This window comes from Malania oleifera, chromosome 12, assembly GCF_029873635.1.
Source record: "Malania oleifera isolate guangnan ecotype guangnan chromosome 12, ASM2987363v1, whole genome shotgun sequence".
In the NCBI taxonomy this organism is placed as follows: Eukaryota; Viridiplantae; Streptophyta; class Magnoliopsida; order Santalales; family Ximeniaceae; genus Malania; species Malania oleifera.
This window is the reverse complement of record NC_080428.1, coordinates 85,352,515-85,496,693: the sequence shown is the minus strand read 5'-3', so window position 1 is coordinate 85,496,693 and position 144,179 is coordinate 85,352,515. Positions and strand designations below refer to the sequence as shown.

The 144,179-nt window shown below is 34.6% G+C and overlaps 4 protein-coding genes across 11 annotated transcripts; 1 reads left to right on the top strand and 3 right to left on the bottom strand.

Moving 5' to 3' along the window:
* Window positions 1–25,240: 25,240 nt before the first annotated feature.
* On the bottom strand, window positions 25,241–26,987 carry LOC131144819 (transcription factor TCP20-like). The gene is made up of 2 exons (XM_058093705.1): window positions 25,485–26,987; window positions 25,241–25,391 (listed from the first exon to the last, which is right to left on the bottom strand). The coding sequence occupies exon 1, from the start codon at window positions 26,600–26,602 to the stop codon at window positions 25,751–25,753; it is 852 nt and encodes a 283-aa protein (XP_057949688.1). The 5' UTR covers window positions 26,603–26,987; the 3' UTR covers window positions 25,241–25,391; window positions 25,485–25,750.
* A 63,836-nt stretch (window positions 26,988–90,823) lies between these two features.
* LOC131144813 (protein BCCIP homolog) lies at window positions 90,824–110,857 on the top strand. 7 transcript variants are annotated; one of them, XR_009133916.1, is made up of 10 exons: window positions 90,824–91,229; window positions 93,573–93,750; window positions 93,927–94,000; window positions 94,088–94,312; window positions 94,724–94,933; window positions 95,091–95,156; window positions 95,262–95,351; window positions 95,425–95,481; window positions 95,854–101,005; window positions 101,111–103,168. XR_009133916.1 is itself a non-coding variant. In XM_058093698.1 (10 exons), the coding sequence occupies exons 2-9, from the start codon at window positions 93,591–93,593 to the stop codon at window positions 102,808–102,810; spliced, it is 981 nt and encodes a 326-aa protein (XP_057949681.1). In that variant the 5' UTR covers window positions 90,824–91,229; window positions 93,573–93,590; the 3' UTR covers window positions 102,811–102,833; window positions 105,979–106,271. The 7 variants fall into 7 exon arrangements, 6 of the variants coding, with proteins under 6 accessions (XP_057949681.1, XP_057949680.1, XP_057949679.1 ...); XM_058093698.1 differs by lacking the exon at window positions 95,854–101,005 and adding an exon at window positions 105,979–106,271 and having other exon boundaries at window positions 102,712–102,833; XM_058093696.1 differs by lacking the exon at window positions 95,854–101,005 and adding an exon at window positions 110,009–110,857 and having other exon boundaries at window positions 90,864–91,229; window positions 102,712–102,833.
* An 84-nt stretch (window positions 110,858–110,941) lies between these two features.
* On the bottom strand, window positions 110,942–115,013 carry LOC131144815 (11-beta-hydroxysteroid dehydrogenase 1A-like). Its single transcript, XM_058093699.1, has 6 exons — window positions 114,575–115,013; window positions 114,232–114,424; window positions 113,085–113,170; window positions 112,817–112,948; window positions 112,509–112,673; window positions 110,942–111,400 (listed from the first exon to the last, which is right to left on the bottom strand). The coding sequence occupies exons 1-6, from the start codon at window positions 114,758–114,760 to the stop codon at window positions 111,170–111,172; spliced, it is 993 nt and encodes a 330-aa protein (XP_057949682.1). The 5' UTR covers window positions 114,761–115,013; the 3' UTR covers window positions 110,942–111,169.
* Window positions 115,014–123,742: 8,729 nt separating this feature from the next.
* LOC131144802 (glucose-6-phosphate 1-dehydrogenase, chloroplastic-like) lies at window positions 123,743–139,395 on the bottom strand. Of its 2 annotated transcripts, none has more exons than XM_058093672.1 (11): window positions 139,299–139,395; window positions 138,820–139,191; window positions 135,898–136,130; window positions 135,655–135,749; window positions 133,201–133,315; window positions 126,467–126,672; window positions 126,242–126,391; window positions 126,038–126,158; window positions 125,717–125,946; window positions 125,416–125,616; window positions 123,743–124,390 (listed from the first exon to the last, which is right to left on the bottom strand). In XM_058093672.1, the coding sequence occupies exons 2-11, from the start codon at window positions 139,013–139,015 to the stop codon at window positions 124,141–124,143; spliced, it is 1,797 nt and encodes a 598-aa protein (XP_057949655.1). In that variant the 5' UTR covers window positions 139,016–139,191; window positions 139,299–139,395; the 3' UTR covers window positions 123,743–124,140. The 2 variants fall into 2 exon arrangements, with proteins under 2 accessions (XP_057949655.1, XP_057949656.1); XM_058093673.1 differs by having other exon boundaries at window positions 135,898–136,124.
* Window positions 139,396–144,179: the final 4,784 nt, after the last annotated feature.

Genomic DNA, 144,179 nt, shown 5'->3' with positions numbered 1-144,179 from the left:
AGGCTCGCGGATAGAGGATATTTAGATCCCCCTGGGTTTTGGGTGAGTTTTTGACGAGTTTGTATTTATGGGAAAGATGAGGATAGAGGGGTTTACTTTGTATGGATATGATCTGTTTATATTGGATTCTGTTATTGTACAATTATGTTGTAATAGTTATATGCTTTATGTTTCCGCTGCGTAGGAATGCTTATCATATGACTTTAGATACATGGTTACATATATATATATATATATATATATATAAAATGATAAGAATTTTGAGGTCGTTACAGATCCCGAGTGAGTGAATTTCAGATTTTAAATTTAGTCGACGAATGTATACTCTTGTCGACAAATTCCCTTCTGTGGTTCGTCGACAAATCCTGTCTTCCCGTCAACGAAGCCACGTGGCAACAACGTGTATAAAAAGATTATAGAAAGCTTCTCTACGAAGAAAATACTTTTTCTTCATTTTCTCTCTCTTAAAACGTCCTCTCTGCCTTTTGTTTAAGTTTTTGGCCCGGATTCAACCCAAATCAACAAACGAAAACCGCTACGGTGTATGGGTGAGCATAATTCAAGGAAACTCGAATTAACCAATTTAACCAACCGAAATTGGTTGGTTCGATTTGGGGTAAAAAATTCGGTTTGGTCGGTTCGGTTAAGATTCACCAAAATTCGGTGAATCGAGTTTCGGTTTGATGAATAGGAAATTTAAATTCGGTTAACCGATTTAATTATTAATTAAATTTAAAATATAAATTAATATATGTTAATTTGTTAAGGAATAGGGATGAGGGGAAAAAAGGCAGAGCAGACTCACTAGAGCAAGTTATCGAGTTGGAGCTCTGGGGCACCAATCCTAAATCGGGGTAAGTTTAATAATTTAGGCTTTTCAAGGCTATTTAGGGTATTTAGAGCCTAGGGAAATTTAGTGAAAGTTACTCTGGGGATTGTGATGAATAATGTGATAAAGTTTGAATTTCAAGGTTTCAGGGGTTTTGAACGCTATAGGGTGTAGTTTAGGGTTTTATCGAGTTTTTCAGGAATCAGGTCAGGGGATAAAGTTAACTCAGTAATTTTATGGAATTTGAATCAAATTAATTGTTATGCTTATATATATAACTTGATTTGAAAATTCGGAGGTTATTTTTGAAAACCCCATTCGGATTGATTCATTTTTACAAAATTAGGATATATGATATGTAATTTTGTATAAAATGAACAGTGGACATCCCTACGCGGAAGTGGGAGCACATCTCAATGGACTTTGTATCGAGATTGCCTTCAACGGTGCATGAGCAGAATGTTATATGGGTAGTTGTTGACAGATTAACGAAGACTACCCATTTCATTCTGGTTAGAACCAGTTACTCCATGGATAAGCTAGCAGAACTCTATGTTCAGGAGATAGTCAGAATGCATGACGTGCCCATGTCCATCGTTTCAGATCGGGATCCGCCGTTCACTTCCAGGTTTTGAAAGAGTTTGCATGGAGCGTTGGGCTATCAACTCATTTTCAATACTACATTTCACCCTCAGACGGATGGACAGTCCGAACGAACCATTCAGATCCTCGAGGATATGCTACGGGCATGTGTGTTAGATTTTGAAGGCAGTTGGATCCGATATCTACCATTGGTTGAGTTTGCATACAATAATAGTCGCCAGGCCAGCATTGGAATAACACCATATGAGGCTTTGTATGGTCGGCCGTGTCGATCTCCGTTGTATTGGGATAAAGTAGGCGAGCGGCAGATTTTGGGGCCAGAACTTGTTCAGCAAGCCTCTGCAAAGGTCAAGCTTATTAGTGAAAGGATTAAAGCAGCCTAAATTCGGCAGAAGAGTTATACGGATACTTGCCGACGGAAGCTAGAATTCGAGATAGGTGATATGATATTTTTGAGAATTGCTCCGATAAAATGGGTGATGAGGTATGGAAATAAGGGTAAGCTGAGCCCTAAATACATTGGTTTGTTCGAGATTCTAGAGAGGATTGGTTCAGCAGCGTACAAGATAGCATTACCCCCAACGTTGTCTAGGATACACGATGTGTTCCACGTGTCCATGTTGAGGAGGTACGTTCCAGACCCCTTACATGTGATCAGTTATGAGTCGTTGGAGATCGGGAATGCTTTGGCATACAAGGAGGTACCAGTTTAGATTCTGAATTGGAAAATACAAGAACTGCGTACTAAGGATATACCGTTGGTGAAGGTGTTGTGGTGAAATCATGCAGTTGAGGAGGTATAGGAACATGAGATCCAAAATGTTCTAGGTTTTGTGAAATATGCCATGTCTCGGCTAAATACCATGGGCGAGAGTGTCCGACTCTATATTCGAGGGTGTGAAATATCACCTGTTTGTTTTGGTTGGTCACCGATGGGTGTGAGATGACACTGTATTAGCAACGATATCATTGTGGGGCTTCGGCTACTGCCAGGTTATCATGTGCTCGTATTAGCAACATTATCACTGTGGGGCTTCGGCTAATGCCAGGTTATCGAGTGCTCCGTGTAATGCGGCTGGTTTCGGCTGAAGAGTGTGACGACACTGACCATATATTTTGTATCGTATGTACTGGAACTGGATTGTGAAAATACTGGAACTGTATCGTGTTATGTTTTATGTCGAAATAACACTTGTATGTCATACAATGATATAACATGTTTCTTATTGAGAGGTGTCTCACCCCGATTATACAAATGTTTTTTAGGTCCTTCGAATAGCCGTCACTAGCGTCCTAGCATAACAGGAGCGTGGTTGTCGATTAGCTGCGTATAGTACTTGTATAAGTACGAATTTTGTAACCAGGTTGTCATTGTTGGGTTTTGTAGACACCTGAGGTACTTACTGTATTTTGGAGCGTAGACTCTAGTTATGTATAGACTCTGGTATGGTATGTTGTATGTATTAGAAAGAACATTTCCACTGCGTATGTGATGTGTATGTATGTGTATGTGAATGTGTATAGGGTATACGTGTACCCCACGAGGTCGAACCCTCATTCAGTATAGTATCATGTATGTTTTAATTGATATAGAGACATGTTAGGTTACTAAATTCACACCTGGGGCCCATCCGCAGGTTCGAGGCGTGGCAAGTGCATTTAAAATGTGGAAATCATGTGGCAGATGATTTAATCGGTATGAATTATTGTATATCTAGATTTGGGATTTTGAAATACTGAATTATTTGTGAAATACTAAAATTGTTTGCGAGATACTGGAAATTCTTGTGAATAATGCAGGGATTTGATATGGCGGTTGTGGGCCGGGGTTTTGTTTAAATGGTTGTAAGTAGGATTGTATTTGTGGCCTGGGGCCGGGTTTTAAGAATAACAGGAAATATATGTGAATTGATGTTTTAAATGGTAATTTTTATTATCTAAATTGCATGATATGTTTTAGGAACCCTGAGGACCAGTGTATTGTGAGCACGGTACCGTTGTTAGGGATTGGTTATGTGGTCGTGTGCGCCCACACCTGTGCTGAGAGGTGTAGGGTTGCCTTGTATGATTTGCCTACGTGAGGTGAATGTACCCTTCTGGGTAAGGGCAATCGAACCAGTAGCTGGAGCTGTAACGACCCAGAAAAATAATAATATTTAAATATTAAGAGAGAGAGAAATGAAAGCAAAAAATAGAAGGGAAGCTACCAAGTTTCGTCGACGAACACAGAGTTTCGTCGACGAAGGCTTTAAGCATTTCGTCGACGAACATAGGACTTCGTCGATGAGAAAATACCGAGAGGGGTTCTGAGGCAGCCTGAATTTCGTCGACGAATACAGGGCCTTGTTGACGAAATTTGTGAAGGACTCGTCGACGAACACAGGGTCTCGTCTACGAAACCGAGAAATATCTCATTTTAAAAGTCTCTCTCTCTCTCTCCTCTCTCTCCCTACGACTTTCTCTCCCTTCTTTCTTCGTTTCCGGCCCCACCAGTCGCCGGATCGATGATCCGAAGCTACCACGACCCTCCTGGTGGAATTCCCTACAAGTTTGCCGAAGCGGATCGCGAGAAAACGAAGTTGGATTTCATTCCAAATTCTGGGTAAGGTCTTTTATTGAGTTTTTGGCTTTATGGTAGTTATAAAAAATGACGTAGGCGGAAATATAATATTTTTTGTTCTGGGATATTGTGTTTTCAGGAGGTTGATCTAGGAATCATGCGGGTATAGAGCCAGATTTTTATAGGGGCTTTTCAAAGTTGAGGTAAGGGAAATATGCTATGCTAGGAGTTTTAATAGAGTTAATAGAGATTTCATAAGCATATTTTTATGTCAATTTATTATACTATTTTTAAAGAAAATGAGCATAAATGTTTGTGTGGCCTAAGTAGACTTTTCATGTGAAGAATGAATTTATACAGTTGTTATGAAACATCATACTATACTAAATATAAAATATAGATAGTATATACATTTGATATGGTTTTCCAGCATATGAGATTATACAGAGATGGATTTATATCCGCAGAGAAATGTACATGCATATACAGTTTTATATGAATAGTTCATGAAACGGTTATATACATATATCCAAATACATGTATACAGATGCTCATATCAGTATTTTATATTACAAAACGGTATATACATATATACAGTGTTATAACATGTCATGTTTTTCCTATTACCATAACATACAGAACACAGACAGAGTATATATACAGAATACACAAATAGATATACAGAGGTAGCATGAAGATGCTACAGATACAGTGTTTACAGTACAGAAAAACAGAGTTATGGTAATTTTGAAAACACGATGAAAACAGTAAAAGAGTATATATATGTATATATGTATATAGTATCAAATCCCTGAGGAAAGTTACACAGACAGATACAGATTACAGAGCACGATACCGTTGCTAGATACAGATAGAGTGTAACCACATAGCTCAGATAGTATATGGGTACCGTCAGCCGTGCTCGGAGAGTATGTAGCTCCCCAGTATACTAGGTTGAGGGGGCCAGTTTGACGAGGTAGTAGCCAGTCCCGAGCTTAGGAGAGGATGCAGTTTGGCCGGCCTGAGGTAGTGTAGAGTATGATGACCTATCTAGAGGGCCGACCAAATAGAGTCCCGCCTACGGGCTGCACAACCCTATCATGAGGGGTCAAATCATGACGTACAGAGTCCCAGGGATAAAGTACAGATATTTATATATTTACAGTTTTACAGTATAGTATGATATTATCAGTATGAAAAGTAGAAAAATACAGATGATACAGTGTACTTTAAATTGAGAAGGAAAGATATGTTTGAAAGATATGATTTACAGATTGTTTATTGTATTATAAAATAGTTATTATTTTAAAAGCATACTTAACTTAGTTGCCACACACTAGTGATAGCATATTTCCACTTACTGAGCATCGACTTACCCCTTTATTCTAACATTTTTCAGGTGAGCCAGATAGGCGAGTAAATCAGGCTCGCGAATAGAGAGAGTGTTTGGTCACCCTGGTTTTGGGTGAGTTTTTGACGAGTTGTATTTTTGGGAAAGATGAGGATAAAGGGGTCTACTTTGTATGGATATGACCTGTATATATTGGATTCTGGTATTGTACAGTTATGTTGTAATAGTGATATGCTTTTTGTTTCCGCTGCGTAGGAATGTTTATTGTATATATATATAAAAAATGAAATGATAGAATTTTGAGGACGTTACAGGAGCTGCATATACCTGCGGAGTATGTTAGCAGAGAGTACAGATGACTATTGTCTGGGTGGATCCCCCAGGACATTAGTCCAACCTTCGAGCCACACAACCTGTACCATAGGGGAAGTAAATAGCATGTTTGTCACAGGGAGTGTCTTATATGCATATCTATTAATTTATGTGAATATAGATAATTAATAAAATAACTTCGAGGAATTGCTGAGAAAAGTAAGTGCCCTAGTAGCAGTAATGGTATTAGAGCAGAGGGAAGATACTTGTATGGGCGGGTAATCTTCCCTATCTTCGAGGCTAATTGTGTGTGTGAGTGTAAATAAGAATGATTTCATAAATGTGTTTATCTACTTAATGAACTGGTTATTTTCTGTACATTAAATGCATGCTGACCACACACTGACATTAACTTAGTCTTTCCCTTACTGAGTTGTGCCTTATCGGCTTACCCCTACTTTACAAACTATCTTTTCAAGAAATCTTAGGGTTCGGATCTAGCAGGCTAGAGGAGCCGAACTGGTGGTTTAAGTTTTGTAGGTGGTGTGTATGGACAGAGATTTTATTTTTATTTAGTTTTATGAGATGTAATTATGTGAAAATGGATATATTTGTGTATAAAGATAGTTAGAACTTTAGTAATGTAATTTGAGGATTTTGTATTTTATTTTCGCTGCGTATATGTGTTTTATATATGATGAATAAGGTATCAAGTACACAGATGTCACTAAAGTAGCACCCCGGGCCCATGTGGCGGGTCGGGGTCGTTATAGTAAGTGCCTAATGAGCATCAGTTGTAGTCATACCCGATTACATAAGGTATAAGAGCATAGGGATGCTACTTGTGTGAGCGGGTAATCACCTTAATCATCGGGAAACTCTCGTTAATAAAATACGCTGCATGTGTGTGAGTAGGGACAGAGAATGATTTCATAATTGTGGATTAATTTGTAAATGATGATTATATTTTAAATACAAACCTCATGATAGTCACACACTGTCTTACTGAGATGTGTCTCACCCGATATGAATTTCATCTTTTTTAGGACGTCTGTGTGATCTAGCTTAGCGAGCTTGGGGTTGGGTTTGTTGGCATAGCATTTTTGTGAGAGGGTACGAATTTTGGTTGTATTTTTGGTTTATGTTTTTAGTTTTCTGAGATATATATATGGATACTTGATGTTGAGAGATACTGTTTTGGAATGTTTATATAGTACTCTGGTATATTATTAAGGATGTTTATTTATTCACACACACACACACACACACACACATATATTTATATGAAACAATGAAGTTTGATCATTCAACTAATTCACCGTGATAATGAGTTTGCTCCTCTATCTTTTTTTTTTTTTTTTACTTAAATATTAATGCACTATGTCAAATGAAAAGTTAAATATCTTGAACTTTGACATTTCTATCAAGAGTGTTTTGATAAAGGCGTATCATATAAATTGAGAGATCCCGACTTTACAACTCATAGTTTATTAGTTATTGATTAGTCTACCTTTTCTTACCAAAATTGAATTGTAATGTAAACAGTCATTTCATTTAAATCACGATAATAATTAGTAAGAATGCATCAAAATTTTATTTACGATAATAATTAGTAAGAATGCATCAAAATTTTATTTTATGTACCTCAATAAATATTCTTCTTAAAATGAGCACTGCACACTAACTCATGTTTCCTTAAAGGATGCATGATAAATATTATTCTCAAAATAATGAATTATTCCACTAATTATTACAGTCTAATTCATTAATTCTATGACTAATTCCTAAATGAAAGAGTAACTTGCTCCAAACTACCCATCCCTATTTATTAACAAAGTCCAATTTACATTTCTCAAATGGGTGGTGACAGTTTGGTAATAATTAATGATATATAAAAATTAACTGTAATTAGTCAAACACCCTTTTATTGAATAATTAATATAATGGTATCGAATTAAATTTTACCCTTTTCAAGAAATAATTTTACTTGTAAAAGCCTATCCTAAGAAACAGAGAACGGTTTACAGATCAGAGTGTATTGTGTTCTTTCATTAAAATATTAGTGCATAAGTAATGCAAATCACATAAACTTACATTACATAATTTTAGTGGAGACCGCACAATACCTATGGGTCTGTTTAATTTTAGAAAATAGTTTTATTTTTCCATATTAGTTTTCTAAAATACAAAAAAAAAAAACTAATTTTTTATTTTTACACATTTGTATGAAATAAATATACAATAGTTTTGAAACTATTTGCTTTGTAAAAATATTTTTAAAATAATTATAAAAATGTCACCTAATTTTTTAAAATATTCAATTTTATATTGAATTTTTTAAAAAAAAATTGATTATTTTTCTAAATTTGCAACTCTTACTTTTTCATATGAGGGCATGGAATTTGAATTTTTGACTTTATTTTGTGTGATTTATGTGTAGAATTTCTTCTAATTTCACTTAAATTGAAATTCAAGTTTATAAATCCATAATTTCAAATATAACTTTATATAAAAGTTTAAAAATTAGAAAATAAATTGTCTTTTTTTATAATTATTTTAAATTTTAAAATAAAAATTTATTTTGCATAATTAAACAAACTTTTTGTTTTCTACATTTTAAACACAAGTCTTAAAAAATTTAAAAATAAGTTAAAACTTTTGTTATTCTTTGGAAAGCTAAAAATTAAAAAATAGAAAATATTTTACACAAATAAATGGGTCGTAATTTTTTTTTTCAAGGAACATTCCAATCATTAATTTGAAAATTCAAAATTTTGTCACAAGTCTCATGCTCAAGCTTGATGTGGCCTCCAATTAACCAAAACTAAAATGAAATAAGACACTCTAATCTTACGAAATTTTAATTAATCTAAGAAGTTAAAATTTTTAAAACATTACATTTTACGAGATTTGATATTTAAAATCTAGCTTAATGTTTTAAATTAGTCTTTCATAATTTGTATTCTTGTATTCTTAACAACTTTCACAAGGTTATTTATGGAGATTATTTTTTTGTAAGTCTTTGTCTTAAAATACGTAATTATTTTGGGAGAAAAATAAACTATTTTTAAGAAAAAGTCAAATTCATGAAAAGTTTACGGCCTTAATAACAATGTTTTCCACTTAATAATAAAGGATTTGTTATTAATTCTTTCAAAATGAATTTTGGAGTATTAAAAAAATGATAGGCAATATTGACACTCCAAAAATTATTTCTACACTCCATATCTATTTTATCATGTATAAATGCCATTTTGTCCTTTGACTTTTTAATTTGCAAGTGAAAAACAAAAAGGAAATTCATCATTTCTTTCAAAAAATCAAGGGTTAAAATTGTCATTTGACACAAAAAAAAAAAGGAGTGTTGTTGATTTTTTTTGGAGTGCCAATAGCAACTCCGTTAAAAATACATAATCAGTTTAAGGGAAAAAACAATAATTATGTTAAAGAAAGACAAATATTAGAAAAATTAATGTCCTATTAATAATCGCATTTTCCACTTAATAATAAAGGATTCTTTGCATTGTTTATTCTACCAAAGCATATGTGGAATATTAGTTATAGCATTTTTGTCTAAATTAATGCAATATTTACGCAGTTAGTTGGTGTAATTATATTACTATGGGACATTTTGCGCAGTTGTAGAGGGGATTTGAAGGGCTCTCAAGCCCTCCATGCAAAATGCCTCTTTGTCTACTCAAGCTAAACCCCACGAGGATATAGGAGCAAAACTTTCACCTCGCAATATGATATAATATATTTGAGTTAGAGTAGTCCTAAATTTTCTGTCACTTTCTCGTGAGCCAAACATGATCTTGTTTCAACTTGAATTAAATTAAACTAGGGTTATGGCTGAATCTAGATTAGGCTTGGGTGTTGTCATACGAGGACATTTTAGTTTTCACATACCTATTTGTAGTCAAGTGGTAATTATATTATTATATGAGGATATTTTGAAATTTTTCATATAAGGGGCTATATATACATATTTGTAGTCAATTATTGAAACCCTAAGATAGCTTTCATTTAATAACATGATAATGAAAATAACGCAGGAGTTTCGTGAACATAAACATATTATCGAACCACATAAATTTGACGTGTTCTTCTTTTCATTTTGCTCTCTTAATATACACTTTCACAACAATCCAAAACTAATAAATGGTATAATCAGATGGTCTTTTATAAAATATATATTTATTAAAAGCGGTATTGCAGGCACTCCAAAAAATATCATCAAGTCCAAGGGTAGGGGTGGCAAAACGGGTTAATGGGCCGGATTCGGGTGAATCATAAATGGGTCGAGGTTAAACGGATTTAGATTTGGGTTGACCCGTTTATTAATGGGTGTCTATTTACTCAAACCCGCTCATATAATAAACAGGTCGCCCATTTGAAAATATAAATTATTTAGATTTAAATTTTTTAAATCTTTCATATAAAATAACTTTTTTTTTTAAAAAAAAAATTACTATATTTTATTTTTAAACGAGTCATAGGTGACCCGACCCGAACTCGCCTAACCAGTTTAATAAATGGGTCAGGTCTAAGTCTATTTATTTATAAACGATTCATCTTGTATTAAACTTAACTTTGGTTTAAACAGGTGGGTCACAGATCACTCATCGAGTTTTAACCCATTCCCCCCCCCCCCCATCCTAGAGTCTCCACAGCATATCCTATCCTGCCCTAGAATATGGTTAGGCCAGCATCCAAACACCTCCAATATATATTTATTTATTCGTTCAAGTGTAGTAGTAGGATTGTGCAAGAAGATAGAGGAATCACCTTGTCCTATAATTGAATAAGATTCCTAGCTTTTAAATTACACATGTCACCAATCATACGAGGAATGATGACATCAAGTTGAAGCCACCGAATCAAATTGGGATCAATACCCCTTGATTAAGCTTATGCACTCTGTGTAGATTCTTTATTTTAATTTATTGTCAGTCATTTTATTTATTTAATTATTTAATAATTGTTTGGATAAGTATGGATATCCCCTCATGCCCACTTGGAATCTATACTATTATATATATATATATATGGACAGTGGGGGCGGTAGATTGCACATTTGTAATATAATAATCATACCCAAAATAGAACATGGATCATAGTAGATTACATTAGATTTGATTTTCTTTTTTTGGCTAAAAGGTTTCGTAGATGTGTTTGTTGTTCTAGGGTTGCAAATTGATCCTTGGATTTAATTTGGACCAAGTAAAATATAAAATCAAATATATTTAATTTCTAAATATGCAAATTGATTTTAAATTGGTACAATTTTGACAAATTGATTACTGATTATTGACCTAATTTTTTTTTTATTATATAGAAACTCTAACCACCAACAAGTCTTTCGGATCCTCTAGTGCAACTCCAAACCTACGAATTAGCGTCCTCCCCCTAGGTCTCACTGACCTAATATTTTTTTGCACTAAAATTGTAAGGTTTTCATTTCAATTAATTAACCGTTGAGTCATTAATTTAATTTAATTTAATTTTTGCCATTTAAAAATTTAAATTTAATTATAAATTTTTTAAATATTATTTAAAATTTACATAAGACCGAATGGCAACGTTATTAATGCCAATAAATGACTTTTTTTTTATCTTCATTAATGGTTTATTTTTAATTTTTTTTTACAAAATCCTAATTTTATTTTATTTATAATACTTGCTTATCACAGAGGAATACCATAGTTACAAGTAGCACACATGAAATTCACGAATAAAGTATAAAATCATCTTAAGCATTAAAACCAATAAAAAAAAATTAAAATTTGATTATAGGTTTGTAATTCTATTATGTTTTGAATTATTTTTAAAAAATTGAAATCAAAAAGGAAAATTGGTTTTGAAAAAAGAGAAAAATAAAAACAAAATGAGCTCATTATGAATGGGTGGTAAGTAGTAAAATGAGGAAGTATGCACGCAAAGGTTGGGTGGAACTGTCAACTGCAACAACTGCCAACTGTGCCCTAATAAGTAAACGAAGAAAAAAAAATTAAATAAATAAGTTAATTAGAAATGACAGAGAACAAAGCACGTGTTGGCAAGCAGAGCGCATTAAAATGCACACAAAATTGCAGCCCCACCTAACCAATTTCTGGCTTATCATCCCTCCTCACATGGTGGCCACGTGCATGGATATAACTTGTCCACTTTCATTTCCTTTTTTTTTTTTTTTTTTTATAAAAAATAATTCATCATTTTTGTAGTTTTTTTCAAAAATTACAAAACCTTTCTTTCAAGTCTTTTAAGAGAAAGTTTTTTTTTTTTTATAGCAAAACTCAGGAAATGTCTCTTAATTAATTTACATTTTTGGACACATCACATTAATAAATATTTTATTATGTTCAAATTTTATGAGAAAGTTAAAGAAATAAAATCTTTTTATTGTCCTATAAGTTTTTATGCAAATATTGGAAAATTAGAAAAAAAAAAGCCGTATTTTTAAATTAATTTAAAATTTTAAAATAAAAATAAAATATTTTTCATAATTAAACAAAGGGCAAAAGACGTTGATTTTTTTCTTAAGTTTGGCTAAAAAACGCTAACCTCCCCAATAGTTTCAATAATTTAAGAAACATTTCCTAAAGTTTGCTAAAAAGACACATACTTTTCCTTAAAAGACTTGAAAGGAAGGTCTATGTTTTTTTGACAAATTTTAGGAAAGGTATATGATACTTTTAAAACCCGAAAGCATGTTAATGAAAATTTTGAAATTTCAAAGATAGGTGAGTGTGTTTTATCTTTAAACAAACTCTTAGATATTAGCATAATATCTAATCTATGTAAAGTTTAAAATTCAGTAATGTTGTTTTTGGGTTTATAAATTTTAAGTATTAAGTTGATGGTTGGCTCCATTCCATTTCAAAATTGTTAAGAAATCTTATCAATACTTAAATATACACATTGATAACTCAATTAATAGAAAATTATGAAATTTTAAAACAATTTTGACTGTGAGTTTGGTATTACATCACATAGAATAATGCTAATAAAAAATTATATAAAATTCTATTAAAACTGATACATATTAAAATTTTTATATTTAAATTTAAGACATCTCTCTTCAATTTATGACTTCTTGGTGATCCTTAGCTAGCCTTTGACACTAATTAATTTATACATTGACATTTGACAAATATATATATATACATTAGTGGGAAAAGAATTTTGAGAGAAGGATATCCATGCCTACAAAGTCTTTGTGAATAAAAAAAAAATTTATATTTTCTATCAGGATAACATCACTTTGGTACACATGCATTTACATATAAAATTAAAAGTATATATGTTAGTTTGAAAAAAAGTTTGCTTGGATGGAAAAATAAATAAAATAGTTTGAGACTTTGAATAAAACATAGGAAGTAATTAGAACTGCCCGTTAAATAAGTTTTGACGCAAATTTTAAAAATTCCAATTTCAATTTACAAGTCGGGGTTTGAGTTCAAGGGGTTATATCATTCAAAATTAACCTAAGTAGCAAGTTGCTATAAGTAATTTGAAAAATAAAAAACAAAAAATATGTTGCTTGTAGATTTGATGTAAATATTGAAGTTAATGACAAGGTAACTACTAACCGAAATGAAATTATATTTTTTATTTTTTATATAAAAGATGTTATTCCTAATAATTTTTATCCAATATGTTTTGTTTGAAAAAGCCTAAAGAGCATTCGAGAGCCCTAACTAAAGAAAAAAATATTGCCCCCAGGGCATTGGCGCAGTGGAAAGCAAACAGACAATCCAATAGGAGCATCGGGGGTTCAAATCATGGTTGATGCATTCAGTTGTAGACTCCCAGTTGGTGGAGTGCAGCTGTGTCTTGAGATGGGTCCTGGGAGGCAAGTTGGCCGAACGTCTAACCCAACTGTGAATAAGTTGTGTTTGTATATGATTAACCTGGGTGGCGAACTAAGGGGGAAGGCTATAGCCCCGTGGGTTTGGTGCCCCACCGAGGGGTCCGAAAGGCTTGTCAGTGGCAGAGTTTCTATATAAAATCAAAAAATTAAAAAATAAAAGAGATAAAAAAAACTGATTTGCTCCTATTAGCACATCAGAAGTGAACATAATAGTATATACACTATGTTTCTCAATAAATTCGTTTTTATGGAGTTACCAATCACATTTTTTTATTTGTAAATGAACTTAAAATTTTAAGTTATATGTAATAGTATTGTTTAAGAATTAAATAATGTGGTGTACGTTGAAACATTGTCCAAGAATTGAAAATTTTATATAAATTTAATCATAAAATTTTCTTAAAAGAAATGCTCTCTTTTAAAAATTAAAAAAAAAAAAATTCTAAAAACGGGTTACTAAGAGGCTCCAAATATCAAATATAAGGTAGAACTAGCAATCAACCAAAATTTATAAGTTTTGAAGTAAAATCTGGTATCGACTGAGCTAACAAGTTCCATTCAATTCTATAGTTCTATATATCGTAAAGTTAGTTTTATGTTCTAAAAAAAATCATGTTTTTGTTGTAATTAACAAGAGATGTTGGTTCTTGTGATAAAATTTGAAAAGAAATTTAGAGGATAATGTTTCTCATTTTATATTTGCGGTAAGTTAAATTGACATAATAATAGTAGAATAAATCAAGCACACAAATAATTGCAATAGCTTAAACGTTTCTTTTAATTACTAAATATTGCTTAATAATAATAATAATAATAATAATAATAATAATAATAATAATAATAATAAAAGTCGGAGCAATTAATTTCTTCACAATGACTTTTTGACAATAAATCGTAAAACATTTACAACATTACCAAACAAATTCTATTAATATTTATGAGAATTAGTCAGAAAATCCATCATCCATTAAATTTTAAAGTCACTGTTAAGCTTTTACACACAATCAAAGTTAAAGTTTAATTTGATTTTATGTTCCGCCTATCACAAAGCCACTTTTATGTTCCAGTAGTTTGAAAACTAGTACTATAGCCTATAGGGCGCATATATTTCATATTTTAGCTTCAAAATTTGTCCACACGGCCCTTTTTTTTATCCCTAAATCAAGTTATAGGTCATGTCACAATCAAAATGTTATAACTTAAAAGATTTGAGCAGTGTGCTCATTAAAATTATAAGTTTTGATTATAAATAACTAGTAAATGTCGAATCATAGAATAAAATTTGAGAAACTGTTTGTAGGACAGTGTTTCTCATTTTATAATTGTGGTAAGTGGAATTGACATTATAATAATATAATAAATCAAGCACATAGAAAACTACTATAACTTTAACATTTCCTTTAGTTACCAAATATTGCTTAATAACAATTATATATATATATATATATAAAAAAAGTCAGAACAATAAATTTCTTCACAAGAATCTATAGACGACGAGTCCTATAACATTTACACCACTACTAAACAAATTTTATTGCCATTCACAAGAATTACTCACACAAGCCATTATCCATTAAACTCTAAAGTCTCTCTTAATAAACAGTATTTTATCTGTAATCAATGTTAAACCGAGAAAAAATCAAAGCAATCAAAATGGGTCAAATTTAAAATTACCCAAATGGGTAAAATCAAAAATTTTCCCAACACTTTTTTTTTCCCTTTAAATTCTTCTCCCCCCTTTCATATATTATGCAACTCTACTCTTAGGTAAGCATGGTGGGGCAAACTATTTGAGAGAGTAAAAATTGACAAGATGGAAACATTGGAAACACATGGGGGACATACATGCTGCCTGCAACATCTCTGTATTGTATGTATGTTATTTTAATACCTAGCTAGGAAGCCTAGGTACTATGTATGTACATAGTATGGGTGCACATTTATGGGCCACCTAAATTTAAGGCCATTTAACCTAACCAATTGGGCATGTGACCCTGCCCCTACTTGGGAGGGCACATAATCCTCTTGCATGACCCCTTCATTGCATATATCCAACATGCACCCACATTTTGTCCCAACTTTTTTTTTCTAAAAACATAAAAAATAAAAATAACATGTGCATCTTGGTCCGGAAATTTTCATGTAACTTTTTTGGGTGCCAAGATATGAAAAGTTATCGAGGATTATGTTCAATGTATATGCATAATTTTTACTCAAATTTGGGATTCCTTGTATATACCAAGCTAAATGATAACTATATTAGATTAGGGTTTAGACAAATGAAGTGCTTAATTGGCGTGTCACTTGGTTTTTTTATTTGTAAAAATATTTTTATCTTTAATTTTTTTAAAAAATTATAAAGATGACATCATGGTTCCCCCCCCCCCTTTTTTTTTTATTACATAGGAACATCAGCCACCAACAGGTCCTTCGGAACCCCTGATGCGGCACCAAACCTACGGATCAGCGTCCTCCCCCTAGGTCTCGCTGATCAGGTAAAGTCCGGAATGCGGACACGACTTTCATGCATCAGTTGGACGTTCGGCCAATCCGACCCCCGAGACACATTTGTATTACCATCCATGGTCTCCGCTGGTTTACTGAGAACTCTCACCATCCACGGTTCCTGCTGATTCACAGAGCGAACTCTCACCATCCACGGTCCCCGCTGACTCACAGAGTAAATTCTCACCATCCACAGGTACCGCTGGCTCCGTGAGTGTATCTACCTGAAATTGAATCCCTAATGCTCCTTCTTATGTGCTGATGCCTTTCCACCGTGCCATGCCCGTGGGAGCTCCTTTTTCTTTTTCTTACATTTAATTGTATAAGAAAAATATTCTATTACTTTTCAAAAAAATTTCATACAAGTTTTGAAAATTTGAAAAATATAGTTACCTTTTGTAATTCTTTAAGACAAATTGACATTTTTTGCAAATTTATTAGAAGCGAATATAAAATATAAAATTTTTTCTACAACTAACTTGTTTTATCTGCAAAGTGTAAAAAATTTCTGGACTTAGACATAGCCCTCTATAACATACACACGTATATGTCAATCAATACAACTACAAATGTGCTAAATCAAGCTTATACTCAAGCTCGTTTATAAAATTTTTAGACAAATTCAAACTGAAGCCGAACTCAAAAGAAGTGTTAATATAGTCACTCAAACTCGTTTATTATGCAAATGAACAAACTCATGAACCTTTACCAAATCGAGCTATAGAAATACTCATGATAGTTTGGTTCTTTTGAAACTCTCACTGTGAGAGATTAGAGAATTTTAGGATTTTGTAAGCTAAAAAGGTGAAAAAAAAACTCTTATAAATACTACACTTTTTTTTTGCCCCCGCCAACCGTGTCTACACTTTTTTTGGTCCTTTCATTAACTTTAAGTTATGAAATTTGAATTAAATAAGTGCATATGAAAACAATTCATACTTTTAAGGCACTACTTACTAATTCGACCTTATTAAACTAGCCATAAATGAATTTAATTCAAATTTATTAAACGAGTTCAAACCGAGTCAAAACAAATTGAGTTCACTAATATTCAAGTTTCGCTAAATGGAGGTGCCGCCCTTTTTAGTTAAAAAAAAAAAAGTTTTGCTCATTTTTTAAACGACAACTAAATTGAGTCTAAAAATTAATCATTTATAAAATGAACAAACTCTTCTCTTATGATTAATTTGGTTCGTTTGCAACGTCGCACGGCTTAGTGTATGGACAAATGAGTATTACAAGAGGTCCAAGGGCACAATCAATTTACTTTGGATTTGATAAGAAGATAAGAGTCTGTTTGGATAAAAAAAATTTAGTTGAGGAAAAAATAAGAAAAGAAAATGAAGAGGGAATTTATTTTCATTTTACTTTTCTCTATGTCAAACACTATCAAAAACAAAAATTTGTTCTAATATGATTAAAATTAAGAAAATTAAATATTATATAAATTTTCATTTTTTTCAACATTTTTTATAATCACAAATTTGAAAAAAAAAAAACTTTTTCGTATTTTATTTTCTTTTTTCTCAATATTTTTTGAGTTTCATAAGGACCTAAAACTCACTATATATGTGCTATAATAAATGTATATATAAACATATATACTCTAATGCTGCTCTTAGGAGTATGAATTTCGGACCTTTGATTTAAATTTGAGTGGATTTAAATAAATTTTTACATAATTTTATGTTACATTTTATTCAATTCCAGTACAACTTCAAATTCAAGAACTACTCAAACATAAAATAATTGCCATAATGAATACTCAAAATGCAGTGAAGCCCTTCTTAAATTTCAATACTAATTGCTACTAATTTTAAATTAAAAATAATTAATAATTTTAATCACTAAATAATAATAAATAAATAAAAGGAATCTCGGGCTATAAGGCTCCCTGCTTCGCGAGAATAAGGGGAGGGTTGTCACAGTGTACGCACCCTTACCCCTACTTTTATGTAAAGAGACTATTTCCTTGAGCCCGAACCCATGACTAACCGATCACAGAAGAGCAACCTTACCGTTGATCCAAATAAGTAATTAAATTTAATCTAATGGTACACCTTTTTTTTTTTTTTTTTTTTCCAAACCGGCTTCAAGTTACATTAAAAAATATCTTATATCTCATGTTCCAGCTTTCCCACCTCTCAAAATTTCAAACTAATACCTCCGACATAAATGTCGAATACATATCTACTTACAAATCTACAATAGATTTATTAAATTCATTTTCTCCAAATGCTTAGATTTATATTCTAAAATACAAAATCAAAATTGAAATCATTTATTACTGCCTTAATTGTTGGTTTGCCGCCTAGGAGACATAACGGTCAACAATATAATTAATTGAATCATTAATTTGTGTGTCTAATATTTTTTTTTGGCTTCCAGAGGCATTGCTCTAAATAAAAGATAACTCCTTACATTAATAAAAAAAAGTAGCAGCTCGATGCACAAAGCTCCTACATATGCGGGATCCAGGGAAGAGGTGGACCACGATGAATCTATAGTACGCAGTCTTACCTTACTAATTTTATTAAATTAGATTTATTAAATTCACAATTGATTTATTAAATTCATCCCTACTAATTGCTACTAATTTTAAATTAAAAATAATTAAAAATTCTAATCACAATGTACGCAACCTTACCTTACTTCAATATAGAAAGATTGTTTCCTTAAACTCGAACCCATAACCAATCAATTGCAAAGGAATAACCTGTTGACCTCTCAAAATTCAAAATAATACCTCCAATATAAATGTCGAATATATATATCTACTTACAAATCTACAATAAATTTATTAAATTTATTTTCTTCAAATGCTTAGATTTATATTCTAAAATACAAAACCAAAATTGAAATCATTTATTACTACCTTAATTGTTGGTTTGCCGTCTAGGAGACATAACGGTCAACAATATAATTACAATATAATTAATTGTATCATTAAATTGTGTGTCTAATATTTTTTTAGGCTTCCAGAGGCATTGCTCTAAATAAAAAATAACTCCTTACAAATATTAATAAAAAAAAATAGCAACTTGGTGAATCTATAGTACACAGTCTTACCTTACTAATTTTATTAAACTAGATTTATTAAATTCACAATTGATTTATGTAATTCTTCCCTACTAATTTTAAATTAAAAATAATTAAGAATTCTAATCACAGTGTACGCAGCCTTACCTTACTTAAATATAAAAAGAATGTTTCCTTGGACTCGAACCCATAACCACTCAATCGCAAAGGAATAACCTATTGACCTCTCAAAATTCAAAATAATACCTCCAACATAAATGTTGAATGTATCTACTTACAAGTCTACAATAGATTTTTTAAATTCATTTTCAATAAATGCTTAGATTTATATTCTAAAATACAAAACCAAAATTGAAATCATTTATTAATGTCTTAATTGTGGTTTGCCGAGGACATAATGGTCCACAACATAACTAATTGTAAGGATTAGGGAGACTATAACCATCATACTTGGTAACTTAATTTAATTCTTTATAATCAATGACTATTCTGACCATACCTCTCGCCCTTTCAGCATGTTTCATTACCATGAAAACTGGATTCCCTGCTGACTTTGACTATGTTTCATAAGTCCCAATTTTAATAATTCTGCAATTTGTTTCTCAAATTCCTCTATCATTAAATTGTGTGTTTAATATTATTTGAGGCTTAAGAGACGTTGCTCTAAATAAATAATAACTTCTTACAAATGCACAATAAATTTATTAAATTCATCCCTACTAAATGCTTGGAAGATATTTTAAAGACACATGTTCATATTTCTGAACATTTATTAGTACTAAATTTATTAACTATCTTTTTTATATACATTTAATATATCGATGAAGATTACAACTCATAAAAATAATTGTCGTGGATTGTTTTAAATTAATAAAAGATGAAATTGCTTTTAATACTCAATTTAAATGGTAAAATAGTCAAATTGACTATTTCTAATACTTTTTTTTTTTTGTTTCTCGAAAAAGATAGGGAATGATGAAAATATGTTAGAAATTATAAGTTGTTTGAAATAGCTTGAACCTCCTTGAGGTTCTTAATATCTCACGAATAATTTTCCTGATCTTTAATTTTTGAAACACTTATATCCTTAAAAAACTTGTCTTTTTGCCTCATAAAAAAAGTTAAGTGTTGTTTGGATAAATCTCAAAGAAGGTTTGTGAAAACTTTAAAATATTAGGGAAGACCCTTGAATTTTTTTAATTTTTAAACGCTCGTATATTTTTTCTTAAATTTTAAGGCCCAGCTTAGAACATAAAGGAAAAGAAAAGAAAAATTATAAAGAAATCTAATTTTTTTCATGTTTATTTATCAAGGAAAATGAGAAATAAAATGAAAAATATATCGAATCAACGAATAAACATTTGGTTTATATTCTGTTAACATTTAATTTTTCTTAATTATTAATTATATTAGAACAATTCATTTTTAGTTGTATTTGATACAATGACAACAACAATAAAAAATAATAACTAATAAATAATATTGTGAGAATAATTAAGAAATAAAAAAACAAAATAATAAGATTAATTTTTTTATTATTATAAAAACAATAACTAATTATAATTACAATAACAATAATAAAATAATAAAATAATAACAAGAACAATAATAATAAAAATTTAAAATAATAATAATTTTATTTTTACACTTATAATAATCACCATTATGAAAGTAATAAAAATAATAATCAAACAAAAACAACAAAAAATAATAATATTAATTGTTATTACTATTATAAAAACAATAACAGATAATAATAATTACAATAACAATAACAACTAAAAATAATAACATTTATTACTATTAAATAATAATAATAATAACAACAAAAACAATATAAAAAAATACAAAAAACATAATTATTATTATTTTAAGGACAATTATTATTCTAAAAATGGTAAAAAAAATAGTAACAACTTATAATTACAATGACAATCATATTTATTACTATAAAAATAACTATAACAAAAAGAACAATAATCATAACAATAAGGAAAAAAATAATTATTATTTTAAGGATAATTATTATTATTAAGATAATAAAAAAAATAATAACCAATAATAATTACAATGGCAATAATATTTATTACTATAAAAGTAATAATAACAAAAAGAACAATAATAATAAAGCAAAAATTAATTATTATTATTTTAGGATAATAGTTAGTATAAAAAACAAAAAAATTCTAATAACAACAATAAAAATAATATTAACACTAATAAAGTTCACTATTATAAAATAAAAATAATAATATAAAATTAAATAATTATGCATTAGGGATTTTTTATAATAAAAAATAGTTAATTTTCCATTTCAAGGATTCATATCATAGTTATCTGACAAATTTTACGATGGCTGTCAGCTACCTAACGCAACTCTCCTCCTTAACCCGGGCATGAGATCGGTTGTATGTGAAAAAATTAGGACATTAAGTGCATCACATGCGGAGTTAAACTTGCAAAGGAGATATATAAAAATAATTGTCCTTAAAATAATAAATGTTTATGAGTCATACGATAAAATTATGGGAAAAAGTAATTGAACAAAGATTAAGATTAGAAACAAAGATCTTAAAAAATCAATTTGATTTTATGCCTGGGAGATCTACCATAGAAGTTATTTATCTTTTAAGAAGATTAATTGAAAAGTTTAGGGAAAAGAAGAGAGACTTGTATACGATATTTATTAACCTTGAGAAAGCATATGATAGGATACTTAGGGAAGTTTTATAGTGGGTTGTAGAAAAAAATGGTGTATGTTGTAGGTATAACGATGTCATTAAGGATATGTACGATGAAGTAATGACTAGTGTAAGGATTACAAATGGAGAAAATAAAGAATTTGTAATTATCATAAGTTTACATCAAGGATCTGCTTTGAGTCTTTATATTTTTGCTTTAGCGATGGACCAATTGACTAAGAGTATTCAAATGGAGGTTCCATGATGTATGTTGTTTGCAGATGATATTATATTAATTGACAAAATTAGGAACGTAATAGAGGCTGAGTTAGAATTATGGAGAGAAGTTTTGGAATTTAGAGGCTTTAGGATAAGTAGAAATCAAACAGAATATATGAAATGTAATTTTAGTAATGATAGGAGGGATATTGGAGACAAAGTTAAAATTAATTATGAAGAAATAAATAACACTTGTTGATTTCGATACCTTGAATCTATTATGCAAGTTGAAGGAGAAATTAAAGATAATGTAATGCATAAAGTTAAAGCAGGTTGGGTAAAATGGAAAAGTACTTCAAGTGTGCTATGTGATTGTAGTATACCCTTAAAATTGAAAGAAAAGTTTTATAAGACAGCTATAAGACCAGTTATGCTATATGAATCGGAATGTTGGACAACGAAACATAATATCCAAAAAGTAAAAGTTGCCAAAATAAGAATGGTTAGATGGATGAGTGGTATAACCCTGAAAGATAAATTAATTAATGAACATATTCGTGGTAAGTTAGGTGTAACTCCTATAAAAGATAAGATAAGAGAGGGACAACTCAGATGGTATTGACACTTGCAACGTAGGCCTTATAGTGCAGCTATAAGGAAGAGTAACTTAATTACTATGGGAGACAGTAGAAGGGGTACGGGTAGACCTAAAATAACTTGGGAAGAGATAGTAAGTAAGAATTTAATATCCTTAAATCTATTTATAATTGCATAAATTGGTAGAAAATAATTCATATAACCGACCCTACTTAGTCGCACTAAGACTTGATTTTATTGTTGTTTTTCATTCCAATATAAAAGTCATTGAAGAATTCCAAATGCTGATAAGAAATTGAACTGATTTCCTACAATCATTTCATGTTACTGACCAAATATAATAATTACATTTTAAAAGTTAAGAGTGACAAAAAAAAATTTTTTTTTTCCATTTCTGATTCGGTGGCAAAATTTGCGCGGGAATTAGTAGGCATTGTTTGGTGCCAAACAGAGTCTTTGCTCTGTCATAAAAAATCATGACATTTTGTTTTAATTATTCCAATTTCAACTTTTGCTGTCCGTTGAACCAAATTCCCACCTCTGCTTTCATATTTCTTTTTTGTCCCACCCCAATTTTTTGTTCAATTTATTTTTTATTTATTGACATACCACGTGTCCAGAGGTGTCGGTTTTTTAATCAACAAAATTATATTTTTTTTAATGCGATAAGGATAGAATGACGTGTAACTAAATAAAAAAATAAGTCAAAATAACTGTATGGTTTTCACTTTGCGTTGAGCAGCGGTTTGAAATTTGAAAAACATTAAATAAAAGGTAAAAACAATGAGAAAATATTTTTGTTCTTGTTCGAGCAATTTGATTATCAGCCATATTGAGAAAAAAATATAATAAATTAACAAAAAATTCTTATTTTATGCAATTAATCGATTTTAAAATTTTCAATAGCATTGGACATCAAAAAAACAAAAAAAAAAATTGATTCCTTTATTTCTTTTTTTTTTTCCTCACAAAATTATCGATCGAAACAAAACCCGGCATTTATTCGAAAAGTGTTCTATCAGAAGAAGTTGCACCCCAAATCTTCTCGAGTCCAATGGAAATTGACCCAACAGGCCAACACCCTTTGCATGGGCCTAGTAACCCATTTCCTCAGGCCCAAAACAAGTTCTCCTCTGTATAAGAAATTTTGAGGCCCAACCGTCCAAGGATTAACTCCACTGGACCACGCGTTACAATATCTTAAAATTGCTCCAACTCAGGCCCACCAATCCTCGGCCCATTTAGCCCATGATTTGGGTACCAGGTTAAATGGGCTTGCCTAACTCCTGATTAATTTGGTAGTGGCGGCCCAATTTGCCCTGGGCCATGCTGTTTATCACAATCAGATGTCAACATGACAACAAGAGAGAACAATACACATGACTTGCCAAGCCTTTTCTTCCTCTCTTCTCCTGTCACGTGAGTGTCTGATGTCACGGTCTCGTGATCTTTAAGTAGTGTTTGGAAGTATGAATTTGAATTTGAGTAAATTTAGACAAATTCCATTATAATATTATATTACATTTTAATAAAATCTAATACAACTTTAAATCAAAGCCATTTGACAAACATGGTGTTAGCATTTTTCAAATGGCAATGGCTCCCCCTAAAAGAGAATACATATAAATGCTTTTCTCCCAACTGAGTTGACACTAGCTAGCTACCTCTTTCACCATTGTATCCACAAACTGGAGACAGTGAAAAAGTGAAAAACATATCCTTCATTCTTAGCTACCTAATTTTAACTTATATTTCTTTTCTCATAAGCTAGTTGAAGTTAGTCACTGACTAAGAGGGTCTTTGATATTATATAAAAATAAAAGCTAGAAATTAAAGATAAAAAAATTAAAAATTAAAAAATGACATGTTTAATTAAAATGAAAAAACTAAAAAACTTGAATTGAGCGAATGCCCCGTTTTTCATTTGCCAAATAATAATTTTAAAAATATGATTAGAATTGTTAGAATTATTTTACTTAATTATGATATTTCAAAACTTATTTTTTAGTGCTTGTAAGAACAGTCTTACTATCCATAATAATTAAAAATTTTAAAATAAATTTTAAATGGATTTTTTTTTTCTATATTTTCAAAAAATTTTTAAAAAAATTATGAGTAATTTTATTTCAATTATTAGGTTTTAAATTTATCGAGAGATTTAATTTTAATTCAAAAAATATGCAAAAAAATAAATAACTAAATCCCAGAAAATTAATCCTTAATATTAAAGTATTAAGGTCGTTGACAAAACAATTGAAAACTATTAACATCTAATTTTTAAAATTTTTTCAAACATAATAAAAAGTTAAAAAAAATTAATGACATGAATAAACACATTGTTCATAACTAGGAGTACCAAGTACCAAAAGAGTAGGGAACATGTTCTCATTTTGCACTGGCTCTAATTAGCAAGATCAATTTGTTTAATTTGGGACCACTGGAAAGAATGACAAGTAAAAATTCATAGAGAAAAGCAGAGACATTCAAGGACGAGCAATTCATCTGAACCTAAATGAGCCTCTGTTCACAACCGAAAAAAAAAACACCATAACAATAAGATCTCTCTGCTTGTTTATTCGGCTTTTTGATTTTCTTATTTAGGGTTCTCTCTCTCTCTCCCTCTCCCTCCCCCTCTCCATTTGGGTCGAGAGCAGCAACTGGAAAATCAATATCACTAGCAAGCACATTTAGTCACCACTCCATTCAAATACTTGAAAAAAAAAACAGAGATTCAAACAAACACACCTCTAAATTGAAAACTAAAAAAGGTAAGCAAGCAATCCAAGCATTTTTCCTCTTCCCTGCCCTCTTCCCACTCCACCCTGCACATGGAGAAGTCAGAAACCATGGCATTATTATTATATTCACAGTACATTTTTCACAGAGAGAGAGAGAGAGAGAGAGAGAGAGAGTACATGTGATCGGAGGTTTAATTAATAAACCTGCAGAGGAGCTAAACTAGTGGCAGTCCCAGCAGCAAAAATTTCTTTCTACTGTGCTACTGTGCTGTCTACTCTACACTGCTTAAAAATGAATTCAATACCTCCCTTAAACCCTAATTCTCACATGCACACCCAACAATTCACCATATATAAGAGATCCATCATTCATCACCTCCTTTTCCCATTATACCCAAAACCCTCCAAAACCCCTTTCTTAATTTCTCAATTTTCAACTCCACTCACTTCCTTGACCCCTGAGAATCATCCTTATCAGATTGCTGCTGCTGCTGCTGTTGCTGCTGCTGCTGATGATTCAGAGAACTACCAGCTCCCCTGCTCTGCCCCATCTGCTGGTAAAATTGACTTAGAGCTTGCGGATTCAAAACCCCAACATGCCCATCTTGAGAAAGCCCGAGCTCCAAACCCGGCAGCTGCTGATTACCGTTCCCACTCAGCATCGTTGGAAAATTTACAGAACCCAGATTCATATTCTGGAATTCAAACCCGTGGAGCCCCAATTTCTGCAGAAAGCTAGAGGTCTCGACTCCCAAATTTGACGCAGGCGGAGCACTAGATCCATGAACGAACCCAGACCCGTACCCGGTCACGGAGGGCCACAAATGGGATCTGCCCAAATTCGCGCTCATCATGGTCCAATTGGCCCTACTCAGGGACCCAATTCCGGATCCGAGCTCCTCCAGCTTTGCGTGCAGTCCCACCGAAACAGAGGCCCCCTGTTCCGAAACAGATGACCCCGACGCCGCGAGAAACGACGCCGGGATCGTCCCGGTGCCAGTGGCCGCCACGATCGACGGCTCCGCCTGCTGTAACAGCCACTGGATTGTCTCTCCGTCGGACTTGTGACCCAATTCTCTCGTCAACTGGAAAATTCTGGCCGCACAGAGCGCCGGCATCCTTATCCTCCTCCCTCGGCCGTCCACCTTTTTGTGCCTGTCCTTGTTTGAACTCCTCTTGGGCCCCAAGAGCTGCTTCTTATTTGTGTTACTGTTTCCATTTCCGTCGTCGTCTTTGGTCGAAACCACAATCTGGAAATCTTTGATCTCCGCCGGCTTAGGAGCGTCCTCCGCCATGTTTGATTTTGGGGGATTAGTGTGATAACAGGGGCGAGATGGGGCCTCTGCTATTGATGGAGTTTACCAAGAGAAGAAAAGAAAAGGAGAACAGAGAAATTGAGGAAGGATACATGGAAAAGACCTAGGTTTTGATGACTTTCTTCACTGTAGTCGCCAAGCTTCTTTAGGTTCCTGTTGAAAATTTTGGAAAACAGAGTTTGATTTTATTTATTTATTTATTTATTTATTTATTTTTTTGTGTTCCTCTGTTTTCTCTGTTTTGCTTTATTTGTTTATTTTTTGGTCCTTAGAAAAGCAAAAACGTGTCCGTGCGGTGGGTGGGTTCACTTTTGACTCCCTACCGACTTTTCAAGATGGGCCGCATAAAATGGGAAAATCCCCTTTCTCCTCTTCTCCCCTTTTAAATAATATAAATTCTCACCCCTCTCTCTCTCTCTCTCTCCTGTAAATCTAAATAAAATAGACATTAAAAAAATACATTTATTTTTTATTTGCAATAGTTAAATTCATATTCAGAATTTAAAAACCACATTTTTAAAAATAAATTTTCTTGTTTTAATTCATATATTTTAAGTATAATTTAATATAGTTTTATACAATAATTTATTAAAAATTTCAGCGTAAAATTGAAAATTTTAAATCTCAAACATGAGATCAATTAATTGTTAACATGTATTCCTTTTATGAAAATAGAAATTCATTCCTTTTATGGAAATAGAAATTCATTGTGAATTTTAAAATATAACCTTTTTTTTTTTTAGAATTATGCAAGTGCTTTACTTTAAATTTAAAGTATACTAATAAATTTATGAAGATGAAAAAACAAAGTGCCTTTTATTTGTTTATATTGGGAAGGCCATTTTTGTCTATTTTAAAGTACAAAATAATCACATGTTGTTTACACGATTCTATAAAAATTTATTAAATCTTTGTAGGGGTTATCTCGGTAATTAGATTTAAAATATCGAGAATAATATTTTAAAATAATGTTTAGAGTATTATTATTAATATAATATGTAATATAATATGGAGATTTTTACGACGGGGGAGCAATTGCTCCGAGGAAAACGCCCTAGGTTCGCTCGCTATAGAACTATTAAAAATAAAGTTTAAAATTTATTTGATATTTTTATTTGCTCGCAGTTTTTAATTATAAATAAGAAATTTTGCTGTCGTAACCATGACTTATTAGAATGACTTAAAAATATCTTTTCAATGCATTTGATAAATAAATTTTAATTGCCAAACATATATTTGAGTAAAAAAAATACAATGAGACACAAAATAATTTAAAATTTGTACGGGCGAGAAAAATAAGAAAACCCAAACAAAACCGCAAAATCAAACTAAGTAGAACCGAAAAATTGCTTAATCATTTTTTCGATGCGATTTCGATTCGGATTTTTAATTTTTTCAGTTATTGGTTCGACCCATTCAATAATCACAATTAATCAAATCGAACCAAACCGATACGCCATAAAACACACATATAAAATGCATATTTAGTTCATTCATAATCTATTCTATTTTGTTAAATTGGGGATGGCCAATAATGATGAGGAGACATGGGTGGTTGTAGTCGTAGTAGATAGGATATAATTTTATAAATTATAGACAGCCACGTCTCCCTGACTTCTTCTCACAATCAATAAAACGTTTCGACTCCATGCATGCCTCAGTCTAATATTAATGGCTACGTACGAGAGAGAGAGAGAGCGAGAGAGAGAGAGAGAGCGAGAGAGAGCGAGAGATGAAGCAAGCAAAGCAAATTTGCCGTCCACCTTTAGGGCTTGCGATGACGCTTTCGGCTGCGCCTGTGCGCAAGAGTCGGTTTGGTAGATGTAATCCTTTGTCTCTATTCCCCTTTATGTTCATCTTTTTGTGCCCTTGTGTTCTTCGCGCATCTATTTGATCAACCAAACGAGTCTTTATCTCTTTATTATTCAATTTTTACCCCATAAATTATTAATTTTATATTTATCTACACTCATTGCATCCATGCACGTTTATGGTTTTCATTATGCTATCATTCATGCCTTTGACATTATAATTAATTAATTTGTTACTTTCATATGTATAATTAAATTATGTGTTAAAAAAAATAAGTCCTCCGAGGTGGTCCTCTCGTCAAATCCTCCCATCAAACAAAAATACACCAAGCAATGGAAATACATGAACCCTACCATGTGATACTTCTTGTTTGATATGTTTTTATTATATGAGAGTATCTAATAGAAGGACCACCTTGGTGCACCCGAATGCTTATACATTTTTTAGTATCTTGGGAAATTTAGGGTGGTTAGAGCCTCTCCGACCCTTACCTCTTTACCAAAATCTAGGAGAAAATTAAATCTCACCTGCAAAGACCAGCTCCCAAGTCCCAAGCAAGTCAAGAAGGTCTAGAGGGAAATTAAACTCGGAATCTCTTTCAACCTTTGTTTGCTCTTCTTGCTGAAGCTACTCTGACAGGTTAAGCATTTAAATTCTTGAAATAATGGAAATTAAAGGCTAATTTAGTTATAAAAATATTCATATTATAATAGAGATTATTGGTGTTATTATGATTATTATTTTGCTAATCATGTAGTAAAGATTATTGGTTTCAACTTCACCTCCTCCCAAGGAAAAAGAAAAAAGAATCCTTAGTCGCGTGCCCCTCTTCTTCCCCTTTCTATACATAGGAAAAAAATGGAAAAAGCTAGGAGAATATTATTGTCATCGTAGAGGAAATGATGACTTGAATTGAGCGTTACAGTTTTGTTATTGTTGTATGAGCATTTTTCTTGTTCTTTTTTCAATAAATGTTATTATTGGAGTTCTAAAACGCACAATATTATTAATATCACTGGTGCATTTTTCTTTTTTAAAGTATTATTATTATATCAATGAGTTCTTAAATAGACAGTAGAGAAATACACAAAAATTACTATTGCAATTCAATAGTTATAAAACGTTATATGAGTTAGATTTTTGGGGAGGGGGGCCTAACTTTGAACTTCAAATGAGACAGTAAGTGACAGTAACGCTAAATAGGGGTAGGACATGACTAACTCTATAGCCATTTCTATGAGTTTTGATAAATCAAGATCATTTCGCGTAATATCAAACTCAAAATATTGAAGAATTTATAAAAATTTAAATATTTTATTTCATTTTGATATTTGAAAGTGCTTAACATCATTAATATAAAATTTTGTTCAAGTTGATGGACTATCTTTTAAAAGTTTAAGAAAATATAAGTTAAATATAATTACAAAATACAAGTGGGCTTTACACACAAATATAATAGACATAAAGGGCATCATAAATGCTAATTATAGTCATGAATACAAGAATATAAATGAAAGTTTTAAGTGAAAAGTGTTAGTCTATTTTAATATTATTATTATATTGTTAGTGTATTATAATATGATTATTATATTTATTATCTTGAAAATGAACATGTGCTTTGGATTGGGTTACGTATCTATGTTTAATTAGGTCATTCATTCATGTATTTCATAGATACATAAGATTAATTATATGAATGTACCTTGAATTTAGGTTTGTATCAAGTTAATATATACATATCTTATTTATAAGTACATAGAGAATGAATGATCATTTTGTACCTATAAATAAATGAATGATCATTTTGTACCTATAAATAGACCCTTGAGACATTAGCACAACACACCAATCTCTTCTCTTCATTCTCATCATCATATCATCATTCTTTTGAATCTAGAGAGTTTGACAATCAAATAAAGGTGTCTTTTGTGGAGTTTTGGACCCCTTTCGTTTGTGTAGAATTAGAGATCAAGAGTCATAAAATTCAAATTGGGCCATTGTATCTTAGGGGAGACAAGTCTTGAAAAGTTATGTTGCACCGGTTCGTTGGTTAAGTTAAAAAATCATAGAGGGTTTGAATCTCCTTAAAGAGAGCGAGATATCTATGCCTCAGCCTATTTGTATTTTAAATGTATTTAAGTTTTATCATTTTATATTATTAGTTTTTCTAACAAAAAGTGTGCATAGCCATTTTGGCCTATCTTCAATTGATGGAATGAGTCTCAACTCATTTGCTATGGGCATATGCAAAGCACCTCTATATTGGGAAACTTCAAGTCCCCTCCTACATGGCATATCATAAGGTTGAAAAGCAAACAACCAAAATGTAGACTTCAATTAATTGAAATGTCAATACTTTAGCATATAATCAAAACCTATTTGGATATTGAGAGAGCATAACTAGAATTAATACAAAAAAAAAAAAGCTTTAAATCATCATAAAATAAAGAATAAACTCTAAGCAATCAAATGGGACGAACTAATAGAATTAGTTTTGTAGCACCCCGAACCCAGTGGGGTCCGAAGTGCTATTTTCCATACATATATATCTCCGATACGATCGTTATAATAACCCAAACCTAAAGTGGGGTGCCGAGTACACCTGTCCATAATCTTAATATAAATAAAGCAGTGAAAATACATCAAACCTCAAAAACTATACCAGAGTTCTAAACCTTCTCATTTACATAAGTATCTCCCCAAAAATAATAACACGGCCCAAGGTATACAAAAGCATATCTATATACATATCAGTGTCTCACAAGTACTTACTCTAAACTATAGTATCTAAGCTCCCTCTTCCAAAACTCGCTAAACTCGACTCCCTGCAGTATTTCCTAAACTGTTAAAATTATTGGGGTGAGACACTTCTCAGTAAGACGGAATAGATTATTATCAGTGTGTAACTAATATGAGTTTTCTTGTAGAAAAATATATTCATATATTTAACTTAAACTGAAAAGACATTTGTAGACTGTACTCACACCAACATAATTCAAAATACGTAATTTTCCTTCATAACATTCAGCTCAACGTAGCCCCTTTTTTCGTAAATTCACATATATGCATAGAAGAACCTTCCTGATTGGACAATCATATAACATCATGTATAAATCCCCATGATCGGATTGTACAGTCCGAAGACTGGACTTAGCCATGGCTGGCTTACCACTAGGCTAAGTTAACATACTCGTCTGTAAGTCCGATTTGCCTACCCAACCTCGTACGGACTCTAGGGGGTACTTTACACTTCTCAGGCCAAATCGACTATCTACTGCCAAGACTTTTAGAACAGTGTGGCTGCACTAACAATTTCACTAGCTACGGTACCGAACTCTCAACATATCTGGTCCATCATGGTTCTTATACCATATAATGCAATTTATATAATAAAACCAGTAAAACAATCTCATTTGCTCAACATATAAAACATATTAGTATTTCCACAATTTCCAATCATTCACGTATTCAATATCAAATCATCAGTTTCACAAATCGGTATCAAGTTGTCTAATTCACAACTTGGTATCAAACCGTCATATTCACATTTCATAATATTTTCAACGTCTCCATAGATCAGTATAAAACCATAACTTCTATCATACCATAAAAATATTCCACATGTTTATTTATGCAGTAAAAATAATCATTCTCATGCCACACGATTTGAGTGATAATTCATAATATAATCAACTAACCAGAAAAATATATATTTTTTGAAAATAAGGGTATAATCATCTCTAAGGTTTAATCTAATTCAAACTATATATTTTACAGGAAAAAGGAAATAATCACCCCCACTCTGTAATGACCTGCTTAATAAATTAATTTTTTTTTCTACTGTAGTAATTAACATACTCTGATACCATAGTATTAACCTAATCAGCAGGAAACAGAAATCATACAAACATATCCATAAACCATTATATACAATACAAAACCAATACCACACAATACCAGAGTACTACATATTTCCCAAAATATACATATATCACTGATTTCCCAGACTACCCTCATCTAGCTAGGGTATACAAAAATTCTCCCAAAACATACTCACTTCGCTGACAGGGCACTACAGACGCCCCTCTATTTGCGAGTCTGATCTGCTCGCTTACCTGGATCACCTAAAAAATATTTTAACACTGGGATGAGTCAACGCTCAGTAAGAAGGAATATGCTATTACTAGTGTGTGGCAAATATGCTAACAATATTATGCAAAACCTGATTTCATATAAACATGTATAACTGGAGATGTTAAGTACAGTATAAGTAAGAAAATGCATCCCCCCCCTTTTTTTTTTTTTATGTTACTTAACATAACAGTATTGTAGGTTATAACTCAAAATACTTCTAGTGTACATAAGTAGGGTCCTTAAATCTGTAAATCCATACGTATGTAATAGTAACTGAAACTGTTCCCTGTGGCTATCTGTGTCATGACATGCCCCTCATGACAAGGTTGTGCGGTCCGTAGGCTGGATTTACCCTGGCTGGCCAACCAGGAATAAATCACTGAACTCCGTCAGTCGACTTGCCCACCTCAACCCATATCTGGATGGGGAGCCTAACCTCCTCAAGGGCCTAGGTGGTCGACTTTACCACGTATATCTGAATAGGTGGTTGCACTCGTAAAGTAACATAGTATCTGTAGCAACGGTACCGTGCTCTGTAGCTGCAAGTCCAATAGGGTCTGATATCATATAATACTTTTCTATACATATCTATCTGATTTACCATGATTCTAAAGTAATCATAATAACCATGATGCTGCATAACGTACTGAAATCTGAATAATCATAACATGGAACTACATATTCGTAATATTGGAATTCGTATAATCATGGTACTGAGATTCGTAAAATCATGGTATTGAAGTTTACATAATCATAGTACTTAAATCCATAAAAATCATGGTACTGAAATTCATAAAAATCATGAAACTACAATTCGTAAAACATATCCCCGTACTACATATATATTCACAAGCCACACCATACTTTAATACATAATTTTCATAAATAAATACACTGTATAATTGTAATGACCTGCTTAATTAACTGATTTTTTTTTTTTATACTATGATTATCTACATGCTCTGATACCCTACTAAGATAAGCCCATCCATAAACCTAAGCAGCAAGAAGCAGAAACTGAATAAACACATCCATATACGTTATGTACAATACCAGAGTGCTAGTATGTAATCTATGAATACACATGTATTACTGTTCCCAAAATAACCCCAACTGGTGAGGGCTACATAAAAATGCTCTCAAAAATGATACTCACTCTGCTGACAGGGCACTACAAATGCCCCTCTATTTGCGAGCCTGATCTACTCGCCTACCTGGATCACCTGAAAAATATTTCAACACTGGGATGAGCCAACGCTCAATAAGAAGAAATATGCTAATACTAATGTGTGGCAAATGAGCTACTATATATATATATATGAAATCTGTTTCATATAAACATGAATAACTGAGTACAAAAGTACATCACAAATAATAAAGTACACCACCCCTTTTTCCCTATTACTTGACATATCAGTATTATGGTTATAATTCAAAATACTTCTAGTGTATATAGTAGGATCCCTGTTTCTGTAAATCAATACGTAAGTAATAGTAACTGAAACTATTCCCTGTGGCTATCTGTGTCATGACATGCCCCTCATGACGAGATTGTGTGGCCCGTAGGCTGGATTTACCCTGGCTGGCCAACCAGAAATAAATCACTGAACTCCGTCAATCGACCTGCCCACCTCAACCTATATCTGGATGGGGAGCCTAACCTCTTCAAGGGCCTAGGTGGTCGATTTTACCACGTATATCTGAATAGGTGGTTGCACTAGTAAAGTAACGTAGTATCTATAGCAACGGTACCGTGTTCTGTAGCTGCAAGTTCTACAGGGTCTGATGTCATATAATATATTTCTATACATATCTATCTGTTTTACCATGATTCTGAAGTAATCATAATTACCATGATGCTGCATAACGTACTGAGATCTGAATATTCATAACATGGAACTGCATATTCGTAATACTAGAATTCGTATAATCATGGTACTGAGATTCATAAAATCATGGTATTGAAATCCATAATATCATTATTCTCAAGTTCGTATAACCATAATACTGAAATTCATAAAATCAGGAAACTAAATTCGTAAAATATATCCCCGTACCATATACATAATCACAAGCCACACCATAGCAACATACATAATTTTCGTAAATAAATAAACTGTATAATATTTAGAAATTTCCTAACATAGCATATTTCCTTTACCTCAACTTTAAAAAGCCCCTACTGTACACTAGCCCGATACCCGTAGGGCCTCCTACAAAACACCCTGAAACTAATATTTTCCAGAACTAAACATCAATATTTTTCCGTCTATATCATTTCCTATAACTGTCAGGAAGTCAAAAACTGGATAAAAGACCTTACCCTGAGTTTGGAATGATTTCCAAGTCCGATTTCCCGATGATCTGCTCCGGTAGATGCGTAGAGAACTCCGCCAGGAGCGTCGTGGTAGCTTCAGATTGTCAATCTGGCGGCTGGTGGGGCCGAAAATGAAGAGAGAAAGGAGAGAGAGTCGTAGGAGAGAGAGAGCGGCGAGAGAAATGAGAAAAATCCCGGGTTTCCACTATTTATAGAGCCAGCTTCGTCGACGAGCCCTTCACAAAATTCTTTGACGAGGCCCTGTGTTCGTCGACGAAATTCAAAGCAGTCAGAACCGTCTCTCGGTATTTTCTCGTCGATGAAGCCCTGTGTTCATCGACAAAATTCTGAAGACCTTCGCCGACGAGACCTTGTGTTCGTCGACGAAACTGAGCAATTTCCTTGAAATTATTTTTATTAAATATTATCTCCAAAATGCAATGTTGTCGACGAAAGTCTACGGCCTCCTTCTGTTTCTGTTTTTATTTTCTCTCCCTCTAATATTTAAAATGCTATTATTCTTCGGGTCACTACAATAATATTTAGAAACTTCCTAGCATAGCATATTTCCCTTACCTTAACTTTGAAAAGCCCCTAGGGAAAACAAGCCTAACACCCGCAGGGCCTCCTACAAAATACCCTGAAACCAACATATGCTAGAACATAATATCAGTATTTTTCCATCTATATCATTTCCTATAACTGCCAAAAAGCCAAAAACTAGCTAAAAGGTCTTACCTTGAATTTGAGATAAAATCCAACTTTGTTTTCTTGACGATCCGCTCCGGCAATCTTGCAGAGAACTTCCCCAGGAGCGTCGTGGTAGCTTCGGATCGTCGATCCGACGACTGGTGGGGTCGAAAACGAAAAGAGAAGGGAGAGAGAGTCGTACGAGAGAGAGAGAGAGAGGAGAGAGAGAGCGGCGAGAGAAATGTGAAATATCTCGGTTTTCCTCCTTATATACTGCTAGATTCGTCGATGAGACATGTCACCTTGTCGACAAGTCTTTCATAAAATTCGTCGACGAAGCCCTGTATTCGTCGACGAAATTCAGAGTAGCCGAAAACCTCTCTCGATATTTTCTCGTCGACAAAGTCCTGTGTTCGTCAATGAAATTCTGAAGACCTTCGTCGACGAGACCCTGTGTTCATCAACAAAGCTGGGCAATTTCTTGAAATTTTGATTATTTAATATTATCTCTAAAATGCAATGTCATCGACGAAGTCTACGGCCTCCTTCTGTTTCTGGTTCTATTTCTCTCCCTCTTATTATTACTAAAATGCTATTATTCTTCGGGTCACTACATCACTTTAGTTTTTCCCAAATACGTGTATAATAAACCATAATCAACCATAACTCAAATTTAATAGGATAAATTTTTAAAATACCCGACATAATCTATTCCCTTTACCTATTCCTGAAAATTTGCCTACAACATTCCGTGGAACAAACCCTAGCCTTTCCTTAAACTTGCCAAGGAGAGGGAGCCGGCAAGTCGAGAGGAAGGAGAGAGGCGATCGGAGAGCGAGAGAGAGCTCGGTAGGGCTTTAAAGAGGAAGAAACACAAGAAAATGTAGAGAGAGAGAGAGAGAGAGAGAGAGCTCCATTTATAAGCATACTGGCCCGGAGAAAATTGTTCGACGGTTTCAAGCCAAATTTTTTCATGTTCTAACATATAGGCTCTTGGTAGTTTGAAATCATCAACGATTTTCCTAAGATTGCCAAAACCGTCGAAGGTTTGGTCTCATGCCAAACCGTGCTCACACAAAACCGTCGATAGTTTTTCTAGGATTCCTCAAACCATCGACGATTTGGTCTTTCTACCAAACTGTTTCCTTTCTTATCTTTTCCTCTCTCTTTTCTTTTTCCTTTCTTTTTTTTTTTTCGATTCGGGTTTGAGTTCCTACAAGTTTATTATTTTGTGTGTTGCCTTTTTTATGCTTTGAAAATCATAGCTCCTCCACCTTCTTTGTTGACCTGGATGTTTCATTTGGATATACTCATAATGTGAACTCATTATTCTAGTTCTAAATAGGTCTTTTGCTTCTTATGCTATCAATGAAACTGTGACGACCTGCTTAATTTCCATATATATATATATATATATATATTTTTAAATTATTACAAAACCAATATAATAAATCTAGCAGATTATAATCAACCTGAACCCATGGGTATCAGGGATACGTCAGAAACACAATACGGAAGTTTAAGCAACAGGAAACATAAAATCATAAACATCTCATAATATCATACACATAATACCATCCATCTCAATACCAGAGTTACTACATCCATCGTATTTATAGATACACATTCCAAAAGAGTCCTAGGGTCACTTCTCACAAAACTCATTTAACCCTAACAAAATACTTACCCTTCAGAAAGAGCAGGTCAATTGTATCTATCTCAGCGGAGCTTTATCCGCTCTCCTATCAGGGGCTCTTGAAATGTTCATATAATTAGGGGTGAGACACCTCTCAGTAAGGAAAATAAACTAATACAACATGAGTTTTTCTACGTTGTACATAAACCATACATAAACATAATTAGTAAAATGTTTGTATCATATCTGGGAAAACATATACTATCATAGTATGGTAGAACGTACTAAATTTTCATAAACATAATTCATCTCATATAATAATAATACGAAAACAATTCTGGTAGGTTAGCTAACTGTTGTCATGTATTACCCCCACATGTCTGGGTTGTGTGGCTTGAAGGCGGGACCTGATAATGGTTGGCCGACCATTGCCAAGTCAAAAGTACAGTCTCTAAGTCCGATGAGTCTGCCAGACCTGGTCCGTACACCCGGGACGTCCACACTTCTTAAAACCACATCGACTATCCGTCTTCACACTACTCCGTACAGCAGCGTTAACACAATATTATGATGATCATGAACACATAGCAGTGGTACCGTGCAAGTGCTAACCTAAACCAAGCCAACCAGGTTCTGATAACATAAAGCATATAATCAAACAATGAAACATGGATATTTCATACTAATATTTACCAAGTTAATATCATCACATCATTTTGCATATATATACATCATGAAAATCATCGGCCCGTTTGCTGGCATTTCAAATTTTTACCATAGCTCGGCCCGTATGCCGACAAAACATATCCATAACTCGGCTCGTATGCCTGCAAAACATAGAAAATTCTTGGCCCGTATGCCAGTTTTTCATTTTTAAAAAATAATTCCATATCATTATCATATTCCTAGAAAAAACATAATTCATCATATATTCTACTCATGCCACACAAAATGGGTTTATCATATATTCAGAATATCTCATCAGTTTTAGCAGTATTTTCCAACAAAATACATATTTATATACATACATTTTCTAAAATCAAATGCTATAAAATTATACTTATATTTTTCATAATCAATTAGCTTAGTTTATCCCCTTACCTGATTCTTGAGAAGCCTCTAAGACAAACAGTCTTGCACCCGCAAGGTTCCCTGTTCAACACCCTGAAAATAACATCTCCCAGAACAAAATATTAGTATTTATTTGCATACAACAATTCTTGTAACTGTAGGGAAAGCAAATACTAAATAAATTGTCTTACCCTGAAATTGGGATGAATTTCAAATCAGCTCCACCAAAGATCAACCTTAGCAGACTTGCGGAGAACTTCACCAGGAGCATCGTGGTGGCCTTAGATCTTTGATCCGGTGAGAAACGGAGTTGGTATCGAAGAGAGAAGGGTAAGGGAATGTTTTTAGAGAGAGATAGGGTGACTCTACGGTAAAATTCTATCAAAATCCTATTTTAGAAGTACTTATTGACCCAAATTCGTCGATGAGACACGTCATCTCGTTGACGAGTCCTTGAAGAAAGTTCGTCGATGAAACTGCACTCCTCGTCTATGAGTTTCAGACTTCCAAAAACCCCCTCTCGGTTTCTTCTCGTTGACGAGACGTGTCTTCGTCGACGAGGTCCTCATGAACCTTCGTCTATGAAACCCCTGTGTTCGTCGACGAAGCCTTGATAAATTTCTTGGGTTATTACAAAAACATCTATTTTAATTCAATCTAACTCCTTTTATGCTTCTCACTAGTTGATAGGTGACGAAAGTCATACTTACCCCTTAAACCCTGAGTGGAGGACACTACGAGTTTGTCTTTGGTATTGAACTTAATTTTTCTTAGATTTAACACAGAGGTATTGTAAGAACTCGAACTGTGATAACTAGGTTTAAATATATAAGAGAGGGGCAAATTGGGAAATTGGCATATTTCGTCGATGAAGTCTTTGTTCTTCTCATTGACGAAATTTAGAGACTTGTCGACGAGGAGAAGCCGAGGAGTTTTGGAAAAATTGGAGATCCCAGATTTGTCGACGAGGCCATCAATTCGTTGACAAGAACACCATTTCATCAACGAAATTGCCCGGGGTCAAAGGCCTATAAATAGAAATTTTCATTACTTCCTCACTAAGAAACTTCAAATAACTCCCTCTCTCTCTCTAACCTCTCCCTACTCTCTCTCTCTCTCTCTCTAGTTTTCTTCGCTGATCGTTGATGGAATCGAGAATCTAAAGTTACCATGAGGATCGTGGAAGGATCCTCTACAACTTCTATGGATCGAAATCTCGTTTCAGAGATTTTCGGGTTTTGGCAAAAAATTGAGGTAAGACTCGGTTTTCAATTCTGATCCAGTAGTTTTGTAGGTAACTGTCTTGTGAGCATATTCTCTACTGTTGATTGTAGGTTTTGGAACTCGGTTTGCTGTTTAGGGGCCTTGGAGTTCGGGATTTGTGATTCGAGAAAAAGGTTAGGGGAACTATGTTTATATTGGTTATTTTTGAAATCGGACTCGGTGAAATTGTGGTTCACGGTCCTATGTGTGTTTTGACTACTCATTTGGGGGGGATCTAACGAGGAAAACTATGGGTTTTTATTTATTACAGTTTTGGGAAAAGGGGGCGACGGGCTGCATCTCGTTTTTTGTTGAAAATCGAGGGTATATGTTGATTTATACTATGATATTGGGATGGTGGTACCTTGACTTGTTTAAACTGTATTTTTTTGAAAACCATGTTTTAGATTACCAAATAGGTGTGGTTTATTTGGTTATATGAGCATGCATGTGTGTGTGATATGTTGAAATGCTAGTAGGAACTGGGTTCCGAAGTGTTCTAGGTACTGAGAGTGTCCGACTCTATATTCAAGGGTGTGTGTTTATCGCCTGCCATGTAGGCAAGAGTGTCCGGCTTTATATCCGAGGGCATGAGTTTATTCCGGCAGATCAGGTCGAAGGGTGTGGATCCACTAGTTAGTATCGGTATAATGTCATGGGAGTCGGGGATTAGCCATGTGTCGATGGCGCCGTGCTTTGCGGGTTGGCTATGGGCCAACGTCGGATTGTCGCGGATCGGCTTCGGGCCAAAGGGTGTGACGACACCGATATTGCTGATCATGTGTTGTGTGTGCGTGTATGCACTATGTAAACTAGTACTAGATTGCATTCAACTGCGTGTATGTTGTATCATGATAACACTCAAATGCCACACACCGATATAACCTGTGTTCTTCCTTACTGAGAGATGTCTCACCCCTACTGTACGTACATTTTTACAAGTCTTTCGAGTAACCGGAACTAGCGTCCTGGTGTAGGGAGCGTAGTGGTCGATGTACTGCATTTAGCGCTGGGTAAGTGCTAGGAATGTGGGTTGCCATTTTGAGATGTGTGTGGGCACCCGTTTGTACGTTTTTTATAGAGCCCTTGTTCTGCTCTTGTATAGACTCTGGTATGGTACTGTATATATATAGAATGACCTTTTTCGCTGCGTATATTCTGTTGTGTTGGATGTGTTTAGGGTGCCTGGGAACCCCACGAGGTCGGACCCTCATCCTATGTATTGTATCTGTGGATTATTTGTATGATACAGGGATAGGTTAGATTACATTCTCACCCCCAAGTCCCATTTCCGGGTTCGGGGCGTGACAACTTGGTATCAGAGCTAACCAGATTACTAGATCTTGTAGACTTGGTTAGGCTTAGATATGAGTACATACCAGAGTATAGGATGTGGATATGGGTAAAGTTGGTTAAGGGTTGTTCGGTTGCTAGACCGGGATTTGTCGATGGTATTCCGTGTTTTCCTGGGATGACGATTCTAGTAAAAGCAGGGCAGATCATTGATGACTTTCGTGTTGGTGTGATAGGACAGACCTAGACCTGGCAAGGAGTAGTTAACACGATTAGTGTAGATCATTGTGTTAACTGTATGTGTTGTAGGGATACTGATAGATTCCTATTGTGTTGCAGAATGGAGCCCAAGGATAATAACCTGGGAAGTGGCTCCGAGGAGACTGTGAGTGATAAGTCTCCTTCTGTGCCTCGAGGTTTGATGAGGCAGGTGTTACGGGAGATCGGGCAAAATGTGAGGAAATGCGAGCGCTCTCCAACTGCTGCGGGGTGCACCATTGAGAGGTTCACACGCATGCATTCTCTGACGTTCTCTGGAGGACCTGACCTGACGATAGGGCCATTTTAAGGAGGTGTTTTTTTGATAAATACTTCTCAGCTACCGTATGTGACGCGAAGGTAGATGAGTTTTCTGCACTTACATAGGGGAGTATGACGGTACAGGGGTATGCAGCTCGATACATAGAGTTGTCCCACTTTGTACCATGTATGATCTCGAGCGAGTATGAGAAGACTCGGAGGTTCGAGAAGGGTTTGAGGAAGGATATCTGTAGACTGGTAGGTATGCTTTAGATTCGTGAGTTATCAATGCTGGTGGATAAAGCCACAGTAATTTAGACTGGTATTCAAGAGGACGAGGTGGATCAGGAATCGAGGAAGAGGACAGTACCTTCTGGTTCTCAGACAGGATCTCATCAGGGATCGTGGAAGAAAAGGAGCAAGGGCTCGGGCTACCGCTAGGATTCTCAGGGGAGCCAGACTAGTGGTCGTTGTACCAGGTGCCACAAATGGCACGAGGGTGAATGTCGATCATTTGAGAGTAACTGCTACAACTGTGGTTAGTCAGGTCACATGGCTCGTGATTGTCATGCATCGAGGCGAGATATGCCTGCATTCAGTGGGAATCGAGGGAGTAATCAGATGCCTCGGGGAACCGTTCAGGCGAATACAACTGAACAGGTAGGGAATGTGGTGACAGGTACATTATTATTGTTTTCGAATAAGGCTTCTATTTTGTTTGATTCATATGCAACCCATTCTTTTGTATCTGTGAGTTTTGTGGGACAGTGTGGGGTTAAGACTCGAGACATGAATGAAATGTTATCTGTTACTACACCATCAGGGAGTGTATCATTCTGTAAAAAGATGTTGGTAGACTTCCCAGTGGAAATTCAAGGAAAGCTGCTACTGGTAAATCTTGTTGTATATGACATGTCGGGGTTCGATGTCATTCTGGGATGGATTGGTTGTTCTCCAATTATACTGTGATCGACTGTTGTAGGAAGGTGGTAGTTTTCAGACCTTTTGGAGAACGGGAGTACGAATTTGTGGGATCGTGTGTGCGTCCAGCGCCACAGATTCTGTCAGCACTACAAGCGAGGAGGCTACTCTTGGACGGACGTCAGGGGTACCTAGCTTGTATGAAGGAACCACCGTGGGATGAGTTGAGACTCGAGGACATTCGGGTAGTCAGCAAGTTCCCAGATGTGTTTCCAGATGATTTACCCTATTTACCTCCAAATCGTGAGGTGGAATTTGTGATAGAGTTGCTGCTTGGTAAGGCACCAATCTCTAAAGCTCCGTACCAGATGGCTCCAGTAGAACTTCGGGAGTTGAAGGAGTAGTTGCAAAAATTACTGAACAGGCAATTCATTCGACCTAGTGTTTCGCCCTAGGGAGCTCTAGTATTGTTTGTAAAGAAGAAGGACGGGTCGATGCGGATGTGCATTGATTACCGTGAGATTAACAAGGTGACTGTGAAAAATCGCTATACTTTACCGCGTATAGATGATCTCTTTGACCAGTTGCAGGGCATGCGGGTCTTTTTGAAGATCGAATTGTGGTTCGGATATCATCAGGTGAGGGTCAAATCGGAGGATGTAGTACTGAAGATTGCTTTCCGAACCAGATATGGCCACTACGAGTTCTTAGTCATGCCATTTGGGTTAACGAATGCACCGACGGTGTTCATGGATCCGATGAATAGGGTTTTCCATGAGTACCTAGATCGATTCGTAGTGGTATTCATTGACGACATTCTGGTATACTCGAGGAGTATGGAAGAGCACGTGGAACATTTGAGGTTAGGGTTACACATTCTATGGGAGAAGAAGTTGTATGCTAAGCTGAAGAAGTGTGAATTCTGGTTGAGTCAGATTGCGTTCCTAGACCATGTGGTTACTGGGGATGGTATATCAGTTGATCCTAGCAAGATTAAAGTTGTGGTCGACTGGGTAAGGCCGAAGAATGTGCAGGAGGTTCGGAGTTTTCTAGGACTGGCGGGTTACTATCGTCGGTTCGTGAAGGGTTTCTATAAACTATCTGGGCCTTTGACTCGATTGACCAGGAAAGGAGTACAGTTTGTCTGGACTAGTGATTACAAGCAGTGTTTTCAGGAGTTAAAGCACAAGCTGGTTACTGCTCCAGTATTGACCATTCCTTCGGGGGATGGTGGATTTGTGATTTATAGCGACGCGTCTCTGAAAAGCCTGGGATGTGTGCTTTTACAGCAAGGTAAGGTAGTGGCATATGCCTCTAGGCAATTGAAAGAGTATGAGAAGAACTACCCTACGCATGATTTGAAATTGGTTGTTGTTGTGTATGCATTGAAGATCTGACAACACTATTTGTATGGTGTGCAATGTGAGATCTTCACTGATCATAAGAGCCCCAGGTGTTTCTTCACGCAAAAGGAGTTAAACATGAGGCAGAGACAGTGGCTTGAGTTGATTAAAGACTACGATTGCATGATCAGTTATCACCCGGGGAAGACAAATGTGGTGGCTGATGCGTTAAGTCGGAAGTCAGGGCCTACGGCAATATCTGCGATTGTAACTCAGTGTCACATTGGATGGGATTTGGAAAGCTCAGGTATAGAATTGGTGGTTGGTGATCATCAGGCTTATCTTGCTGGTTTGGTGGTCCAACCGACCTTATTTGAGCGTATAAAAGCCGCGTAGGCTAGTGATGCAGAGTTGGCAAAGGTTAGGGAAAAGGTACAGCAGGGACTGGCTACAGATTTTAACATCTCTAAGGGAGGTGTGTTGAGGTTTGGGACTAGACTGTGTGTTCCGAACGATGATAAGATTAGAAGGACAATTCTAGAGGAGGCGCATTATTCTATGTAAACGATACATCCTGGTAGTACAAAGATGTATCGATATATGTGCGAGACCTTCGGGTGGTCTGGTATGAAGAGGCAGATTGCTCAATTCGTGGAGCAGTGTCTGACGTGTCAGCATGTGAAAGCTGAACATCAGAGGCCGGCAGGGTCATTGCAGCCTTTGCCTATTCCGGTGTGGAAATGAGAGCATATTTCCATGGATTTTGTGACTGGTTTGCCACCAACGATTCACGGGCAGAATGCTATTTGGGTGATCGTGGATAGATTGATGAAATCTGCTCATTTCATACAGATGAAAGTTGGCTATCCTTTAAGTAGGCTAGCAGAGTTGTATATGCATGAGATTGTGAGAATGCACGGAGTACCGATGTCCATTGTGTCAGATCGATATCCGAGGTTTACTTCTCCATTCTGGACGAGCTTGTAGGAGGCATTGGGGACGAAGCTTACTTTCACAACAACGTTCCACCTCGAGAATGATGGACAGCCGGAGAGGACGATTTAGATATTGGAAGATATGTTGTGAGCATGTGTGTTAGACTCCGATGGTAGCTGGATACAGTTTATGCCACTTGTAGAGTTCGCTTATAACAACAGCTTCCAGTCTAGTATCGGGATGGCACCGTTTGAGGCTTTGTATGGTCAGAGGTGTCGGTCTCCTTTGTGTTGGGATAAGGTTGGTGAACGTCAGGTGTTAAGACTTGAACTTGTGCAGCAGGCGCCTAAGAAGGTGGGTTTGATCCGGGAGAGGATTAGATTAGCTTAAAGTTGACAGAAGAGTTATGCAGATGTTTGCCACCGTGAGTTAGAGTTCGAAGTGGGAGGTAAGGTATTTCTGCATATCGCTCTGATGAAAGGGGTGATGAGATTTGGGAAGAAGGGCAAACTAAGCCCGAGGTATATCGGACCATTCGAGGTACTTGAGTGAGTGGGTCCAGTAGCCTACAGAGTTGCATTACCTCCAACACTTTCGAGGGTCCATGATGTGTTTCACGTATCCATGTTGAGGAGGTACGTGTTGGATCCTTCATATGTTATTGTTTACGATGAGTTGGAAATTAGGGATACTTTAGCGTATAAGGAGATACCTATTCAGGTTCTGAACCGTAAAGTTCAGAAGCTTCGTACCAAAGAAATATCGTTAGTGAAGGTATTGTGGCGGAACCACGAGGTTGAGGAGGCTTCTTGGGAACTGGAAACGGAGATACACCGGAAGTATCCGCAGTTGTTTTGAGCACTGGTACATGATCTTACTATGAGTTAGGATAGGTGGTTAGTCGTCGGGAGTGCGTGTGTAGTGTGAACTCCTGAGACAGTTGTGTATGTAACCACGGTATTCCTCTGCCATAAGTGAGGGTATGTATGTATATGTGTATGATGGGGCTACGCTGTAGTGGTCGCCAGTTGTCTCTAAAGTTGTGTCTACGTATTCGATTGTATGAATGAGTTTATGAATGAGAGATGGCAAATTTCGAGGACGAAATTTTTGTAAGGAGGGGAGATTGTAAGAACCCAAACCGTGATAACTGGGTTTAAACATATAAGAGAGGGGAAAATAGGGAAATTGGCATATTTCGTTGACGAAGCCAGAATTTGTCGACGAAGCCTTTGTTCTTCTCGTTGACAAAATTCAGAGACTCGTCGACGAGGAAAAACCGAGGAGTTTTGGAAAAACCAGAGAACCCAAATTTGTCGACGAGGCCATCGATTCGTCGACGAAGTCAGTGAAAGATTCGTCGATGAGAACACCATTTCGTTGACGAAATTACCCGAGGTCAAAGGCTTATAAATAGAAATTTTCATTACTTCCTCACTAAGATACTTCAAATATCTCTCTCTCTCTCTAACCTCTCCCTACTCTCTCTCTCTCTCTCTCTCTCTAGCTTTCTTCGCCGATCATTGATGGAATCAGGAATCTGAAGTTACCACGAGGATCATGGAAGGATTCTCTACAACTTCTATGGATCGGAATCTCGTTTCGGAGATTTTCGGGTTTTGGCGAAAAATTGAGGTAAGGTTCGGTTTTTAATTCTGATCCGATAGTTTTGTAGGTAACTGTTTTGTGAGCATATTTTGTTTTATTGATTGTAGGTTTCGGAACTCGGTTTGCTATTTAAGGGCTTTGGAGTTCCTGAAATCGTCACCCCAGGAAAATCAAACAAACCACCACGGAAGTCCTGCATCTAGACTACAAAACCAGACCTCAAATCCTCTTATCCTATACTCTGGTATTATTACTGCTGCACTCTAGAGTCTACAGAACCTAGTATCCTAGGCTCTGATACCAAATGTAACGTCCCTCAATTTCTTAACATAAAATATCACATAATAAATAAAATGGTCAACCCGAACCCGTGGGTAGCGAGGACACCTGTCAAACACAGCGGAAAACCTAGCAGCAGTAAACATAAAATCTCAAACATCCAATCATAAAACATAATACTAGAGCATTCTATACATCCTCACATACATCCAAATATCTCTAGGGTCAAACACAAAATAACTCTGACGCTATTACAAAATTTTACCCTTCTCACAGGGTAATCTCACTAGCTCAATGGCGGCCCTGACCCGCCAGTCTCTCAGGAGCTCCTGAAAAATTAATTAAGTTTGGGGGTGAGACACTTCTCAGTAAGGGAAAATAAACTAAATACAGCTGTGTGGCAACATGAATATTTAATGCATTTGTACGTATACAGTACATTTCATAATTCTATAAACATAATCATATCGTACTGGGTAAACATATATTTTCACATCTGTTAACAAATCATATCATACATAAAATCATCTATTATAACTGTAGTACTGAAAACAAACCCAGGATGACTAGCTAGCTGGTGTCATGTATTGCCCCCCATGACGGGTTGTGCAGCCCAAAGGCGGGACCCGACAATGGCTGGCCGACCACTGCCGAATCAAATATGTCTGTAAGTACGATGAGCCCGCCACACCCTGGTCCGGACTGCCAGGTGGACGTCCACACTCTACTGAAAGCTACATCGACTATCCATCTCCCATCCCCTCGTGGAACGGTAGCACTAATAAGGCCTCGTGCCAAAATGAACCCATAGCTACGGTACCGAATTCCTGGTCTGAACTAAACTAACATCCTGGTTGTGAAAACATATAATACATGATCATACGTAACATCATTACGGCCTCGTGCCGAAAACATAGATACGGCCTCGCGCCGAAATCATACATATGGCCTCGCGCCAAAATCATAGTAAATATGGCCTCGCGCCAATAATATAAATACGGCCTCGTGCCGATAGCATAGATTCGGCCTCGTGCCGATAACATAAATACATGGCCTCGCGCCAATAACATAAATACGGCCTCGTGCCGATAACATAAATATATGGCCTCGCGCCAAAATTGTTTCAGGTATATATATACTGAAAATACATCATTTATCACAACATAACTCATATTTTCATAAATGCTTGGTTCGTAAAATCTTTCACATCATAATACATTTCACATAAAATAATATTCATGCCACACATATGCTGTTAAAAGTCATATTTCATTTTCTAAAATCGTGAATTCTTTACATCTCATACATACATATACATTTTAATCATCATAGCAGTATTTTCCCAATCGTACATTTCATTCGAAATACACAATATAACATATGTTTTTCTGAAAATAAATTTACTCATAATCAATAATAATTTGTATGAAAAATTATTGCTTTAGTTTATTCCCTTACCTGACTATTGCGAAATTCCTTAGGACCCAAAATTTCACGCCCTTGGCGCCCGAAATTTAATTCCTGCAATTTACATTTTTCCCCAGATTTATTAATCTATTTCTCCAAAATAATACTCATCTAGCCTTCCTTAGGCTCCATATACCTCAAATTAATATTTAAACTATTATTTAATATCCCTACTTAATTTTTCAAATTTTGCTTGCGGGTCCCAAAATTATACCCGCGGCGCTCACCCGAACCCTAAATTTCAGAAATCTTACTTCAGTCTCAGATGCTTAATATTTTAGCATTTTTAAATTAATGCTAATTAATTAAAAATAAGCCCCTTAATAATCACCGCACCCCAAATTTGGAGTTTTGGCCCGACACCTCCACGAGAATTCCGTCCCACTAGACTTGTAGAGAATCATCCCTAGATTCTCGTGGTGGTGTCCGTTCTTCAATTGGGCTTATATTTTGCAAGAAATTAAAGAAAAAGGGGGAAATGGCTTACCCTAGGGAATATGCCTACGCCGCTCCTATCACCGATCCGCTTCGGTAGAAATGACGGCAGCAGCGAATGGAGTCCAGTGGTATCTTCGGATTTTCGATCGGGCGAAAATCCGTCGCGAAATCGCGGAGAGAGGGAGAGAGAACGTGAGGAGAGAGAGAGAGCTCAGAGAGTTACAGAGAAAGAAAAGAAAAGAAAAGAAAAGAAAAGAATGGAGAAGAAGAAAGGTGGGGTGGGGGGCGTGAATCAAATTGAGAAATCACCTAAAGCTTCTTTGAAGCTTCAGGTGATTATATATATATATAATAATAATAATAATAATAATAATAATAATATATTTAATTAATATTAATAATAATATATTTTATTAATAAAATAAAAATAAATTTTAATTAATTATTTTTTTTCTTTTTCTTTTAAAATCTGATTAATTAATTAACTAATTAATATTTTTTTTTAATTAATTAATTTTTTTTTTATATCTCTGTTTTAGGGGTTTTTACAGACTACTTCCCGGGTTTTGTTGAAAACCAAGGGTATATGTTGATTTATACTATGATATTGGGATGGTCGTGCCTTGACTTGTTTAAACTGTATTTGTTTGAAAACCATGTATTAGATTACCAAATGGGTGCGGTTTGTTTGGTTATATGAGCATGCATGTGTGTGTGATATGTTGAAATGCTAGTAGGAACTGGGTTCTGAAGTGTTCCAAGTACTGAGAGAGTTTGGCTCTATATCCGAGGGCGTGTGTTTATCGCCTACCACGTAGGCAAGAGTGTCCGGCTTTATATCCGAGGACGTGAGCCTATTCCGGCAGATCAGGCCGAAGGCTGTGGATCCACCAGTTAGCGCCGGTACGATGCCATGGGAGTCGGGGACTAGCCATGTGCCGGTGGCGCCGTGCTTCGCGGGTTGGCTACGGGCCAACGCCGGGTTGTCGCGGACCGACTTCGGGCTGAAGGGTGTGAGGACACTGGGATTGCTGATCATGTGTTGTGTGTGTGTATGTATGCACTATGTAAACTAGTACTGGATTGCATTCAATTGCGTGTATATTGTATCATGATAACACTCAAATGCCACACACCGATATAACCTATGTTCTTCCTTACTGAGAGGTGTCTCACCCCTACTGTACGTACATTTTTACATGTCCTTCGAGTAACCGGAACTAACGTCCTGGTGTGGGGAGCGTAGCGGCCGGTGTACTGCGTTTAGCGTTGGGTAGGTGCTAGGACTGTGGGTTGCCATTTTGAAATGTGTGTGGGCACCCGTTTGTACGCTTTTTATAGAGCCCGTATTCTGCTCTTGTATAGACTCTAGTATGGTACTGTATATATATAGAATGACCTTTTCTGCTGCATACATTCTGTTGTGTTGGATGTGTTTAGGGTGCCTGGGAACCCCACAGGGTCGGACTCTCATCCTATGTACTGTATCTGTGGATTATTTGTATGATACAGGGACAAGTTAAATTACATTCTCACCCCCGGGTCCCATTTTCGGGTTCGGGGCGTGACAGGTATGACCCTCCAATAAAATTATAGTATTTTTTGTAGTTGAATATGTATGAAACAAAAGTACCTTATGTCCAATGGTAATCATAGCACAATAAAATTGATCAACAATGACTAGTTAGGAATAAAAAAGAGTTTAAAGGAATGGACCTTAAAATGTTTAATGCCCTTAATATATAAGTCCTTAAGATCACGAATGCATAAAGCATTGTCCTAAAAGTATATTTATACAAATATTGTGATGACACAAAAAAATTCGTTCAAATTTCTCTGATACCAATTGTAATAACCTGAATATTCCATATTATAATAATCACTGATAAAGACAGCGGAAGTCCTCAAATACTAAATTACCAAAGTACTAAACTATCTTAATATCACACTAAAGATATAAACTTATCAAATAATGGATATCACAACAAGGCTCTGAACTCATCAAAATACAAATAAATTATTAACAATTCTAAACAAGACCTTCTATCCCACACGCTTCCACTATGCTATTCTGATTACTATTATATTCCACATGGCATCTAAAAAATATTAGATAATGATAAAATGAGACACCTCTCAGTAAGACGGAATAGATAGTGTGTGGCTCACATGAGTTTTAGTGTAAATAAAATATAATCGTTAATCTAACTTTAAATAAATCTGCATTTATAACTGTAACTCACACCCATTATTAAAAATACAAATTTTCCTTTATATCTGCAAATATGAGTAAAAGAACCTCCCTGTATGGATAAACGACATGTATAACCCCCATGACGGGTTGTGCGGTTCGAAGGCTGGACTTAGTATCTAGTCAGCCGACCAATGCTAAGTTAAAGTAACTCATCTATTAGTCTGATTTGCCTACCGAACTTGTCCGTGTACCAGGAACGTACTCTGAAAACATAGGTGTAGTCCCAAGAGGGGGGTGAATTGGGTTTTAAAATTTCTTTTAATTCCTTGAATAAAATCTTAACCTTTTGTTGATAATGCACAACAACTTAATTCTTTTTATTCAATCCACAACCACACAAACATTCAATCAAACCAATTAACCAAGTCAATCAATCCTAAAACATTCAATCGAGATATACTTTACAACTTAATGGAAATTCTCAATTTTTCAACTTGTGTATAGCCCTGTTTATATAAATTTGAATCAAGTCATGCATATATGAAATTTGTCTCTTAATTTGATATCCAATACAACATCTAATCACTCTTTCCAAATACTTAGACCTTAAATAAACTTTAAGTCAAAGAGTCTTGGGGTGTTGAATCAATCACTCTTTCCAAATACTTGGTTTCCGCAATCCCAAAAACAAATTAAGTTTAAGTTTATTTAATATCTAATTTACGTATTGTATATGATTTAGATATTCAAAACATCCACGCTATTTTATATGTGTTGAAAATAAAGAGAGTAAGGGAAAGAGAGAGTGAGACCGAGATTTTTATGAGGTTCAACTTATACCTATCCTACATCCTCGCCTTTGGAAAACCACTAAAGGATTCACTAAAATCAGCTCCTTTGCCGGGCGAAACAACACCATTTACACAACAATCCTTCAATTAGGCTAGAGGCCACCTCTCCAAACGATATACCCTCGTTCGATCACTCTTTCAATTAAGCTAGAGCCCGCCTCTCTAAAAGATATCCCCACGCTTAGCCAATGATCCAAATAACCTTGAACTGTCAATATCTACAAGATACATATCAAATAGATGTACAAAGAATACTCTCAAATAGAGCTGATAAGTACAACAATTCAGCACTATAATATACTTCAAAGTAAATAACAATATAAAATTTAACTTGAAACTCAAGGGAGTATATCACCGATTAATTCTTCAATAATTGAAAGATTTAAAATTTGTAGCACAAGATTGGTGATTGAATGTTAGTAATACTCAGTTGAATTCGTGCACAAGATATGAGCAAGAAAGCCTTGCAATGATGAGAGCAGTTGAGAGAGTTTGATAGCTGAATTTGATTTTTGGTATTTAATTCAATGATCTTGAGACTTATTTATAGACTTTAAAAAGTATGTAACTTGATCTCCAAATGACTTGGAGTATTTCCCAAGTTTTCACAAAGTTTGAGCCCTAAGCAATCTCATTTAAAAAATTTGTCCGTTATAAAAATTTAAAATCTGCTGCGTGATAGTTGACTGTCACTTTTGTTCAGTCACCTGTCTAGTTATTTTAAAGGGGCAGTAGGGTGTCAGTCGCTGATGGAACACGGACAGGCACCTCAGAGTGCAAAGACAGACTTCTAAAAGAACATGGACAGGCTGCTGTCAAGTTGTCAACTTCGAGCACCCTTCAGTTTTTTTGTCATAACTTTTTCTACATAACTACAAATTTGATGTTCTTAGTGTAAAACGAAAGCTAAGAGAAAATACCATAACTTTCATGTTTAACACATTTTAAAATAAAGAGTTTTTAATAGATAAAAATATACCTCAATATGTATATAGAAAAATTAACAGCATTTAGAAAATCCTCTTTTTGGTGCTTTTCTTTCCAAAATTGATTCTATCATTTTTGAAATAATTTTTGACCTTATAAAAATATTTTCCAAGTATGTTAAAAGGTATCTAGGTCCAAGAAATTAACATAAGAGTTTCATGCATTCATATTGAAATTATTTGAAATACTTACATGAAATTTCCTATAAACTCTTTCGAATTTTCAATTCTTGAATTCCTTGAGGTCTTTATACTTGCTTCATCTTTCTTTGAGCCTTCACCAAGTTTTCTTTAATCCTCATGCTCTCATGATCTTCAAGATTTATCTTTGAATCCATTTTGAATTCATGCTTTAAGCTTCATTTTGATCATCCTTCTTTGAAATATAAGCTTTCATGAATCCTTCTAAACACTTGACCTTACATTCATCATTGAATCCTGAAATAACATCACTTAACCAGATATGTTAAGTTTCACTTATTTGTTAGCATCAAAACAAGATAACAATGTAAAGATTCGAAAAATTAAAATGATTAAGATAATAAAGGAAAATAATAAATAAAATTAATTAATTAATTAATTAAAATTATTAATCAATTAATTAATTAAACATTATTAAATTAATATATTAAATAAATAAAAAGAAATAGTTTGAAAGAAATAATAAAAAAAAATAATTGAAATAAGAGATATATATATATATATGTTTAAAGATGAACAAGGAAGGTTCTGTTTTTTTTGTTTACACAGAGACTCACGCCAACCCCCCCTGAAATCCTCCTGTGCGGCTAGCACCTCCGTCTCCGTCTCTCTCTCTTTCTCTCAATTTCTCAAAAATTTGCGGCGGATCGGGAAACGGAAGGTTTCGTTGGATTCCTGGTTCCGCTGCTGACATTTCTACTGGAGCGAATTTATCGTGTGAGCGGCTTAAACACCATTCCTAGGGTAAGGCAATTTTTTCCTAATTTCTCAATTTCTCTTTAAATCTACCATTAAATAGACGATCAGGTACAACCACGTGGTCTTAGTCGCGATTGTCGTCATTTTGACGTGGGTAAATTTTCAATTGAGGTTTTCTAGGTCCCACTCCAAAGCGAGAGTGAAATTTGAAAATTTTGGCAAATTGGTTATATTTGCAGGTATAACTATTTATTTAGAAATTATGACCCTAGGAAATATTTAAATAGTATTTTATTTAGGGATAATTTAATGGAACTAGGGTTTTTGATTCAGGGTCCGGGTGAGTGTCATAGGTATTTTTTCGGGATCCTTGTTGGCGTAGTTCAAGAAACTAGATAAGAGAAAAAATATATATTAAACCAGAATTTCTATGAATTTAATGGAAAATGAATTGTGTTATAAATACGTGTATATAATTCGGTATGAGTTTAAAATGTCAACCATTTAAATTATGTTTTTCCGAGTTTAGGATTTTTTATTAGATACATATATGTGAAATTGAACTGATGAAAGTGAAATATTTTTTAGAATAATTATGTAAAAAATTAAAGGTATTTTTCTAGTATATGAATGTTAAATGTGGGTTGACTTATTTTCAGGCAATTTATGAATTTTACTACTAAATTGTGTGGCATAAGTAAATAGGAATGTTGTGTGGAAATATGATATATGTATGAGATGTATGATATTCAGGAAATGAACTAAGTATGAAAATGTTATATGAAATATGTTGCTTGTGTGTGTTAATGCAATCGTGTAAACAACTGAAAGATGTTGGGTAAATGTATGACAGCTGAAAGATGTTGGGTAAAATAGCTGAAAGATGTTGGGTAAATGTATGCAGTTGAAAATGTTGGGTAAAACAGCTGAAATATGCTGGATAAAACGGCTGAAAGATGATGGGTATGAAATGAAATAAAATGAAAATGGAAATGAATGAAATGAAAATGAAATGTGAAATGTGAACAATGTAAAATGGGAAAGAGCCACGTAAAGAGAAATGAAATGAAAAGTAAAAGATGAAAACATGAACAGTTGAGAAATGCAGAGTAATGGCAAACAAATAATGTATTATGGTATTATCAATATTTATGCTAGTAGCACATGTTACGTTTGAGCAAGGCAAACTCTTCGCTTGAGGGCTTGTTGAGAAAGGCGAGTGCCCTAGTTGTATCATGTGTAACAATAGGCTACATAACGTGCTAGGGGTAGAGGGAAACTACTTGTATGGGCGGGTAGATTTCCCTACTCTTGGGAGCCTTCGCCGGTAAACTTTTGTATGAACTGTGTGAGTACGAGATTAATTTATCACTTAAGGACTTACTGAGTAAGGTAAGTGTCTTGGTATGTTTTAACTGTGACCTTTGGGTTGCCTAATGTATCATGGCAGAGGGGTGCTACTTGTATGGGCGGGTTATCACCCCTATCCTTAGGTAATCTTGTGGGTAAAATATCTTACATGTGTTTGAATAAGATCAAAAAAATGATTTCAGAAATTATGTCAACGATTTTCAAATATTAAATATTATGTGTCGTATAATCTCATGTTAACCACACACTATTTTAATATATTGTTTCTTCCCTTACTAAGATATGTCTCACCCAAATACGAATTTATCTTTTTCAGGACCTCCACGGGATCGAGCTTAGAGAGCTCGATCTGTTATAACACTTTTGAGAAAAAATGTATAATTTTGATAATATTTTGGGATGTAAATATTTTATATTTTATGTTTTATGTTTTAAGTCCGTGGAGAAAGGGATGATTGTGAAAATATTGGTATGTTTTGGAGATGTGTGTATTTATGGAAATACAAGTGATGGTGGAAATGATGGTTTATGGTTAAAACTAGGAAACTTTGATATTATAGTATTATGTTTTATGGAAATTATGTTTACGTTTTTCGCTGCGAATATTATGGATTATGGATTATCAGGATTTTATCAGATATAAAACACCGGACCCGGGTTTAAGGGTTCGGGACGTTGCATGTTAAGCCTTATAAGGCCAATAATCTCTCCCTTTTTTATGATGATAAACAAGAAGCAAAAATTGGAGTGAACAGCCTTAAAAAGACTCCCCCTTTCAATAAGCATTATCTTAACAATATTCACAATATCAATATTAATTTCAAAAACTCTTTTACAATCATTCTCATCATTTCATTCAAGCTCAAGTTTATCAATCAATATCAAGTACTTCTCCTCCTTTTGATATATGTTATGTTCATGCTCAATTTTTGCAATACCACACTCAATTTTTGTTTAAAACTTCTCCCCCTTTTTGACATCAATCAAAAAGAGAAAAAAAATAATTAAGTTCAAATAAAGTCACATTTTGAGCATAACATCAAACATGCATATCAACATTGTATACACTCACTTTATTATTTGTCAATGTAGTGTGTTTTAATAGTCATGCATATGTGTTGTAACATCTTTACTAACAGTTTTTTCCCCCTTTGACATTATTCAATATACCAATTGTTGATTTTATGATACAAATTTAAAATTTAATTCATGATATCAATTTAAAATTTTATTAATTCATGATACCAATTGATTAATAGGGAAACGATCATAGTATAAGCAATAAGTCATAACACTCCCCCTGAATTCAATACATTCAGTTTTGTTACCAATTATGCTTTTATCATCCCATGTTTCAAAACATTGATTCACATCATGTATCAAATATCAATATCATGTCAATATCATCAATGGCATACCATGCTCATAGATATAATCATACTTGTCATGCTCAAAAATCAATTTAACTTTTAGATTATGATACTAAGTGAGCTTTTAAATTTTGATATTAATTAAAATATTCATGGATACCAATATAACTATTATATATTTCATAGCTCATAGATATTAGTATAAAGAACAGTAAGTTTATCCATGTGATTCATCAATAGCATGCATGGTCAAGAATTAATCTCATATCAAAATTCATACTTACACTCAATAATCTCATACTCAAATTTTCAACATAGTGAGTTGTAAATTATCAATATAAGTCAAGTCAAGTCAAGTCATACACATGTAGCATATAGTATATCAACACATCACATAAGCAGGGAGCATATCATTATCATTTACTTTGTACTACAATTTTGCTCAAGTTGTTTCTTATTCTCAAATATCTTTTCTTAAAATAAAAAAAACTTATGCAGTAAGTTCAGATTTTCTTTTGATTTTAAAACTTTCTTATTTAAGCTTGTATGACTCATCCTTTGTGTAACGTCCCTCAATTTTTTAACATAAAACGTCACAAAATAGATCAAATGGTCAACCCGAACCTGTGGGTAGCAGGGACACCTATCAAACACAATGGAAAACCTAGCAGCAGTAAACATAAAATCTCAAACATCCAATCATAAAACATAATACCAGAGCATTCTATACATTAATATACTGTTTGTATGTACAATCTCCAAAAAGTCAAAATAACACTAGGACTATACAACAAAAATCTCCTGGTCCTAGTTCAATGCTTACCCTTCTAGTAGGGAAGCTCCAATCACTCAATGGCGGCTCTGGCCCACTAGTCTCACTGGATTTCTTGAAAATCATTTAATGTTCGGGGGTGAGACACTTCTCAGTAAGGGAAAATAAACTAAATACAGCTGTGTGGCAACATGAATATTTAAGGTACATATACGTATACATATGCAGTACATTTCATAATTCTATAAACATCCATCATATCGTACTGGATAAACATATATTTTCACTTCTGTTAATAAATCATAACATACATAAAATCATCTGTTATAATTGTAGTACTGAAAACAAACTCAGTAGCTGGTGTCATGTATTACCCCCTATGACGGGTTGTGCAGCCCGAAGGCGGGACCCGACAATAGCTGGCCGACCACTGCCAAATCAAATATGTTTGTAAGTACGATGAGTCCGCCACACCCTGGTCCGGACTGCCAAGTGGACGTCCACACTCTACTGAAAGTCACATCGACTATCCATCTCTCATCCCCTCGTGGGATGGTTAGTACTAATTTGACGTAGATATCTGATCTACACATATAGCTACGGTACCGAGCCCCTGAACTGAACTAAACTAACATCCTAGTGGTGATAACATATAATACATTATCATATATATAACATCATTACGGCCTCGTGCCGAAAACATAAATACATAGCCTCGCGCCAATAACATAAATACGGTCTCGTACCGATAACATAAATACGGTCTCGTGCTGATAACATAAATACATGGCATCACTTCAATAACATAAATACGGCCTCATGCCGATAACATAAATATATGGTCTCGCGCCAATAACATAAATATGGTCTCGTGCCGATAACATAAATATATGGCCTCGCGCCAAAATTGTTTCAGGTATATATATTCTGAAAATACATCATTTATCATATAATCGTCAAAACCATCACAACATAATTCATCTTTTCATAATACCTGAAAACATGTTTCATTCGTAAAATTTTTTAAATCATAATACATTCCACGTAAAACAATATTCATGCCACACATGTGCTGTAAAAAAAAACCATACTTCATATTCTAAAATCGTGAATTCCTTACATCTCATACATACATATACATATACATTTTAATCATCATAGCAGTATTTTCCCAATTGTACATTTCATTCGTAATACATAATATAACATATGCTTTTTTGAAAATTAATTTACTCATAATCAATAATAATTTGTATGGAAAATTACTGCTTTAATTTATTCCCTTACCTGACTACTGAGAAATTTGTTAGGACCCAAAATTTCACGCCCTTGGCGCCTGAAATTTAACTCCCTGCAATTTACATTTTCCTTAGATTAATGAATCTATTTCTCCAAAATAATACTCATCTAGCCTTCCCTAGGTTCCATATACCTCAAATTAATATTTAAACTATTATTTAACATCCCCACTTAATTTTTCAAATTTTGCCCGCGGATCCCAAAATTACACCCGCGATGCTCACCCAGGCTCTAAATTCCAGAAATCCTATTTCAATCCCAAATGCTTAATATTTTACATTTCTAAATTAATGCTAATTAATTAAAAATAAGCCCTTTAATAACCCCTGCACCCCAAATTTGGGGTTTTGGCCCGACACCCCCACGAGAATTCCGTCCCACTAGACTTGTAGAGAATCATCCCTAGATTCTCGTGGTGGTGTCCATTCATCAATTGAGCTTATATTTTGTAAGAAATTAAAGAAAAAGAAAAAAATGACTTACCTTAGGGAATACGCGTACGCTGCTCCTACCACCGATTCGTTCCGGTAGAAATGACTGCAGCGGCGAATGGAGTCCAGTGGTATCTTCAAATTTTTGATCGGGTGAAAATCCGTCATGAAATGGAGGAGAGAGGGAGAGAGAACGTGAGGAGAGAGAGAAAGAGAGTTTAGAGAGTTGCAGAAAATAAAATAAAGAAAAGAAAAAGCAAAGAAGAAGAAGAAGAAGAATGAATGAATTTTTTTTTATAAAAAGGTCTCCTGAAGCTTCTTTAAGCTTCAGGAGATAAGTATAATAATAATAATAATAATAATATATTTAATTAATATTAATAATAATATATTTTATTAGTAAAATAAAAATAAATTTTAATTAATTTTTTTTCTTTTTCTTTTAAATCCGATTAATTAATTAATTAATTATAATTATTATTATATTTTTTGAAATCAATCCACTAATCTTTTATATCTCTTTTTAGGGTTTTTACAATTTGATTTTGGCCAACAATGTTATTTGTGCTTTTATGTGTTTTAATAAACACTTTGAGATTTTCAAGGCTTTTTATCTAGGTACCCATACCTTTTTGGGTCCGATAGGTTCTACAAGGGATGTTTCTTTTGCTCTTCATATTTGTCTAGTCTTCACACCCTTTCTTTTAAATGGACATTCAAACTTTATATGTCCATTTTTCTTACATTGATAGCATATGATGTTAGTGTAGACATTAGAAAATGTGCTAGCATAATCTTTGGATGTTTTTGAAAAATAACCCATGTAGAGATTATTTTTCTTTTTATTTTTAACCCCATTAAATCCAAAGCCTTCTTTGTTTAAGGTCATCCTTTGTGAGCCTATCATTTTGTCAAAGTTTTCCTTTCCTTTTGTGAAGTTGTAAATGATATTTTCTTTATCTTTAATTTTATTTATGAGATCATTTATTTCAATATCTTTCTTATCATCAACCTTCTTTTGTGATTTCTCTAATTCTTGAGATAATTTTCTGATTTTATCCTCTAATTCGAAAATATATATGTCTTTCTCATATTCTATAGAGCATAAGGATCAAAGGTCTTCTATCATCTTTTCATTTTTGCTTTCTAATTTCTTAATTTTTCAATTCTCTTTCATTTGCAGCAAGATTTTTAGCTTCTAATTCTTTTATTGCAACTTCATACTTATTTTCTATTTTCTTGAGTTTTGAATCTTTATTATTTTCAGCAATCTTAATTGATTTTAACTCTTTAAACATTCCATCATTCTTGTTTTTCAATGATGTGTTTTTAAAATTAAGGTATAGTCCCAAGAGGGGGATGAATTAGATGTAACATTTTTATTTTAATTCATTTCAAGAATCCTTAACTTCTTTTTCTTCTTTTAATGGATTCTTTACTTCTTGTTGATTTATTCAAATAATAAATACTTAAAAACAAAATTCAATCCACAACCAACAAAGTACTTTAACCAATCAATTTTCCAATCATCCACAATATTCAAACTAAGATAGAAGATTCAACTTATATTTGTTTGCAACCCTATAATTAATGAATTTGCTTTCTTAAAATGAGGTGCAATCCAATACTCTTTCCAAAAGTTTAGACGTTAAATAAACTTTCAGTTTAAAGAGTCTTTGAGTGTTTCACCAATCAAAGTACTCCCTTACAGTTTTCGTAAAGAATGGATCAACCAACGTACTCCCTTTCAGCTTCTGCAATCCCAAAAACAAATTAAGCTTAAGTTTACTTAATATCAAATCCACGTAGTGTTTATGATTAATGAATTTAAAACATCCACGTAGTTCATATATGTTGTAAGTAAAGAGAGTAAGGGATAAGGAGAGTGAGACCACGATTTTTACGAGGTTCGGCTTATACCCAGTCTATGTCCTTGCCTTTGGCAAACCACCAAATGATTTACTAAAATCAGTTCCTTTTCCAGATGGAACAACACCGTTTACACACTTCTTTGATTAGGTTAAAGCCCGCCTATCCAAGTGATATCCCCTCACTCAGTCACTCCTTCAAATAGGCTAGAGTAGCACCTCTCTAAGCGATATCCCCTTACTTAGCCAACGGTCCAACAATTCTGGAATCGTAACAATCTACAAGAGATACAACAAATAGACGTGTACAAAGAGTGCTCTCACAAAGAACTAATTAGTATAAGTTAAATCTATATACTTCAATCAAATTCACAATATGAAATACAATTGAAACTCAAAAGAGATTTCACCAAGTTTTCCTTCTAGATGAGAATCAACAATTTAGAAACACAGAGAAGGATGGATCAGTTGCTTCCAAAAAATCTCAGCAATTCAGATGTGCAAAGATGAGAGCATGAGAGCTTTAAAGAGTACGAGAGTTTCAGCTTTGAGAATTGATTTTGAATTGTTTGGTATAATTTAATTTGCAAAACAATGTATTTATAGGGTGAGTTTCCTTGTCTCCCAAGTTGCTTGGAGTGTCCCCCAAGTTTTTATAACATTTAGATTTTAAAAACTAATTTTTAGAATTTTTCTATTAAAGTTCAAAATTTATATTTTTGTAGGGTCAGTTGGCTAACCAGGCGATTGGGTGGGTATAACGACCCAGAAAAATATTGATATTCAAATATTAAAGAGAGAGGAAAATAGATACAGAAACAGAAGGAGGTCGTAGACTTCGCGTTCGTCGACGACATTGCATTTTGGAGAATAAAATAAATTCAAGAAAATTTCAAAGACTCGTCGACGAATTCAGGGATTCGTTGATGAGTGGTTAAGAAATTTCGTCGACGAACATAGGGCTTCATCGATGAGAAAATACCGAGAGAGGTTCTGAGGCAGCCTGAATTTCGTCGACGAATACAGAACCTCGTCGACAAAATTTGTGAAGGACTCGTCGACGAACACAGGGTCTCGTCGACGAAATCCCCTTTTTATATATATACGGAATCTAGGGAAAATTTTCATTTTTACGAAATCTCTTTCTCTCCTCTCTCTCTCTCCCTACGACTTTCTCTCCTTTCTCTCTTCGTTTCCGGCCCCACCAATTGCCGAATCGACGATCAGAAGTTACAACGACGCTCCTGGCTGAGTTCTCTGCAAGATTACCGGAGCGGATCGTCAGGAAAACGAAATTAGATTTCATCCCAAATTCTGGGTAAGGTCTTTTATTGAGTTTTTGGCTTTATGGTAGTTATAAGAAATGACGTGGGCGGAAAAATAATAATATTTTGTTCTGAGATATTATGTTTTCAGGAGATTGATTTAGGAATCCTGCAGGTATGGAACCAGATTTTTATAGGGGCTTTTCAAAGTTGAAGTAAGGGAAATATGCTATGCTAGGGGTTTTAATAGAGTTAATAGAGATTTCATAAGCATATTTTTATGTCAGTCTATTATACTGTTTTTATAGAAAATGAACATAAATGTTTGTGTGACCTAAGTAGACTTTTCATGTGAAGAATGAATTTATATAGTTGTTATGAAACATCATATTATACTACATACAAAGATATAGATAGTATATACATTTGATATGGTTTTTCCAACATATGAGATTATACAGAGATAGATTTATATTCGCAGAGAAATGTAATGCATATACAATTTTATATGAATAGTTCATGAAACGGGTATATACATATATCCAAATACATGTATACAGATACTCAGATCAGTATTTTATATTACAGTTTATTACAGAACGGTATATACAGATATACAGTGTTATAATATGTCATGTTTCCTATTACCATAACATACAGAGTATACAGACAGAAAATATAGACAGAGATACAAACAGATATATATATATATATATATAGAGAGAGAGAGAGAGAGAGGTAGCATCAAGATGCTACGGATACAGTATACAGAAATTACAGAACAGAAAGATAGAGTTATGGTAATTTTAGAAACATAACGGAAAACAGTAAAAGAGTATATATATGTATATATGTATATAGTATCAGATCCCTGAGGAAAGTTACACAGACAGATACAGATTACAGAGCACGGTACCGTTGCTAGATACAGATAGAGTGCAACCACATATCTCAGATAGTATGTGGGTACCGTCAGCCGTGCTCGGAGAGTATGCAGCTCCCCAGTACACTGGGTTGAGGGGGCCGATTTGACGAGGTAGTAGCCAGTCCTGAGCTTAGGAGAGGATGCAATTTGGCAGGGCTGAGGTAGTGTAGAGTATGATGACTTATCTGGAGGGCTGACCAAATAGAGTCTCGCCTACGGGCTGTACAACCCTGTCATGAGGGGTCAAATCATGACGTATAGAGTCCTAGGGATAAAAGCACAGTTATATATATATATATATATATATATATATATATATATATATATATATATATGTTTAAATTTTTACAGTATAGTATGATATTACCAGTATGAAAAGTAGAAAGATAGATGATACAATATGTTTTTAAATTATGAAAGAAAGGTATGTTTTACAGATGATTTATTACATTGCAGTTCAGTTATTATTTTTTTAGAGTATCCTTAACTTAGTTGCCACACACTAGTGATAGCATATTTCCACTTATTGAGCGTCAACTCACCCCATTACTCTAACATTTTTCAGGTGAGCCAGTGCGGCGAGCAGACCAGGCTCACGAATAGAGTGTAACTCAGATCACCCCGGGTTGTAGGGTGAGTTTTTGGCAGAGTTGTGTATGTTTTTGGGATAGATGATACTGGAGTGGCATTTTTGTATGGTCTGTATATTTTAGAATCTGGTATTGTACAATTTATGTATAAATGGTTTTATGATTTGTGTTTCCGCTGCGTAGGAATGTTTACTGTATATATAAAAAAAAAATGATGAAAAATGATAAGAAATTTGAGGTCGTTACAGTGGGTGTTTATACAAGGTCAGCTGGTTAGACAGGTGACTGAGACCTTCCTGTCTCCTAAAAATTAATTACGTTAACTAGTCATTCGACTGACTGAACACAGGTCATTCTGGTCAGTTGGCCGACCAGACAATTTGCTGAGGTGTTGACAACATCAACCTTGCTTTAGTATTCTGGTCATAACGTTTTCTATACAACTTAAAATTAGTTTATATTGGTATCAACAGAAAGCTAAGAGAAAATCTTACAACTTTCAAGTTGAACATTTTTTAAAATAAATAGGTTTTGATAGAGAAAAATGCTCATCAATGAGGATGTGGAAAAATTAATAGAATTTAAAAAAATCCCATTTTAGTGCTTTTCATTCCAAAAACAATTTTAACATTTTTGAAATAATTTTTGACCTTATAAAAATATTGTCCAAGTATTTTAAAAGGTCTCTAGATTCAAGTAATTATCCTAAGAGCTTCTTGTATCCATATTGAAATCGAATGAAGTATTTACATAAAGACTTCTTAGATTTTTTGACATTCTTAAACACTTAAGTTTTCATGCTTTGTATTGGCCCTTTCTTCAAGCTTTAATATCAAGTTCAACCTCTCATAGTCGTCAAGATTTAATATATCATACACGCCTTTAAGTATTTTTTAAGCTTCATATGATCATGTTCCTTTGGAATATAAGCTTCAATTGATTCTTGTGAGTACTTGACCTTGCTTTCACATATGTGAGATCTGAAATATCATCACTCAACCAAATATGTTAAGTTCCACTTGTTTGTTAGTATCAAAATAGGATGTTAAGCTTTTTAAGGCCAACATGTTTTGTTTACTTACTTTGATTAGCATCTTATGTATTTGAATAAATCATTTTGAAGTTTTTCATAAGATGACATACTTTCATCATTTGATTCATCACTACTATAACCATTAACTGATTTGGATGAGGAACTTCCCTCATCGTCCCATGCCATAAAGCAAGTGTAAGCAACCTCTTGGTCACTTGATTCACATTCTGAACTACTTGTACTATCACAAGTAGTGGCTTTCGTAGCCTTTTTGTTTTTCTTCTTAAACTTTTTCTTAAATAGTGGACATTTCAATTTTATATGTCAAACTTTGTGGCAATTATAACATGTATGAGATTTATTTTTAGATTTATTTTTGCTAATTTCTTTTTCTTCTGATTCAGAGTTTTGGTTTCTTCTTTTGAATTTATTCTTTCTTCTAAGGGATTTTGCAAGTTTTTTAGATATGAAGGCTACTTCATCTTCATCCATCTCTTCTTCACTACTAGAGTTCTCTTTTGAGGCTTTAAAGGCTATAGATTCTTGGGTTTTGGTTTTTCCACTCCTTTTATTCATTGACATTTCATATGTGTGTAAAGAACCTATTAGCTCATCTAAGGAGGTGTTTTTCAAATTTCTTCCTTCTGTTATGGCAGTGGCTTTTGGTTCCCATATAAGTGGTAGCCCTCTAAGAATTTTCCTTATCATCTCATAAGTAGTGTAGGTTTTTCCTAAGACATTTAGAGAATTTATTATGTGAGTGAACCTAATGAACATATTAGTTATGGATTCATCCGAGTTCATCCTAAAAGCTTCATATTTGCTTGTAAGCATATCAATCCTACTATCCCTAACATCTATAGTTTATTCGTAAGTTACTTCTAGCTTGTCCCATATTTCCTTGGCCGTTTGGCAAGCCATTACTCTATTAAATTCATTCATATCTAAAGCACAATGCAATGCACTCATAGCACTAGAGTTTATTTGCAACATTTTATGATCTTTTTCAATCATATCCTTCTTTTCCTTAGGGATTTGTTTTCCATCTACTAATTTTGTAGGAATTAGATCACCATCCGTGACAACCTCCCAAGCTTTCCAGACCATGGTTTGAAGGTAAATTTTCATATGCTATTTCCAAAAAGTGTAGTTCAAACCACAAAAGATGGGTGGCCAGATTGAGGATTGACCCTCTCCGGAGGAAGTTACTCCTATATGTGCCATATAGATCTTTTTTATAACTACTCATTAGGATTTGTTATAACTTGGCCTGTAATACCAATTGAAAACAAAAGTATAGTCCCAAGAGGGGGGTGAATTGGGTTTTAAAATTTCTTTTAATTCCTTTAATAAAATCTTAACCTTTTGTTGATAATGCACAACAACTTAATTTTTTTTATTCAATCCACATCCACAGAAATATTCAATCAAACCAATTAACCAAGCCTGTAACGATCCGAAGAATAATGGTATTTAAATAATAAAAGAAAGGGAAATGGAAACCGGAAACAAAAGGAGGCAGTCGACTTCGTCGATGAACGCGACATTGCATTTTGGAAAGGATAAATCTCAAGAATTTTTCAGCTCCCTGTTGACGAATAGAGGGGACTCGTCGATGAGGGTATAACAGGAGCTCGTCGACGAGGATGGGATTCGTCAATGAAAATATAATTGGGCTCGTCGACGAGGAATTACCAAGGGGATGATTTTGGGGTTTCTGAATTTCGTCGACGAAGGGGAGATTTCGTCGATGAATTTTGTATTGACCTCGTCGACGAGGTGACGTGGCTCGTCGACGAAGGCCACAGTTTAAATAGGCCTAAAGTTCATTTTCGGCTGAAATTTTCTGCACAAATCTTTTCTCTCTCCCACCCTTCGATCCCTCCTCCTTCTCTCTTCGATTTTAGGCCGGATTTTCGCCAATTCGATGATCTGAAGCCACCACGACGCTTCTAGAAAAGTTCTCTACAAGTCTGCCAGAGCGGATCGTCGGTGGGGCTGAGTTGGAAACCATCCCAAATCCAGTGTAAGACTTTCTATTCAGTATTTGGTTAATTGAAAGTTGTAGGAAGTGATATATACATAGAAATACTGAACTTTAATTCTGGGGAATGTTGTTTCCAAGGTGTTGAACGGGGAACCCTGTGGGTGCGGGACAGTTTTTCTTAGGGGCTTTTCAAGAATCAGGTAAGGGGATAAACTAAGCTAGTTCTTTTTAAGAAAATGTATGTATATATAGCATTTGATTTTAGGAAAGTAAATATGTTCATATATATATGATTTATATTTGAGAAAACACTGTTGAAAATGATGGTATGTTAAATATATGAAAAATTTGTTGGTGTGGCATGAGTATAAAATGTTATGAAATACTGTTTTCTGGAAATGTGATTATGATATGGATTTTTATAATGAAAAACCGGTGTACAGGCCGTGCAATGTGTATGATTTGCCCGCGTACGGGCTGAGCTATGGATATATTTTGTTGGCATACGGGCCGTGCTATGGATGTGAATTGCCAGTGTACGGGCTATGCTATGATATGATTTGTCAGCGTACGGGTTGTGCTATGGATGTGATTTTTCAGCGTACAGGCTGTGCTATGATATGATTTGCCGGCGTACGGGACGAGTTATGGTAAAATGTGAAATACTGGCATACGGGCCGATGATTTTTCATAATATACGTAAATATGCAAAATGATATGATTGATATGATAATTAATGATATGAGATATCCATGTATCACAGTTTCAATATATGTTATATTATATCAGAACCTGGTTGACTTGGTCTAGGCTAGCACTTGCACGGTACCGTTGCTATATGCCCATGGTCTTCGTGATCATGATATTTGTGTTAATGCTGTTGTACAGAGTGGTGTGAGATTGGATGGTTGATGTGGTTTTTAAGAAGTGTGTGAGCACCCTTGGTGTACGGACCAGGTCTAGCAGACCCATCAGACTTACAAACTGTACTTTTGACTTGGCAATGGTCGGCCAACCATTGTCAAGTCCCACCTTCGAGCCACACAACCCAATTTTTGTGGGGGTAATACATGATAACAGCCAGCTAACCTACCAGGAATGTTTTGTATTATTATTATATGAGATGAAATATGTTTATGAAAATGCAGTATGTTCTACCATGTTTTGATGATATATATGTTTCCTAGATTTGACAAAACAGTTACTGAATATGTTCTGTATGGTATATGTATAACACGGAATACTCATGTTGCCACACACTAGTATTAGTTTATTTCCCTTACTGAGATCAAACCCCAGATAGGAGAGCGGGGAAAGCCCCGCTGATTTAGTGTTGTTTGTCTGCCCTCTTTGGAAGGGTAAGTTTTAGTAGGGACAGTTGGATTTTGTGGGAAATGTCCCTAAATCTTGTTTTTGGGATGTATATACTGAAATACAGTGGATATAATGACTCTAGTATTTGTGTGATGGATGTTTTCGTATTTATAATATTGTGACTGTATGTTTCCTACTACGTAGGCTTCCGTTATGTGTTCTGATGTATTCCTGGTACCCACGGGTCCAAGTGGATTATGATCTGCTGAGTTGAGATTTATGATATTGATATTATATAAAAGAAAAAAATATGAATTAAGCAGGTCGTCACAAAGCCAATCAATCATAAAACATTCAATCAAGATATACTTTCCAACTTAATGAAAATTCTCAGCTTTTTCAACTTGTGTACAACCATGTTTATATAAATTTGAATCAAGCCGTGTATATATGAAATTTGTCTCTCAATTTGATATCCAATACAACAACCAATTACTCTTTCCAAATACTTAGATCTTAAATAAATTTTATGAAACGACCTGCTAATAAAATAAAATCTTTTTCCCTAGTTTTAAATTCAATCATTAACCTAAACAACGGAAGGCCAATCATATAAAATAAAACCACACATAATACAATGCCAGAGTGTCAAATTATCCCACAATATACAAACATTGTTGTTCTCTCGACAACTACCTTTATAGACACCAAGGGTTTACAAAACATGCCACTCAAAATAATACTCACTCTCAAAAGGACAGTACAACAGCCCCTCTACCTACGAGCCTGCTCCGCTCGCCTAACTGGTTCACCTGAAAAATAATTCAACACTGGAATGAGATAACACTCAGTAAGACGAAACATGCTATTACTAGTGTGTGGCCGTTGAGCTATAGTTTGGTAAAAATAATCTGATTTAAGAATAATATGAATAATTGAATCTGAAAATGTTGATATTACATAACGTATAATGAAACCATTAACTATAATATTTAACATGCCAATCTGTATGAAACTACTTTTCATATTAATACTACTATTTTTGAAAGTCTAATAGTACTCATAATATCTGAGAAATTTCCCTAGATGGCTGTATGTCATGATTTAACCCCTCATGACAGGGTTGTGAGGCTCGAACGTGGGACCTATCCTGCTGGCTGACTAGGGTAAGTCAACTGAACTCCGACAGTCTGATCGGCTTCCTCAATCCATATCTGATGGAGAGCCTATCTCAACATGGACACGATCGACCTCATACCACTTACTATCTGAGTAAAGTGGTTGCACTCAGAACTAAATATCTGTAGTTATGGTACCGTGCTCTGTTGTCTAACCCATCAGGGTCTGATACTATATAGGTAACTGATATCTGTAATATATTGTTTTTACTGTGGTTTCTAAAATAACCATAACCTCATAGAATTTATCTAAAACTCTAAATAAACTGACTGAAAATCTGGTTTCTGTATAACTGAACTGTTATCTGTATAACTAAATATTGGGGCATTATGGTATTGAAAAACTGATTATTCTGAAATTACTGAAAATATATTTTTCAGAGTATACTGCATACTGAAAGTCCTTTATTCTATAAGCATGTAAATATCATGGTATTTTTGTTCATAAACTGTAAATACGGTATTCATAGTCTATATAAATACAATCTTGTACTCTAATCAACTCAAGCCACACTAATAACTATTATCATAATCAGGCTCTGAAAACCATATATATATAATTTAAATAATAATTTGATAACAACTTATATTTTGTACTAAAATCATAATGAAGTTTCCTAACATGACATGTTTCCCTTACCTGACTATTGAAAAGCCCCTATGGTATACTGGTCCAACACCCGCAAGGCTTCCTACTCAACACCTTGAAAACAACATTCGCCAGAACAGAATATCATTATTTCTTTGCCTCCATCATTTTCTACAACTGCCAGAAGGCCAAAAATTGAATAAAAGACCTTACCCTGATTCTAGGAAGAAATTCAACTCAATCCCACCGACGATCTGCCCCAGTAAACTTTGAGAGAACTTTGCCAGGAGCGTCGTGGTGGCCTTAGATCGTCAATTCGGTGACTGACAGGACCGAAATCGAAGAGAGATGGAGGAGAGGTCGTAGGAGAGAGAGAGAGAGAGAGAGAGAGAGAGGAAAGTTGCGTTGATTTTTCTGTGATTAAACTGAGTTTAGGGCTATTTATACTGCAGGATTCGTCGACGAGCCACGTCACCTCGTCGACGAGTCCTGTAGAAAGTTCATTGACGAATCTGCACCCTTGTCGACGAATTTCAGACTTCCCAAAAATCCTCTCTCAATATCTTCTCGTCAACGATACCCCTGTGTTCGTTGACAAGTGCTTGGAAAATTTCTTGGGTTATTATACCCAAAATGCAATGTCGTCGACGAACGCGCCTCCTTTTGTTTCTGTTTCCATTTCCCTCCCTCTTTATTATTTAAATATCATTATTATTTGGGTCGTTACACTTTAAGTTAAAGAGTCTTAGGGCGTTGAATCAATCAACGTATTACTTTATAATTTTCGCAAAAAATTGATCAACTAACATATTCCCTTTTAGTTTATGCAATTTCAAAAACAAATTAAGCTTAAGTTTATTTAATATCTAATCTACGTATTGTATATGATTTAGATATTTAAAACATCCACGCAGTTTTATATGTGCTGAAAATAAAGAGAGTAAGGGAAAGAGAGAGTGAGACTGGAATTTTTACGAGGTTCAGCTTATACCTAGCCTACGTCCTCGCCTTTGGAAAACCACTAAAGGATTCACTAAAACCAGTTCCTTTACAGGGTGGAACAACACCATTTACACAACACTCCTTCGATTAGGCTAGAGCCCACCTCTCCAAACGATATACCCTCGTTCGGTCACTCCTTCAATTAGGCTAAAGCTCGCATATCTAAGTGATATCCCCATGCTTAGCCAACGATCCAAATAACCTTGAACCGTCAATATCTATAAGATACAAATCAAAAAGATGTACAAAGAATGCTCTCAAATAGAGCTGATTAGTACAACAATTCAGCACTATAATGTACTTCAAAGTAAATAACAATATGGAACTTAACTTAAAGCTCAAGGGTGTATATCACCTATTAATTCTTTCAATGATTATATGTATCTGTTTTCAATTGAAATAAATGCATGTGGTCACACACTGATGTAATATCTTCCACTTTATTGAGAAATGTCTCACCCCAACATACAACCTTTGTTTCAGGTCCTATAGGACGTCGGTCCTAGTTGCTAGAGGAACCTGCAAGGGTCCTTTTGTTTTTAACTTACGTAAGTTGTTTTGTATATGCTACAAACTAGTTTGGAATGTTTTTGGGGTTGTAAGAACTGATTATGTTTTAAGTATGGATGTATGTATTTGCGAATACAGTTAGAAAACTCTCGTATGTCTTTTAGATTTCCATATGGATGTTTAAGTTTTCCGCTGTGCATGAAATTGCATATCAGTATGAAATACTTGTATGTCTCTATTCAGGGTGGATTGTATATGTTTGTTATCAGGGACATGTGTATTAAACAAGTGCAGTAGCACTCTGGGCAAGTATAACGGGTCGGGGCGTTACATTACATGTCACAATGTCCAAAGGACCAACACATATTACGAACAAGTGCTTCAATAGTGTTTAACAAGCCTATTGAGTAGGAAATGTAACACCCCGAACCCCTCGTGGGCCCAGAGTGCTACTTTAGTGACGTCTGTGTACCTGATACCATATTCATCATAATAAATGCAGCGGAAGTAATGAAACATTCTCCATACATACACTACTAGAGTTCTAAGTTCTTTCCATACATAAAGGTTTCCACACATCTATATTACAATCCAACCAAAACTGAATAACTAGTTTGGTCCCTACGACATACAGGCCCGGAGGCACACAACATAACTGCTCACATCTAAGTTCTTACAGATACTCTAAAAAAGAAACTATTCTAACTTTCACCCCTTAATCCTGCTAAGCACGATACCTGTTGTTTCCTAAAAAGACGATTTGTATATTGGGGTGAGACACTTCTCAGTAAGGGTGATCAAGTTAATATCAGTGTGTGGGCAACATGCATTTAGTGCTCACAAAAAACATTCATTCTTTATATAACCGAAAATAGTTATCTTTTTATTATACGTACTTATACCATTGGAAATACTTCGTTCATTTTTCTAATATAAATAGTTCATTTCTTACATAACATCATTTACATAAATCTACAAATATACATAAAAGACACTCCTTGGGACTAACGACATGTTTAACCCCCATGATGGGTTATGCTGCCTGAAGGCTGGACTATGCCTGGGGTGATCAACCCATACAAAGTCAACATACATCCGTGTCTAACACTGTCTATGCAGGCATCCGTAACTTGTTTGCGTGCTCCGATTGCCCTACCACATCCTAAAAGTCCGGGCTTCAAGGGAAGGTACACCCTCTACCGAGGCTAACCAGCTGAAACCACCCACACCACTCTCGTAGTTCAATGTGGGCGCACATGGCCACATACATAATCTCTAGCAATGGTACAGTGCTCATAACATAATGGTCATCAAGGTTCCTAAAGCATATATTACAATTTAAATAACATAAAACCATATTTCAACTAATTTCATATAAAACCTGTCATTGTACAAAATTCGGCCCTTGCGACCATCATATGCATAACTCGGCCCTCGCAGCCATCATATAAAGCTCGGCCCTCACAACCATTATACATAATCCTATACTTTCATAAACAGTTCCAGTATTTCACAAACATTCATTATTTCAGTTATAAACCAATACATACGTATCATTCACCTACCACACAATTTCCCGTGTTTCAAAACCTAGCTTGTAGACAACCAAGAAAATATCGTATATTCAGTTTTAAAAGATAAAACCAAACTTCCTACCGTTTTGTTTTACTGAAAAATACCATAACATATATCCTAGGTTTGAAAAAAGGTCTCTTGAATGGTCGGTTTTTGAAACATCAATAGAGAACATAAATATACTTACTCCGTAAACATTTCATATGGTTCAAAATCATTAAAAAGCTTACTTAACTTAATCCCATTACCTATTTTTAAAAAAGAACCCGAAACGGATGAAAAATCGAAAACCTAGCTTTTCAAACCGGTGAAACTACGAGATCCTATGGCCCGGAAGGTGAGAGAGTGATCCGGGAGCACGTGGGAGCCCATAGGAACCTTTTGATGAAGAAATCCCGAAACCCTATCAGAGCTCCAAAAGAGAGTTTTGAGAATTCCTTGAAAAATGAGCTCACTTCTATTTATAGATGAGCAGCCCAGGAGAAAACTGGTGTTGGTTTCCCTTGCTTCCACAAAAATGTCACTGGTTTTGTGGTTGACTCGCCCTATTGACCCAAAACCGTGGCTGGTTTTCCTCCAGCTTGGAAAATCGTTGCTGATTTTGGCCCTGACTTGTCCAATTCCCTTTTTTTTTTATTTTCTTTTATTTCTCCTTTTTTATTTTTATTTTCTTTTATTTTCCGGGTTTGGATTTCTACAGGAAAACTATCTCAATATTACAAATATATTTTCAAATTTGCAATACATGTTACTGAATTGTTAAGACTAAATAAAAAAATAAAAAAAAGGAAGAACCTATAGAAAATGTTGGACACTTTCATTTGATGTAAGATGTCCTATATATATGACTTGTACCAGGTTTGTTTGTTACACTTTTAAAAGTATTTAAATATTAAATCAAAGAGATCCTAGACTATCAAATACAAACAACTATTCAAGTAATGCAACTGAAGAATCTCATATCACAGCATATTATCAAATATTAGCAAATTTTCAACTGAAAGAATTCTCGGCAATTTAGCAACAAGCGTAACCGATGACGGTTTGGTGAAACTATCGATGGTTTAATCATAGCAACTATTCTATATTAATTCGTCGAAGCAACTGTCGAATGGTATATTGAAACCATCTACGGTTTGCTGAAAAACTAAGCAATTTCCTTAATATGCCCCCACAAGCTAGGCGTGTCATCAGTTAAGCCAATCTTGGAACACAGAGGGTGAAATTTGTGATGAGATATAGCCTTAGTTAAGAGGTCTGCAAGTTGATCATGGGTGCTAACATGAGAGATATGTAGCAAACCTTTAGTAACTAGACCACGAACAAAATGAAGATCAATAGCAATATGCTTCATCTTGAATGCATAACAAGATTAAGACTCAACTGGATACCACCAATATTATCACAAAACAAATATGAGGGCTTTATAATCAGAATACCGAGACTTTGAAACAATTAGTGAATCCAAACAAGTTTGAAGGTGGCTGAAGCAAGAGCCTGATATTCTACCTTAGTAGAGGAACAAGTCACAACACGCTACTAGTGCGTGCTCCATGAAATGGGACAACCACCTAGAAATGATCTGGTATCCCTATCACTGTCCCAATCAGCATCAAAAAACCCTTGAAGAGTGAGATTCCCAATACGCTTAAGGAGGATGTCATGACGAAGAGTGTTATTCAAGTATCGTAAAACACGTTTGGCAGTGGTCCAATGGAGCTAAGATGGTTGATGCACGAACTGAGCCAGCTTATTGACCGAGAAGGCAATGTTGAGCCAAGTTAGAGAGAGATATTAGAGAACTCTTATAACTTGACGGTATTTAGTTGAATCAGTAGGAGAAAAGCCATCGTGAAGCTAAAGAAGATCCTTTGTCGCAAGTGGAGTCATCATTGCCTTAGCACCATCCATTTTAGTGCAAGAAAGAAGATCCCGAATATACTTTGTTGGGAGAGGAACAATCCATGGGTAATTGAAATCACCTCAACACAAAAAATAAAAATAAAAAAATGCAGGGGACCAAGATCCTTTAGAGAAAATTGATGACCGAGCTGTTGAGCAATCTTAGAAAATAGCAGCAAAGTTACTCCCAATGATTAAAAGATCATCCACATAAACCAAAAAATAGAGAGTAACATCAGCACAAGTGTAGATAAATAAAGAGGAATCAGATTTAGATTGCTGAAAATCGAGTTGAAGAAAACAAGCACTCAATTCTTGATACCAAGTACGAGGTGCTTGTTTCAAGCCATATAAATATTGCTTTAACCTGTAAACATGAGAAGACAAATTAGGATCAACAAAACCCGGAGGTTGAACCATGAATACATCCTCCTAAAAGCGGTCATGTAGAAATGCATTATTAACATCCAACTGTTGAAGGGGCCAATTTTTCTAAACAGCAATGGAAAGGACAACTTGAATAGTCACCAGCTTTAGGGTTGAACATCTTATTATAATCAAAACAGACCATTGATGGAAACCTTTGGCCACTAACCGTGTTTTATAATGATAAATACTACCATCAAGATTCCGTTCGATACGAAAAAACCATTTGTAGCCTATAGGTTTAATTGTAGGGTGTAGTGGAACCAGCTCCCATGTGCCATGTTTAACCAATGCAGTGAACTCCTCGGACATAGCATGCCACCATTTTGGATCTTTAAAGGCCTGAGACACACATGTGGGCTTAATAGGTCAAGAAAGAAGGTGTCCAGTGGCAAGGTAAATATTTTTGGGTTGATGAATATTATTTATAGACCAAGTAATCATACCATAAGTACGGGTGGACCGAGCCATAGACGTAGGTGTGCTAGATGAAGGGATTACCTCTAGCGGAGAAGGTGCAAGGGAGGATGATGAAGATCGGGAAGGTGAAGTCGGAGCTGCAGAAGCGCTATCCATCACGGTGGTAGGAAAGGAAGATATTCGTCAAATGGAAGGCACCACTGGAATAGCAAGATCATTTGTGATAGCATTTGAAGCTGACAGAGAATGCACAACAACATGGGTAGAGTAAGAAAAGGGAAAAATACATTTATCAAAAACCACATGCCTAGACACGTAAATACGAGAGGTAACAAGGTTCATACACTTATAGGCACTCTGAGAACTCGAGTAATTGAGAAAGAGACAAGGTATATGTAACGACCCCAAAAATAATATGTATGGAAGGGGAAAAAATTAAAATTAAAATTTAAAAAATTAAATTAAATTAAAAATAAAAATAAAAATATAATTATAATTTATTTATTTAGTTGATTAATAATTATTATTAATTATATAATATAATAATATATTAATATAATAATATTATATATATATATATATATATATATGAATGTTAAAAGATCTTGAAGCTTTCTCTAGGATCAAAATTCTTTCCCGAGAGTTCAATTGAACCCCTCTAGCCGAAACATACTCTCTCTCTCTCTCTCTCCATTTTATTTCTCCTTAAACCCTCACTCTTTCTCTCTAAGATCTCTCCCCACCCGTGAGCCGAATCGAAAAACGAATACCACCACGAGGTCCTGACTTTGATCCTTGTCATTTTAATCAGAGCATATTTTTGATTTGGGGATCCCAAGCACTATTCCAAGGTTAAGGTGAGGAGTATAAATTATGTTTTTTGTTTTAAAAATTTAACCGATTAAATTGTAGTATTTGATTATAGTAGGTTTTTGGAAATATTCATGTGAATTAAATTAAACTGCTTGAACTGATTATATTAGATTTTTGGAGATATTAATGAGATTAAATTAAACTGTAAGATTAGATTATATTAGATATTTGAAAATATTCCTGGAATTAGGTTAAACTACAGGGATTTGATTAAATAGAATTTTTGGGGAATATTTTGGAGTTAAGTTAAATTGTAGGGATTTAATTAAATTAGATTTTTGGGAATATTTTAGAATTAGATTAAACTGCAAGGATTTGATCATATTGGTGTTTTTGAATATACTAGAAATTAAATTTAAATATGAAAAGTGGATCATACCTGTGTTTTCTTTAGAATATAATCGGTTAATGGGAACATGTGAGCCTAGGGATGTTAGGATAGTAATTTATTCCGAGGTTGAGCTGATTAAACTAGGGTTTGTGAATACAGGGATTTGTGCGGACGCCGCAGGCACTGCTTTAGGATCCCTGCAGACATTTCTTTAGGAATTAGGTAAGGGGAATAAATTATGTCAGGACTTTTGAGAAGTTTAATTGATTAAATCGAAATGTGATGTCAAAATATTATATGTGAATTTTCTGACTTATCAGACATATATGAAATAATAGTTTTGAAACTATTTAATGTTTTATTGGATAATCGTTATATGGTTAAATATTACTAAACATTTGAGTGGCATAAGAAATGATTTTGATTATAGAAAAATAAATCGGTGAATATATTATATGATGTAATGTGGCTTATGTCGAGATATAAACAGTTACGTTGATATGAGAAATGTACAGACATGTTTTAAACAGTTTTGTTGATATAAGATATGTACAGATATGTCTTACACAGATATGATGAAATGAGATTTATACAGACATGTTTTTATCAGATATGATATAATGATATATGATATATACAAACACGATGGTTTTATACTAATAGATATGGTGAACAACCATGAGTTACAGACGAGATGTAGTACATACACATGAATACTCATGAGCTTAAGCATGTTTATGAGAAATGAAAGTTTTAGAAATGGATTTATATGTATAATGAGTGATGGAAATGAGAACCCAGTTGATTATTGATATGAGAGCAAGGTACCGTTGCTAGTGAATGAGTTAGTGTAACCACACATCTTGGGGAGCGTGATGGTAATGGAAGTCTGTTGAGCCTTCGGAAAGATGTTGACTGCTCCTAGGTCCGGACTAAGCTGCGGTGGGCTAACCGTACTATAGACGAGGTATTTTGATTTAACTTGGTAGGCCAGCCACAGTTAGGTCTCGCCTTTGGGCTGCACAATCCGGTCATGTGGGGTAATTACGTGACGATGATATGAATGAGTTCCTCATTACAATCGCGATACACTCATTCGATTGTACTTTGACAGATATGATATTTCGTACACAGAGATATTTATAGAGTATGATTACATTTTTAAGAAAAGAATATGGTTACATACATATATGTATATATATATATATATATATATATATATATATATATATATATATATATGGATATGAGTGCAGTTTTCCATGATTCCTCAGTCAAATTGATATTTTTATGAACATGATGTGCTACACTGAAACTCATTTGCCACACACTGATAATAATTTATTCCCACTTACTGAGAGGTGTCTCATCCCATAAATTTTAAACATTTCAGGAAATTCGAGATGTCAGGCGGATCGAGCTCCGAGATAGAGGAGGAGTAGATTATTATTAGTCAAGGTATGAATCAACTTGCTTGTGAATCAGCCTTGACCATTGTCCCTATCAACAAATGCATTATTAGTGACGGTTTATGAGAATCGTTAGTACTAGCTAATATAATACTATTAATGATGATCTTTCTCTTCAAGCATTCTACTTAAAAAAGAATCCGAACCTTAAACGTGTTATTTCTTTTTCGGGCATCAAATTCCATTTTACTATGATTAACAATTTCAAAAGATCTCACTATTGGCTTTTTGAGTCCGATCCCTGGTTTTGATAATGACAAACTGCAAGTTTTTTATATGCGTGTTTTAGTGCGTGAACAGGTTTTATTCAGGTCACACATAAGATCAAGAGAACATGGAAGCCCAGTGTACAGGGTGGGGTGGCATAAGAAGATGGATGGGATTAAGGAGAACCATGTCAACGATTAAGGCTGCGGTTAAGTGGCTGCATAAAAAGGCTAAAGGAAATGGAATCCACTCTGTAGGTAAAAGAATTGCATTCGCTACTACGGTCTACTTCTTATGGCATTTCAGGAACAATAGTAGATTTGAAAACCAAGTAATATCCCCTATAGAATTAATTAAGGTTATTCAAAAGTATACCTATAGGGCGGTTTTTGATAAATTTGATATGTTTGGATCTGAGTAGTACTAACTTGATGGTGTGTGAGAATGATAGAGATTTTGATGTAAGGAATGTTTGAATTAGTTTGATTGGCCATAATAGGCCCCTAGGGATGCCCGAGTTATGATGTATATGTTGGATGGAGATTAGATGTCTATGTTGAATCTTGTTTTGGCCTGGGAATGCCCAGTGTACTTGTACATATGTTCTTTGATCAATACATTTACCCATTTGATAAAAAAAAAAAAAAAAGAACATGGAAGCCAAGGCAGGTCTTAAAGCACAAATTTGGTGTATTGCATAGAGTCAAAGAGCAAAAAAGGAAGAAAAAGAAGACATAATGTTTTAATTGTATATGCATTTATTTTTCTATATGGTCTGTAATATATTGCATCTATATGCATGATATGAATGTATACTCAAATAGAACTGTGATGATTCAAAAATATATATATGATTAAAGTACAATAATAATAAAATAATAAAAATGGTCATTAAGTTAATATCAATACAGAAGTGTTTTTCTGTAGGATCCTTGATTCCATGTTTGATGCCTAAGAAATACCTTGTCTTAGCGAGTGCTAAGAGACCATTGTGACTCAGTCGCTCCCTGGAGGTCGGCCTTGTCAAAATGGAATTTCATAGGATAAATAAGATAGACACTATTTGTACACGTAAATAAGAACATATATTAATGTTTTGACTGACATAATTTGTAGAAATATATGATAAAATAATAATAATATAGGTATCCTATGTGAGGCCCACATGAGTCCCAAAGCCGTGTGGAGGTTTACACAAGTCTCGAAGCTGTGTAGGGCTCATAAAATCGTATGAGGATTATTGGAGTTACGTAGATCCATTTTGGTCTCAAAATTGTGTGGGGCCCACAAGACCATGTGGGACCCACATGAGTTTTCAAAATTTAAATTTAATTCTTGTTAAAAAATAAATAATAAAATAAATAAATACTAAAAATAGTTTAAAAGTAATAACAATGCTAATAATAATAATGATAATAATGATTAAGAAAAATAATAAAATAATAAAATAATAAATTAACTAATTGATTAATTAATTAGGTAAGTAGTTAATTAAAAATTTATTTAATGGGAATGGTGGCAAGCACTCCCACATAACCTCCATCCCTATCCCATACTCAACCCATACTTTGCCCATCCCTTGCCCATTCTTTAATTTTAAAAAAAATTATAATTTCACCAATCTCCCCACACTTTTATAAATTCCATTTCTTCCCCAAAATTTTCCTATAAATAGGAAGCTCTCAACCTTCATTTTTCACAACAATTTTCCAAGGAAGAAAATGATTAGTGAGTGAAAGAATTTGTGGTGGAGAGAGAATTTTTGAATAAGTTCTTAATCACCCACTCTTTCCGATCTCATTTCTTAAAGATAGTTACAGTGTTCGTAAGGAATAAGGTAAGTAAATTTTGATTATGTTAGTTTTTTTTATTTAAAATTTATACCCGAGTTTATTTTATAAGTAAATTTCAATTATGTTAATTAGTTCCACAAAATTTCCATGAGTTTATTTTTTACGCATATTTAATTATACCAGTTCTATCTTTAATATACATGTATCTATTTTTGGGTTAAGAAATGTTTTAATCCCCTCGGGTAAACTTTCAGCATTTCTTTCTATTCAAAATAAAATTATATATATTTTTAACACAAAAATTGTGTGGCATGAGTTTATTTTTATGTTGCATTTTTTTTATGAAAATATGAGTAAAGATCAAATTTTTACGATATTATATTAAATTGCATAAATTATAATAAGATGATTTTAAAACCCCTTATGGCAATGAAAGTTCAAAGTTACAGATGCTCGGTACCGCAGCTTAAAGTTTATACGGATCAGAGTGTACCCACACTATTTATAAAGTGGTTATTTATGTTAGTGAATTTCTCCTGAGTGCACACCTGGTTCCGGACCGGGACTTAATAAGGAAAATCTCACTTAAAGTTTACATACGTTGATTTAGTTTGGTCGGCCAGCCAGCTAAGTCCAGTCTTCGGACCGCACAACCCAGTCATGGGGGTAAACATGACTTACGGCAAATAGACCTAAGGGTGGTTTTTATAATATATGTTTATACATAGTTAATTACGTGTATAAAGTTACTGATGATTTGAAGGAAAAGTGTAAGTTTACATGAAAAGGATCATTCTAGTGCTTAAATGACGATCTAAAGAAAATGTATAAGAAAAAGTATATGTATATTTATCATTAAATATTTATACAGTTTTAAAGTTAAAAGTTTAATTTAACAGTTATAGTATATGATTATAAAATTTTACTGTTATAGTTGATAGTAAAAGTTTTATGCAGAAATTTTTAAATTTATATTTATTCTAGAGACAGTTTTGAAGTTATCATATTAAATATTATTTTACGAAATTTTTAAAAAGCTCATTTTGGTCACACACTAATAATAATCTTATTTACTTACTTAGCGTCGTCTCACTCCAATCATATTTTTATTTCAGATAACTCTGAAGAGCATGTTGGAAATCAGGCTTAGCAAGCATGCGGGTGGGGATAGAAAAATAAAGATTTGTTTAAAAATATTAGTATGATGTTAGATATTTATGCTTGTGTAATTTTTCTTCTTTTGAAATAAATGATTGTAATATGGATAATTAGTGCTCTGGTTTAATAATAATTGAGTTTATTTACTTCTGCTGTAAATCAATAGTGAAAAGTTAATATCCCAGACCCCTCGAGGTTGGGGTGTTACAAGAACCGTAGACAGACCTTTGGTAGACCGACGCCAAATTTTTAGGGTATATGCTCAAAGGACTTAGACTGACCTTAAGACTCTCATTTATGCATAAAAATGTGCCCTGCTGTCTTAAAATTAATCAATATATAAATAGGGACAATCTTATAAAAAGAAAAGGACTGAAATGCCCAAATTGGCATGTTCGGTTAACCAAACCCTTATACTCAGGGCCCTTCGGTCGACTGAACCTCCCTAGGGGTTAACAGTTTGACCCTTCGGTCGACCGACCATAAATGTAAAGCAACGCCTTGGTCGACCGAATGGACACGTGGGAAGTCCCAATGCCCTAGTCGACAGAACCACCAAGTTTAAAAGGACTTGGTCAACCAAAGTTCATAAAGTTCGGTCAACCGAATTCAATCTGGTCGATCGAACCTCGGAGGGTTTAGAATCGCCTTTGGACTATCGATCGAACTTGTAGTTCAAAAACCCCCTAGTCAACCGAACTTAGTGAGATGGTCGACCAAACCTTAAAAATGGTCGACCGATCCTCTTGGGTTAGAAATATTTTAAAGCGCTAAAACGTCATTAAAATTTAATTAATATTTTTCAAAATACCGAGCGTGTCCCTCAACGGTCAGATTTCTTGAAAATCTATAAATACCATCTCCATAACTCAGATTAGTAACTTTGATTAGCCAATTTTTTTCTCTAATTTTATCCTAATCAAATTTCCTCCAAAACATATTTTTACTAAAAAATCTCTTTGGGGTTATATTTTATACTCTCCATTCTCTTCCATTAATTATTTTGAAAATCTCCTTGAAGAGAACATTTATTTGGGCATTTATTTTCAAGTGTTTTACTCTCTTTTGCTTGCATATTTGAAAAACTTTTTGAGAATTAAGCTTTGAGATTTCTCCACACATTTCCATGGTAAATATGTTATTGGAGAAATACATTCTTACTTTGATTTGCACATTGAATATCAAATGTTTGTATTTTTGTTTTGTGCAAAATTATTTTTAGAAAAGCACCCTTTACTCTACTGAGCATTATTTCATATCTTAAGAGAGTGCATTTATTTGAGCTTAAACATGTACATCTTAGCTTGTATTTTTAGAAGCATTACTTTGTACAAAAATGGTTTTTATTGTAATGGTTGGGTTTAACCCGTTAATTGAACTAGGGAGTCTCAACCCCATAAGTGAGATCGGTTCGATTCAGCCCGAAAATTGAACTGGGGAGTCTCAGCCCGTAAGTGAGACTAGTTCGACTCAGCCTAATAATTGAGCTGAAGTTTTTCTTATCTCGTAAGGAGAGGATTTAAACGATTTCTGCTTCACCCATTTAAGTAAGTAGGTATGGTGTAATCCTTGGCCGAACCTCGATAACAAATATCGTGTATCGATCTCTCTCTCTATTTCATTTAATTACTGCACTTTAATTTCCATATGTGTATGTTTGCTTGTCCACTGCTATAATTATTCGCATGCACATATTTAATTTAAATGAGATATGTTGTACACGTGTATGTCTGTGCTGATAGCTTAATCATTTTACATACACGTTTGCATTATGAATGAGATATGAATTGTGGTGAATCAATGTATATGTTTAAATTAACCTAAATGTTTTAAAACCCAATTCACCCCCCCTCTCGGGATCACACCAAAGTCAACACTCACAACCTCTATTGCATTTAAAAAATTAGTCCAATGATTGCAAAACTTCACTACAGATACAAGACTAATACAAGAAACCACAAAAAATTCGAACCAACCCATGCGTTGTGCACCGCAACTTTCCTCGGCATTTTTCAAGCCTTTCCCGGAGTGTAAAACCAAAAAATAGACTACCCACGACCTCCAAAATGTACCCTCTACCTCCCCACAAATTTTCATAACTTTTCGAATTATTTTGCTATTTTTCCTGAATTTTTTTTTAATTCAAAAACTATTAAAGACGGTTGTGCTAAATCGTCACTAATATTATTGACTTTCCCCGGTCAACACTACATTATTAGTGGCAGTTACATGAACCGTGACTAATACATGACTATTCGTGACAGTTTCGCAAACCGTCACTAATACTACAACTAATATTCTTGACTTTTACCCCGGTCAAGGCTAATTTTTTAGTGACAATTTTATGACCCGTCACTAATATGAAACTATTAGTGATAGTTTTCCTGAACCGTTACTAATAATGGCCTAGTAGTGACGGTTTTGTGAATCATGACTAATAATTTACTATCAGTGACGGTTGAGAAACCATGACTAATAATGAACTATTAGTGATGCCCTAAAACTGTCACTAATAGTATAGAAACCATCGCTAATATTTTCCCGAAAAATTTTAGCGCCAAAAGTGGCTTCCTGCGATACTTTAGTGACGAAATTATTAGTGACGGTTTTTTAAAATCATCACTAATAAGCGCTTTTAGTGATGAATTTCAAACAGTCACTAATAATTCTATCACTAAAAACCATTTTTTTTTTGTAGTGTAGGATTCTCGGTAATTTAACAATAGGCGTAAGTGGCGACGGTTTGGTGAAATCGTCGATGCTTTAGTCACAACAACCATTCTGTCTTAATCCGTTGAAGCAATCATCGAATGGTATATTGAAACCATCAATGGTTTGTTGGAAAATTAAGCAATTTCCTTAATAGAACCAATAATATTTTTATTGCAATAACTGAAACTTGGACACTAAGTACATGAGGAGGATACTAGCTGAGATATTTAAACAAGTTTACAAGATATAGTTAACAATAAATAAGATATCATAAATGTAGTAACTGGGAAAAAAAATAAAATTTTAAAAAATAATAATAAAATAAAATTAATTAATTAAATTAACAAGTGAAATGAATAGTATGATAAGGAACAAATATATATATATATAAAGTGTGAAAGCTTCTTCAAGAAGCTTTACTTTAATTAATGTTTACTATTATATATATATATATATAACACAAGCTTCTTCAAGAAGCTTTGAAACTCAAAATCCAAATTGAATTGGATTTTTGGTGTGTGTAAGTGCACTCTCTCTCTCTCTCTCTCTCTCCTACGACTCTCTCTTTTTTCGATTACGGGCTAGTTTTACGCCGGATCGACAAACCGAAGCCACCACGACGCTCCTGACGAAATTCTCTACAAGTTTGCCAGAGCGGATCATCAGGGAAACGAAGTTGGATTTCATCCCAAATCCAAGGTAAGGTTTTATATTCAATATTTGGATTTTTGACAGTTGAAAAAAGTGATATACGCGTAAAAATACTGAACTTTAATACTGAAAATTTTCAGTTTCAGGGTGTTGATTAGGAACGTTGGGAATCATCCCTAAGTTGAGGTAAGACTTTTTAAGTCGAATTTGACTTAGTGGTAGTTATAGAAAATGTTGTACGTACGAAAATACTAAACTTTAATTCTGAGAGTTTTCATTTTAGGGTGTTGAGTTGAGAACCTTGTGAGTACGGGGAAGATTTTCTTATGGGCTTTTCAGGAATCAGGTAAGAGGATAAACTAAGCTAGTTTTGTTTCGAGAAAATGCATGTATATATATGTAGCATCTGATTTCAGGAAAAATGAATATATTTATATATATATGTCTTATATTTGCAAAATACTGTGAAAAGGATCGTATGTTGAATATGTGGAAAATCTATTGTGTGGCATGAGTAAAAATATTGTGTAATGTTGTTTTCTGGGAGTGTGGATGATGTGGATTTTTATGATGAAAAAACCGACATACGGACCGAGGTGTTTTTGTACATATATATATGTGTGGATATGTTGCCGGCATACGGGCCGTGCTATGTGGTTGCCAGCATATGAGCTGTGCTACGTGATTTGCCGGCGTACGGGCCGAGCTATGTGATTTGCCAGCGTACGGGCTGTGCTATGTGATTTGCCGGCGTACGGGCTGAGCTATGATAAAATGTGTAATTCCGGTGTACGGGCCGATGATTTTCATGAAATATGTATATGTGAAAAATGATATGATTGATTTGATAATTATTGATATGAGATATCCATGTATCACGATTTTAGTATATGTATATGATATCAGAACCTGGTTGGCTTGGTCTAGGCTAGCACTTGCACGGTACCGTTGCTATGTGTCCATGGTCCTCGTGATCATGATATCTGTGTTAACGCCGCTGTACAGAGTGGTGTGAGATTGGATGGTGGATGTGGTTATTTTCAAGAAGTGTGCTGTTATCGCCCCTGGTGTACGGACCAGTCTGGGTAGACCCATCGGACCTACAAACTACTGTTTGACTTGGCAGTGGTCGGCCAACCATTGTCAAGTCCAGCCTTCGGGCCACACAACCCAGTCATGTGGGGGTAATACATGACAACAGCCAGCTAACCTACTATGATTGTTTTATGTTATTATTAGTGTATGAGATAAGATATGTTTATGAAAATGCAGTATATTCTGCTATGTGTTGATATATATGTATGTTTTCCCAGATTTGATAAACAGTATTGAATATGTTATGTATGATATATGTAGAACACATAATACTCATGTTGCCACACACTGGTATTAATTTATTTCCCTTACTGAGAGGTGTCTCACCCCTAAATCTTATTAACTTTTTAGGATGCCCGGATAGGAGAGCGGGAAAAGCCCCGCTGATATAGTACGGTCTATCTACCCTTTTTGAAGGGTAAGTTTTGTAGGGACAGTTAGATTTTGTGAGAAATGTCCTTAAGTTTTATTTTTGGGATGTATATATGAAAATACAGTGATTGTAGTAACTCTAGTATATTGTGGGATATGGTATTGAGATGTACATGGTTGTATATTTTCTGCTGCTAGGGCTTCTGCTTTATGCTTTGATATATCCCTGGTGCCCACGGGCCCAGATGGATTGTGACCTGCTGAGCTGGAATGTATGATGTGATGATAATTTATTTATAAAAAAAAAATATATGTGAAAAAGGAGCAGGTCGTTACAATAAATCTTATGAAATCTAAGATAAAATGATATAAAATCTGCGTTGTTGACATATATGCTCCTTTAATTTTTTTGAATTAATAGGCTCTGATTTATTAGCATATATGATCCTCAGACCATTGACTTTAGATATTTGACGCTCTTCAGACTTTATTGTGATGATTTGTTTCGGATCTTCGACATTTAAGTCTGAAGTGGATAAAACCATCGACGGTTTGATGAAATAGTAGATAGTTTCCTTCTGAGCTTGTTTCTACCTGAAACAATCAATGTAACTGTCAACGACATCCTTCTCATTGAGTGTGCTGAACTTTGATGCATTGTTAATAAAGAAGAAGTTAATATTTAAAGAATGTAAGCGTGATGGATGCAACACGCAAGACATAAACACAATATACATCATTATAGAAAATTGTTAGTCTTTATAAAAATAACATTTGTAGTGATCTAAATCTAATGATAGTGTGACAACCCGAATAATAATGAGATTTAAATAATAAAGAGGAAGAGAAATGGAAACAGAAACAAAAGGAGGAAGTCGAGGCGCTCATTGACAACATTGCACTTTGGAATGAATAACCGAGGGAAATTATTAGGGCCTCGTCGACGAACACAAGGGATTCGTCGACGAGGGTATAAGAGGACCTCATCGACGAAGATAAGATTCGTCGACGAGAAGATACCGAGAGAGGGTTTTGGGGAAGCCTGAAATTCATCGACGAAGGTGCAGGTTCGTCGATGAACTTTCTATAGGACTCGTCGATGAGGTGATGTGTCTCGTCGACGAATCCAGTCTTATAAATATCAAAAATCCAGATTTAAACTTCAAAACTAAGGAAAATCTCACTCTCTCTCTCTCTCTCCCCATTCGGTTTCTCTCTTCGATTCTGGCTTCGTCGCACGTTGGATCGATGATCTGAGGCTACCACGACGCTCCTGGAGAAGTTTTCTGCATATCTTCCGGAGCGGATCGTCTGTGGAACTCCGTTGAAATTCATCCCTGAATTGAGGTAAGGTTTTTGAAGCCAAATTTGGTCTTACGGTAATTGTAGGAAATAATATACACGTGAAAATACTGAAGTTTAGTACTGAGAGTTTTCATTTTCAGGGTATTGAGTAGGAAATCCTACGGGTGTGAGACCAGAATTTATAGGGGCTTTCTTAGTAGCCAGGTAAAGGAATAAACTAAAATAGTTATTTTTCCACGCAAATTACCATTATTTCTCAGTAAATTGATTTTCAGAAAAACATGTATTATATATGAATATTATTGAGTAAATGTATATTTTGGGAAAATATTGCGGTATACAGGAATTACGATTTTAGATGGAACATATGATTTAATTCCGCATTGTGAGGCATGAGTATTATTTTTCATGAAATGTATTATGTTACGGCAATTTTACGAATAAGCATGTTTTCAGAAATTATGTAATAATGCAGTATATGATGATTTTGAAATACATGATAATTGATTTATTTTCAGAATGATATGTATGAAATGTTCGGCACGAGATCGTATTTATGAAATGTTCAGCACGAGGCCGTATATATGAAATGTTCGGTGCGAGGCCGTATTTATGAAATGATTAAAAATGCTATAATATCATGTATTATATGTTATCAGAACCCGAATGTTAGTTTAGTTTAGTTCAAAAGCTCGGTACCGTAACTATATAGATCAGATATCTATGTTTAGACTTGTGCTAACCACCCCACGAGGGGGTGGGAGATGAATAGTCGATGTGACTTTCAGTGTAGAGTTGTAGATGTCCACTTGGCAGTCCGGACTAGGGTGTGGCGAGCCCATCGTACTTACAGACATTTTTGACTTGGCAGTGATCGGCCAACCATTGTCAGGTCCCGCCTTCAAGTTGCACAACCCGTCATGGGGGGTAATACATGACATCAGTTAGCTATTCATCCTGGGTATGTTTTCAGTATTATCAAATATAATAGACAATTTATGAATAATATGAATTACTAGAAAAATATTAAAGTATATGATGATTCAGTATGTTATGACGAATGTTTACAGATATATGAAATGTATTGTACATGTATAACTGCATTATATATTCATGTTGTCACACAACTGTATTTAGTTTATTTTCCCTTACTGAGATGTGTCTCACCCCCGAACTTAATTAATTTTTTCAGGAGACCCTGAGAGACCAGCGGGTCATGGCCGCCGTTAAGTGAGCTGAGCTTCCCTGCTAGAAGGGTAAGCTTTGATCTAAGATCAGGAGATTTTGGTTGTGAGATCCTAGGTCTATTTTGATGTTTTGGAGATTGTATTCAAATACTGTATTTTGGGAATGTAGTAGACTCTGGTATTATGTAATTAATGGTTTGATGGATGTAAATTATTTTTATTGCTGTTTAGGTTTCCGCTGTTTATGTCAGGCTATTCTCGTTACCCATGGGTTCGGGTTGATGTTATTATTATTTATGTTTATTATGTGATAAGTTAAGTAGGTCGTTACAACTAGTGCACTCATTTTTTAATGGATTGGCAATATCTTTTTTTTTTGTAATTGTACACGCTTTAATTAAATATTACTTATGTGTTTAATAAATGTTAAAATTTTAATAAAAACAAATTATACAATAGAAGCCACCATATCATAAAAGAAAGTTGTACTCATGTGAAAACAGAGTTTTTAATAATTTAACTTACGTTGCGCGCATGGATTTTGGATCTTGAATTTGGATTTGACTGAATTTGGATAAATTTCAATATAATTTCATATTATATCTTATACAAATCCAACACAAATTCAATTTCATGCTCTCTTCAAACATAAGGTTAATATTGAATGATTAAATTACCACTTGTTTTTATTTTTAAATGTGTTTATTTATGTTTTCTTTTAAAATGGTGCCGAGGAGTGTATGAGCTCTCTCTCTCTCTCTCTCTCTCTCTCTCTATATATATATATGTATATATAAATATATATATAACAATGTATTTGGGAGCATGAATTTCATATCTCGCATTTAAATTTGTGGATTTGAATAAATTTTAATATAATTTTGTAATATATTTCATTCAAATTTAATACAAATCCAAATTTAAGACCTATCTAAACACAGGTTAAGAGAAAAAGAAACTTGTATAAAGTTTGCAAACCAGAAGAATAAAACTAAGTCATAGTATTATTTTTATTCTAAGTGAAATTTGTTATTGAACAATATACAAACGATAACCGAATCAACATAACGAGTTGAATCTTAAAGATGAATGATACTTGTCATCTTTCAAATGTGATAAAGTGAAATTACTAAGTCAACTTATTAATGACTGTATGCAAGTATCTCTAATATAAGAAAGACAGGTAAGGCTAGTATTTTAGCTTGAAAATGTTTTTAGAATGTTAAGAGTTAAGGTTACGTTTGGTTTGTAGAATGTTTATTCCCAGTAATAGTTTAGCTTAGTAGGTTAGTTACAATTAGTTATACAAAAAATTATATTGTTACTATAAAACCCGCGCAAACGGTGGAATATGTGGTTTAATTTGATGCAAAGCGAAGAACCTTTCGAGGGCCGATAATAGTGTGAGACTTTTTATGAGTCTAACTATTTATTAATTTCATCATAAAGATGTCTATTCAACTTTTATTACATGTTAAATGAAATAGAGAGAGATATATAAGGAATGACAATTCCTTTAATTCTTAAAATCTAGACTATATTTCATCATATTCTAATGAATACCTATTTTATCAAACCAAACGAGTCTAAATCTATGTTTGGAAAGACATTAGATTTAAAATTGTATTAGATTTGAATAAAATGTAGTATAAAATTGTATTGATATTTATCTAAATTCACCTAAATCCAAATCAAAGGTTCGAAATTCATACTTCCAAACACTACCTAAAGATTTTGTGAAAGACCTCTTTTGCAACATTATAGCCGAAGAACAAAATTCATGTTGTGATAATGCATTTATTTGTGCGTTTCTCTTTTTGTTTCCATTGTTTGATTTTGCAAAACTTGAAATTTTTTTATGACATAGTTTTTGTGGCAATGTGTTCGTACAGTACTTTAAACATGGAGAAATAATTTTTGTAGATTAAGTCATTTGCTTTATATAAAAAATCTAATTAAAATATTTTAAAAGAATTTAAAATAAGAGGTATTGTAAAATAAAAATATATTCAAAAAATATTTTTTTTTATCATTTTTCATATTACGATAAAAATTTTTTTTTGGAGCATAGAGAAGTCAAGTTAAAAATTTAACAATTAAATAAATAATTGTATAATATTTAGCACTTCTTTTTATTTATATTTTATCATTTTAATTGTACTTTTAGTTTTTTTTTAAATTTTAAAAAAGTAAAATAATTCAATTAAAATTAAAATTTATTTTAGTTAAACAGATATTAACTAAATAAATTACTAATTTTTAGTTTTTAGTTTATGCTTTTATTTATTTTGATTTTCATTTTTGAATTTGGGTTCCATAATTTTTTATAATAACCCTAAACACTATTTTCTTGTATTAATTTCCAAACCTAATTTAAGAACTGTAACGCCAGAAGAATCCAGTTAGACATGGCAAAATGAATACAAATCTTTTAATCATTTAATTCGAAAACTCATTTATAATCAAATCGCTTATTAAATAAATTCAATATAATTTTATATTTTAGATCCGCCTCCTGAATGAGTCGGGTCCAATTTATCCGGCATCAACTCGCTTAAAAAGGGGGTTAAAAAAAAAAAAACTTAAAACTTAATGCCCTAAAGCCCCTAAAGCCCATCACGGCAACACAGCAGCAACAGCCAAGTCAGTCCACTGCGACACTGCAGTGCCCACGCGATTCTCAATTTCTCATTCACAGAGCGCCATTTCACTCGTCAGTTCATCCCTTCATCAATTTCGTTTAGCAGATTTTGGGCACTTAGGGTTTCATTTTCAACCTCGCAAAATCGTAGTCGCCGTCGCCGACTCGCCGCCCATCGCTCACCGCTCACGCCTTCACAGTCGCCGTCGTCGATTTGCCGCCCATCGCTCACTGCTTCAAAAGTTCCTCATTGATCTTTTAAAATAACAGGTTTTAAGTACTCCATATATGAATAGTACTGGAGCTGCTTCCATCCAACATCAGTAGGTACTGTGTTGTCATCCTGTTCAACTTTCCTTTGTCTTTTTCTTTCAAGGATGACTTTTAACCAGAAAGAAAAATTTGAACATTCAGTCATTACTGATGATGTGTATGCAAAATTTGGTAAATCAAAAGACTCAATCATTGCTTTGTTAGTTTCAATTTTCTGTGAAACTCATCTCAGCCCCTTGTGCTGAAACAACTGTTGTATAGAGACAACAACTAAACAACTTAAAATAGGAAAAATTGACTAAAAAATTTACTTCAAAGTTCCAAATAACACTGATAGCAGAACACAGGGCTTCAGCACAAATCCCAAATCATGAGCTAAGAAACATTAATGTTTTCCATTCTTAATGTTTCTCTTAATATTTTCCACTCTTTGGGGAATTCCAACTAACAAACACTAAATAGAATCCTGATTGATTTGAGAATCTTATTATTAGAAATTCCAATTGATATAAAATTTTAATTAATGTTATTAGGAATATCCTATAAAACATTCCTTACCAAATTAAATTTTAAAGAATTTTAATGACATGTTTGGTTTACAGAATGGAATGGAAAAGGAAAGGAATGATATGAAAATTTGAATGGAAAGCATGATGAAACCAAGTGAAAAATTCCATTGCATTCCTCTCAGTTTCATTTCATTTCTACGTACCAAACATCTAGTTAATACCTCTTTGTGGGTAATTATTTTTATAAATGTGTAATTTTTTGCATTTCATCCTTACGTCACACTAAAATTTATTAAAATTTAATTGTTAGTACGTTCAAATTATTAACCTAAATAAATGGTATTATTCGTGGAACACCCAAAGTCATGCCAGTAACTAATGGTACAAGGGATTCTGTAGGCAAAGTCTCTCTTCATTTGTTTTTCTATAAATTAATAATTTCTATACTACCACAAAGAGGATTTTCCTCTTCGGTGTCATCTTTCTAAAATCCCAAATTATCCTCATGTAAAGAATATTTTCATTTATTGATTTAAGGGTGCAAGTGTGAAAAAAAAAAAAAAAACAGATTACAATTCATGTTTAACCATACCTAAAAAATTAGAAAGTAGTTTTCCTTTCTTTTTAATCTCTTGGTTTAGTTTTCAAAATACCTTTATAATTCATGTTCAACTATTTTTTAAAAATTGGAAAGTAATTTTCCTTTTTCTTTAACCTTTTTGTTCAGTTTCCAAAATACTGTTATGCTATTTAATTCATTGTTATTTTTTTTTTATAATTTTTTGAAAATTTTTAAAAATAGAGAATCGTAAATCACGATTATAAAAAGTAGCAAAACAAAGCATATAAAAATTTGGCTTTCGGTTTTAGTTTTAATTTGGTTTTTCAAAGCCCTAAACACACAAACATAGATTCTTTTTCTCTTTTTTAGCATTGTCTTTGCTGCACAGCCTCCAGAAATCCCTCTCTCTCTCTCTCTCTCTCTCTCTGAGAGTTGTGGGAAATAGCCGATTGGGCTTTGTTTTGCCAGGCCGTGCAAGGTTCACATTGTAGCTGGTGCCCCTGCTTTCTCAACTGTGACCTCTTTCATTTGCAGGCAAGTTCCTCCACTTATCAGCCATCAAAATGTTTGAATAAAGATTGTTTGTTTGTAAAAAGAACGGCAATTTGATTTTGAATTTGCTTGCTCTTGTGTTCTAACACTTTTCTACCATTCCTGTGCACAACAAATGATGTTTTAGAGCCAATCATTAATCTGAGCATTATATGATAGTTCTATAGGCAGACTTGCACCTTCAAATATGCCCTAGGCATTAAATATTTTATTGAGAGCCTGAATGAAACCTGAGCATTGGTAATTTCTTTATCAAATTTATAATCGTAAGTAGCAAAAACAACAAAATGTTTTAGAGAAAAAGGAAGTTGTTGAAACAGTCAATGAGATAAAAAAAGAACAATGTACGTAAAATTATCCTAAAAGACTAGTCCTTGCATGGCATACACCTTCTGCTTTCTGGGCATGATAATGAGAGAATATATAATTGGAATACCATGAAAACACTTAGTAAGAAACCTTAACAAGCTTTCTTGAGCTATCGAGCTTTCTTGTCCTCTCTTAGGTTGTAACTTTCTCTATTCTCTTTCTTTATGTATTTCTTTTGTGTGTGTATATGTAAATGTATATGTAGTTGTGTATATGTAATTGTGTGTGTATATATATATATAGAATCTACTAGGGGGGCTTGTTTTTTTCTCGTCTCTTGTACATATGCTTATAATCTCACATTGTACACTTGATTGCTGTCCATGTTAACTGTTTAGCATATGCAAAAGTTTGCATATCAGTCATGCCCCTAACTCAAAGACTTGACTTGATGCTTATATCCAGATTGCCTGCATTGAGGAGATGCCACGAAAGCATTCAAGGGCCTCCCTGTTGTTGAAATCTCGGCCTATCACTTTCTCCCCATTTGCTCGATCAATTGCTCTAGCTGCCTCTGCTTACAAGCTCAAATGCTACATGCATCATCCAAGCTTTGAAAGGAAATCACCTCTCCACTCTGCAGGTTAATTTGTTAGGGCAGTCCTTCTTAAGCTATAGTTTTTTAATTTTTTTAATTTTTTTCAGAATATGTTTTAATATTATTTTTTTGTAAGATGATACTTAACTCTTTCTGTAAAAATTTTAGTCCCCCTTAATAAATTTTCTTGCATTTTTTAGAAGATAACCCTGTACTTTCAGGCAATGGATATATGAGGCATGATTTGGAAGAGGAGAGTGAACAGTATGAGTCTTCTGACGAGGAAGTGTCTGGAGTAAGCTCCAATATTTGGTGGTATTTAATATAAAATAATCTATATCTTTAATGATTTTAATGGAAACTTGATACATATTTTTTGAAGGGTGTTATCCAAGCAGATTTTGCCTTCTTTGATCCAAAACCCAGTGACTTCCATGGAGTTAAAATCTTGCTGCAGACTTACCTTGATGATACACAATGGGATTTGAGCAGTTTTGTAGACTTGATCTTGGGACAGAGCACAGTAGGGACGGTTGTTAAAATAGAGGATGCAGAAGATGATGGACTTTTCTGTTTCATTACTATTCTTAACTTGGGGAGATATAAGGCAAGCAAACGGACACATCTAATTCCATCTACTAATTCCACCATATCTTTGTAACCTTATTCGTGAATTTGATGCTTCCATCATACAGTTCTGCAAGGCATATCCCTTGGTATTTGTCCCTCTACAATGTTGTCTTAAATTGTTATGACTGTTTGCCAGTTAGCCTGGTTACATACCTGGGTAAGCTGCTGCTGTCATTTCAAGAAACGTGGGGCAACTTCTTGAATTTATTTTTTCTTTTCATTGATATGGTTGCAGCTCCCTAACCAGAGGGGCACAGTTTTATTTGCTATGTGGCGTTTTACTGGTGTTAAAATTATAGAACCTAATACTATTTCCCTCGTCCGTTGAATCTTATATTCAGTCACTTGCACTGGCTCAGATGTTTTTTTTTTTTTTTTGGCTTTTCAGAATCATAAATGTATTACAGAGGTCAAGGAATATCTGCTCAAAGTATGCCAGAACAAGGATGTAGCAGATGACCTGAGATCACTGCTGGGGAAGCAAGCGCATGATGTTGGTCTTTTAGTTTCTCAGCGTGTTAGTAATCTTCCTCCCCAGCTTCTGCCACCTCTTTATGATGCCATATTTGATGAGATCTCATGGGCCACCGAAGATGAGGTTAGAAGAGAATACAGTTTTAATACGACGCTGTGTGTGTTTGCATGCATGCCCATGAGCACATGCTTGTGTGTGTGTATGCAAGTGTGTGCATGCTCTGGAAAGCCAGAAAGGATTTTAACTTGAAATTTATGTTCTATTGTTTGAATTTTTGAAGCCAACAGAAGAGCTTCGTGACTCCTTTTGCTTTAAATTTTATCTACTGGTTGGTAAAATCCTCAAGGTATGCTATTATAGCGCTTCCTCCTGCTCATTGTTCAAATTGATGTTAAATAATCCAATTCCAAGTTTGGGTTTAATGTTTTCATTTCTTGATGTGGAACTGTAGCATAAGAATGCAGACCAGAAGAAAGGGGCAAGTTGTTGCAGTGATGAGTCAATAGTATATTTTAATGCTGAAGATGAAATTTTTCACAAGGTACAGTATATGATTGTCTCATAGTTTTACCACGTCTTGAGTATTTTACTCAATTGCTCTGAATGCATTTCAGCTCAGCACATGGTCCTTCAGTTTTTCCTTGCACAAGCAGCAGCTTGCTAGTTCTGAGGTTAGTAGTAGTGCTTTAAGGCTATCATGATATGTTGGCAATGCCTTTTCTTATCGACTCGTTACTCATGCTGCTGTTGCATTTTATAGTTTCAATTTTCTCTAAAAATTTACAGCTTCGCTTTCAGTTTTTTTTTCCCCCCTCATTGCTGGATGCTAGCGTTTTTATATTGCTATTTAAAATTATTTTCATACAAAATTTTTTTTTTTTTAAATTCCTCCTCCCCCGACTGTATGCCTCAAATAAAGTTTACATGCTTCAACTAAAATTTATACTGGGCTTTAAATTATTGTGAATTTATATTGAGTTGGAGTTCAGACTTGAATCCTTGTAATTCTTTCTATTCTATGATCTGCAAACTGATCTATCCAGGTGGAAGATGCCAATATGGAGAGCAATACATCTTTTGAACCGTGGAAATATAGTTGCTGATATTAGCTTTTAATTCATACTATTTTGTTTGTTGTAAAAGGCAAGGTCGCGAGCCTCAAGAATCAAGAAGCCTAGTATGAATGGTTGTGATGGTATACTGAGGCAGATTTGTATTCCACCTTTTTTTTATTTTATTTTATAATATTTCCTTGAGCTTAATATATTCAGTCTTGCCTCCTTGAAAAATAAAGAAATAAATAAATGGAATTCAACTGAATGCAGTTCACATAGAAATCCAACGCTGCTTGGAATGAACAGAATTTTAAATGAGTTTTATTGACTCGTTTTCTTGGAAAAGAATTGACTATATTATAATTGTAAATTGTCTATTTTTTCCTTCATAAATAGTGGGATGAAAGTTGAAAAGCTCGGGCAATAATATCATTTCATGCTGACAGCTCCCAACTTCTCACAGATTCTTAACAAGTCCACTTTTTCGGTCAGACTTGTGCCTCAAAAGATGAATCTTTAGAGTTGTTCAAGCCTAGGTTTAATAGAAAAGGAAAAAAGAAAAACAGTATGATTTGCATATTTTTTCTTTTGGGTTGGGTGGTTTCTTCTTTTCTTTCCCCTTTATTTTTTTGTTTGGGAAGAGTTGGATGGGTTTTTTTTTTTTTTTTTCCCTTCACATTGTTTCCTTTGCGAGAAGGCAACTTCTTTTTCAATCTGCTTTGCAAGTTTGGAAGGTCGAAAATTTTTTTTCTAGTTTTATTATCTTTTAATAAGTGAAATAGCTGACATACTTTGTTTGCTGATAGAGAAAGGCATATTAGAAATGGGGTTAGGATTCCATTCTTCCATTAGATATCCCACTGAAAAAATATTCTGTATTGTATTCTTTTGTATTCCTGAGCCACACCTATAGTTGGCAACTTGTAAGCGGAAGCTTTGAATCTTTTTATTCAAGCATAAGCATGTTCATATGTACATCCCAATATATAATACTATTACTTATCCTGAACAAGGAAACAATCCCCTTACTGAATAAAATCAAATCCCCTATATTTACCCACTTTCCTAATTTGTGTATTATTTACAATGATACTTGGGATTGAGATTTTAACACTCCCCCCCAAGTTGGATCATAAATATTAATCATTTCTAACTTGCTGATGAGATCCTCAAAGTTTTGTCGTCCCAACCCTTTAGTGAAAATATCTGCAGTTTGTTCCTTGGTAGGTACGTATGTCATACAGATAATCCCATCTTCAATTTTCTCTTTGATGAAGTGTCTATCTATTTCCACATGTTTAGTCCTGTCGTGTTGAACTGGATTAAGAGAGATGCTGATAGCTGCTTTATTGTCACTATAGAGTTTGATAGGAAAGTTCACAGGAACCTGTAATTCCTCCAAGAGTTTTCGTAATCACAGTCCTTTATCCCTTGAGCGACTGCCCTGAATTCAGCTTCAGCACTACTACGAGCCTCCACGTTTTGTTTTTGCTTCTCCAAGTTACCAGATTTCCCCAGACGAATGTACAATAACCTGTGGTGGACCTTCTATCTTCCACTGATCCTACCCAATCTGCATCCGTAAAGATCTCTACTTTCTTGCTTTCACATTTCTTAAAGAAAAGTCCTCTTCTCGGGGATCCCTTGAGATATCTAAGGATCTTGTACACGGCATCTAAGTGGGCTTCTTTTGGTGAATGCATGTGTTGACTTACTACATTGGCTGCAAATGCAATATCTAGTCTAGTATGTGATAGGTAGATTAGCTTACCAACCAATCTCTGATACCTCTCCTTTTCCACTGGTATTCCACAGTTTTCAGCTCTCTTTACCGCTTCCATCGTGGTTTCGCTGGGTTTGCATCCCAGTATGCCAGTTTCAATTAGGAGATCAGTAATATACTTTTGCTGAGAAACACTAATTCCCTTTTTTGTTCTCACCACTTCCATGCCCAAAAAATACCGCATTTATCCCAAGTCTTTAACTTCAATTCAGCAGCTAGAACTTTCTTCAATCTCTCCATTTCTACAGTATCATCACCAGTAAGAATTATATCATCAACATACACTATTAGTATTGTTCTCTTACCCTTTTCAGACTGTTGGAAGAACAGTGTATGATCTGATTGCCCTTGTCGATAACTTTGATTCTTTATCACTTTTACGAATCTGTCGAACCATGCTCTGGGAGATTGTTTGAGTCCATACAAGGACTTCTTGAGTTTACACACCCTGTTTTCTTCATCTTTCCCACTGAATCCTGGTGGTATAGTCATGTATACTTCTTTTTCCAACTCTCCATTTAAGAAAGCATTTTTAATATCAAGTTGTTGTAGCGGCCAATTTAAGTTGACTGCCAAGGACAAGAGAACTCAAACTGTATTTAAGTTTGCCACTGGTGCAAATGTCTCCGTATAGTCAATGCCATAAGTCTGTGTAAAACCTTTTGCAATAAGTCTAACTTTATATCTTTCAACTGTTCGATCAGATTTATATTTCACTGTGAAAACCCATTTACAACCCACTGGTTTCTTCTCGTTTGGTAGATTTGTTAACTCCCAAGTTCCATTTTTTTCTAGGGCTCGCATTTCTTCCATGACTGCCTCTCTCCATTTAGGTATTTCTAGAGCTTCCTGAATGTTCTTTGGCATTTTCATCTTGTCAAGGTTAGAGACAAACGCACGATATCCTGTAGACGAGCTTTTATAAGACATGTATTTAGACCAAGGGTATTGAGTACATGACCTGGTTTGTTTTCTGATTGCAATAGGTAAATTGATATCATCAGGTACAGGATTATCAGAAGAAAGCTCAATTACCAGATCGGGACTAGGCGTGGGCTCATGGTTATTCGGAGCCATCACCGGTTCCAACGCTCTTGGTGCCTCAACTATGAGATTCTCCCTGTTCTTTGTTTTTGGCTTTCTTGAGTAAAACAAGTATGTCTGCATTGTTTTGTTTTCCTGTATCTCCCCCTGAGGTTAAGTGTTCTGTTGTGTTTGGCAGGTCGGGAAGTAATGCAATGGAAGACTCGATAGATGGGTCAGGGAATGAAGCAACAGGAGGCTCAATGAGTGGTGCTGGTGTAGACTCAGTAGTAAAGAGGCCAAAGAACCGATCTTCACTCCATTTCTCCCCCTGAAGAGAGGGCTTTGAGAAATAAGGAGTGGTTTCAAAGAAAGTAACATCAAGACTAACAAACAGTCTTTTGGAGACTGGATCATAGCATTTGTAGCCTTTTTGGGTAGGAGAATAACCAAGGAAGACACATTTAATGGCACGAGGATCCAATTTATCTCGGTGGTGTGCATGAACATGAACAAAAGCAGTACAACCAAAGATTTTCAGCGGGAGACTGGAGATGAGTTGAGAGGTAGGAAAATGTTCCTGGAATTTCTGAAGAGGGGTGACAAAGGAAAGAACTCGACTCGGTATACGATTAATGAGATGTGTGGCTGTTAAGATGACATAGCCCCAAAAATAATGCTTCATATTGGTAGTGAACATTAATGCCCGGGTTACTTCAAGTATATGTCTATTTTTTCGTTCAGCAACCCCATTTTATTGAGGGGTATCCACACAAGAACTCTGATGAACAATCCCATTTTCTTGAAGATAAGTTCCCAGAATAGTATTGAAATATTCCGTACCATTATTAGTACGTAAAATTTGAATATGAGTTTGGAACTGTGTATGAATCATGGAATGAAAACTAATGAAAAAGGAGCGGACTTCAGGTTTGTCTTTAAGTAGACCCAACAAAGACGAGTATGGTCATCAATAAAGGTAACGAATCATTTTCGATTGAGAGAACGTGAAAGGCCCCACAAATCATTGTGAAACATAGTAAATGAGTGAGATGGTTTGTATATGGATGATGGGAAAGAAGTACAACGATGTTTTGCAAGTTCACACACTTCACATTGAAACTCAGAAGACAGTTTATTTGAACAAACAAAGGAAACAAACATTTTAAATATTGGAAATAAGGATGACCCATCCTTGAATGCCATAACAAAAGTTCACTATCTCTAAAAATAGATGCAGAATCACAAATTGTAGTATTACATAGTTCACTCAATCTTGCCTCCTCAAAGTAGTAGAGTCCCTCATACGTCTTAGCAGTGCCAATCATCTTCCCCGATGATAGGTTCTAAAAAACACAATGAGAGGAAACAAATTTAGCAGAACAATTTGAGTCTTTTGTTAACTGACTGATGGATAACAGGTTGCAAGATAACTTGGGAACATGTAGGACAGATTGTAAAGTTATGGAGTCAGATATGCGAATACTTCCTTTTCCAGCAATTGGTGAGAGAGAGCCATATGCAATTTTTACTCTTAAATTCCCAACATATGGTGAGTAGGATGAAAACCATTGATAAAAACCAGTCATATGATCAGCTGCAGCTGAGTCAATCATCCATGGAGATTTGTAATAGGATGTAGTATTTAAAGCCGACAGATAATTACCTCGGTGAGCTAGGGAACTAGAGGAAGACCGACCCGATGTTTGAATTGATGAAAACATTTTATACAGCTGATCTTACTATTCAAGACTGAATGTACTACTTGAAGAAGTATTGATTTTTTCTCCGTGTAATTTTTCAGTTGACCCGTCGGAGCTAGCCTGGTACCCATGATTTTTTTGGTGTTGTCTCGGCTTCCAATCTACCGGTTTTCCATGAATCTCCCAGCAGGTATCTTTTAAATGACCTGTTTTTCGGCAATGTTTGCACCATAATTTACCTTTTTGTGGTCATTGACCGGATCCCCCTGGGCCTTTTGATACAAGGGCCGAAACATCAAGCCCATTAGTGTGCCCATCTAATTTTTTGGCAGATACAGGTACGGGTAGATGATCCAACCCAACACGATCATTTTGGGGCAGCATCACACGCCTCCTGTTCTCCTCCCTCCTAACCTCTGCGAAGACCTCTCGGGTGGAAAGAAGAGGTCGCCAGCCAAGAATGCGTCCCCTCACGTCGTCAAGTTCTCGGTTTAGGCCGGCGAGAAACTCGAAGACCCTTTCGTTTTCGAGTCTCCTTCGGTATCGTGTACTGTCGCCGGAACACTCCCACTCCTCGTCGATGCCCAGGCCGAGCTCCTGCCAGAGATGGGTCATCTCCATGAAATACTCGGTAACTCCTCTCTCACCTTGCTTCATTTGCCACAATCGAGTCTTGATTTCAAAGACTTGCGAGTAACTATTGACGTCGGAGTATGTCTCACGAACGGCGTCCCAGATGTCCTTCGCCGTTGGCAAGAACAGGTAGACCTTTTCGATTGACGGCTGCATCGAGTTGACGAACCAAGCAGTGACCATGGAGTTCTCGGACCTCCATTTTTGCAAGGCTACGACGTCGGTGGAGTCTGGTTTCCTTCGTTTGCCGGTAAGATAACCTAGCCTCCCTTTTCCTTCAATCACCAATTTTATGGATTGAGCCCACTCACGGAAATTTTTTACGTTTAATTTCTCTAATGAGAGTGGAAAGGCTGTGTTATCTAGCCCATTCGAACCTCCAACGGACGTGGCCTCTGAGTCACCGTCGATATTTGCCGAAGAGGTCAACCCTCTGCTGTTGATGGTGCCGTTGGCCATGGTTAGCTAAGGTTGATAAACCCTAGCTCTGATACCATGTAAGCGGAAGCTTTGAATCTTTTTATTCAAGCATAAGCATGTTCATATGTACATCCCAATATATAATACTATTACCTATCTTGAACAAGGAAACAATCCCCTTACTGAATAAAATCAAATCGCCTATATTTACCCACTTTCCTAATTTGTGTATTATTTACAATGATACTTGGGATTGGGATTTTAACACAACTACAATAGCATATCCATGCATTTCCCTGTTTGTTGGCTTGAGCATGGACTGGGCCAAACTAGTCCAAGCCATTAGATTAACAAAAATTGCCTTGCCTCAGACCTGGTGTGGTGCTTCCATTGGGCCTCGCTTCATTGTCCAGGCCTACCTCCATAAAATTGGCCATGCTCTGACCCTCCTTTTTTTCTTCCATATTGTTTACTGCAATTGCAAATACTAGGGCCTGTCCCAACCAATTATTGGGCTGGGCAGGTTGCTCAGTCCATGGTCTGGTCTACCTACATGTAGTGTACATCTCTCATTTTTTTGGGTGTACACGTGTGGTGCCAGTGCCATTTTTTAAAATCCTCTTGCTCATGATTGAAATTATACCGTCCCCAGTCTCATATTGATAGATGTTAGAGGTAAATATGACTTTTACATTTTTTTTGTTTTCAAGGTTCTAGCAAATTGTATAATCAAAGATTGTACAAATGTGAAGAATGTGTTCTTTTATATTTCATTTTTAATACCTCCCAGGTCTTATTTTCAATTATGTAAGAGGTAAAGATTTTAAAACTAACATCTAGATTCCCCCCCTCCCCCCCACCCCAAATTGTATAATCAAAGATTGTACAAATGTGAAGAATGTGATCTTTAATATTTCATTTTTAGTACCTTCCAAGTCTTATATTCAATGATGCATGCAGTAAAGATTTTAAAACTAACATCTAGTTCCCCCCTCCCCATTACACTTTTATATTTCATTTTTTTATACAAGGAGTATTCTAATTATTGTAATGTTTAGTAGCATTACCAAAACAAGTTTAGTTTGGTGCAAAGAGACTTGAGAGTGTACTATTGTGTTTTACTTATGCCAAAAAGTGGATGAAATGCTTAAAGCTCATGTTGTTTATGATTATAATTTTTAAAATGTTGTTTTGGATGTATTGGATTTCCTTTGCAGCTTTGCTGTTTCAGATTGTGGTCTTTATGACTGAATGTTCTTGTTCTTTTGTTAACAACTATTGCAGCATAGAAATTACAGGTTAATGGGTCTAGTTATGGCTGTTGAAGCAGATAAAATATCAACATTTCGACAACAGTTGCGGTCTTTGATAGATGAACCGTAAGGCTATCAAGCAGCAACGTACAAGTACCTTGTTTTCCTTTTCTATCTACAAGGCTACTAGAGTTCTTATTTTATTTATCTGAGTCATATTTTTCTTGTGCTTATAGCATCGTGGATTCCTAGTTCTGGTGTCCACATTTTTGTAGGTTTTTTTTTTTGTTTTTATGGGCATTGTAGTTGAAATTTGGTTTTGTTTTCGGTCTGTGTGGGGCTGTAGGGACCCTATCCTTTGGCCAACACCCTCTCAAGCTTAATTGCATCGAGTCCACATGTATAAAATTGTATTATTTTTAAATCTTCCAGTCAAACAGTTTGGATTTAAGTTAAATTAATTTGGAAAAAAAGATCCTCTTCTGTAATTAACCTTGTGATGTAGGACAAGAAGCAAGACCTTTGGAAAATCTTGTTGGAGAATAATTCAGAAGAACTGTGTCAAGAAAGTTTTAATTTAGTTATTAGTTAAGTGTATGTTTAGCTTAATTAGTATAGAATTATGAGCTTTGGGGGCTTATTTATAATATTTGTGTGTTTAAGGGTTTATTTGTAATTCATCTAGTTTGTGGATGTGATTTCTTGTATTAGAGGTTTTCTTATAAATTGTGTGTGAAAGCCATGTACTTGGTTATTGAATTTGAAATTTGAAAGTGAACTAGTGACTCCCCCTTGTATCTCCTCTCGCTTCTCTTCCCTCTTCCTCTTCCTCCTCCTCCTCCTCCTCCTCCTCCTAGTCCTCCTCCTCTTCCTCTCCTACATTCTCTCATGGCTGCAGATCCTTGATGCTGTCCTGCATCAATGAACTTTTTGATTATATCAATAAATGCAAATATGCCCATGTAGGGATGACCCTCCTAGGAGTAATAAAAATGTAAGGATGATTGCATGAGACCAATGGATGGGTGGATGCTCCTATGTAGAGCAATTGCATGAATGAAGTAGTGTGAGGAACACCCACTTGTTGAGCGAAAGGAATCATCCAAAGAAGGAGAACCAAGAGTACATGGCCAATTTTCATGGGTATTATATCACACCAAACATTACAAAATAGTCGCCCATTTGGATGAAGTTGCATATGAGTGACTCAAGGATATAAGAACAATGTCTTCCACTATAATGGTTAGAGGATCATTTTGAAGCCCGCTCTACCAGCCAACCAACACAAAGAATCTGCCACTCAACCTGAAATGCATGTGTTTGAAAACATCCAAAGTTTTTTAAACCTTCCTATTGTCGAGTTTGTCATTCTTGATGTGTTAATTGATGCCAATTCTTATTTCAAGTCTATAGTGCTGCCAATGGAATGTCTTGCATCACTGTAACGTCGGCTTTTGAAAAGGCCAAGTTTGCTTTTTATTTTTGATCTGCTAACATCTCAAAATTTGAGGCTGAATTTTTTCTAATTGGGAGAGATTTGGTGTAGGACAAGTAGCAAGACCTTGAAAAGATCCTTGTTAGAGAATAATTTAGAAGAGTTGGGTCAAGAAATTGTTAGGTTTAATTGTTAGTTAAATGTATGTTTAGTTTAATTAGTGTAGGATTATGTGCTTTGGGGCTTATTTTTTTGTTTTTGCGTATTTTAAGATTGGTTTGTAATTTCGTCTAGCTTTAAGGGTAAGTGTGTGATTTCATGTATTAGAGGCTTTCTTACAAATAGTGTGTGTGAAAGTATGCAGGAGTTGATTGTTGAATTTGAAATTTGAAAGTGAATGTGCGATTCCTCCTTGTATCTCCTCTCTTCCCTCGTCCTTCTTTTTCCGTTCTCCTCTCCTGCATTCTCTCATGGTTGTGAATCCTTGATGCTGTCCCGCATCACCTTGTAGAGGCATTTTGAATATCAACTAAATTCTTAATTGAAACCTGTATAAGAGACATATCAACCCTGCACCACTCTTGCTGTCACATCCCTATTTATGTAGGCATCCGGACGTGAATACATCCAAATTATGATAAAGGCACTAGGTCTAGGAAAGACACAATTTTGTGAAACTAATTGTTTAAGTATAAGCAATAAGCCATAGAAAGGGCATTTGTTAGAAACTCTAGGTGTATGTATGTACATTTGTAACTTTGTATGTGTGTGGTGTGTATTTCATGATACAATCAAAAGAAGATTTACATTCACCAAGCTTTTTGTGTTGAGCTTTACTCACTTCATACAACATTGTTTGCACAAGTCAGGCTAGTCCTATTCCATTCTTCATGGACCAATATGTTCACCAACAAAACACATGCTTTGTATTTTCATGCTAACTTGTAATACATGTCTTAAAAGATAGTGGAAGACTCAGCAAGTGTGTCTTTCCTTCAATCCTATTGAACCTGAAATTGTAAGGGAATAGGGTGAGCAACCTCAAGCTCAGTGACATCCTTAATCTACTCTTTTTTTTCACAAGGACCCACCACTTTAAGACGTGATTTTTATATGTTTGCATATAGCTATTTTCATGAACATGCTCAACTTGCTAACAAATCTCTTTATCTAGGATTACTATCATGAGCCGTCCAACCACACGTCAACATTATTTCAACATATTAGTAAAATATCAAACAAGTGTCAATTTCTAGCTTGGCCACCCACCACATAAGTGGAAATACCCTCCTGAGGTTTAGGCCTTTCACCAAAGCAAGTCATGATCCCTACCTGATCATATTCCACACAAGCACATGTAGCACACAATGCTACAATGCATCCATTTATTTCAGGTAATAGGAATTCAATAAATATGCATGCACACGATTGTGCCATTGTAAACAAACAACAATCTTTATTGCAGACCAATAGCCATAGCAAATAAACTTCCCATCTACTTAAATAATAATGTGCAGCTACGAAAAACAGGGAAAACACATGCCCTGCTATATATACTAATTGGTAGATGAACATCTTACAAGTCCTTTCTGATTAAGGTTCAATTATGGAAATGTTTGTATCCTTTTCCTTGAGAAATTCCATTTCAACCAAAAATCTTTAGATGAATAAATGAAGATTAAGGAGGCCTACCTTGATTATTAGCATCTGTAATTTACATTGATGCTCTAATTTTCTGTTTTTCCCTGCTGCAGAATTCTTTGCTTCTGCCCCTTTCTCCTCTTTCCTCTCTCTCTCACTCACTCACTCACTCACTCTCTCTCTCTCTCTCTCTCTCTCTCTCTCTGGAACTATGATTTGCAGAAAATGATAGCAGTTATACTATTTTGTTGCTGGTATTGCTTTAGTTGGAAGCAGCAAAACAGGAATGCAGCAGCTTGCTGCCAGGGGCTCTAAAGTGTGCTGCCAGGTGTCTCTTCTTGGCTTCAGCTGGGCACTCTTTTGTTTTGACATTTTTGCCCCAAACTCACATGTTCATATTTTGGCATGCACTCTCATAGTTTCATTTAATCCAAGCCTCTCTCTCAACAATAATTATACTAAAACTCCTATATCTATTAATTTATAGAGTATTCATTGATCTCCACTTAAATAATGTGCTATATGCTTGGCATAAGTTCATTCAACACACAAAAAGAAATGCAAACAACCATGCAATTTATGAAGTTAATTTAAAATTTCCATGTCTCAAAGATATGTTTATCACCCTTGCCCCCCATTCCCCTAGTCCTTTTCATGATTTTAGTTTAGTTTTAGATTATAAATAAGACTTCTGGGTCCTTCCATTAGGGGATCCGAGGGAAGGAGAAAATACCATCACACGTGAGGCAGAGCACGAACCCTACTGGAATTTTGTTGTGCAAGATAGTTTTAAAGCATTTCAATTGTTCAAGTCTCTCTTTGTTGCGTGTTTTTCCCTGATCCCTTCATTCATTAGAAGCATACTAGTGCATTTTTGGGATTTTATTCTTATGGATTGTTCATGATTAGGATTTTTTAAAATTTTCTATTGATGATATTCATTGATTTTATTGTGGTTGCTGAACTGCATAGAAATAAGAATAAATTGATTAAATTACATGAAAATGGCTTGGAGCCTACTTTAACATCGACAATTGTAATGGACTGGTTCTCTTCAATTGTAGGTTCATCAGCTAGTCCAACTTTTGAGAAAAGAATCAAAACATAATGTAACACGCAATTAATATTGAGGAATAAAAAGAAATTGAGTTGAATTACTTGAACTTGGGAAGGAGGATGTGCACTTTAACAATTACAGTACAACATAAGAGCTAAAAATATAATAGTAAGGCATGAATCTATAATTTATTATTGTGAAGAAATGGGTTTTCGGTGGAGCATTTGAACAAAAAATTACAATACAACATAAAATAAGAAGAAACTAAATTAAATTAGTTGAACATGGGAAGTAGAATTGAATAGGGGTCCACCCCTGAAAACCATCTCTTCCTGATAGCAGGTTGGCTGGGGATTCTTCCATTGCAGCAGTTGATTCAATAGCTGCTCCTTTCCTCACAGAATCCTTTCACGTGCACGTGGACTGGAAGGGAAATTAACTTCATTCCTATCCCAAGAGTGAGTACGGATTCAAAACAAGGTGACCTAGGCAGGGGGGGAAAGTGGTTCAGCTGCTGTAATGCCTCTCTGCAATGGTGGATTCATCAGATTGTGAGGCCAATTTTTAAGTAGAACAAACTGAATGGTGGTTGGATTTATATAGAAAAAATTGCTTGTAGATTTAATATTTAAAACATAAATGTTATTAAGAGAATGTTAATCTTGGATTTCTTGAGAGATTATGCATTATATATATATATATATATATATATGTTTGTGTATCTGAATCTATTGGCAACTCAAGAATTGTGCATTGAATCCATATTCTAGAATGATGAAAATGTTTCACTAGAATTGGTTAATGAAGATGTGGAGGGAGAATATGTGAGGGATGAGGGCACATTTTTACTAAGTGGAGGAGAAATCATGTCAAGGTGATTCAACAATAAGGAGAGATTCTAATGGAGAGTTCAGTATTGTTGAAGTCTCCGATGCTAAGAAGAATGTTGAAGTAGGAATGAGATTAGTAAAGCTATGGTGGTTAAGAAATGGGGGATTTTTCAGACTCAAGAAAGTGATGATATTAGTGATTTTGATTGTGGTGGGGGTTTGTTATTGGATGAGATCCAAGAATAATATGGGTAGATTTTTTATTCTTGCGATGAAATAGGGGATTTATCTAATGTCAGTCCACCCCTGTTGAAAGGTTTGGAGGGAGTTTTTATTTTTGACTATGATGGGTTGGTAAATAAGTTTCAATGTAGGGATGAAATTTTATCTACACCAGTGAAGGAGATTTCGAAAGAGGAGTTGGAAGCTCAAATTCTTTTGGATAAATTGGATTTAAAGTTGAGTGATATTGGAGGAAATAAAGTTTGCTTGGATGGTGGCAAAAGTTTAAAGGTGAAGGGTCAGAGGAAGTTAGTGAATTTGAAGAGTTCAGAAAATTATGATGGAAAGGCTTTGAAAAGGGGTTTCTTGGTCAATCTTGTTTATAGATTTATTTTGTTATCTTTTGTGTGTGTGTGTATGTGCGTTCTCTTTTTGCTTTTTCCCTTTGGGAACTGTCTTTATATGATGGTGGGCTGCTGGTCTCCGTACGCTGTACCTTCTCTTCTTTCTATCTAATATATATTCTTTTTATTAAAAAATTAGCCATGGGCATGCACTTTACGGTTCTCAATTTTTTAAAATATGCAAAAAATTATAGAAAAAATAACAAAGAATTAAATAGTTTAAGGGCATTTTGGAAACTAAACAAAGAGGTTAAAGGAGAAGGAAAATTACTTCCCAATTTTGTAGGAACGGTTAAGCATGGATTGCAATGGGTTTTTACATTTATACCTAAGTGTTTATTTTCTTAACAAATGAAAAAAATATTTTACATGAGGTTAATTTTGGGTTTTAGAAAGATGACACACCAAATACGGAAATTTCTATTACAGTAGTCTAGAAAAATTGAACACACTCTATTGTAACTAATTGTTGCTCAGTCATTGGGTTAGAAATGGAAATTGAGGGTGAAGAGCAGTGTCAACCAGCATATTTGTCCTAGTAGTTGGCAAGTGACTACTCGTCTTGAAGTTCATTGCAACTCTTAGCAAAAAGTTCAATGACAAGTCAAGGTCCATCTTTGGCCTAGAAGCACCAATAGTGTTTAGTGTCACTAAAGACATGTCGAAAACCCTCTTTGGATTAGAAGATTCATGGCTCATGTCCAGCAAGAGTAAAAAAGTATGCACTAGTAATATACAGAATAACAAATCACTTATGCTGCCACAAGATTCAATTATTCAACAATTTGCATAAGCACTACTAATATTTGATTATTTATCCTTGACATTGAACATCTTGAGTGGGGTTATGACTGCCTTGTGACAACTCAGAAATTAATATATTTGGAACTCTTTAAACATTAGAAGTATGATGGGTAGGTAGCTGGAGAGATCTCTGAGCTTCCAAAGCCATGTGGTAAGCCTCTGGTGTGGCATTTTAGATTTTATAAAATGATATGCTGCTTTCTAAAAATTTCATCTATCAACCCCTTTTGAACAAAATCACCCCTTTAGGTTCCTTACTAAGACCACATCAATACATGAGATCTCTTAATTTGAAGTCATAAATAGCAACACTAGAAGAAAGTTACTTGAGATTACAGGGTTCACTAAGATATATGGGGCATATTTTCCCTGTCGTTTTAGGCTATAAGGTAACAAGTGGTTCTCCAAGATAGTCTTTGTCCCTATCATCTTTTTGCCTATATTGCTTTGTCAAACCAAGAATTTTTATTATCTCCCTGTCAGTTCAGACTATAAGGCAAACAAGTGATTCTCCAAGATAGTTTTTGTGCCTATCAACGTTTTGCCTATATTGTTTTGCCAAACCGAGAATTTTGATTTAGCAAAGTAGATACTCTCAAGGTCCACAATCCATGCCAACTATAATAATTCTCCTTGTCATCCAACCAATCTAAGACCAAAATGAGGACTTGAGCAACCATCAAAATCAGAAGGACTCCTAGGATTTGTTGAGAATTGCAAACTGGGTGGGAACTAGATAAGTTCATTTTTTTCTAACTAGAGAGCAAATGTGGGCCAATGCAAATTCAAAGAAATACCAGTTATGTAAGTAACATTAAATCAATTTTTGTTGAGTTCCTTTATTGTAGGTTCATGCAATATTACCGAAAGGTCCTTATGCTCACTTTTAGTTGTCTTAAGAGATTCCTCAAATTTTCTACTTCAATTTCTTGCAGATTCTTCGAGGGAAACACCACTAAGAAGCTTGAAATAGGGTGTTGGCAGTGCGGATTCTCACTCCAAAATGTCAATGGTACAATAGCGGTCCAATTTCTTGCAAAATACTAGTCATGGAAGTGAACACAATAATTCAATTTCCTATCAAACAGCCTCAAAATCTCAGAATGAAAATCAAGATCTCGTCTGGAACTAATTTCTCACAATTCTAGAAGTTGCATGCGATGCTGGTAATGTTTCACCTGTTCATTGCTGCATCTGGGACATGTGCACCACTGGTGGTCTTCCAGCGATGGTTTTCTGGATGGTGGTAGATTGAGGGGTTGTGATTCTATTGTTGGTGGCAGTGTGAAGAGTAGACACCAGGGAGTTTGGGATTGTGAAGGGGCAGTGACTGGAAAAACTTCAGACAAGGTGTGGGGGTTACAAGCCTTGTCAAATGGAGGTGAGATTTTAAGGGAAGGCCTTCCCATGGGGGATGAGGGTGGGTTGGTTCTATTGTGTTGGTTCAACTACCAATACACCAAGCCCCCTTTTCCTTGTTTTGTAGGAAAATAATTGTCAAACCCTTGTTTACTTGTCTCCATTGCACCCAAAGTGCTCGGCAAGACATTTTTTTTGCATTAGGAGAATAATGCATGTTAAAGAAATTTATTCAGAACTTTATTTTAGGTTTATATTGAAGGATAAGGTACTTTTAAGGGTTTGTTGTTTTCCTGATTTAGGGAGTTGGTTTAGAGAGTTTTGTCTACACAATGGTATTAGGAACAAAATGTAGTTTAATTTGCAAATGAGCAGAATGCAAAGTAAGAGCAGCTTACACCTGCAAAACAAAACATTTTCTTACTGTGGATCAATGTTTTGGACATTTTGACGAAAGACATACAAGTGATTATTGGCAACATTTGACACAAACAGTACAATGCCCTATATATAGAATCCGGTGATATTGTTTTATTTCTTGCTGATAGCAGGAGCTAGCAATCATGCCATTCTATAAAAACTAATATCTTGAATCACTGACCATATAGAGATGCAATAATTCTTTGAAATTTAACTATATATAGGAAATAAGACCATGGTGAGATGAAAAATCCGAGAGCTATCTTGGATTAATAAATTATTGAGGTTTGAATCGGTGATGCTTGCTTGTTTCCTTGCTATATGGCCAGCCAGGATGTAGATGTGGAGCTGCCATATGTGCTGATTGATTTGGTGAAGTATGACTTGCGGTAGTACCATTCAATGAGTTCTGGGCAGAGTACCTTGAGTAGGAACAGCACCTTGCACCATGCTGGCTCTGTCACATTCTTCTCTCCTCGGCATGCCCCCTCCACAATGGCTTTTGCGCACACCCCCGTGCTCATGATCGGGAATGACCCCCTAATCACCTGCACAACAGAATTATTTTTGGACTCGATCAATTATGTGTGACTGGTAGGTATTTTACATCCCTAACGGCAAACACCTGCTTAGCTATTTAGATCTCTAACTCAAGCGTAGGATGTCCATGTTCATTAGGTCTAGTATGCCGCCAATTTGTGGTCCAAGCCCATTAAAAGACCCAACGGACACCTTCAACTATCCCCTCAATGAGTGTCGAGCATGTTGACGTTTGACTGATGAATGTGGTGTTTAACATTGTCTAGGTGCTTATAAGGCTATTATTCTAGGAGATGATCAAATGATTCCATTTCAGGTTCAATGAAATGATCAATGTGGGAAAGGATATAGGATTGAAACAAATATCTCAATACCATAGGACCCCTAATGTTAGGTTTGAGTTGCTTAATTTTGATTGGTACTCCAAATGACCCTCGAGCTATGATACAACTGCATTATTGAACGTCCCATATTCCCGAAATGGGAGATAGGCTACCCTTTTATGGTCCAAACCCATTAATAGACTTCCTAACACACAAACACCGTGTAGAGAAGTTCCATACTTCTCAAAATTACCCTCGCCTATTTAAATTTTACAATTTTATCTCTCAAAAATTTCCCAATTTGTGTCTTTTAATAATCTCCTTCTTGATATTTTGTTCGTGGTAGATGTTCTAAGAGATGCTTCCTTTCATTAAAGGGCGTCTCTATCACTATATAGGGATGTAGTGCTTATATATTAACAGACAAGTGGGCAACACACTCAACATCATCTCTTTCATCTCCTCGTATATTATCGATTTGGACCGTTCACCGTATCTTTCTGTTCACATGCCGATAGAACAAGATTGTTGTAAGCAAATCTGGGTTTGATCTATGTTTGTCGGCATCATCTACGCATAGGAAGTCAATACCATCTTCGGGAGAACAACTCACGTGCCAGCGTGCATTATTTGTTTTAAGTTTTAGTTTATTTATTTGCACTGTTTGGTTGTTTTATCACACATAGTGTACAGAGTAATCATTAACCTAGGCAATATTTAGACCTCCCAGTTGTCTTATTTTTTTTGGATTTTTTTTTTTTTTTTGGGGTTAGGTAAGTGCGATGTCTCGTACCTCTCTGAGCTTTGCATTAACTTCAATAACCCCATGCTTGGACAGATGCTTCCCTTGGGTCATTTCTGACTCAACAAAGCCCAGAGTTGCAATAGTTATTGTAACTGTAGGTCCCAACTCATTTCTCAGCGCCTCGTAGAAGCTCATCAATGCTGCTTTACTTGCCTTTAAAACAAACCCAATTTTTTAAAAAAGACTAGACACTACCAAACAGCAAACTGCAATAAATACTTACAGGAAACTGTGTACGTAGTAAGTTGAAAAATAAATAGAGAAGGGTAGGAGTTGGAAGCTAGGGAATTATTTACACAGTAGAAGCTCATTCTGGGAGGGTTCAAGAATGCAGTCACTGAGGAGTTGATGACAACCTTGCCCTTGCTCTTCTTCAGGTGAGGTATAGCAAAGTAGGTTGGGTAAACAGATCCCCAAAAATTTATATCCTGTTCACTTCAATATCACAATTTATACATAAGCCCCCATTAGCTCAGATAATTAATTCCCTTGCCTCTATTGTGTGTGTGTGTGTGTGTGAGAGAGAGAGAGAGAGAGAGATGTATGGAGCTAATGAAGGTTTACCATCATGGGTGTGAAATTTGTGGCGTCAGTGACATCTCTGATTTTGCAGATACTAGTGATCCCAGCATTGTTCACCAAATGATCCACTGTCATTAGGTATATAATTAAGCCCCTTTCCACATTATATATATATATATATATATATAGTCCAAAATTAAGAGTACTATTTAATTCACTTTAATTATCAATTTGCAATGATAATTTTTTTAGGAATAACATGTAAAAAATATATGAAAGTTTGAGCCCTTTTATGTTCCCTCTTATTTAATTATTCTAGTCATGGTTTGTGTGTGAATTTGTAGCTTTTGGTAATTATGGACACCGGTTTTTAGTAGTTATCAGTAGAAAGTATGTAGAAGCAATAATTAGAGAATGAATCCATGCACTTATCTTTTTATAATAATAATAATAATAATATGAAATGCCAATTAAAGTGCCGGTTGGAATTAAGCAAAACACAGGTAGGGTATTAGTTTAATTGACTTAAATAGCGAATGGTGACCTAATTCAGTGGGAAATAATCATTTAAGGAAACATTAGTTAAATTCATTCCAGTCTCATTTAAAGCTCCTTCATGCATTTGAACACAAAATTTCAAATATGAATTCTCTTATTCTAATTATTAGAGCAACAAATCCACTTCAAACACCTTAAAATGGGTGGTGCCAGACATGGCCTACATAAATTAAATAAACATGAGAGATCCAGGTAGACCCATGTTCCAAACTCAATCATACGTGGTACAAGTATGACGTGGTACAAGTATGAGAAGGTGATTAATTAGTAAAATTATTATATTGTGTTTGGTAGTATGGATTTTAGGTTTTTATATCGATTTAGATGAAATTCAGTAATTTTGAATTGTATTTTATTTGAACTATACCAATTCAACTTCTAGCTTCAAACTCTAAGCTTCTTCGAGACTAGAGGAATAAGGTTACATTAGGAATGTCACTTGTTTGTAGATTTAGAAATAAGACACCCAAGATTTTAATCTCTTTTTTTTTTTTTTTGGGGCACAAACCCAAGACTCTAATTAAACAACAGTGCCATGCATCATGCATGCCTGCTTGCACAAAATTAAACAGTGCACATTAAGAAACATGAATAGAAGCTTTGAGATAGGGCTATGAATCGAAAGGCTTACAGCGCCCAAAATGGTGGATTGCTTTTGCGACAAATTCCTTACAGTCATCGGCATTTGATACATCTGCACAGGCGACAAGAACGTCTGGCGACCCTAGCTCCTGAGCCTTCGCCGCCACCTGCTGCAACAGGTTCCTCCTCCTTGCAACCACCACCAGCGAAGCTCCTTTCTTCGCATATTCATAAGCCATTTGCTGCAGTACACCCACCCAAGCAAAAACCCAAAGATTAGCTTATGTGAAGCTATCATAGACTTTGTTTCCACAGATTAAGCTCTTGAGCAACTCACAACGCAAATGTGTGTGTGTGTGTGTGTGTAAATGGTGGGTGGAGAGGAGTTTAACCTCTCCTATTCCGGAGGAAGCGCCAGTGATGAGAACAACTTTTCCATTCATATTCTCGCTGGAGAAGTGTCTGAAGACAGAAGCCAGGAACTTGTAGAGGAGCAAAGGAGGGAGGACCAAGAAGACGCAGAGCAAAGCCACAAGAAGAGTCATTGCACTCATCAAGAAACTACCCACAAGATCCATGTTCGGCTGACTTCAATTGATTTGAATACAAAGATTAACTATATAGTATGTAGCAAACTAAGCTAGTGGGCTACTTAGTTTCTTCATATATTTTCAGATCTAGCTAGCTCAATGTCGAGTGCAGCCTTTGCAGTAATGGCTGCTTGGAGACTTAGGACTGCAAGTACCATTATATAGGAAGGGAAAGGGGAAAGGGGAAAGGGGAAAGGGGAAAGGTGAAAGGGGGGCCGTTGTTTATTGACAGTTCGTTGGTAAACCAGAGATACTGTAAGTACCATTATATAAGAAGGGGAAGGGGGAGCGTTGTTTATTTACAGTTCGTTGGCAAACCAGAGATAGTTCGTCTTTCACGTCTGATTACTAGAAATGTATGGTAATACTTGAATTCATGATTAAGAAACTTAAATTAGAAGCTTTGAGGTAGGGCTATGAATCGAAAGGCTTACAACGGCCAAAATGGTGGATCGCTTTTGCGACAAAATCTTTTGTGATCGGCATTTGATGCATCTGCACAGGCCTAATTTTTAAACTAATCTTATACTTCATTACTAAACTTCGACGGGTCCCATTATTCAAGCTTGATAATTTTTTGCAATTTTTTTTAGTTCTCCCACCAAAAAACAAACCAATATGTCATCTCTATTTTTAATATAATACAAAATTATATTATATCCAAACATACAATTCACGTTTCCAAACAAAACACACACTGAAGATTATTGATATTGCTAGTAGTAGACCCAGTCATGGCCTACTGTGCCATTAAGACATTGACTAGGTCTAAAAAATCACTGTCCTTTCTAGGCACTAAAAAATGAAAAAGAAAAATTAGACTACCTAGTGCGCAGTCATACACATTGAGATGTCTATTCATTTGAGCCCAAGTTTATACGAGAAGATTTTGAACTTGGTTCGGCTCAAAAATGTTGTGTTTTATACTTAATTCCATCACAAAATTATTAAACTCTAGCTAAAGACAGCTTCAAATTCTTAAAACTTGAGTTTAATTTATTAAATTTAATTTTATTATAAATTAATAATAAAATAATATTATGTATTAATAAATATATGAATAAAGTATATTTTTAAAGACCCGTCATGATCTAGTCCGCCGCTTTATGGTTTTTGGTCCATCCCCTTTTCGAATCCTATACACGTGGAAGTTTTTTATATTAACTTCTCTCACTTTATATTGTGTGTGTGAGTGTGTATGTATGTGAAGCATATCTTATATGACTTATATAACAATTTAAAAAAAAAAAAAGGAAAAGACATTCATCTTTCTTAAGGTTTGACAAAAAGACACGAACCTAACTTGAGGTTTCAAAAATCTAAAGGATTTCCCTTGAAACTTGTTAAAATATACAAATCTCATATTATATTTTACAGAAAAACAAGTCTTTTAAGAGGAGATTTGTATTTTCTTGACAAATTTTAAGAGAAGTTTGTCATAATTTTGAAATCTCATGAGAGGTCAATAAAAATTTTAACATCTTAGAGGAGGTCCCCGTATCTTTATCAAACCTCGGGAAAAGTCAATATCTTTTGTCCTTTAAGAATGAAATTACAAAAAATTAAAGTAATGGAACAAAATTCAAATTCAATTTGTTAAATTAATTGAGTAGTTTAAGATCAATTTGAAGTAGAATAGAATTTAAGAGTCTAATATGTTGTTTTGTTTTCGATTCGTTTAATTTTTTTTTTTTTTTTGTAGCTTGTTTTGCTGTAATCAGAATTTTCCTCGCTATAAGTGAAAGGTTTTCTAATAAAAAGAGGAGATGTCGTCATCTTTTGGTTAAAAAAAAAAAAAAATAGGATAGAATTACAGTTTGAATAATTTATGAGTAGAATTAATTGCGTCCGTACATAATCATACTTCGGACTAGAGTACATAAAACAAAGAAAGCAATTAATTCATGTAATTAAGGATGCGGGCTGCTAGTTTCGGTCAATAGCAAACGAAAGGAATGTCATTATCTTCTTCTCCCCAACTTGTTAAAATTGAATGAATGGCAGTGGATTATTATTACTATCTATCTATAAACTATAAACTACAAACTACAATAGTTGTCTGCCTCTCCTGTCACCGTACCTCTTCATTCACTCAGTCTCTACCCACCCCATCTCCCACCTTCAATATTTATGGCCACAGTCCCGTTTGGCAATGTCTTTTCAAGTTTTGGAGTTATGTTTGGGTGAATTTAAAAATAATTTAATAGAATTTTATATTATATTTAAATTTAAGATTTTTAACTTTTAGTTTTGAAAATAATTATAAAAGTATTTGTTTTTTATTTTTTTAAAGCTTTTCATGATTTGTAATAAGAGCCTAACTGCAGCAGTAAGACTGTCGTCGTATGACTTGAAGGTCATGGGTTTAAGGCGTGGAAATAGCCTATTACAAAAATGTAAAGTAAGGCTGCGTTCTATAGACCCATTGTGGTATGTCCTTTCCTCGGACCCTGCATACGCGGGAGTTTTGTGCATCGAGCTGCCCTTTATGATTTGTAATGAAAAGGTAGAAAATGAAAGATTTATCTAGTTGAGAAAATATTTTTTTAATTTTATATTTTTATATAATTACAAAATCACACAATATTTCCTAATTTTTTTAAAATTATATTAGATATCAAATTCTAGAAACTAATAAAAATAAACGTGTCCAATACAAATTTATAAATTTAAAAATAATGTGGTCTTTTTTAATTATTGAAAAAGTTAAAAAATAAAAAATAAGACTCTGAATAGTGCCTAAAGTTTTAATTATTTTTCAGTTTTGTTATATAAATATTTTAAAACTAAAAAATAAAAAATAAAACTTATTCTTCACTGTTGTAAATGAAATAAAGAGAGAATTATAGAAAAATTAAAGTAAAAAAATTTGGAACTATAGAAATTCTGCAGTCTAGTTTTTCAGGAACTAGATGTTGCTAATCATCTTCTTTTTTCTTCAATTTTAGTTGTAAAACATGTCCTTATATGGACAAAGATTATATTAGCATCCTAAAGGTCAATTTTATAATGAATCATTATGTGGGCATACCAAAAGTTATAATTTATTCTCAAGATAGTTATCCACATGTATAATATAGACATTTTACAACACTTCCCCTTGGATGACTATACACTATGAATATGTCTCGTTAAAACCTTTGCTAAGGAAAACCCTGTGGGACAAAACCTTAACGAATGATACAATATTCATACTTCTTCTAAAAAATACAATCAATTAAAAAATGTCTTTAAGTTGTCACATTCCAATATTATGTACATGTTTTTTGAAAATTGAAGTTGACAATACTTTTGTGAATAGATCTGTCGAGTTGTCACTTGAACGAATTTTGTGAATGTCAACATCTCCTTTCTTCATAAATTCATGAGTATAAAAAAACTTTGGTGAAATATGTTTAATTCTATCACCTTTTATGTACCCACCTTTGATTTGTGCAATACATGCTATATTGTTTTCGTACAATATTGTTGGCTTGTCATTCTCCAGTGACAATCCACTTGTCTCTTTAATGTGTTGGATTATAGTTCTTAACCATACACATTCACGACTTGCTTCGTAAACTGCCAATATTTCTGAATGATTTGAAGAGGTGACAGTGATCGTTTGCTTTACAGATCGTCATGAGATAGCAATATCACCACATGTAAAAATATAGTCTGTTTGTGATCGATCTTTATGAGGATCAGAAAGATATCCAGCATCAGCATATCCTTTCAACACAAACTTTACTCCCTTTTGGTAAAACAAACCCATATCAGATGTGCCGTGGAGATAACGAAGAACATGTTTTACTCCATTCCAATATCTTTGAGTTGGTGTAGAACTAAACTTTGCCAACAAATTTACTAGAAAAGTTAAATCTAATCTAGTGCAATTTGTAGGATACAAGAGTGCTCTAATTGCACTAAGATAGGGTACTTTAGGACCAACAATTTCGTCATCATCTTCTCGAGGGCGAAAAGGATCCTTTTTCACATCAAGTGAACGAACAACCATCGGGAAGCTTAATGAATAAAATTTATCCACATAAAATTGTTTTAAAATTTTTTCTACATAAGATGATTGATGAATAAGAATTCCACTTATTAAATGTTTAATTTGAAAACCAAGATAAAATTTTGTCTTCCCAAGATCCTTTATTTCAAATTCTTTCATTAAGTAGTCAGCAGTCGTTGAGATCTCTTTTGGAGTTCCTACTATATTCATGTCATCAACATAAACTACAACTATAGTAAATCCAGAAATTATCTTCTTGATAAAAACATAAGGAAAAATAAGATTATTTTCATATCCAATTTTCAACAAATATTCACTTGTACGATTGTACCACATTCGTCCAGATTGCTTCAGTCCATACAAGGATCTTTGTAATTTAACAGAGTACATTTGCCGTTGTTTTGGATTATATGCTTCAAGCATTATAAATCCTTTAGGGATTTTCATATATATGTCATTATCCAATGAGTCATACAAGTAAGTTGTTACTACATCCATGAGGCGAATGTCAAGTCCTTCAGAAACCGTTAAACTAATCAGAAATCTTAAAGTAACTACATCCATAACGGGGGAATATGTCTCATTATAATCTATACCAAGCCTTTATGAGAAACCTTGCACTACAAGACGCGCCTTGTATCTCACAATTTCATTCATTTCATTTTTTTTACGTATAAAAACTCATTTATACCCAATAGGTTTGACATTCTCAAGTGTTTAGACTACTGGTCCAAATGCCTTACGTTTGGCTAATGAGTCTAGCTTAGCAAATATTGCTTCGTTCCATTTTGGTCAATCATTTCGATATCGACATTCTTCTGCAGTTTGAGGTTCATGCTCATTATCATTAATAATTGTTGAAGCAATCGCACATGCAAACACATTGTCAACAACAACTTCATTTCTTCTCCACATATTTCCAAATTTTAATGAGATCTCATAATTTTTCGGTACCGAAAACACTTTTGGTGTTGCTTCTATGGAAATGTGGGATTGTTGATCTAAATTTATTTTAACCTCTTCTCGAGTGTTAATGACTTCTTTTGGAGTGTCACTTTTATTCATTTCCTTTTTCTTTCGAGGAACAGTATCCTTTGCACCAATTGCTCTATCACGCTTTTGGTACATTTTAGATTCATTAGAAGCTATTCTCATTGGGTGTTCTTTAGGAACAATCAATCTAACAGAAATATTTGCAGCCAGAACATGTGATTGAGTGACCCTTTTGGTGTTTGTAAAAACATTTGGCAATTGATTTGCAACATTTTGCAAATGAATTATTCTTTGAACTTCAAGTTTACATTGATTTGTATGTGTATCAAGATTAGACGAAGTTGGTGTGTTCTAACAAATTTCTTGTGTTTTTAATCCTTTACCTTTTCTTTCTTCTAATGACGGGAAAATTGATTCATCAAATTGACAAACTAAAAATCTTGCTCTAAAAAGATCACCTATTAGTGGTTCAAGATATATAATGATAGAAGGAGAATCAAAACCAACATAAATACCAAGTCAACGCTGTGGTCCCATCTTACTTTGTTGCGTAGGTGCAATAGAAACATATACTACGCAACCAAAAATTCTAAGATGAGATATATTTGGTTGGTGGTTAAACACAAGCCGTGAAGGAGAAAACTTGTGATATGCAGTTGGTTTAATTCTAATCAAAACGCAGCATGCACTATAGCATGACCCCAAGTAGATGCAGTAAGCTTCGATCGTATAAGCATAGGTCTAGCAATAAATTGTAAACGCTTAATGAAGGATTCCGCTAAACCATTTTGTGTATGAACATGTGTAATAGAATGTTCAACACTTATTCCTATTGACATGCAATAGTCATAAAATGCTTTTGAAGAAAATTCACTTGCATTATCTAAACGGACAGTCTGAATGAGATGATCAGGAAAACTTGATCTTAACTTTATTATTCGAGTAAGAAATTTAGTAAAAACAACATTACGAGTTGAAAGTAGACAGACATGTGACCATCGAGTGGAAGCATCAATTAAAACCATGAAATATCGAAATGGTCCGTAAGACAGATGGATTAGGTCACAAATATCTCCTTATATTCTTTGCAGAAAAGATGGAGACTCTAAAGGTAATTTAGATGGAGAAGGTCTAACAAGTAATTTTCCTTGAGCACAGGAAATACAAAAATAATCACTAGATAAAAGAACTTTCTAATCCTTTAATGGATGTCCATGTGTATTTTCAATGATTCGTCGCATCATAGTTGAACCTAGATGGCCAAAACGATCATGTCAAAGTATAAAACTTCTAAACTCGGAGCACTTTCGGTACATAAAATTTGATTTAACCATCCTTATTTTTGTGAAATATAGGTTAGATGAAAAACTTGAAAATTTTTCCAATAAGATCATTTGGTTTGAAACTGTAGATATCATTAAAAGATATTACATATCTTCTTCATTTTTGGTTTCAACATGATATCCATTGCAACGTACATCTTTAAAACTTAGTATATTTCTTCGGGAATACAATGCATCATCAATATACAATTTTATTTCATTTGGAAACATAATATGAACTCTTCCAGAGCCCTCTATTATATTTACAAATTCAGATATTGTATTAACATTAATTTCAGCTAATGTCAATTGTAAGAAATATTTTTTAACACAAAAAATTATGCGAGTTGTGCCACTGTACATGTCATCCTCTATTTTATCAAGTTTATTTTGTATGATCTAATAAATGAAAAATAAAATTTAAGAATTAAGAAAGATAACAAAATATAACCAAGCATATTATATATAAAATTTTTAAAATTTACATAAATTAAATTTTTTTCAAAATAACATAAACATGAAGATAATTTAATAGTAGACATTTCCATTCCCAATCAAATGATCAATTTTGCCACTAGGATCCTCAAAAAAATTAGAAACATCAAAATCAACATTCAAAAAAGACTCACACTTAGCATCAATGGATTCAGACAAATTCACTTCAGCATTTTTCTCTTTTCCTTTTAACGATGTCTTGTAAAGATCAACTAAGTGTTTAGGGGTGCGACATATTCGAGATCAATGACCTTTTGTTCCACACCTATAGCAAATATTGTCATTATTTTGTACTTTACTATTTTGTTCATAACTTTCTTTATTCTTTGCCCATTTCCTTTGAGTCTTTTCAGCACCTTTGCTTTCAAATTTTGAACGATGATCGTCATGGGTCCAACAATTTTTCCTACCACGACCCCTTTTACCACCACGACCTTGAGAAAAAGTCCCATTCACTTTAGGGAATAATGTTGAGCCAATTGGACGAGATTAATGATTCTTCAACAAAAGCTCATTATTTTGTTCAGCCACTAGTAAACAAGAAATTAGTTCAGAATATTTTATAAATCTATACTCTTGATAATGCTGTTGTAGGAGCACATTCAAGGCATGAAAAGTTGAATATGTTTTTAGTAACATATCATCATCAGTAATTTTTTTCTTCACATAACTTTAATTGAAAACTAATTTTAAACAAGACTAAATTATATTCACTTACAATTTTAAAATCTCGCAGTTGCAAGTGTATCCAATCATATCGAGCTTTTGGAAGAATTACTGTTTTTTTGTGTTCATATCTCTCCTTCAAGTTGCTCTAAAGGACTAATGAGTCCTTAATAGTAAGGTACTCAATTTTCAATTCTTTGTGTAAATGGTGTCGAAAGAAAATCATTGCCTTTGCACGATCCTGCAAGGATACTTGATTTCCTTCTTCAATTGTACTATCAAGATTCATAGCATTAAGGTGAATCTCAGCATCAAGTACCTATGGTAGATAATTTCTTCTAGAAATATTAAGGGCAAAGAATTCAAGTTTTATGAGATTTGACATCATAAAGTTACTTTGATAAACAAATAAAAATTCAAAGTTAGGTAAATATTAAAATGAAAATGTTATTCTCACATCTATTTCAACATAAAAACATTTAAGGATACGTATTCAAGATAAGAGATATAGTTAACACATAAATATAGTTTGACAAAAAAAAAAACCTAAAGTTATATAGATAACAAATGTTATAAAAAAAAAAAACAAGATTCTTACCTTAAAATAATACCAACGGAACTTAAAAGATTCTGTTATACCATTAGAGACTTGATCGTGCTAATAACGTGTTGTAAATGAAATAAAGAGAAAATTACAGAAAAATTATAGTAAAAAAATTTGGAACTATAGAAATTCAGCAGTCTAGTTCTTCAAGAACTAGATGTTGCTAATCATCTTCTTTTTTCTTCAATTTTGGTTGTAAGACATGTCCTTATATAGGTAAAAATTATATTGGCATCCCAAAGATCAATTTCATAATGAATCATTATGTGAACATACCAAAAGTTATAATCTATTTTCAAGATAGTTATCAACATATATAATATACACATTTTACAACATTCACAATCAGACATGCATGAATATTTTTTCACATATTATTCCATTTTTGCTTCTTTCCCCCTCTTTTTCTACTTTATTTCTCATTCTTTGTTCATGAATAGAGCTTTCAGCTTTATTTATTTTGTTTTTATAAAAAAACTCATAATTTGGTCATTTTTATGAGGCCATGTGAGCACAACTCCAACTACCCAACTCAATGAAGAACAAGAACACCACACACCAATGCAAATAAATTACTTGCATGAAAGCTTGTTTAAAACTCGAAAAATATTAACAAAAGAAAGACAAATTAAAAGTATCCACTTTATATGTTTGCTCATTTAAGGAAAGTAGGAAACATAATAAAGAATATACCAAAGGAATGAACAAGAATTTAATTTTACACATCACAGGCAGTCAACTTTTCTTAATTTTCAAATAGAACAATTTTTATTTTTAATAATATTTGATACAAATAAAAAATATAATTTTCTTATTTTACTTTTCTTTCTCCAAACAAAATCCTTTGATGCAAACCAAACCAAAATGAAAATTCAAAAAGAAACTTCCTTCCATCCTCGAAGCAACTTGTTGCTAGCATGCTGTATTTCATCAACTAGTTGTTCATAGCAATATTTGACATTAATAAATTCTGGTTTGCTATGAAGAGAGAGAGTGTGGAGGTGTGTGTGTGTGTGTGTGAAAGAACCCAAAAAAGAGAGATTCAGAACAGACAAGGTGTAGAAAATTCCACAACCTAATTCTACTATTGTCATTCCCACAAGAACCTCCTCTGACCCTTGCATCTTCCCGAATGTAAATCTTCGGGCTTTATTTATCATCTATGGGGAAATCCCATCATCTAATTCAACTCTGCAACACCCACAAGAACCCCCTATTATATCCCTTTGCATCCACCAGAATCTAAACTTCAAGCTTTATTTGATCATCCAGCACTAGAAGTCACCCCCAGTTATTGCTCTACACTGAGATCCCCCCATCGAACATTGTATCTAGCAGCAAGATAGTGAGCCCCGACTGGACCCCGGCTCCCATAAGGATAGTACTCCGGCATCATCTTCTTCTCTTCCAGCTCACGCAGTACAGGCGTGAAGAGTGCCCAAGCTGCATCCAGTTCATCACTACGTATAAATAGCCTCCTCTCGCCCTCGATAGCATCGAGCAAAAGCCTCTCGTATGCATCAGGAATCTCCTTTGAATACCTACAAAGAACAACTCAATCATATGCTGGTAACCCTAATTGTCAAAAAAACTTGAAGATTGTTTAGGTCAATTAATTACCAACACAGAATCAAATTATTACAACAGTTCACCAAGTTTTGCTAGACAAACAATAATAATGCCAATTGGAAAAAGAATATGTTCTTCCCCTACAATAAAGCCTATAAAGACATAATGCAAATATTCTCTCCCCTCTGATCCACAATCATGTGGTCAAAGGTTATTGAGAGTTTCACTTTAGCTCCAAGGTCTGATATTAACTAGTAACTTATCCATCTTAAAATGTTAGCCAATGTTTAAATAAAGGAGCAATCTAAAATGTTCTCAGTAGGATGGACCTGGCACCCAATAGACATGGTTTTAAATTTCAGTGAAATTGTCAACATTTCTGCTTCCACCAACCCTCCAACTTGAAAATTTTGAGCAAGTAAATCTTCTTTTTCATTGAAAATACAGATCATAACAAAAAGGGTATGAATGATAGCTTCAAGACATTAAAACTTTAAGCGAAATTGAACCTAGATATTAACTACAATATAAGTATATTTTAATTGTGTTTGCATAACAACTAATATTTAACTAAATTATGAATTTCATATATCATGATTGAATATATTTAATGTGGTTATAGCATTACAATTATTACACTTCATAGCCATATGCTTGCCATTTTATTTGCTAAGTCTTTAATCATGTATCGTTATGTTTATCAACTGTTTTTCACGTTTCATTAAAAATCCCAAACTTCACTACAAATTTCCTTCATTGATTAAAATCATAATCAAAATTGAAGTTGGCATCTAAATTTCCATATAAATTGCTTATTTTTAAGACTCCAAATTTTAGTTGAAAACGAATTTCAAAACCTTGCCCCATAAAGTTTGTTCATTTGGTTATCAAATAAGATTAATGGATTCCGTTCTGGGAACGAAATATTGAAAAGGTCAATCATTGTAACAGTATTTATTTTACAAGTACATAATCCTCAGTAAATAACAAAACTTACCTTGCCGCATAGTGAAGATTCAGATTACTACGATCCAATCTCATTCCTAAACCAGGAACCTTATTATTGATCCTCAAATAAATAGCTTCATCAGGTTGCACTCGGATAACAAGCTCATTCGTTGCTTTATCAAGATCTGTCCCAAAATTTCTGTTATATAAATTACCAGGAACATGTCTGAACTGTACCCTTATCTCAGCCCTGAAGGAATATATATACAAAGCATAAATCAAACACAAACAGAAAAAATATGCATCAGTACATAAATCAAAATTAGGCAACTCCTTGTTTACATACACACCCCTTTTTATGTAATGCTTTCCCGGCTTTCATCAAGAAAGGCACCCCATCCCATCTCGCATTTTCTATGAAAACTGCAGCTGCTGCAAATGTAGGAGTTAAGCTGTCCTTTGGTACGGTATTGTCATCAGTGTATGCTGGGTAAGTAACCCCTCCTTTTGTGTGGCTCTTATACTGTCCTATAACCACATTTTCAAGTCGTAAAGGCTTCATAGAACGTAAAACTTTGACCTGGAAAACAGCAAGTAATTTAATTAGAAAAATAAAATAAAGAAAAAAAAAGAGCACATGAAAAGCTAATGTTGGATTCTTGAGCAAAAACCTTTTCATTTCTGATATCTTCTGCATCCAAACTGACAGGGGTTTCCATGGCAAAAAGGGCTAGTATTTGCAGCAAATGATTCTGCATTATATCCCTTATAATCCCATAATTGTCGAAGTACCTGGACGTAATGGTAGGTAAAAAGACATTAGCTCTTAATGAATATAGGGACTAATTAGGTTCATGTGTCTTAAAGAATGATACCCTCCACGTCCTTCAGTGCCAAAATCTTCTGAGAATATAAACTGCACATTCCTTATATATTGTCTAGACCACAAGGGTTCAAAAATAAGGTTGGAGAAGCGGAGAACAGATAAGTTTTCCACTAGCTCTTTCCCAAGATAGTGATCTATCCTGTAAAAAATGCTCACCGATCAGGGAATAGTCCATACTCATCCATATAAAGAACCAAAAATAGACAAGCTCCACCTGAAAATTTGATCCTCCTGCAAGTACTCCTTGAGGCCTCTTGTCAAAGAAGCTGAGGATTCTGAATCCCGACCAAAGGGCTTCTCAACAATGACCCTTGTCCAGCCATCTGCAGAGGAAGCTGACACGCTTGCACATCTAACTGCATCTACGAATATATTTGGAGGAATTGATAAATAGAAAAGGCGATTAGAAACCCTGCCACCCTACACAATCAGACCACATAGTCAAAACAAAAGACTAGAATATCTGTTAACCTTATTTTTCTACAGTTTAAAGAATAAAAAAAAAAAAAACTAATAGGGCCATAACTTCATCTCTAATTTTTTTCATAAAGCTTGAAATAAAAAAGTTATTATGTGAGAAGAAGAAAACAATGTGAAATAAAAGACCAAAGAATCCCTTTTATCATATCTTGTCCATAAAGAAGGCATGAGGAATGAAGTTTTAATTGGTTCATTTTCCTTTGCATTAAATCCCTAATGATTTATAATTTCACTGTGAACATACGCTCACAAAAGAAACTAGAATTTCATGACAACTACTGCATCCAAATGGTGCTAAAAATTTTCAAGAGGATTATTCCCTTCACCGGAGTTTTTTTTTTTTTTTTTTTCTAGATAAGCAAAAGAAGAGATTTCATAAGAAAGAGAAGAATTTACAAAGAGGAGAATAAGACATCTCCCATCAAAATTCTGGAAAAAAAAAAAATACTTCAAAATATCATAGCAAAAAAATTCTCCAATCTCTCTGAATTTCCGAAAAGCTCGCTCCCTTAAAGCATCCAGAGCCAACATACAATAAAGAAGCCAAACAATGGATCTTCTCCCTAACCAACCACCTATTTAATTTTATCCCTGAAAAAATCCATGCATTGCACTTGGCACTCCAACCATAAACCCCACAGCACTGCAAAAAAATCCACACTTTCACAGAGTAGCCCTATCCTTTCTTCTTTCGAAGCCGTCAAAAGAGGTAGCCAACACTCCATCCACCATCACTAGACAAACCCAAGCTTCTCCTAACACGCCAAATAAATTATTCCAGATGCTCCATGCAAAATTAAAGTTAAGGACAAATGAGGAACCAACTTAAAAAATAGAAGAAAACAAGAGTTAGAACGGGTCAAAAACTCGCTGAAGAGGCACATTAATATTAGCTAGACCACTTTCCCCAAATTTATTTTCTGCCCCAACACCCTCTCAAAGACATGGAGGATACCCAAAATACAGTTGAAAGAAGGCCTATGCCTATATTCATTTCCCAAGTTGTTGATGAATCATACCTAGTAATATTAAATTTGATTCTAATAAACCGTGGAAGGGGATGCCGGCCTAAATGTTCAAAAGAAGATGGACTGTATTTAGCTTAAAACGCTAAATTAGGGAAAAAAATTAATTTGTAAATGCTTTCTGTACATGATGTATTAACACTGATCCAGCAACCATACTTCCCATTTACAGATAACCAACATCAATATTCATATCCTGCAAATTTTGTGGTCACCCAAGAAGAGGCCCACAAGTACTACGTTTCCCTTTCTTATGGCCTGCATTTAGCCCAGAATGGAAGACCATCTAAATCCCCTAGGCCACCCATTCAGCACACGTATTTTAAGCATAGGTTCAATAAGTTTAGGAAATAGTATGTATGGAGGACCACTTTGTATCTTCATTGACTTTCTTTAATATTTTGTAATTATGTGTTTAGTTGGGTCATATTTGTAACTATGTGTTAATAGCAGTGCTGGTTTAAGTGCTGGACATGCAAGTTGATGTACAGTTAATTTGATTTGAACTCAGATTGCAGCCCCCCACCCCCCAGGAGCAGGTTCTGCTACTGTTGCTTCTTCTAAATTCTCTCATATCTCTATCAATATCTAAATTCTCTCGCTTTTCCTACATCAAATTGGCATCAGAGCCCAACCACGATCACCATGCAGCCATTCAAAATTGCAGAGAATTGAACACTGTTCATCTGCAACTTCCCATAAAATTACAGCTGTGCCCCTGAGTTACAAACTCCACTTTCCAGGTTTTATCTTATCATACCTCCTTCACCATCAAAATCAGACACCCCTGAAACCTCCTTCCCTGCATTTTCACCCCCACCTGACAAGCAGTGTGGCCCCAGACGCCACTAGAAACAGCCCCAGCTGACTGCCCCTCTGGATCTCATATTTCCTGCATTTTCCTTGATACACAGCCATCCTGACCGGAACCTCCACCCCCGAGATCTACCACCAGCCAAAACAGCATTGCCGGAGGCCCATCACTGGCACCTCATACGCCAGCCACATGCATAGGGAAGTTGCTGGACTTCTCCTGTTTTGCCCAGACTCACAAGATGTTGTTTCCAGCTTCAAGAATTTGGATTTTTCCCTGGTATTTTGAAGCTTTCTGAGTGAAAATTGAATTATCAAGCTTGGGTCACATTACTAAGGTCAAATACAGCCTAATCTTGGGCTGCCCAAGTAAGTTTCTGAGTTTTGAAGCCTTGTCAGCATTCAGTTTGAGTTCCAGCCGCTGTTTGAAGGTTGTTTCTTGAGGATCTGAGAATAGGGAGTTGGGAAATTGCTTGACTTAATTGAGAATTCAATGATAAACTCAATTAGTGCTCAAAATCTTTGGTGAGGTAACCAAATTCTCACACTCTCTTGACTAATGTTTGTATGACTATGGAAAATTTGCAATTGCATAATTCCAAGTTTCTTGTTACCATTTGAAAAATAAAAATAAAAATATCTGCCCATTGTCTTGTAAATTCCCCTCATTAACTCATCATTTGAATCCTTGTTCATATCCATACCTAGTTAATTCCTTGTTGCCATGACATGTGAGACCATGTCCATTCATATGCATTATATTTTCTAGCTTCATGTGTGAGCACTGTAGTAATTTTAGGACTCATCACTTGTAGTCCAGTTTAGTCTTCCTCAGCATCATTGCACCATATTGCATTAACCATGGTAACCTATCATTTAAAAAAACAAAAATCAACCATGGTTATCAACGAAAACATCGACACCAATCCCACTTAGTTTGCACCAAATGATACCCAATCCTTGTCTGCCTGATTAGAAACTCTGGAGTCTGTGGACCAAAATTTGAGCACCTCACACAACAGTTTGACCGAGTCATGAAGATGTTAGGTAAACACCTTGTTATGGAAGACATAGAACCATCAGTTAGGCACCCTTTTTGGAATTGATTCTGCAGTGAGACAAAGGAAAATAAAAGCACCAGGTAAAGTGGCATTTTTACTACCTCTTTCCATCTAAAATTTTTTTTGCTACTTAGCTAGTAGGTATTCATTTGAAATTTATTTAATAACAGCAAAATGGTGGATATCATTTGGATCATCAGCTCCAAACGTGAAAAATTTTGTTGTGAGAATCCTTAGTCTCACGTGTAGTGCTACCAGCTGCGAAAGAAATTGGTGCATGTAATTCATTAGGATATCATGGATTAAAGAACATGAACTACTAGTCTACTACTTTTACAATCATTATTTACTATGCTACTTTAAACTTCTTGCAGCTTCATAGCAAAAGGAGAAATAGGCTAGCTCAGCAACGCTTGAATGATTTGGTATTTTTGAAATATAATTGAACTTTGAGGCGTCAATACAACAAGCATGACATGATTGATCCCATCCTTCCAAAGGACATTGATGATAGTATTGAGTGGTCAATTGGTAGAATGGATGGCAATTTCAATGAGGACGATGAACTAGTGTTTGAATATGATCTTTTGACATGGGATTCTGTTTCCAGAGCCTGTAGAGTAAATAACCCCCTGCATTGCACTAGATCAAGAATAAGTACAAATGTGTCATCATCTTCTAGAGGAAGAGTTTCATCTAGCACTACTAGGGTTCGGACAATAATGTTTGAAGTTGTAGATGAGGATGAGATCCAAGTGGGTAGTGCAGAGGAGACAGATGAGGAAGAAGATGTTGGAGAAGACAATTATGTTGATGAAAAAGAAGATGATGATATATTGGCAAATTTAGTTGTTGAGTGATGACTGAGGAAGTTTTTTAGATTTTAGACTTTGGAATCTTTTATTGTACCCTTTTCTTTTGATATTGAACTATGTTGATGCTTTTGGGCCTTGGGCTTGACAATTTCATTTCCTTCGTAATTTGAAGCTTGAACTCTTGCATGCTTAATTGCTTATATTAAACTATGTTTGTTTCACTTGGAACTTGGTATTTCGTAGTCAAAATATCTATGCATTTATGTTTTGGTCTTAAATATTTTGGCGTTTTAAATTATAATACTACTATAGATGTGTTCATATATCAATTACCCATCAAATAGGCATTATACACAATTTTAATAATTGTGCCCCTTCGCCTTGCACGTCGGCTCCAAGTACCCTTTGCGCCTTGGTGCGCCTTGCGCCTTTAACTACTATGCTAATGGCCTTAGCAGGGTAGCAATTACTCTCCATGTCTTTAGAGTCAAGGTCATTGGATTTGATAGTTTGAAGGGCGAGTAATCCACTTGTTCTGATTTTGGGCTTATCTTTCAGGAGGTGAGTGAGGACCGCCCTAGGCATTTTGTAGATTTCATCATTTGTGAGGGATACCTGTTTAGACATACCAAGTTACCCATTCCTCATACTTCTTTTAGAGATCTTTTGGATTGGGAATTGTATGCCGAAGGATTGTTTACCTTGGGAGGGATAAATCCATTCCCTTAGTTAAGGATAGGTTTTATTGGCCTTCCCTTAAGAGGGATGCTGCAAGGATAGTGTCTCAGTGTTGCACCTATCAATTAGCCAAATCTAAGAGACACAAAACTGGCCTTTATACCCCTCTGCCAATGCCACACGTACCTTGGAGAGACGTAAGTATGGATTTGTTCTTGAAATCCTCAAACAGCCTAGGACATCAATCCATATTTGTTGTTGTTGATGGATTCTCCAAGATGGCTCATTTCATTCCATGTAATAAGACTTCTGACGCATCTCATGTAGCTAAATTGTTCTTTAAAGAGGTCATTACATTGCATAGACGTCCAACCTCCATAGCATCTGAAAGGGATAACAAGTTCTCTAGCTACTTTTGAAAGATACTTTGGAAAATGTGCGGCACTCGCTGTTTTCTTCCGCTTACCACCCCCAAACTGATGGTCATGATGAGGTTAGATAAAACCTTGCTGTGATTATGAGTAATACGGATTATAAACTAGTTGTAAGTGTGCATCGTAGAGCTAGAGAGTTTAATGTAGGTGAGTCATGATTTGCTTAAGACCTGAACATTACCATAGAAATTCAATCAAAAAGCTTCATGCTCGTCCCATTGGCCCTTTCCTCATCCTTAAGAAAGTTGGACCTGATGCACTTTTGAGCCTCTTGGTTTGCCATTTGACTCTCATGCAGGTTCAGCAGCAACTCAGCGTCCCTCTATTTCTGAACCACAGGAAATGGTGGAGTCTATCTTGGATGGTGAGTTCATGACTTCTTTTCAAGGTGGTTTTCGTTGCCACTTGGTTCAATGGGGAGGTCATCCCGAACCAGATGCTATATGGCTTTCCAAGGATGATGTTCATGACAACGCTCCTGACTCGCTTGAGTCTGATTTGCAGTCCCACTCTGTGGAGTAGAGTTCCTTTCAGCCAGGGGAGAATGATGGAGGACCATTTACCCCTAGGCCGCCCATTTGGCACATGTATATTAGGAATAGGTTTAAGAAGGTTTAGGTAATAGTTCGTATAGAGCACCTCTTTCTATATTTAGTGACTTCCTTCAGTGTTTTGTAATTAAATGTTTAGTTGTTGGGTCATCTTTGTAAATATGTGTTAGCTGTAGTAATGGTTTAGGTGCGGGACATGCAAGTTGATGTACAGAAAATTTGATTTGAATTCAGACTGCAGTTTCCTCCCTCCCTCCCTCCCTCCCCCACAGGTTCTTCTTCTCTTCCTTCTAGTTCTCTCAATTCTCTCTCTATATCTAGATTCTCTCACTTGTCCTACATCAGCATACATTCTGTATATTTTGCACAATTTGGGACATGGGCACCAACAGTTCAACAACAGGAATCAGTTAAGCTACAGACCCAATGAATTGTTCAATTGACATTCAAAAAAAAAAAGAATTCTTTGTTATAACATATTATAGTTTCTAAGCTAACAAAAAAACAATGGCAAAAGCATTTAGTCCAAATTAATACAAACAAATATGACCTGGAGTGTTTTAAGATCATGTGGGAAAAAATTAATGCGATAGAACTTAGAAACATGAAGCATTACATGCAGGAAACATTTTCATGAATCGAAAATACATGATTTAGATACTCACACATTGGATTTCATGAATTTATAAAAGCATATACAAATGTTAGGTGAAGAAATATTGTGTCCTTCTCATAATCCCATATCAGTTGTATTCTAAGGACATTTTGGCCATAAAAACTGGTTTACATTTCAATGTTGTGACGCGCTTTTTATGGGGCAAAGCTGCAATACCATGAGGCCCAAGCCAAAGGGGACAATATCTTATTGGAGTTGATCCAAGACCATTACATCAAGATATTACCATAAAAACTTTGTGGAACTAAATCCAATCATAGCATTCAATGAAATTAAAACTACTAACAGCCCTACTAGGTCAATAGGCCAAAATTGCTTCAAGTTTGACCCAAAATGATAAGATGCAAATTTGTAAAACATGTTCCTGGAAACATAGCAACACAAAACTAACTGTATGAATCACAACCTATGTTACCTCATGTTCCTTCAGCTTCTTGTCTAGCTGTGCAAAATTTTCCTCTGAATCATACTGACCACTATGGTAGAAACATCTTTTGAGAAACTGCTCCATCTTTTCACCACAATTTTCCCTAAAAGGAAAATAAAAATTAAAAACAGAAGCAAACAAATACCATGCACTGCGCAAAACTTGAGATTTTAGTTCTGACTATTGTTTTTTTTGTCTTTTTTATTTATCACAGTCTGCTAATTGGGAGGCTGTGCAGGAGGAGATGAGATTTTGTGGCTTGACAGCTTCTTCCTCTCAAACAACAGGTAAATTTCTCAAAGGTTTTGTAATGCTCATTCCGGCAGTTCAAGTTGGATTGTGGAAGTCTCTGTCTGTGTGCTAAAGAGGTTTCCGGAGAGCATTCTTTGGAGGCTGGTGGTTGAGGAAATTCATGGAAGGTGCAGGAGATTCAGAATCTTGGTCAACAGTTCAATGTACGAGGTGTTAAGGATTGATTAAAGATGCGCTAGTGGCTATCTAGGAAAAGACGTTCAATTAGATGGTGGTAAAAGTAAGGTGAAAAAGGGTCAATATCAACTAGAAAATTTGCAATGCTCAATTAACTAGGATGGAAAGGGATTTAAGAGAGGCTGTCTTATTTACATTTTTTAGGTTTTTTTTCATTTTTATTTTTTTGATTTTTCACTTCTGAGGATCTCTAGTCCTTTCTTAGTTTATAATTTTTTTTATCTTCTCTCTTCACATGCTTCTTATTATAACCACAAGCACACACAAAAATAAAGAAGATATTCAAAATTGTAATGACTATCGTGGAACTAAACTTATGAGTCATGCAATGAAATTTTGGGAAAGAGTAATAGAACAAAGACTAGGGTTAGAGAAAAGTGTTTCAGAGAACAATTTGGTTCTATGCCCAAGAGATCAACTATAGAAACTATATATTTATTAAGATGGCTAACGGAAAAGTTTAGTGAAATGAAAAGGGACTTGCACATGATTTTTATTTCGAATACATAGGGAAGTTTACAGTCAATTCTAGAAAAAGAGGGAGCACGCAATAGGTATATATATAGATGTCATTACATTTATGTATGATAGATAAATGACTAATATTAGGATATGAGTGGAAAGTCTAGGGAATTCGTGGTTGCACATCAAGAGTCTTCTTTAAGTCCTTATCTTTTGGGTTAGTGATGGATGAACTTACTAGGAATATTCAAAATGAGGTCCCTTTGTTTTGATTTATGAAACTAGAGGTGGAGTAGAATCCTAAGTTAAAATTATAGAGAGAAGCTTTAAGGGTCTGCTTGGTTAATGACTCAAAAATGAGTTTTGGTATTGTTGCTTTTGAAAACGAAAAAAGGGATTCTATCATGTATTTTTTTTATACTAAAAAATGTGTTTGGTTAGCATTTTTTGAAATTGATTCCATAAATGAAAACCATGGAACCGCAATGCGTTAAGGTAGATGCAATTTGTTAATAAAATAATAATACTACTAATAATTATCATTATTAGTATTATTATTATGTTATTATAATTAGAAAATGGTCTACTCTATACCTCATGTCGCATTTGAAAACACAGGAAACACCCTAAAATCATTTCTTGAAAACTTGAATTTTTTTAGGGATGTTTTTTATGTTTCCAAAAATAGTTTTTTGAAAACACTTAACCAAACACAAATTTTGTGTATTTTTTGTGTCCCACTCCGAATAATTGTATCCAAAACCTTAAACAGCAAGCCCATAAAATCTTGAGGTTTTAAGATCAATAGATGTAAGACAAATATATGAAATGTAATTTTAGTAATGTAATATTAGAGAAAAGAAAAACTTGATAGTCAAGAAATTAAAAATACTAGTAGATTACAACAATTAGGATCTATTATGCATGATGAAGAAGAAATTGAAGAAGATAGTTAAAGTATGATAAAATGGAGAAGTGTTTTAGGTGTGTTGTGTGAAGTAAGAATACCAACATATTTTAAAAAGTTAAAGTTTCCAAAATGAGAATGTTAAGGTGGATGAGTGGTATAACCGTAAAAAACAAGAAATAACACATTTGTGGTAAGTTATGCATAGCACCAAGGATAACATAAGGGAGGGGCAATTCAAATGGTTTGGGCACATATGATGTAGACTCAATAACCCACCAATGAGGAGGAGTGAGCTAGCTAATGTTAGTGTGGTAGGAGGAGCAGTAGTTACAAAATAATTTGGTGAGATATGGTAGGTAAGGTAAGAATTTGATGGCGGAAGAGGATTCATGCAGCTAAACCCATGTAGTGGGACTCGAGGCTTCTTTGTCTGTTGTTGTGTGTATGAGTACCATCTTGGAAAACTTGAGAATTTAAAATTTCCCATAGGCAGGAGAAGTACAATTACATCAACCACAAGAAGACAAATAACGCAAAGTAGTAAGCCCCAAATCATAAGCAAAGGACAAAAATGGATTCACCTCTTATCAATTCTGCAAGTGAGGGTCCTACTAACCATGTCTCGGAGTTCAGCATCGGTCATCTTACTCCGGGCATAACCAAACACAGTAAAGTGCTGTGATGAAAAAATTGAATACGCTTAATAACGAAGCTCATAATTGATAACATAAAAGAGCATGCAGCTTCTGAGTAAAAAACCAAATAATACAATCAGACTTTAACAAAAAAAGAAAAAGATATAACAAAATTGAAATCTTCCAAACCTTCGGGAGGCAACCCTCGTAATAAAGTGCAAAGAGGGCAGGAAAAATCTTTTTCTTTGCAAGGTCGCCAGAGGCTCCAACAACAGTAATACTAACTGACGACTCATCTTCATTAAAATCAGAACCTGACACATCTTTACATTCTTCTGATGATGTAGTTGACAAAAATCCATCTTTCAATTTCTTCAAAGAAGTTTCATTTTGAATAGGAGTGACTGTTGCAGCCACTGCACCTATACCACAATTGTCACTTGAATTAGAAAAGTAACAAATGAACCAGTAATATACAAAAGAATGCAGAAAAGAACACATCTATATGACAGCAAAAATACAAATTGCGATACTGAGACAAGTACTATGCATATAAAAAGAAGTAGCAGCATCCAAGTAAATTTTAACAGTGGTGGAAGATACCATGAACTGCACTAATTCTTCCCGCAAAACCCCACTCAACCAAGGACGGTTAGGCCCATAAATTGAAGTGAACCACCATTAACAGCAATCAGCAATCATTAACATCTAACAAAACAGGAAGGAAAAGATTTTACCAAATCATACAATTTGCAATTGTGAGCAAATCTAGAGTCCAACAACCAGAATACTCCCCACAATTCTTTCTTTATCAAAGAAATGAATACAACCCCACCCCCACCCACTGACCCCAAAAATTTAAAAAAAAAAAAAAAAAAAAAAAAAAACAAACAAACAAACATAAAAAACAAAACACTCCTAATAATAAACACACCCACATCCCCTCTTATCAATTTCTTTTACAGAACCTTTTTTTACTGATTTCTTCCACAAACCCTTCCCTACATCAATTTTCCTACTTTTCGCCTACTTGTCCTGCATCAGGGACTTACAGCTTGGTAGTTGTTGTTATTGTTGTTCATTAGAACAGCCTCAGATTATTTCAACTTGACATAAAGAGGAGCTTTTACAACTATAGGAATCTAAGAAAGGTCTAAAGATTGAATTAAAAAGAGAATCTAAATCATTATTAAGCATAGAAGAAGCTTTATGTCGACAAAAATCATGAGAAACATGGATAAAAGAAGGGGCTAAGAACACAAAAAACTTTCATAAATAAGATTCAGCTTGGTGGACGTTTAACTGAAATCCAAAAAAACCCAAGCCAATATATTGGTCCTTGAAGAAAAACTAGCTACCAAAGAGGCCATTGCTGGTTAGAACCAGTCTACCAGAATTCATTCTAAGAACCACTTAAAGGCCTGCGGTGGAGAATCTAAATTACAAATCTCTAGGTGAAGATGGAAGAAAACCACTTGAGAAACCTTCTGAGATTGAAGGGATGCTGGCAGCAATGAAAAAAATTGAGGAAATGCCCCAGGACAGGATAGCTACACTCTCACACTGTTCTAATCTTGCTGGGACTCAACAAAATCTGACCTGCTAGAGAATTTGAATTCTACCAAGGCAGATGGGAAAAGAGACTAAATAGGAAACGCTACTTTAGGTTCCTTATGGGAGGACCAAAGGGTTGGACATTCTTCTTTGCAGCAATAATTCCCCAAAATTTATTTGTCTGCCTCAAAAAGGAAACCACATTTCAGAGGAAATCTCCCGCAACAAGTCAAAATCATGACTTTGGCACGCTTCCTTTTACAAAAACCCAAGAGGGGAGCAATTCTCATCCATTGCCACATTATTTTAGAAAATATATATCATTTCCTTGAAAATGATAGAATCAATAAGGTTCCCAACTCGAATGGGCTTTTCAGGGTTAAATTGTGTTCTCTCTTGCAGGAACATAAAATTCAAATCAACTCACTGCTGCAAAAATCGTGCTTTTCCTATGGAAAACATGTGGTGCTCTCAAATCCCCTCTAAAGTTTGCTTCTTACCTTGGCAGCATTTTTCCTGGGAAATTCTGACTATCCACAATTTTTTAATAAAAAGGAGCTGGCATATACCAAACTGCTACTATTTCTGCATTTAAAAAAAAAAAATCCCTCAGACCACCTATTCCCTCATTGTCCTTTTGCTGCTGAGGTACAGTCTTTAATCCTTAACCTGTTGCATATGAAATGGGTTATGCCAGGCATCTCTTGCAAATGGATTTTGGGAACACTCCTCCTGCAGTGAAACAGTAGGGCTCCCTCCAGTGCTGTTAATAAGGATGCTGGTCAGGAAGTTCACCCTTAGGCACCTCTTCCAATCGCTTAAGATGCATGTAGGAATTCCCTTCCATATCCTTTATGTTGCATTTGGGAATATGAATTTGGGAACATGAATCTGAAATTAGTGAATTGGGGTAAAACTCCATACAACTTTGCATCAAAATTTATCCAAATTCACACAATATCAAATCTGCAATCCAAAATTCATATTCCCAAAAGCTATATAAGCAAATTTCTGGTTGTTATGGGGTCCTTGGAGTGCCCCTCTTTTCTGAGTTTTCTTCTTTTCTTTCCTTGCATTATCTTCCTCCTTTCTGCCCAGGCTTACTGCTTTCATCCTTCATACCAGCAGCTTCTCACCTTGCAGAGAAGCCCGGCCCCAACCCGAAACCCTCCTTTTCACTAATACATTGTTTGCATTTCAAAAACATAAATCAATAAACCAATATTCAGAAGGGGGAAGGGGTTTAGAAACCAAAAACAAAGCACAGCACAAAACACACGCACTCTAACATCACCTCAGCATCACATATGAAATCCACAACACAAAAAAGCCCAAAACTTCACCAAGAAAGGATTTAACTGCTAATTAACCATACAAGCATGGAAAAAAAACAAACAAACTAATGCCATTTCCGAAACAAATACGCACGAATTAGATAATAAAATTTTAAATGCAGTCAGCTAAAACAAAATTTTAAAATAAAACCTGGGGGGGGGGGGGTGGTGTTGGGAGACCCATATCCGTAAAAATCAAAACAACGAAGGAAGAAGTGCAAACCATCTTGCATGCAGACCAAAATTTGATGTGGGTTTCTTTGAGACTGCAAGAACACTTTCGCTTGTAAGGAAATTTTAGGAATCGAAGAGACCCTTCTCCGCTGACGAGACAAAGAAGGTGAATACGGTGATGCCGACGGCGCTGATGATGAAGATGATGAATATGAAGGACAATACGTTGAAGAAAGGGTCGACATCTCTGTTATTCTCGTTCTCTCGGTGGGTGTGTGTATATATTCTTTGAAGAAATAATGGAAAGGGCCTGGGATGAACAGCGCTGGAGGGGATTGAGATTAAGCCTTCGGAGAAAAAGAGAAGCTAAAAACTTCGAACACATCGAGGGGTTAGGCCCTTGAGATCTCCGAAAGGGTGGCTGCGAACATAAGAAAAACGGGGGAGAATAAACAGACAAAACAAATTAAAAAGGGTGGCTTGCAAATCATGAACGCACAAATTCACTGTTTAAATAGAGAAATATACATCTTCATAAAGAGCCTTCCTTCTTAGCTTTTTGTTTGAGAAAAGTCCCAGAGAGCATTCTTCTAATTTGAGATTTGGCAAGCTTCACAATTCTAATGGTCTAATCCAAGCAAGCCGCAACAAAAGATTAATATAGGGGGGAGGAGTTTGATAAATTAGTGGTAACTACTGGATATTGAACTTCAATTTAATTTTATGAATTGATTTTGAATTAACTTAAATCGATAACTTAATTTAAATAATACATTATTTTAGTTATTTAATATCCAACATCACAAATTGTTTTGTTCTAATTTATAACCTTGTCAGATATTAAAGTTTTTGGGTTTGAGTAGACAAACATGCTTGGAAGGGCAAAATAGAAAGAGAAAATTAAGTGAATGTAAGATATGTAGCATTTAAAGTGATTTTAATTGCTTTCGAGTAATATTTTTAATGAATTCATAATCCCTATGAAGACTCTCATTTCTTATTAAATTTGGTTTAGGATTCGACTAGAACTATTTTGTTTTTATTTTGTTAGAGTTGTGATTTATGCAAAGTGAGAAGATTGAAGATAGTTGTTACTTGCGTTGGACTATTTCTAGCATGAAGATCTTTTTAGTTGAAAACTTATATTTTCATCCTAAGACTAACAAAACTAATTTACATACACGACTCCTTTGAAAATTGTCATGAACTCTTTTATTCCTTCAAAAGTCTCAAATTTTCTTTTGGCTTGCATTTGAAAATAAGATTCTATCTAACGGATAATTTACAGAAGAGAGGTTGATTGATGTTTTCAATCTAGCATCTCCATAAATGAGATGAAGAAACAGTAGATCACTTATTCTTACACCGTGAGTTTCGCAAACAGATTTGAAATTCCTTTCTCTAAAACTTCAATCTATGATGAATCATGCAAAAAATGTAACTTTTTTTTTTTTAACAACATTCATACGAAATAAATAAACAATAATAGAAAATTTTAGAAATATTTGCTCATGAAAATAGTTTTAATTTTATTTTTATTTTTTGAAATAATAACAAAAATATCATATTTTTCTTTTTTATTTTTCGAAATTCATGTAGAAAAGTTGGAAAATAATCAAAACATATTTTCATTATTTTCTTAAATTTTCAACTCTTACTTTGTATATGAGAGCATGAGTTCAAATCTTGAACTTTAATTTGTATGGATTATATATAGAATTTCTTTTAAATCAGTACAAATCTAAATTCAAACTCTAAAATTCTTGATTCCAAGTATTGCCTTATATAAAATTTTAAAAACAAGTTGTTGTAATTTTTTTTCAAAACCTAAAAATAAAAAATAAAAATTATTTACACATTTAAACAAACTTTTCTATGGAGGAATCTTACAATATTATTTTTAGGAACCTTAAAAAAATTAAAAAATGAGTTAACTTTTTTATAATTTTTTGAAAACGTTAAAATTAAAAAATTAAAAATATTTTCCACAACTAAATGAACCCTTCAATTCTTAATATTAGAAGTTATTTTTTAAGAACTATGGAGGGAGAGGAATACAACTATTAACACGGATTCTCTAAATAATTTGTTTCATTTTAGTCGGTCAAATTTCAGTTTCCACACCATGAATTGGAAATATTTTTAAAATTATTGTGCAACCAGTGTAAGGTTATGTTTGGAATTTGAAAAATTTTAGGGAAACGAAAGAAAAATATAAAAGAATCCACTCTTTCATGTTTTCTTATTAAAGAAAGTGAAAAAGAAAACAAAAGATATATCAAATCAATGAATAAAAATATAATCTTAGTCACCATTTACATTTGTTTTTTCTTAATTTTTAACAGTATTAAATCAAATTTTCATTTTTAATTACATTTGGTATAGAGCAAATATATAGTGAAAAATGAGTTTTCTTTTATTTTTATTTTCTTTCCTTTTCCTAACCAAATTTTTTTATCCAAACCAACCCTAAATGTTTTCTTTTTGAGTTGTACGTTGTATTGTTTTCATACTTTTAAACCAGTTGCTTGTTTGTAGTTTTTCTCAATAAAAATATTTTACTTTAAAAAAAAAAAAAAAGCAGACAATTAAGAAATAATAACAATATTTTTAAAATAAAATATATTATTCAATATTTTTTTTATAAAATTTTGAACATTTTTATTTTAATTATATTTTAAATTAACATGCAGTTTATTCGTGGGTAACTTTTTAATTGAAGATACAAAACTAATGCGACTTTTTTGAAACATTTTTTTGGGATACATGCATTTATTTTATTTTCCTGCTATGTGCAATTTGCTTTGTGTTTGCTTCCTTATGATATAAACAGATAGGGGAGAGAAGAAGAAGTAGACGACAGGGCTTTTTATTATAAATAAAATGAATTGCGAGGTAGGATTATTGTTCCTCCTTTTTCTTTATTTTTTTATTGTTTTATTTCTCAAATTACATGATTAAAAAACTTTTAAAAATAAAAAACTAATTTTTATTGCCCAAGCTAAGAGACTTTTCATAGTTAACAGTTAGAATTTTATTATTCAAGGTTTTGCATCCAAAATTTGAGAGTAATGATACAAGAGATATGGAATGACATAAGAGATTATCTCTCATTGTGTAGTCTAAACTTATATTATTAATTTTAGATTGTTAAAAAAATTAATATTTTTTTTTATAATTCGAGAACTTTAGCTATTGTCACGCCCCTTTGAACACTATGGTGAAAGTTGTCCGCTCATTGACATGCATACCCCTGGTAATTCATTGGCATAATATCTCAAGGGGTAATCGAACCCATAACCTTGAAGTCACCAAAGTTACAAGTCGCCTTTACTACTTGAGTTGGCCCGACAGGGCAAACAGATTACTATTATATTATAATAGCTATATAATAATCCCCATCAACAATGATAATGGTAGTGTGACCACAAGAATAAGCCTTAGTCTTCTCCCTTTTTTTTTCTCAGTAAATGATAAATTATATTAATCAAATGGATATGTACAGAAACTCTGGGCATACCCGAGAGGAAGGAAGACAAATAAGACTTCCATCAAAAGTTTATCACTATTACATCAAACCTGGGCATTCCCAGGGGCAATAAGCCATCAAACCAAAACCAAAAATTTACTAAATACCATAATTCAATCAAAAAGGGAAATAAGATACCTTAGAACTCAAGTCATCACTAAAAAGAATGTTATGTGATGATGGATATCCACTCCAGGATGAATCAAGGCGTAGCACCCTCCAACAGCAAGACGTAAGATGATGAACAGCAAAAGGATTCCCAAATAATCAACAACTTAACCCAGGAACACCATCCACAAGAAAGAAGACCAAGGCGAAGATGAAGAATAGCACACAACCACCTCCATAAGGTTAACCATGCTGATACTTGAAAACCAAATTGCCACCTAGACACTCAAATTAACACCAACACAAACCTTAACAGAGGTTCAAACCACCTTCCATAGAGAATCAACTCGAAACCTTGCTGAAGAATACCATCCCATGACAAAAGTTACATCATAACGTATCTCATTCCATCTCCAGAAGGTGCACGAAAAGAAATCAATCAAAAGCCTGGATAAGCCACCAGAGAGAACTCCAAGATGATATCTCAAGAACCCAAGAATCTCCGAACCACATAATAGTCCGAAAACCATTAAGAGAGAAGAAGGAGACAAAAACAAAGAGACTCCTGCCTTAGAAAAGGTCGGATACCCATTGAAAGGAAAGAAGGAAACAAAGAGAATAAGAACCAGATAGGGAGAAAAGAAAGAAAAAGGGAAGATTTTTTTTTTTTTTTCCACGCACTACCCTTCAGGAAACAAAGTCATTAGAAATAAGCAATAAAGGAGAGTAAAAGCCCTCAAACTTAAGCAACAATCCTCAACTTAGGCCGGGTACACAATCCACAATCAGAAGGAAGACCAAGACCAGCTGAAGATTAGCAACTCGATCACCTCTAATAAAAAGTCGCAAACCATAAAAGAGGATAAATCCACCTTCTAAAGAGAATTATAACATGAAGCCTTGATGGAGAAACCATCTAAACATAAAATCTGCATCATTCCATCTCCTGTAGATGTACCGGAAGAAAACCAATCAAAAGTCAAGATAAGCCATCAGAGAGAATTCCAGTAGAATATTTCAAGAATTCAAGAAACTCCAACCACCTCATAATAGTTCGAAAACCCATTGAGAGATTAGAAGGAAAAAGAAAGAAATGAAAATGTGAGGATAGAAAGGGGAAATCGGGAATTTATTTTTATTTTTTTTTAGCTCCGGCTAAGCTAATAATCAACTATAGATCAAAATCCAATCCAAAAGAGAATAAGTCCCTTCAACCAAGTATCCAAGGGTAGCACCTCACTTAGACCCCAACACTTCATCTTACATTCTGACCATCACTTCTTACACCAGAAGTCCAGTAGCTCTATGCAGATCTGAAAGTCGTAATTGATCACAAACTTCCATCGCAGAAGTACCAATCCTGCAGGATAACTAAAACACCAACACAATACCTTCCAAATTAAACCTGAGACACTTCTTCACTAACACACTCCACCAGTTAAAACTCAAGTTTGAATTACGAACCACTAGCAACCATACACAACGGTCACAATCTGAAGTCCAAAGCACACTACACCAGCATCAGAAACCTGCAAGTACAAAGTATCAACCCTGAATTTAATAAATTCAGAATCATGATGAAACCCTATTCCAACCACCATAGGGACTCAGCAGGCAAAAGAGTCATTAACAGATCACAAAAGATCTAGCAGCCCAATGCAAGATCGGAAAACACAAATAGATCACAATTTTCCAACACACATGAGCCTATCCTATAGGAAACTGAAATTAAATAAACTATTGTCAAACAAAACAGCCCTCACTGCACACTC

Coding starts and splice junctions, on each gene's coding strand:
- LOC131144815 (XM_058093699.1), bottom strand. CDS start 114,760: ATGGATCTTGTGGGTAGTTTCTTGATGAGTGCAATGACTCTTCTTGTG. Junction 114,425..114,574: donor CTTCCTCCGGAATAGGAGAG/GTTAAACTCCTC, acceptor GGTGTACTGCAG/CAAATGGCTTATGAATATGC. Junction 112,674..112,816: donor CCAGAATGAGCTTCTACTGT/GTAAATAATTCC, acceptor TTTGTTTTAAAG/GCAAGTAAAGCAGCATTGAT.
- LOC131144813 (XM_058093693.1), top strand. CDS start 93,591: ATGCCACGAAAGCATTCAAGGGCCTCCCTGTTGTTGAAATCTCGGCCT. Junction 94,001..94,087: donor CTGACGAGGAAGTGTCTGGA/GTAAGCTCCAAT, acceptor TATTTTTTGAAG/GGTGTTATCCAAGCAGATTT. Junction 94,934..95,090: donor CATGGGCCACCGAAGATGAG/GTTAGAAGAGAA, acceptor GAATTTTTGAAG/CCAACAGAAGAGCTTCGTGA.
- LOC131144819 (XM_058093705.1), bottom strand. CDS start 26,602: ATGGCGGAGGACGCTCCTAAGCCGGCGGAGATCAAAGATTTCCAGATT.
- LOC131144802 (XM_058093672.1), bottom strand. CDS start 139,015: ATGTCGACCCTTTCTTCAACGTATTGTCCTTCATATTCATCATCTTCA. Junction 135,750..135,897: donor ACGAGGGTTGCCTCCCGAAG/GTTTGGAAGATT, acceptor TTTTCATCACAG/CACTTTACTGTGTTTGGTTA. Junction 125,947..126,037: donor AAGATATCAGAAATGAAAAG/GTTTTTGCTCAA, acceptor GCTGTTTTCCAG/GTCAAAGTTTTACGTTCTAT.